Source organism: Calypte anna, chromosome 3 (genome assembly GCF_003957555.1).
Source record: "Calypte anna isolate BGI_N300 chromosome 3, bCalAnn1_v1.p, whole genome shotgun sequence".
In the NCBI taxonomy this organism is placed as follows: domain Eukaryota; kingdom Metazoa; phylum Chordata; class Aves; order Apodiformes; family Trochilidae; genus Calypte; species Calypte anna.
Window position 1 is genome coordinate 50,342,355 of NC_044246.1, and position 144,179 is coordinate 50,486,533.

The 144,179-nt window shown below is 40.4% G+C and overlaps 1 protein-coding gene across 2 annotated transcripts; it reads right to left on the reverse strand.

The window, feature by feature from the left end:
- Positions 1-20,196: 20,196 nt before the first annotated feature.
- Positions 20,197-120,005, reverse strand: LCLAT1 (lysocardiolipin acyltransferase 1). 2 transcript variants are annotated; one of them, XM_030447134.1, is made up of 8 exons: positions 119,838-119,981; positions 119,523-119,634; positions 98,005-98,271; positions 91,404-91,572; positions 87,963-88,161; positions 80,260-80,406; positions 73,433-73,549; positions 20,197-24,304 (listed from the first exon to the last, which is right to left on the reverse strand). In XM_030447134.1, exons 3-8 carry the CDS (start codon positions 98,205-98,207, stop codon positions 23,796-23,798), a joined length of 1,344 nt encoding a protein of 447 aa, XP_030302994.1. In that variant the 5' UTR covers positions 98,208-98,271; positions 119,523-119,634; positions 119,838-119,981; the 3' UTR covers positions 20,197-23,795. The 2 variants fall into 2 exon arrangements, with proteins under 2 accessions (XP_030302994.1, XP_030302996.1); XM_030447136.1 differs by lacking the exon at positions 98,005-98,271 and having other exon boundaries at positions 119,838-120,005.
- Between the last annotated feature and the right edge of the window lie 24,174 nt (positions 120,006-144,179).

Genomic DNA, 144,179 nt, shown 5'->3' on the forward strand with positions numbered 1-144,179 from the left:
TGTGAAGAAAGGAGTGAGTGCCCTACATCAACAAGAGTGGGGGCCTTACAGAAAGCTCCCCCTGAGGTTTATGGTGGTTTTGAGAGAGAGATAAAAGCTGCAGACAGAGCAAATGGAATTAGATGATGGGCTATTTGTTCTGGGGAACTGCTGATGGCCTTGTCAGTCAGATCACCAACAGCTCAGTTAGTGACTTGTCCCCCTCTCTCCATTCCCACCTGAAGTGGTAAGTTTTCAATAGATCAACTAGAGAACTTGCCTTTTATGTCTTCTGAGGGCAGTTACCTCTGCATATCTTACACAGATGTCACCATTGTAAAGCCAAGCAGAAGGTGCTTCATTTGCTGTTTGCTCTCTCCATGTCAGGCCTGGAAAGGGAATTTTGTTTTTCCTCTGAATTTTATCTGGACTATCCAATTTTGCTGCTTGGTTCTAATGAAGAACTCTGTCTTTCCCTACAAAGTTTGTCCTTTTTATGCATCCATAATCCATGTCAGTCATCCTGCTTCTGGTAGCCCAATGGCATGCTGCTGTTCCCAGTTGCAATGGGGAAGTGTTAATGCTCGGCCAAGACAGGTGCCACGGAGGAGAAAACAGGAAGGAAACCAAATCCTTAGGGAAAAGCAACACTGGAGAACCAGCAGCCTCCTGCCATTGTGTCGTCTTTGATCCCAGGAACTTCCAGAGCACATTTGTGCAATGTCATATGTTCAAAAACTGAGTGGAAAAAACCACAGGACCTTCACTGAAATACAAGGAGTGCATCCAGATGGACTTTCCTGTAGACAGGAATTGCAATAATAAATTATGCATGAACCACATCTCTGGTGTCACAGATCATGTTTCTGAATGCCAGTTTTGGTGACACATTGAAAGAGAAATGTGCAATTAGAGTGTAAATTATACTCCTCCAGGGAGCAAGCCTGGTAGCTTCAGACCCAACGCAGGGGCAGCTCTGTGTCCTTCTTCCTTGGCTCCAGGACCAATGTTTGTGTCTGACTGCTCATCTGTCTTAGCTGCTAATTACATCCCAGGTGTCCATCTGCAACAGGAGCCTGGCTACCCCACTGAAAACTTGATGAGTTCACCCCTCGAAGATCAAGATACATATGGTTATTTGTTTGAAAGCCTGTCCTTTGCATATGGAGGGTTTTGGACAGTGTACCTTCCTCTGTGACAGCAAAGCTGTATTTTGAAGTGTTGCTCTGTAGAAGTGTTATTGAAAAGCACAGCACCCACCCTTTACACCACGGAGTATCATTAGGTAAATGTGAGACAAGAAAGACCTCAGTTTGGCAGAAGAATTTTCTTAAATTATTGCTTGCAAAAGATATTGTCTATTTAGTTTTCTCTTTCGCTTTCATGAATCATGCATTAACTGATCATAATTTTTGGAAATGTATAATTAATCATAATTTTCACTTGCTTGTTTTGAATGAAATTCTGCTTGTAGGGTGCTCATAAGCAGTTCACTTGAGAAATTCAACAGCAACTTGAAGCCCAGAGATTGGGCAGTCATAGCATGGGCCCCTCAGGTGACTGAAGCCCTTTAAACTAGAAACTAACGAAAAATGAACAATGTGGAAAAACACAATTGGCATTTGTTCAAAATATTCTGTTGGAAAAAATACGCTCATGAGTGATTTCTAAAGACTGTCACCATTTTGAATGAGTTTCTATCTCTGTTTTAAGTGTCTTTTCAGCTCCTCAGTATTACACAGCCCAAGAGCCTTCCATAGGGCTCTTGAAAAAACAAACACTGTGAAGGAGTGATGTAGAGTTCCTTATGAACATCTGCTTACACTTAATCGTCCTCAGATGTCTGCATGGGGAGTCCCTTTCAGGTAAACTGGAGTTGCTTTGAAGAGACAAGAGGCATGAAAGAGACCCATGGGTCTGGGAAGCTGGAAGTGCCAGCTAAGATGTCTCATCTCAGTTCATCTGGTTCTCCTAGGTAATGAACAGCTCTGTGAACTTCATTGCAAGTATAAACAGAATCAGGCTTTTTGTGTGCAAGGTCTGTCAACTGCTTGGGTATCACAGCCAATTAAGATGCAGGTTTTTTAGAGTTATTTCTCAATGTGCTTGTGTGCAATTTTCAAAGGTCAGAAAAAGGGAGAAAAAAATAATCATAATTCATAAACTACATCAGGAGCTTTGTGGGCTTTTTCCTAACTTTTTAATGATTAAAAAAAATATTAAAAATTAAAGTCTTGTGCATATTTGAGATTATCAATAGTAAGGATTAATTTTTATTAGTTGTGGAAATGAAGTGGCATGTTGGAAATACAGAATAGATTATTCAGTGGTTTATTCTGATTTCCAGCATTTATGTCTGGACTGTCAGAGAGGACAGAGCTTCATTCACTTTCTATTTCCTGATACAGAAGGAATATATTAAAAAAAAAAAAAAGGGGGGGGGGGGAGGGAGGAAGCTTTTTCAGAATTCCTGCTCAAAAATTTAACTTAAATCTGCTAAATGAACACAAACTTTCTGTAAACCATACACAAACTCCACTTTCATACTTTTATTATGGTGATAGAATCAAATCTAGTGATTTATTCTGCTCAACTGTTGAGAGAAAATTCTGAAGACTCTATTTGTGAAAATGCCAAAAAGAAGGCTGGAAATGTTGATGGATGAAAATGATTCAGGGTAGCCATGGCAATAAAATCCACACTGTGCATCAGCCAGACTTCCCACACACATTTTCACTGAGGTGCCAGGTACTAACAAAAGACTTCACTTATTTGGCAGAGATGTTACACACTGGGGCACCAACTATGTCACAAAGTAAAGGGACCACTGTCTTTATTATCTTGAGGTCACTCTGTGATGGCATCTTGTTCTGCAGCTTGGAGAGCATATTTCTTCAATAAAAGTTAGGGGAAAGGGAAATCAGTTAAATTACACTGTTCCAATATTTTTCAGTCACATTTAAACAAGCTTATTCCTTGTCCAAAGTGTGACTTGCACATCCCACTTGAAATCATTAATAGTTAATCATTAATTAAACTCTCTGAAAGTGCTGGCAAAGAGATAAATAAAAAAGGTGGCAAAGGAATAATAAATATGTTTTGCTAAAAGGGTATTTTAGTAGATACATTTTTGAGAAATATGCTTGCTTAGTTTAGTCTGAGAATTCCAAAAGGATAAGCAGAAACCTCGGGACTAATTCTGTATGATGTCCACAAGGTTAAAATGGCTCAGACCTGCTGGGAACAAGGTATTTGTAGCTACACAAAAGTGACCTATGGTAAAATTTTGGAATTCAGTTCAACCTAAGAGGTTTAAATGCATTCTTATTATGTGAAAGTCCCATATAAGGTATGTGCACTATGATCACAAAGTCAACATGGCTTTACTAAGGGGAAGTCATGGCTGAACAACCTGATGTAACCAGGTGGAGGGATGATGGCAGAGCAGTGGACAAAGTTTATCTTGATGCCAGTAAGGCATTGACACCATCTCCCACAGCATCCTTGGAGCTAAACTGAAGTGTGGCCTGGATGATCGGGTAGTGAGGTGGATCAGGAGCTGGTTGAAGGATAGAAGCCAGAGAGTTGTAGGCAATGGGATAGAGTCCACTTGGAAGGCTGTTTCTAGTGGAGCCCCTCAAGGGTCAGTACTGGGACCAGTACTATTCAATACATTTACTGATGATCTGGATGAGGGAACAGCGTGTCCTATCAGCAAGTTTGCTGATGACACAAAACTGGGAGGAGTGTCTGACACCCCAGAAGGCTGTGCTGCCATTCAGAGGGACCTGGACAGACTGGAGAGTTGGGCAGGGAGAAATTTAATGTATTACAACAAGGGCAAGTGTAAAGTCTTGCATCTGGGAAAGAACAACCCCAGGTACCAGTATGGGCTGGGGACTGAGCTGTTGGAGAGCAGCACAGAGGGAAGGGACCTGGGGGTGCTGGTGGATGGAAGGATGGCCATGAGCCAACAATGTGCCCTTGTGGCCAAGAAGGCCAATGGCATCCTGGGGTGCATTAGAAGGGGGGTGGCTAGTAGGTCAAGAGAGGTTCTCCTCCCCCTCTACTCTGCCCTGGTGAGGCCACATCTGGAATATTGTGTCCAGTTCTGGGCCCTTCAGTTCCAGAAGGAGCAGGAACTGCTTGAGAGAGGCCAGCGCAGAACAACCAAGATGATGAAGGGAGTGGAACATCTCCCTTGTGAGGAAAGGCTGAGGGAGCTTGGTCTCAACAGCATGGAGGAGAATGAGGGGTGACCTCATTAATGTTTATAAATATGTAAGGGGTGAGTGCCAGGAGGGCAGAGTCAAGCTTTTTCTGGGGGTGACTAACAATAGGACAAGGAGCAATGGTTATAAACTGGAGCATAGGTGGTTCTGTATAAATATTAGGAAGAATTTTTTCACTGTGAGAGTGACAGAGCACTGGCACAGGCTGCCCGGGGAGGTTGTGGAGTCTCCTTCCACGGAGACATTCAAAACCCAGGATATGTTCCTGTGTGACCTGCTATAGGTGACCCTGCTCTGGCAGGGGGGCTTGAACTGGATGTTCTTTTGAGGTCCCTTCCAACCCCTAACTTTCTATGATTCTATGATATATAAAAACACCAAGCTATTATCAATACATTAAGATCAGACTTTAAAATCTTAATTTGTAGACAAAGTATTTCTTCTCCTTTTCTTACAAGACATAGTAGCCTTTCTGTGGAAGGCAGTTCTGCTTGTGGTGAGACAAAGATCCTTGTCTCTAATAACTTAATCTGGCAACAGACTAAAATGTGTCTTTAGTAGGAAGCTACCAGCAGGCACAAAACATGCCAGATGAGTTACATCACGTGTGGTACGACAGGGGGATATGTTTTAAACTAATAAGGGTAGATTCAGACTGATATAAGGAAAACATTTTTTACAATGAAGTTGGGGAAACACTGGAAGAGGTTGCACAGAAGCCTCATCCCTGGAAACGTTCAGGGTCAAGTTGAGTAACCTGATCTAGCTGAAAATGCCCCAGCTCACCTGCAGTGGAGTTGGACTATATGACTTTTAAAGGCCTCTTCCAACCCAAACCATTCTATGATTCTGGAAGATTGTCTTCTCACAGACACATAGTGGGGGTGCTCTCTTATGCAAGAGGTACATGGATGTCCATGTGCAGAGCACTTGCACCTGACAGCAGCTGCAGTCACTGATGGACAAAGCCCACCTTTTCTCCAGAACACCAACCCTTCACTAAGCTCTGTGCTGCCAATGCACACCAGCAGTCTCAGGGACAAATCTACATCCCCTTGGGGTTTGAGGACTGGTGCCTGTGTGCTGTTCCTGCACTGGGTCAGAAAGTAATAACTCAAGTAATAACTGCCAAGCAAGGCTGGAGCTGGAACATGTTGCTTTTGCCTATCAATTCCTTACCTGGATTAACTTATCCTGTGGTTCCTGGCAACTCTTCTTGCACCCACTCCCACCCTGTGATATCTGCATCTTTTCAGCCCCGGGGAGTGCGATTGCCACTCAGATGGAGAGGTTACCAACCTTTTCAGAGCAGGAGCCCTCCTCCAAGCTGGCAGTGATGCCTCGGATGCCTGGCCCTGGCTGTGTGTCCGCTGTGCCTGGTGGGCTCACTCTGTCACTGGGATTTTTGGTGCACTGCACTGACATCTAGAGGCTCCCTGAGCTGAGGAACTCGTCTCTCACAGCTCACACACCACTAACATAATTTTCCTGGCAAAAACCTACTCCTCACGAAGCCTTCTGGGAAGACAACTCACACCCTAAAGGTGAGTTACTGCAAGACTTAAGTCCAAGCTCTTTTCCCAAACCACCATAGGAAGGATCTTTCTTGTTGAACCTCAAAAAAATTTTATTTTATTTCTGGGATCCCAAAACATTCCTTTCCCAAGAGACACACTGGTCCATGTGAAGCTGGTGCTGATTACATATTAAATACAGTTTTCCATTTAATGAAATATTATTTCCTTGCTTTAGATGCTGTACCTCAGAGCCAAAAAATCCATCAAATGCAAAATGTATAAGAGCACAGGACAGAGGAATTCCATGTATATTTAAAAATATCAGTAAAATTGCACTTTGGGGTCTTTTTACTCACCTGCTCCCTGAGACTGCCAGAGAGCACTGATGTTGGGCACTACTCATGTCTTAGCAGCAACAGCTGAGCAAACAACTTTGTCTGTCTGGAAGTTCCAAATTATGGGAGACAACAGGCAGATGCTTTTTGCAAAGCTGCTGAATGGTTCATTAAACTATGAGGTATCTACACTGAGCCATTGCAGCTGTGCCCTTCATGCTGCCAATCTGGCAGTGGATTGGCACATATTCCCACTGACCTACAGGAGATGGATTAATGAGTAACACATTAGAAAAATCATTTCTCTGATGAACAGCCTGCTGCTACTGAAATGTCGATTTTATGTGAGATGTTAAGCAAGACCCTTTAGATTTTTCCATAATAATGTACTTCTAATATAGCAGTAATGTGAAATAATCGGCATTAGGCTTTTAGATTAATATTCTTGGCTTTCAAGTCACTTTGTCTATGAAATTATTCTGTTGCTCAGGTGGGAAAACTGAGGTATGGAAGAGTTATTTCCTTCTCTAGCCCACACCTCCCCCCACCCCAGTAAGTAAATAGCAGAACAAACAAGATTAAAAAAAAGGGGGGGGGATTTTCAAAACTCTCTTTTTCTTTTGTTTGAAACAATGGGAGAGCCTTTAAAAAGGCCTGAGTCTCAAGGGTACCCGGTGGCATAAAGTCAGCAGTAAAGAATTTCTGAGTCAGGAACTGTTTGCTTCTCTTTGTTGACAAGATATATCAATCCAGGGATGTGCCATGTGATGTTAATACAGGAGTTCAGACAGATGAAACACAATGTTCCCCTCTGGCATTTGGATCTGCAGCGGCAATGTCTGGATAAGTGATGGTTATGGTAGAATCCATGCTGGGGTGAGATCCATCCTGCTGGACACATTGGAAGATGAATTTGTTTTGTGGTATAGAGGGTTGTAGAATTCATCAGCCTCCTCTTACCAAGCTGTTCTAGCACTGTTTGATGGCTGGGTTTTATGACTGTTTACCAGTTAAACAAATGTTTACCAACTACTTTTTGTAATATACTTAGATTTCATTCTTTGGAAAACAGGTAAGTTCCAAATTGCCTTCCAGGAAAAAACCAAACCAAACCGAAAAAACCCCAACCAAAACAAAGCTTTGGCAAATTTGAGATTCCTGGCCCAAAGTATCTGAACAAATTTGTCAAGTATACATATTGGATAAGCACTTCTGAGAAACAGCACTCCTGTGAGCTCTCTGGACCACTGATATTGAGGTAGTCCCTGAGATTTATCTCATCTTAATTTGTCATTTAATGTGTGTGTTCTAGTAATTTAATTATCAGGGAACAGACTTTTATTGTGTTTACAGTATATTAATAACCTTTAACGTTTTTTTTCCTCCTGTTCTCAGCTCCGAAAAGTTTAAAACTTGGAAACTTCACCCGAGAAGTTGATTTAAACAGAGGTGGTTTGCCGTCCCGCAGTTTCGGCCGTGACCTGCAGATGTCAGGACCGAACCGCAGATTTTTTTCCAGTCCAGCACAATTGCTCTACCAACCTGCAAACTAAGCACGACATTTCCATCAAGAGAGCAAGGGACGTGCAGCAGCTCGGAGATCATAGAATCATAGAATTGGCTGGGTTGGAAGGGACCTCACAGATCATCAAGTCCAACCCTTGATCCACTACTGCTGCAGTTACCAGACCATGGCACTGAGTGCCACATCCAGTCTCTTTTTAAATATCTCCAGGGATGGAGAATCCACTACTTCCCTGGGCAGCCCATTCCAATGCCTGATCACCCTCTCCATAAAGAAATTCTTTCTAATGTCCAACCTAAACCTACCCTGGCACAACTTAAGACCGTGCCCTCTTGTCTTGCTGAGAGTTGCCTGGGAAAAGAGACCAACCCCCCCCTGGCTCCATCCTCCTTTCAGGGAGTTGTAGAGAGTGATGAGGTCTCCCCTGAGCCGCCTCTTCTCCAGGCTGAACACCCCCAGCTCCCTCAGCCTCTCCTCATAGGATGTGTGCTTAAGTCCCTTCACCAGCCTGGTTGCCCTCCTTTGGACCTGCTCCAGGACCTCGATATCCTTCCTGAACTGAGGGGCCCAGAACTGGACACAGGACTCGAGGTGTGGCCTCAACCTTGCTTTAAAGCAAGGGATACAGTGCCAGCACAGAGGTATCTGGGTTTGGAGATGTTGAATTGCTTTTTCAAAATACAGCAGAAGGAGGAGACAAAAGCAGGATCAGAGCAGCCTGGTGAGCTCCACCATCCCACACGTCTCTGCAGTTATGATATCCCAGTTTAACACCTTCTCAAAACCTCTTTTCCGTTTGGGAAAGAAACAGTTTGTTTTCCAGTTTAATTAGGCTTAACTAGCAATGTGGGAACAGCTCTAATCCACAGCCTGGCAGCACAAGCTTTCCTGCTGCTTAAATACCAGTCAGTGCTCTGCTGTCGGCCAATGGAGGAGGAATAGCAGGATCTCAGCACGATGCTCTGGGGAGGAGTGCTGATGCTCTGGTGTTTATAAGCAGATAATATGAAATGATCAGCAATTGCTCAGGTCCACTGGCTTCTTGGAATCAGCCAAAAAACCTTCTGTGTTCTTTCTTTGGACTTTATACTTGAGATTTTTTTTTGCTGACTGATCTGGTTTGACAAGGGAGCTCCGTTTTTCTGCCTGAAGACAAATTCCCAGTGCTATAAGGTTACCATAGAATCATAGAATCATAGAATTAGCCGGGTTGGAAGGGACCTCAGAGATCATCTAGTCCAACCCTTGACCCACCGGAGCAGTTGCTAGACCATGGCACTGAGTGCCACATCCAGTCTTTTTTTAAATGTCTCCAGGGACGGAGAATCTACCACCTCTCCGGGCAGTCCATTCCATAGCCTAATCACCCTCTCCGTGAAGAAATTCTTTCTAATATCTAACCTAAACCTCCCCTGGCACAACTTAAGACTGTGTCCTCTTGTCTTGTTGAAGGTCGTATGTGAAAAGAGTCCAGTTCCCACCTCGCTACAGCCTCCTTTCAGGTAGTTGTAGACAGCAATGAGGTCTCCCCTGAGCCTCCTCTTCTTCAGGCTGAACAGCCCCAGCTCTCTCAGCCTCTCCTCATAGGGCCTGTGCTCGAGTCCCTTCACCAGCCTGGTTGCCCTCCTTTGGACCTGTTCCAGGACCTCTACATCCTTCTTAAACTGAGGGGCCCAGAACTGGACACAGTACTCGAGGTGTGGCCTAACCAGCGCTGAGTACAGGGGAAGAATCACCTCCCTGGTGATCACCAGATATGATGTCCCTTCTAGGGGGAAAGAATGCAGAGGTGACACCTGATCACCATGTGTCTACCAAACCATCCTAGTGGCAGGGCATGGATCAGCACCTGAAACTCCTGGAGGAGTATCTTGCTCTTTGTGATTCTGTGATGAAGACCCAGCTGGCCAGAGGCAAAGTGGTTATCTGCTAAATAAACACAAAGAAATGTCTCAGCTTGAGCAAAGGGTGAAGATCTGAGAGATGAGAAAGTGATCCCAGCCTCTGAATCCTTTGTTGGTTTATCCATGCCACTGTGGGAGGTAAATGAGATGCAATAAAAATGCTCCTATGCCCAGTGGCAAGAGGCCCATTACAAGGGAAATGGAGCATGTGCTAATGTGAGATCATTTGCAAGATCTTCTGGAGCCGTTTTTTTGTTTGTTTGTTTGTTTCTGTGGCTTTTTGAGGGGGTGTTTGTTATTTGGGGGGGAGTTGTTGTTGTTGCTTTGGGTTTTTTGTCTTGTTTTATTTTTTTTTTCATGGCCAATGAAACAGACAATTAAGTTGGAAACAGCTATGGTTTGCTAGTTTATTTTCCACACTGGAAAAGGGTCAGCCCAGCTCAGTGCAGCATCCATCCCAACACTGAGCCATGCAGGCAAGGATGCCAGGATTGTTCCTTTAGCAGCATAAACTGGGCTGTCTCCAGATCTTCAGTATTATAGAATCATAGAATCATAGAACTGGCTGGGTTGGAAGGGACCTCACAGATCATCAAGTCCAACCCTTGATCTTGCTGCAGTTACCAGACCATGGCACTGAGTGCCACATCCACTCTCTTTTGAAATATCTCCAGGGATGGAGAATCCACTACTTCCCTGGGCAGCCCATTCCAATGCCTGATCACCCTCTCCATAAAGAAATTATTTCTAATGTCCAACCTAAACCTCCCCTGGCACAACTTAAGACCAAGCCCTCTTGTCTTGCTGAGAGTTGCCTGGGAAAAGAGACCAACCCCCCCCCTGGCTACACCCTCCTTTCAGGTAGTTGTAGACAGCGATGAGGTCTCCCCTGAGCCGCCTCTTCTCCAGGCTGAACACCCCCAGCTCCCTCAGCCTCTCCACCGAGTTTTCTCAAATCCTGGGTGTAAGTCTTTGTTGAGGTGTCAGAACCTAATTTCACTTATTGAACTACTTTTCCATACTTGCATTTGCCTGAGACTAGAGCTGTTATCAGCCTCTTCCCAAACTACGCAAAATCCTGCAGGAATCCTTTGATGGCCTCATAGGCAGGGCAGAGCTCTACCTGCTCCTGCCAAAGGCTCTGATCCCAAGCAATAATGTGGAGATGCCATGTGCCTGGGTTGTCTTTTCTGCTTGAAAACAAGCAAACTTCCTGCTCCACTACCTACCTCCCAGGGTGAAGTTAACCAGGAGGAAAGAGGCAGAACAAGGCCAAGGGATAGTGGAGGCCAGTCCTGTCCTCATAGAACAACCACCATGGCATTGGCAGAGCCCAGGTGCTTGTTTCACCTCTAGGCAAGGCTGCAGGCATTTTTCTTCATCACATTCAGCAGGAAGGTATTGGATGTGTGAGACCTGAGAGTGCCTCGGGAATCCCTGCCCCTGGATATGCCACTTCAGCCTGTTCCCCACACCTGGAGCCCAGGGATGCTCTGCTGCTGTAGGAAAAGGCTCCTCCACCACTTCAAGTGCTCCCAGCTCAGCAGCACTGCAGGAAGAGAAGACAGATCAGGACTGATCCCCAGGGTTTGTTTTTCCTGGGAAGACATTTGTCTACTCCTTCAACTACCCCAAAGAAATTTTGCACAACAGTAAATGGGCCTTGACCATGTAGTTTTCCTTGGATTAAGATGATGTTTAGCAAAAATAACTGCAGGGCTCTGTCAATCTCCCACTCTGTGCCTCCCACAGTGACTTTTTTTCTACCCTGGAGACATCTGGGCTTGCTCTTCCTCTCTATCTGCAGCCCCATCACTCCAAAGCCAAACACACCAGAAAGCTTGGTAAGAACTTTCTTGATAGGAAAATATCCTCCAGGGAAAGGGCTTTGGCTCGGTGGTGGTTTATACGTTTGGCTTCACAGTTCTTTTTTTGCTTTTTTCTTGCTTGTTTCTGTTTTGGTTTTTTATACTTACAAAACAAACACCCAAAAAACCCAACACAGGGGCTAGACAACAGATGACAAGGACATTTCAGTCAAAATTTTGATAAGAAGCCTGCCAACACCTAAGAATGGTGTCAAAAACTTCGGTTTTTGAGGAAAAAAAAAAGTCTCAGAAAAAGACAATCCATCATTTTCAGAAAAAAACCAGTTCTTTGGATTTTTATGTATTTCCTAAAATTGCATTTTTAACTGCCTTGGAAAACAAAGTCAAAAATCATAGGCCCATAGAATAGTTTTGGTTGGAAAAGACCTCTGAAATCATCAAGCCCACGTTACTGCCAAGTCCTCCACTACACCATATCCCTAAGCAAAGAGAAATAAACTGGGTGGTGCTGTAGACCATTTCAGTCAGGGTTTCTCTACAAGGGGAATCTGGGTATATTCAAACTTTAATTCAGGAATAGACTGACTGTGGATTGCTTTAATTCTCTGGGAGGTCACACTCTCATATGTTGCTCAACTCTTCTGGAAGGATGAGAGACCCGGAGTACAGAGCAAGCAGCTGCTGGAACCAGTTGATTGTGAAGTCCCCTGCTTTAAAGGAGCAGGGGGATGTCAGGGATTCTCCTACCTCACAGGTAATCAAAATGTGATATTATCATCAGTATTGAAAAGAGATAACAAGCCTCAGTAACAGCAATATGTCACTATTAAGCAGGCATTCCTTATTGCAATGCTGGGCAGCACTGGGGATAACTCCAAGAGTGCTCCAAGATAACTCCACCAAGAGAAGAGCAGTGCGGTTTTTTATTTTAAAAAAAAACAAATAAAAACCCCATGTTGCCTGCATTTCCCTCATTGCTTGAATGAGCATGATGCCAATAGCATGGAAGTGGTATCTCCTCAACAAAGCCAGTACTGCCCAATTTCCAAGAAATCAACAAACTCGGATGAAACTAAAGCAAACAGACTGACCTGTAAACATAAAGGCTGTCCTCAGTCTTTCATAAGCAGAAAAATAAAAGCAACAATTACCTTCCCTGAAAAATAAGTGATTGTCATGTGCCAGCACTGCTATTTCCACTCCCAGTGGGAAGGAAGACTGCTGCTGTTCTCATATTTTCTGTAAATGGGCTGGGATGTAAAGCAGAAAAGATGGGATGTAGGCTGAAAAGAATAAACCATTCATCCAAACACCAGAAGCCAGCAGAAGAGCAGTTGTACACAAGTGAAGCTTTATTTCCCCCTCACCATTTCAAATGCTCAGAAGATTTGTGAGATGTGATGAAGGTGAGCTGTGGGGTATGTAACCAGTTCCCTACCTTGCTGGGAAAGAACCCCCCAGCATCAGGTTTGGTGCCCATTAAGAAGTGTGAGAATAAGGACTCATTTGTGCTTTTAATATACTAAAAATTAAAATTACTAAAATTCTCCATGCTTCATAATGAGCTTTTGTACTTCTAGCCTGCAAGAAGCATCTGTCTGAAATTGGTGGCTGGTTTCAAACCAGTTTGTAGATTGCCTGAGGTTTTGAGTCCTTGCTGGTACAACGCCTGCACTATCTGAGCACCACTGAGATTGAGGCCAAGCTCCTCCTTGCAGTGACACTGGGATTAGTAAAATCCACCTTCACCCCAGACTGTCACCCTAAATATTGTTCAAATATTTCAAATATTTCATGGTTGCAGTGAGACCAGCAAAGAACAGGCCAAGGACGACCCTGACCAGGACCTTCATGGGAGCCTGGGGACCTACCAGTGGCCAGGGCTGGGATCCTTCTTTGCTCCTGCTGTGATGCAGGAGGAAGGAGAGATCTGCTGCATGCATTGCACTTCCAAAGTGTCCATAAGCATGGATACACCTTCCTAAGGGATAACAAACCTTCTCTCTACCATGTTGTTCCCAGCCATTTGAGGTTTTTGGTAGAAAACTTCTATTTTCCACAGAAATCCCAGACCTTTGGCAAAAAAAAACCCAAAACCAAACATTCTTGTTGAGAAGTCAGTTCTCAGTTAAAAATACTGCCTCAGGGACAAATGCTAAGCAGCCCAGTTGCCCCTACTTGAACCATACAGATTTAGGCCTGGGGTACCTGTGTGAGCAGAGCAGAAATACCACTGCACAAATACACTCTCAAAAAATGGCTCTGCCAAATGGCACAGGACAGGATGGCAATTTGTTAATATCCAGAAAGAGAAAAAAATTAAAGTAAAAGAAAGGCTCTCCACTCAAGAGCTATTGGGAGGAGAGGTTACAGGCATGTGAAGAGAGGCAGAAGTGAGCTGTGCTCTTCAGGCAATCACGAAGAGGCTTCTTCTAAACACAGTTTCTCCTAGGCTATAGGAGATAAATTATTTTGTTTAGTTTTGCAACTTCACAGTACTTGACCATAAAGCATCTAGAAAGGCTCTTGCTGCATAAAATGTGAACATAGTGTTTAAAAAAAAAAAAAAAAAGCCAGAAAGGTTTTCTTCAGGGCAAGCCTTTTAACCATCAGCATTGAGGGCATTTCAGGCATCTTGGGAACTTGCATCTGAGTGGGTTGGGAAAAACACCAGTGGTTTCATGTTCTGATTTTCTAGGTGCTGTACAATTTCTTGATGAATAAATTTAAAAAATTGTTAATATTTTTTTCTTTGAGCAAATACAGTATAAAACATGGCTTTGTGTGAAAAGCTTGGGACCAAAGAGTGAAGCTTATCTTTTTTTGCTGCCACCAACCATGTGGAAGAGCTGTTGCCTTTAAATAACACCTTGCTTGTTTGAGAAGCAATATACACAGCCACTCAGAAATCCTAAAAGATTTCTGCATCTGCATCTCCTGAATCTGATGATAGGAAACCTGGGGTATAAATCTTGTCTTGTTCTTTTAAAATACTTCACTGCAGAGTTATTAGTGCCATATTGATGAAACATAACATTCTTTATTTTTTACTTTTTGTTATTATTTAGTCAGTTATTACGATCAGCACTTCTCAAGTGCTGATTTTCAAGTTATTCCGAGATGCATGGATTTCCTGATTGAGCCAAGCATCTTTTTCCCCTTTATACTGCACAAACATACTGGCCTGCCACTTCTCTCGAACTACTAAGGGCAATGTCTGCTCTTACTCTGGTGTCTGATGGCAAAATTGACCATGACTGTGGAAAGTGTGTTGGAGAAGAGGAGCTCCTCCACTTAGTGATGGAGCTCAGGGAGGAGGTGATCAGGTTGAGGGCCATCAGGGAAACAACTGGTGCTCAGAATCACACCCTGCCTCTCATGAAAAAAGCCCTGAAGGTAGACAGATCCAACTCCCTCTCCTCTCTCTACTGGACTGAATATGGTGACTGGAAGGAAAGGGCAATGATCAGAAATTACTACCAGGTGCATCTGTCCAGCTATTACCCCACCTTCCCAGGTGCTGATGCATAACTGGTGATACTGAGAGCTCTTCCATCCCAGTGGGGTCTTCGACGAATAGTAGGACCACCCCCTTCATCAAAATCAACTCAATAAAGAACAGAAGATGGGTCATTGTCACAGAAAACCAGATTCTGAAGGGAGTGGAAGGCCCAGTATGCAGACCAGAGCTGCTGCATACAGACATCAGATGCCTCTCTGAGGTTAATGATACAAAGGCGAAGCTTCCTTCCCTCGTATGGTCCTCAGATTACTCCCTTTTGATCTTTCAGGTAGCAGTGACAAAGTAGTGAGAAGTCCAAGGGCAGTGAAGAAAGATTTCAGGGCTTGGGATGAGTGGTTGAGGGATCAGGAGCACAAGTCCTGTTCTCCTCTGCACCTCCAGTTGCAGGGAATGATGAGGGAGTAAACAGGAAGAGCTCTCAGATCAATGCCTAGATCTGAGCCTGGTGCTACTGGCAGAACCTTGGGCTCTGTGACCATGGCTTGATTTACAAGAAACTAGGTCAGCTGGCAACAGATCAGAAAAGTTTATGTCACAGGGGGAAAAATGTTCTTAGGACAAGAGTAATCAGGGTTCATTGAGAGATCTTTAAACTACTTCCAAAGGTGGACAGGGATATGACTGGTGTTGTTGGGTGTAGTAGTTTGGCACTGGTGCACACCAGGAGGCATCCCACCCCTCAAGATTATACCCCCCCTCTACTTTGCCGTGGTGAGGCCACATCTGAAGTACCAGTGTGGAGTTCTGGTCTCCCCAGTTGAAGAAGGAAAGGGAACTGCTGGAGAGAGCACAGCAAAGGGCTACAAGGATGGTTAGGGGACTAGAACACCTCTCTTATGTCTTACGAAGGCTGAGAGACTTGGGTCTTTTTAGTCTGGAGAATAAAAGATTGAGGAGGGAATCTTATCAATGCTTATAAACATTTAATGACTGGGTGTCAGGAGTTGGGACAGTCTTTTTTCAGTGGTTTCCAGTGACAGAACAATAGGTAATGGTCACAAACTTCTATGTAGGAAGTTACATATAAAACTGAGGAGGAACTTCTTTACGGTAAGAAGTAACAGAGCACTGGAACAGCATACCTAGAGAAGTGATGGAGACTCCATCTCAGGAGACATTGAAAACCAGCCTGGATGCCATCCTGTACAGCCTGCCCTAGGTGAACCTGCTCTGGCAGGAGGGTGGACTTGGTGGTTTACAGAGGTCCCTTCCAACCCTAAAATTCTCTGCTTCTCTGATTTTCTGAATGATGGCTTGGATGTATAATTGTCTGATTGCTCAGTTTTCTCATCCTACATAGCACACAAAGATACATACACAAATCTATATGCAGAAGGTCCTTATCTCCAGGTCTGTCCTTCTCTAAGCAGGGACAACTGACTGGAGTGGTATCCTCCATGGTTGACCAATCCCTCTGTGCTACCCTGGAAATGCATATTGTGATCCATGAAGTTCTTGCTATTCCTTCCCTTTCCCACACTATCTTGTAGCATGTTCCTTCTTGCTTTGGGCCATTGCCATCAGAAGTGTTTTACAATCTACACAGGCCAAACAAAGGGCCAGGAAGGTGGGAAGGGATTGTGCAGTAGATTTGGAAGGACTTGTTGAATAATTTAACTTCCCAGCTATAATTCAGCATCCCCTTTTTGATTCATTGAAACCATGATGTCATTTAAAACACAGGCATTTAGATGACTGAAGGCTCATGATGAACGCAGAAGAGAGGCCAGAGACAAAGCTCTGCTTGTCACTTTGGGATCTTCTTTGTTACCTTGATAGAACATGCTCATGAAGAAGCCTGAAGAGCTTTGTTTTTTCTACGAGGGCCCTGTTCTGCTTAATTTGCACACGTGGGATGGAGCAGTGTCTCAGGCCACCCTCCTCCTAGCACGTCTCTTACAGGAGCTGTCTCCACACATCCTGAAGCAGAGTGGGCTGAACAGAGCTGTCCCAAAGGCCAAGCATTTTGTGACATTTGAATTAATGTCTTTCATTAAGGTCACTAGCTATTAAAGTGTTAATTTTCTTCCTGAGCCTGAGGGTCAGATTTTTCCAAAGCAAGATGCTGAGGAGAAGACTGATACAGTATGTGCTTCCTATGACCAATCTTACTTTGGTCCTCACTGCCAGTGAACTGAGATACATTTAGAAGAAATGTGCTCTGAGATCTGTAGATCCTTATGAATACTTGTCCATCATCAGAAACTGAAGCCAAAATTATCACTGTAAAGGCTTTCTTCTGCTTCAGTAGAGAAAAATACAACCTCAAGCAAGAAGGACATTGCAGATTTTACCATTTCATGTTGATTGGACTTACTGATCATAAATGTCTTTTCCAACCTAAAAGATTCTATGATTCAATTCAGTCTTGATGTACTGCAGATGACTCATGAGACAGCCAATGGGTCAGGCAGCTCTGCAGACCAAATATCAGGCTATAGCTTTCCCTGTAACAATGTGCTTGAGATCTGTGAATTTCACAGCTGTTGCCCATGCACAAGAATATAGTGCCTTTGACAAGACTAATGCAAAAATCAAGAGGGCTGCTATGACATAAAATCACTTCAAGGCATCTTCTCGTGTACTTGAGTCTGAATTATACAAAGTAATTACAATAAATGCAAGATTAAGTACTATCAAGACTCTAAAATTGAGCTGTGTGTATTAGTTCCCCTGAGCAAGAGATTGCCTGGGATGAGTGCTCTCAGAGGAGATAATCTCTGTCTCTTCTCCTCCATTCACATACAAACTAATATTCTCATAATTCTCACTCACAGTGCATCCACAGTTGAAAAAATACCCAACCAGACCAACTCTGTCTCACAGACACATCAAAGGAGCAGAGCCAGTGGAGGAAAGGAGCACACATTTTACATCAGCCTGCATCGAGTTGCTATGGAATTAGGAAATCCACCTGTGTTGCCATGGCAATATCACTTTATCATCATTCATTGCACAGCTGAGATGTGATGAGAAAACAGATGAGAAACCCCCTTCATGGGAAGTGGCAGCTTCCTCCTCCACTCACTGCTGATGGGAACAGGGAAGTTTGTAAGGGAGACTAAATGTATCGTATGGGAGGCCAGGGAGTTACCTGTGTGTCAGTGGTAACACAGGCTGCTTCACAGCTCTCACAGTAGCTGATTGCTACTGCATTCTGATGCTCATGGTGAGCAGCAGCAGTATAATAAGGTGAGAGTATTAAAGACCAGTAACTGAGCTACCTGGAGTGCCACAAAATGCCACATTAACCCAGAAAGGATGACCAAGCTGGAGCTTCTGTAGGTAACCTTAGCTTCTCATCAGTGCCCAGAACCTGCAGTGCTAAGGTCTTAAAAGACAAGAAGAGAAGAAAAGGCTTTGACTGGAAAGGGGACATGTTTCTTAGCCAGGCCTTGATGTCAAATGCAGTCGTCAGCAAAACTGACAACCACATTGTAGCCCTTGGACAGGGATGCCAGGGAACACAAACTCTGAACCATACTGAAAACAACTCCTGTGGTCAATAACCACCTTTCCTATCTCCCTTCACACTCACCATTTGCCAGGTGAATGGTTGCTTTTCTCCAAAAACTAGAATCAGATGCCAGTGCCTCAAGAAGAACAAGCATGGGAAATTGCATAAGTTTTAGAGAAGAAAATCCTGTCAGGGAAATATGATAGCTGCTGGTTCTGGCCCTAAAGAAAAGGGAGGGATGACAAACTGGTTTGTCATCATGACACAGCTGAAACAGCAGCTGATCTCAAGTCATCAGATGGGTTATTCTCAGCTGATATTGGAAAGACCCCACCAGACAAAAAAAAAATGGGGGAGATGTCCTAGATGAAGACACTGAACGAGGGGAGGACCTGAAACAATTCACTCTGAGGAGCTTGTCAGAAATAAGGTTGCAGCCCCATGTGGCAGAAGAAGGGAGAGCTGGTGCTGAACACCACAGGAAGGATACCTGCATGCTAGCATGCAAGTGAGAATGTCATCCTTGCATCTGCAGTGGTTGGGCTGGAACAATCCAATAGTCCCTCTCTGTAGTGTCCACCACTCAATGAGGGTTGCTGGGTGGGTTGGTTGGTTGGTTGCTTGATGTCAAGGATGACTTCTGAGCAACAGCAAACTCTTTTCTTCCCTGTTCTCAGATGAAAATGACAGCTGCTCAGTGAGATGGGACTGAATCCCATCTAAGGTCTGCAAGAATATTAACCAAACATGGACCAGCTTGCTGTGAAATCTGCCTGGGTTTCTTCAGAAACCCTGACAGCCACCTGTCAAAGGCAACAGGAATTGTTACACTAAGACTGGACAACAAGAAGGCACATTTCCTTCTTGTGAAATACTCAGTATCTGCTCCATGGCTGTATTCAGGGTTAAAGAGCTGAAGTGCTGAGAGTTTAACCAGTGTATGGGGTATGTCAATTCCTGGCTCATAGTTGCCCTTATCCTGGAGCAGGTGCTTCAGGCTCAGCTGGACACAGGTGAGGTTTGGTCAAAGTCTTTATCTGTCTCGGATGATGAGTGTGCCTCTTGTATTTGTTGTTGTGAATTTCTGAACGCAGATCTCCCCAACAGGCCATAAAGAGCACCCATACTACATATTACTGGGGTTTGGCTTTATATCTCTGGTGGAGATCCTCCTCCTTTCTTCCATTCTACAGTGAGTTCCAGAGGATGGTATCCCCAGCTCCTCTGAAATCTGCAGTCTGCTTTGGAGTGCAGTGGTCATGGCAAGGTTATTGCCCTTGCACTGCCATGCTAGATTAACATTTGCACAATGGAGAAGTTATCAAGGAGGTTTTTATCTGAACTTTATTTTTATCTTTAATAAGACAGGTCCTTTATGAAAGTGAACTGTGACCTAGATCACTTTTATTTTAAGTAATTACACAGGTGGTAAGAGGATATATAAAACAGAGGACTTACTTATGTATTGTTACCTAACATACTCTCTCAAACCATAACTTTTCCTTTTGCAACACTGGTGGAGCAGCAGAGTAAGGCTAAAACCAAGCTGTACCTCTTGCAACACTGGTGGAGCAGCAGAGTAAGGCTAAAACCAAGCTGTACCTCTTGCAACACTGGTGGAGCAGCAGAGCAAGGCTAAAACCAAGCTGTACCTCTTGCATGCTCAAAGGTTTGTAGATCCCTTTCCATAAAGAGGCTAGATGGGAGGGGACAGCAAGCCACCCCCTTCCTGCCTTCCATGGGAAGAAAGGAAACACACCACCCCAGCAGCAAGAAACCATGGGTCAAGCACTCAGACAGACACCAGTCTGCCCAGGACAGACCATGGTGTGACTGCAGACAAGGTTTGTTCTGTATGAGTGCATACACAGAATATTCCACACAGTAAACGCAGAAAAATGTAACAGGTGCTTCAGGTCTTTATTGTTGCTCTGGAGTAAGTGGTACATGGTTAAAACATTCTAATATAATCGGTGAACTCTGAAAACTAAGGCTTTCTTTAGGTTTCTAGTACCCTGGTGTTTTCTTTCCCAGAGTGTACATATAAAATCAAGTTAGAAAAACATGTATTGTTTCTAAACAACACAAACTGGAGCAAAGCACAAAACTAAGACATACATTTTTATGACAGACCAGCTTCAGGCCTTGCAGCTTTGACACCAAGAGCAGAATCTCTTGGTCTGACATCATGCAACCCAAATGAGCTTGCTGATACACATGGATGGCTGGATGTCAACCTTCTGTTTTGAGCAAAGAATAAAAAAACCCCTGATGCTGATGAGGAAACATTTGATTGAGCAAATGAGAGCTATCCTTAAAGCACACCACTGATCTCAACATAAAGCTGAGCCATGAGAAATGTGCTAATGAGTAAGTCTCAGAGTCAATGTGTCCCATGAAAAAGGGGTGTGTGTGATTCCTGGTGTACTAGCACCTTTAACCTAGCAGCACTGAAAACACTTATTTATCCAGCATAGAATCACAGAATCATTGAGGCTGAAAGATCAAGTCCAACCATAAGCCTAAAACTGCCAAGTCTACCACTAAACCATGTCCCTAAGTGCCATCTCAGTGTGGTTCAAACAGGGGAACAAGGTAAGAACAGTCTCCAAGAAATCCAAATATTAGAACCTTCTGAGTTTCCTAACCACTTTTTAAACAAAGAAGCTTCTATATCCACAAAGCTTTTTATTTTTATTGAAATTTTTACCCATCTCACATTTTCATATGGGATGGAAAATGATGCACGTCTGATGCACATCAGTCACAATGCCAACACCCTTCCTTGTGAGAGGGGAATTCTTTGCTTTCCATGTGCTCCCCCCAGCACAATGGAGTCAGGCATTTAAAGCTGACATTTCCAGCTGACAAGAGGATTATTCTTCCTCTTCGAAGGAAGACAAAAGACATTGGAGAGGAGAAAGATGTCAAAGACATTTTCAAAAGACATGGAGATGTCAAAAGACACTGGAGAGGAGAATGACTTACAGATTTGAAGGATGTTTACCAAACTGCACTGGGCTACGTATTTGGCTCCAGCTGGGAGAAAACTCTTGGAAAGTGTCAACAGTGGACTGCATGTGATTTCATTTTCATAGCCCAAATCACACACAGACATAAAGGATATTATGAATCTTCCATTGCTCCATGACCCAGACTCAGACTGTTGTTTCAAATACATTTGATGACACCACAACGTCCTTTGAATGACCAAGGAAGGCACAGTTTGTATTAATGTCACCAACATGTATAACTTGTCCTCCAAAGTCATTCTTGAAGTCTTGTGTTAAGGCTACTGTATAACCTTACAAAACCTTACCTTATAACCTTGCTATAAGGAGTAGCTTAGCCATAGTTACTCCTGGTGTGAAAGCACAGCTGTGGCTTAGGAGACAGTACAAGAACTCTTTAGTTCTCTGCTTTCACCATAAATGAGGTTTTTAGGTTTTCCCTTGTGACTGGTTACCTGGATGTGCAGGGAACTGCACAAAAGCAGAAAATTAGGAAGAATAAAACCAGGCTATGTATTTTTAAGCTGCAACCATACTTCTGGCATCACAGATTTCTATTAAAAAAAAGTCATCATCGTGCAGAAAGAACTTCCTTCCACTTATGATAATGAAACAGCAATTAGCGTTCTTCAGCTACTCAAACATAAAAATGAAAAAAATAATTAAGTAACATAACCTTAAATATAAACCTAGTTTCATTTATTTAGAAGAAAAAGGGGATTTAAGAAATTAGACTAAAACAGATGGCTTCAAGTACTTTCTGCATAATAAACAGTTATTTTAAAGATAGTTTTAAAAAATACTTGTTCACCTTGCAAGGGACAGTTGAACAGAGGCTGGTGAGTCTTTCAAAAAACAGCCTTTGATATAAAAACATTAAACAACACATCTAGTGTTGCAGTTTGGAAGGAAACAGATGAATTCACCATTATGATCCAAAGTTTGTGATCTGCAGCACAGTATAAGACAGATTTTGCATTCTGCACTTTCACATTTCATGGCAATGCCGTCCCACATCCAGAGCCAGGCCATCTTGACTTATCTCAAATAAGCCTTCATGCAATAAACAACAAATACTTAGTAAGTCAGGAAGGCTTTGCAGCAACACAAAGATCAAGTGATTTAACATTTCTGAGGTTGAAAAATACATCTAATCTGAAGTGTCTTCTAAGTGCTAGCAATGTCTATGTCTTTTCCTATTGTGCGCATGACCATTACTTGTATTTCATACAAGGAATACACCTGTGCCTTGACAGAGTTTAATCCTTCAGATTTCCTGTATGTCATGAAAATACAGGAAAGTGTTAAAGAGGGAGCTCCCAAAGAACCCCCAAAAATCACAGAGGTGGTTGGAAAAGGAATGATGTTATTAATCAATCAAATGAATACAGCAAAGGGAAGATGTAACTCAATTTCCCTGTGCTATGGTGTCTGAACCCCATTTCTTGCCAACAAGGAGACAACCACTGCATCAGATGGATCTCATCAGGTCTGGCTGACACTGACAGAACAAGCAGTCTTCTGCTTAGCTCCATGGACACTTGAAATACCCCAGGTAGCGATGTGAAAGCCAAAATCAATGCTTAAAAAAAAAAAGCTTTTAAAAAAGCTTTTAAAAAATGTGATCAATTAAACAAAGCCTACAAGCATATCTTTTGAAAAACATTTGCCAAATAGTCACAGACATTTTTGTCTCTACCAGAATAAAACACCAATGAAACAACAAAAATGCAGACACCCTATCCTGCAGCAATCCATACTACAGTAGGAATGAGTTTCCCACAGCTAGCATGGAAACCAAAAGAGTACAAAACAGTGAGAGATCTAAATGTAGCTGCAAAACTCTATTAAGCAATGGAGGAAGAGCTAGGACTGTTCTCTGTACTACAAGACTTCAATGCTTAGAAATCCTTCTGAGTGACTAACCCAGAACGGTTGAGTAGATGCAGTAGTGTTTGGAAAAGTTTATGTGAAAATATAATTTTAAAATAAGTTTGAATATTTGAAATAGAAAAAAGAAACAGAACAACTTCTCCCCCAACTCCCACCTACTATCAAAACATTGTTAAACTTAGCAGCTTTCCAGATCTGGTGCTTACTCTATGATAATGGGATTATACATAAATCATACGTCTGGCTCTCCTAGCTGGACAGTTTGGGTTTCTACATGGAAGTTCAGAGTATGCCACATTTATTAACATCCTTATGTTTGTTCAGTAATCCAGCAATTTGTTCCTTAATTACAGAACAAAGCAGTTGCTAGCTTTTTGCATGAGCAATGTTGAAATTACATTCAGAGATAAAAACTACCATTTTCACATGTAGTAATAACTAACATTTTTCTTTCTCTTCACAGAATCAAGTGCAAATGTCTAACAATAGTGATAGTAAAAGACAATTCTCACGTGAAAATTTTCCCCTGTGCATGAGGTTTGCAGGACATCTCAACCCCCCCCATTTTTACATCTTTTTCTACTCCAGAACTATTTGTTTTTTATTTTAGTGATGGGAACTTTCTGTTGCTTTTTAAAATATCGATGACAAGCGAGTTCAATCAGTTCCAGCCCACCAAAGATCTTTTGCTGTACAACAAAGATGATGATCATGGCTGCAAAATACCATCGTACGAAGCTGTACAGGTACAGCAGTGCAAGCATACCCAGTGGGAACACTGTCCAATACAGGAGTGAGATGCACTTAACCACGAGAACCCTGAGCTCAGATTTACACGGTGGGATAGTGCCTTGCTCTGTCACACTGAAGCGTTTTTCACCTTCATAGAAGTGTCGGAGTCTCTCCTCTTTCTCCTCCCAACGTTTCTGGCACCAAAGCTGCAGCTCCTCCTTAGAGGTGGGAACTGTCTCTATGGAATATCTCTGGACATGGAAGTGAATCTCCTTTGGGAAGTTTCCATTCAGAAGGTGCTTCTCTGTCTGAGGAATGTTTTGGGGATATGCCACAGTTATGTCATGAATAGCATCAAGATTGTCACCTAGAAGAAAAGTTTGGAGAAAAAAAGATTAATACAGATCATGCAGTGGTCAGAGCATGATTACTTCATGGCATGATTGAAAAATGTCAAATTGTGGCAGACATCTCAAAGACTCATATGCAGAGTATGTTTTATCTGCTAGCATCTCTGAAGGCTGAAAGACCAAACTTCTCCCAGTCATTATTTGTTCTGAATCTGAGCAAAAATCTTTGGGAACAAAATTATATACAGTACAAACTAATGTAGAATTGTGACAGTGAGGATAAGGTCAGATTTAAAGGAGTGAAAATGAACATCTGATCTTGGATAAATAACACATTATGTGAGACTCATCTTCAATTATTCAAACCTGTGCTACAAGCTGAAATTGCTTTTAACTGATGAAATACAATTGTTATTACTGTGAACACCAAAACAGATGCAGCTGATCCGAAGCAAGCAGCATACACAAACCTGATCTCTGCAGACTGAGAAAACATAAGTGACACATCAGCTATCAGCTGGTATCAGCTAAATATCAGCAGGTCATTACATCCAGGGGATCTCACAAAGGATGAGGACTGTCTCTATAGTTCAGCCAACTTTGCAGAACACAGAAATTGTGTGCCCCTTCCCTGGAAACATTCAATGCCAAGTTGGACGAGGCTTTGAGAACCTTGTCTTGTGGAAGGTGTCCCTGCTCTTGGCAGTGTGCTTGGAACTAGATGATCTTTAAGATCCCCTTCAGCTCAAACTGTTCTGTGATTCTATGATATGCAGAACTGTAAGGAGGTGAGCTGCTGCTTGCTGCATCCCACCTCTGGCAAAGAAAGTACAGCATAAATAGAGAAGCCCAACTTTATTAAAAAGCATTCAGCTAGCTAACTGGGCAAAGTGAATCTAGTTAACCATGTAAAAAGCAATTGTAGATTAGAAATTCAAAGGGATAATAATAAAAATCCCCCTTTATTCTTGGGTATCAGAATTGCCAAATTTGGGTTTGCTAGTGCATCTCCATATGAAATATTTTTACATTCTGCAGTTTCTAAATACCCTCCTTATCCCCTGGCCCCCTGACCAGACATTCTTTTTAGATTTCATAAACTAAATTCTGCTAGCATAAAACTAATCTAAAAATAGGCACATGGTGTACTGGATGTTGCATAACTGTTAAGTTCTGCCAGCAGTGATTTATCCCACTGTTTTTATTTGGCTGGCTGTCTCCAGGCAAAATAGATTTGGAGACTAAAAGCTGTCTCCAATTGCAGCAATTGAAGACTTTTGTTATCACATATGATGTAACTTCTCAAAAAGATGATCAAAACCTACTCTTTAGCCACACTTCCCCTTTTCATTTGCTTCCCTTCCTTGTCATTTTGGCATTCCTATACAGCTCAAAAAATGACAGTGGCAGAACAGAAAGCTACTTTAAAAGGCCATGTACAGAATAATGTCTCTCAAGTTCTACTCCAAGTATCACAAGAGAGGGAGAAGCCCTACTCATCCTTTGAGAGTATTTTATAACCGTGCTGTCTTATGATGATCTCTATCCTGAACAATTTTGTGGCAGTTTACTTTTTTTTTTTTTTACAGAGCTATATATGTCTCCTAGGAGGTCTATCAGAGCAAAATTCAATATTCTAGTTTTGTGTAGCTATGGGATACCTATCTCTCTATCTAAGCAGAGAACCACTGTATTCTGCACAGGTAAAACCAGTCTTAACTCCTTTCAAGAGATGACAAAATTGAGTGTGTTTTAGAAACCCAGCCCTTACAAAGGGAAACTATTGCAAGCATGCTGGACCTTAGAATAAACCACTTTCATTTTGAGAACAACTTGCATTTTTCTCCTCCTTCTCCAAATATTTCTACCATCAGAAGGAATTGTCATCCTACAGGGCAGACATCCCCTAGTTCCTTGCACATCTCTCATAACCTGTCTTCCTCCCAGTCCTCCATAGCTCCCCAGGTATTAGCGGTACATAAAACCTCAAGAGGGAGGCCAAAAAAGCTCGTCCTTCCTGAGATCTTTGTATGAAAAAAAAGTGTTCTATGAAAAGAGTTTTTGACTACATGAGTTCCTCACCCATCTTGCAGTCACTTGTGCCTTTGCAGTTAAACAGTCTGCCATTACATGCAAATATTCTTGAAAAATTAAGGCTTTACACCTAAGGATCACTGGCACATTGACCACAGGCAACAAATCATAACTTTTGCTTAAGGTACAGATTTATTTCTGCCTGTGAATTCCTGAGCGAAATAGGGAAGCCTCTACGCCTTACCCATGGATTTGTCTCTCTACAGAAAAATATCTATTTGGATATCTGTCTATCCCTAGACAGATACCTTCTAGCAGGGCTTCATGCCCAACTGTAGAAGGTCTACATGACATTATGGCTTCTAAAATAGTTATCCTCTTACCTAGAACAAAGCTCAAATGTGTGAATACAGGAGGGTGGACTTTTTTTGCCTTACAAATGGGCAAACTGAGGCAAAAGGTGATTGCATCAACTGCTCATTGTGTTCAACATCAACCAGTATCTCATAATTCCCAGCTTCAAGGTACGCCTGTTAAAGTATATTTTACACAAGAAGAAATGAAATTTCAAAGATAGATTTAGCATATATGAAAGCACAAGAACATCAGAAAAAGAGACAAGAAGAATACCAGAGGATTAGAGCCTTTCTCAACAGGACCCTTGTGTGTGATATTCATACTTTAAAACTCCACACAAATGGCAGCCTGAAGGTTTAATTTCCTAGCAAGGCAAGCATGTGGAAAGGACCATCTTCAATCAGTTTTCTACAGATGTTGAAAGATGCATGTCCAGGTAAGTGTTACATGCAGTAAGGCTGCAGGACCCACACTGCACACTTGAACTGAAAAGGTTCTGCATATTCCCTGCTGCTTGATCAGTGGATCTTCTAATATGGACAGGGTCAATGCATTACTACCAGCCATGGTACAAGTGCATCTCATAAAAAGACAAAAAGTTACAGCAGCAGAGGAAGGTAGGCCATCTGTGAGCAGGTAGACCATTTTGAGACAAAATTCCCTTAGGCCACGTTTAATCAGGCAGTTTGGAACCTGCATCCTTGGCTAAAGCATCTTTACTGTCTCTGTTTCCCTCTAAACTTAAGCTTGTTCTCTCTGCAATTTGGAAATAATCTAACAGCACACATTTCAGATTAAAAGCAAGACACTAGTTAACCAGTAAGAGACAGTGATCCTCAGTGAAGAGGATCTGCAGGGCAGCTACTGATTTTAAGATACTTTTTCTACCTGAATGCTAAAAATCTGATTAAAAAACTACTTGGTTTTTCTTCTGTAAGAAGAAATTGCCCTAAGGGAAGGCACATCATTCTCTCTCTCTAGTGGGTCAAAAATGAAGTAGGTGTATTTGTTTATGGTTCAGAAAAGCTGTAGGCGGACAAAACATTTTTTTGCAATGCTTCTAGTGACACCTGAGGGATCTTCCTTATCCTGCATGTATCCCCATTCTACTGGAGAAGGAATGAAGGACAGAGGAAATCTAATAACGCTGACAGTTTTGCAACTTAAATCTAATTAAGCTAAGAAACTGCCATTAAGGTTAAAATATCAGGCAGGTACCCCAGCTCTTCAGGACAAAGAAACACCAATTTCAGCAGCTTTACTTTCATTAATTTCTTTTTCAGTAGTAGAACCATATATCCTTCATGCCCAATATTGTGCCCTCTGCTTTATTAAAACACCTCGGAAAAGGAAAGCTTACTACAGTGCTCAGGAGTGAATATGAAGTTTATTTGTAATTGTTAGGTGGCTATAAACTGCATAACATGCAGATGATGATTAATCCATGTGGTAGCCTCCATTTTGTTACAACAGGATGCCTCAAAAGCACTACTTTTTCTTCTTTTTAAACTTTCTGTGCTCCAATCAAAGTTATTTATGTTTCAGGTTCTGTTGATACAAGACATTACTTCAAGTGATCCCAAAACACAGCTGGCTGCTTTGGGCATTACACTCAGATGTGGCAGAGGAAGAACTTACCAGGCCCATGACCAAAGTAGCAGCAGCAGAGAAAGACACATTCTTCTCAAAATCATCTCCAAGAACATTTGGGACATTTTCTTTCCCTAGCTACAAAAGTTGCTCCATCACAGTTTTTATTCTATGTTAGAAGTTGCAGCACCTTGTAGCCCAGTAGAGGTGAGGTTGCTGCAACCCCTGCCCCAGCTAGGAGGAAATCTGTAAACACATTCCCAATGTGCACACAGATACACACGTACAATAGAATAGAATAGAATAGAATAGAATAGAATAGAATAGAATAGAATAGAATAGAATAGAATAGAATAGAATTGTCTGGGTTGGGAGGGACCTCAGAGATCATCGAGTCCAACCCTTGAACCACCGTTGTGGTTGCCAGACCATGGCACTGAGTGCCACATCCAGTCTCTTTTTAAATATCTCCAGGGATGGAGAATCCACTACTTCCCTGGGCAGCCCATTCCAATGCCTGATCACCCTCTCCGTAAAGAAATTCTTTCTAACATCTAACCTAAACTTCCCCTGGCACAACTTGAGACCGTGCCCTCTTGTCTTGTTGAAAGTCATCTGGGAAAAGAGACCAACCCCCACCTGGCTACACCCTCCTTTCAGGGAGTTGTAGAGAGCGACGAGGTCTCCTCGGAGCCTCCTCTTTTCCAGCTCCCTCAGCCTCTCCTCATAGGAGAGTCCCTTCACCAGCTTAGTTGCCCTCCTTTGGACCTGCTCCAGGACCTCAATATCCTTCCTGAACTGAGGGGCCCAGAACTGGACACAGTACTCGAGGTGTGGCCTCACCAGTGCTGAGTACAGGGGCAGATGTACAGATGTCATGGATGAATATGCACAGCACTCAAGTGACCAAAATGGCCTCACAGTGTTCCCCTCTCTGGCTGATTGGGATAAAGGTCTGTCAGTGGGAACTGGCCATAGACAGTCTGTGCTGGGCCTGGGTCCTTGGTTTTCCCAGGTGGTGGCACCTGGACACACCAGGTCCTAGGCCTGCAGTCCCTCTCCAGTGGCTGGTACAGACCTCTTGTATGGACCCACATGCACTGTGAATCCATCCAGTAAATTTGCCTTAGACACAGTAGCTGCTCTCTGATTCCTCTCCAGCTACCTCATGCAGAGTCAGACAAACATACAAACTGGTTTCAGGTGGCATCAGATCCTACAGTCTTCTCAGCCACTGCTTTGGACCTTGCAGTCCCTCCAGTAGCCAAACTGTGACCATCTGACTTATCCAGTATCTGACCAAGACTAGTGGCCAATTTGATACCTGACTCCCAAGTCTCTTAACCTTCTTACCTGCTAATTCTGCTCAATAGTTGTGACCTATCCCACACTGACATACTGCACCCATGTGACAGACATGGATCATGGTATCTCCAGTTGCTGACACTTGTACCTCCATTCATGCACCCACCGAGTCCCCTCACCCAGGAAAATAGTTAAAAATGGGATTCAGTGAGAAGATAGGAAATACTGGACTGACTGAGTGAAAAGCATAGCCAGGTAAATGTACTGACCAGACTCATTTACATAGAAACAGTCCCTTTTACTCCTTATTCCTCTCTTTTTTCAAACTTGTTCCTCCTATGCCATCTTGAACCATCCCTTTCCCCACTTTTGATTCCTCCCTTAAATTTTCCATAATAAATTTTGTATCATCCACAAATGCTCTTCTTGGGCATCCCCTAACAAGTCCCAAAGCCCTGCAAGGATTGGCCCCAGCCCTCCCCAGTCTGTAAGGTGATGTATGGGAGCCACTCCCATTGATTCACTCTAATGAGTGTCACCCCTGGCCCATGGGCCAATGGCTCCCCTGTGACAGAACTCAACTGATATAGGGGCTCTGTTTCTCCATATGGTTCTGGGGTTTTCCTGACTGTCTTTCTATTTCTGTGCTCCTTTGTATGTGCACAGGCAAACCTCTAATCTCACTCCCTATTATAAAATCTTACAACCAAGAGCCTCTTAATAGGTTCTAAATGAAGATGTCACAGGTAAATTGAAAATTTCCTTTATTTGTCTGTGCGTGCTCAGTAATACCATGTCTGCAGAGTATTTTAATTTTAGGGAGCAAAAAAATCAACCTGAATGTAAAAGGCAGGATTAAACTATTTTCAGCTTCTATCAAACACATTTGCAAAAAAATATTGCAAGACAGATGCAACCGGTGAAAACCCCCAGAAAGTGATGTTTAGCCCCACAACACAGTCCCAGTGCTGCCTGGCTGGCTGGCAGGACCCATCCTCTCTGATATCAGCATTGCTTGGAAGCTTGAGTACTGCTTGTTCCTCAGTTATGATTCATGTCAGTGACAAGGATGCCTTCATGCTCATATTCAGGACTGAATATATAAGCAGCGAATTGAGGGCCAAAATGATGATTCAGAACAGAAGCTCTTAAAGCCAAAATGACCATCAGTGAGCCAAAAATGAGGATGGGCCCCATGGAAACCCATACAATGAATTACATAGACTCTCAGCAGCCTGGAAGGTGAACAGGCAGTCAAGTTTCCTCAGCATTGACAGTAGTGGCTATTACCCATTTCCATCCCTATCAAGGATCTCAGCAGCCATAACTTGTCTTACTTTAGTTATCATTGACATTACTTTAAATCATGTGAGGATCATACAGAACCTTCCCCTGCACTGATCCAGCAGAGATTTTATTCTTAACCACAGTACATTACAGAATAGCACACTAATGATTTGTTGAGCCAGAAAATCTATGCTGAGATGCTCTCACAACAAAATATTCGCAATCACCTCAAAATGTGCTGTTCTGTGAAAAGTGGGACCAGTATGTGAGACCCTTGGCCACCCCACTTTCCACCACAAGATAACTATAACTGCTTACCCCTGCAAAGCATCATACCTTCATCACACAGCTCCAGGGGCTTCAAATTACTCTGGGCTTCCATAAAACACTGGTTTTAGCTCCCCCATACATCCTTTATTATCCTCAACTTTAAATAGATTTCCTTAGGAAACCTGGTAGAAGAAAGCTTGGCATTTCTGTAAATAAACTCATCAGCAACATAATCAAAATAGAAACAAGTAGAACAAGTAGAACAAAAATACTTCTGCTAATATATGTGAGTATCATACATTAGCTTTGAGACAAAGATCCATTTTTGCATATTAAAACAAAAGCCACCTAAAACTGCATACTGAGAAATATTACTTTCTTGGCTCCTGAGATTTGAATAATTTGCCTTTGACAACACAGTATCAGGATGGAGCAGCTTCAAGGATTTAGAGCCCTTCCTCAGAAGTTCCTTGTGGAGATTTAAAATTTCAGTCAGCCCTCTTTAAAGCAGTCGCATCAGCCAGGGTCAATCTAAATAATTTTTAACTCAGTAGTTATTGGAAATCTTTTTTGGGTAAGTGTAGGAATCAAATAACCAAACAAGCAAACAAACAAAAAGGCAGAATAATAATGCTGGCGTCGATTAACAGAGAAGAATGATCCTGCATACCTATTATTTTACTGTCCAATTTTCCACAGGTGGTGTGATACAAGGAGAGAGAAGGACCTTCCATCTGATGACATGAAGGTGCTAAGGAAACTGCACCTCTTGTCCTTGAGGGTGGGAGCCTGGTGAAGATACAGCCCTGGCTGCTTTCTGCTCCTCTGCAGGAAAGAGCTGGGCTCTGGGTGCTGCATACGGGAGAAAGAAGACTACTGGAATCCCTTACAAAGTACCTCCAACCTGCCAAAAGTTATATTCATACCTATCATCAATCATTACATGTACTTAATTCTTCTGTAAAATACATTTAAATCACATAGTTTTGCATCCTGATGACACATATTGATGTGTTAAACAAAACCACTAACTGAAGTTGTTGGGGTGAGAGAGGAAAATCAGCTGTGTCTTTGAAATCTCTGTAAATACTTCACTTATGTAATTTAAGATCAGACTGGGACGTTATCATCATTTAATCTGGTCTCCTCAGTAACACAGGACACAAGAGCTTATGCAGAATAGTTTTGGTTTTGCCATGGGATGTTGCAAGACAGATATCCTGTGTTGTGCTAAATCTTCAGCATCACTACAATGAACTTGTAATGCCAATAAAATCTAATCAACTTAAATATTTCTTACAGATTGAGTGATTCCTTGCAAGACTATAAAACCATGTTCCTACAATGGCAGGAGTAGACATCTCTCTTTTCTATCTGGATGGGAGGGAGGCTCTTTCCTTCAGCATACACACCTGCCAGCTCCCTCCTCTCCCAAAGAAATCAAAGCTAATGAATGTAAGAAGGAAAACATGGTGTAGTTCAGTTATGCTATGAGAATCAGTACTGTGGGAAAGCTAAGAAAGGATCAAGAAGTGTATTATCCTGATCTGCAAGCAAAGGATGTATTAAGTGATTAACTAATGCTTAGCTTGTAGATTAAACTGTACAAAAATCCTTAGTCATGTCAAGCTGAAGTGAAATACAGATTTAGCTCATCACTACTGCTACCACTATTTGCACAGCCACACTTTGGGGACAAACTACAAGTATGGGTTGTGATGCTGGATTTTACACATTTCACAATTCTTTACAACCTTCATTAAGGCCTCACAGATACAACCCTATCTTACCATCTCCCCAGATGTGAGCCCTCTGGCCCAGCTGCTACCAAAGCCACAGACAGCTCATCTGGAACATGACACTGTGTGGGTACAGCTGTCACCACAAACTGATTGGAAACTTCTAGAACTGAGTTTGCTTGTTTGAAAGAGGAATCTCTCGGAAGGTGAGGGAAGGGTGTGCAGGGGAGAAGGGGGACCCAGCCATGGCTATGGGGAACATGAGGAGATAGCTCCATCTGCAAGACTGCCTGGGGGCTGCTGCCCTTCAGTCTTCCCCTCCCAGCTCTGCAGGGAAATTGCAAATCAAAAGCTGGTTGACATATAAATAAAATACTAAATATCTTGGGAGAAGGGATAAAAGCATTGGCTACCCTTCCTTTTCATGTGATTAATGTTACTTCCCCCACTTTTTCCAAAATTTCTGTTTACACCATTTTCAAAAAATAATTCTAGAGTTTTCCAAGATGTAGGATAGGAATTTGTCACAATTTCCACTATGTTTTAAATAATTTTCAAATTGTTTTAGAGCAAATCTCAGATCTCAGCTGCTCTGCTGATAGCCTATGCAACTTCCTTTGAGTCTTCTCTTTTGTGGTATCATTACAAAGCTCGTGTGAGACACTTTGAGGAACAGAGAAAAGTAATTCACCCCTGACATTCAGAAGGAAGTAGTTGTGGCAATATTTGTCCAGTAATCAACTGACAGAAGTGCATCCTGTCTCCTCAGAAATGCCACAGACTTTCCACTTTCCATCAGCCAGTTCATGCTGGTGGAAGGAAGGTACTAGGAATAGTGTAACACCATCCAACACGTTTTTGACACAGTACCAGTAACTTAATAAATGATAACTTCTTGTCCTGGTTTGAGGACCAGGATAGAAAAACCTTGCCCAGAACAGCACCAGCAGCTGCCAGCCTGTTGATGTTGCAGCTGTAATGAGGAGAGGATGGGTCAAGTGGCCTAAATGAACCAATCACAATATTCCTCCCCATGGTGCTCACTATAAAACAGCTCCCAAGAGGTTTTCTCTGGCTGGTGTGCTAACTGGAGTAGAATGTCACTGCCACTCTTCCTCATTTCCTCACCAGAGAAGGACAGCATTTGCAAAGATGATGGGTCACCTTCTACCTGCTCAAGGTTTTTCAGCTTTAGTCTCTCTCTCCCTTATTCCCTTCCCTTTGGGAGGGACGAGGGAATAAGTGAGAGCATCAGTCGCTGCCCAGCCACTGTCCACCTGTGACAGTACTAAAGAGATTTTATTGTTTTCTAGTGCATTACATCTATTTGCTATTATTCATATATAAAATCCAGCTTCTGTTCCTTACTTTGTTCTATTTTTCTTCTTTTTTTCGATGGCTACTAATAAGTAACACTATAGTAATTCAAGTGTACTTTGACAGTCTGTGTTTATCACTACCCAAAGTCCACTGCTACAGAATACTCTTTAGCTGTTCAGTGACCTGATACTTGCTTTATAACCCTGCTCTCTTCAAGCTGTCCCAGGAATCAGTTATGGTTAGTCCAGCTTTCAGCAGCCCCAGGAAAAGCAATCTGGACTTAGGTGTCAATTTGGATTCCTCTCAACACAACAGATATACCCAGTACTGTTATATTTGGGATACATGAGAAGAAACTGAAAATGCATTCAAACTTTTGAGAGATTTGGTGCTATAAATATGTCCTGTATTAAATCAAAACACTGGATGAAAATGTACACCAAAAATAGCATATGAACTAGATGATGAAAAAATACCTGCTAGCAGCCACCTCAAATATTTGGATGGAGTGCTTCTGCAGTCATTCTGAGCCAATCTCCTGCATTTCAGGCCTCACTGATTTGTGCTATTGCCATTCTTGGTAACAGCGGCTTGTTTTCATTTCTGTGCACAAAGTAAGCAGCCTGACAAAAAGGCATAATTTCAGCACACAGATAATTGTGAGGCTTTTAACTTCTCTCTGATGGACATCTATATTAAACCTACTTTTGCTCCACCTTGTTTTAAACTCAGGACAAGGATTTTCCTCTAAAAATATTTCAAACTCTGCCACTGGAAGAACTTATGTCAGAAAGGTCTGTTTTATTACCTGAATTTGCAGCTGAAGCCACCTTAGGTCCTGGAGCTGGTCCAAAGGAGGGCAACCAGGTTGGTGAAGGGACTCGAGCACAGACCCTATGAGGAGAGGCTGAGGGAGCTGGGGCTGTTCAGCCTGGAGAAGAGGAGGCTCAGGGGAGACCTCATCACTCTCTACAACTCCCTGAAAGGAGGGTGTAGCCAGGTGGGGGTTGGTCTCTTTTCCCAGATGACTTTCAACAAGACAAGAGGGCATGGTCTTAAGTTGTGCCAGGGGAGGTTTAGGTGAGATATTAGAATTTCTTTACCGAGAGTGTGATCAGGCATTGGAATGGGCTGCCCAGGGAAGTAGTGGATTCTCCGTCCGTGGAGATATTTAAAAAGAGACTGGATGTGGCACTCAGTGCCATGGTCTGGTAACTGCAGCAGTAGTGGACCAAGGGTTGGACTTGATGATCTCTGAGGTCCCTCCCAACCCAGCCAATTCTATGATTCTATGAAATGAGCTCACCTATACACCTCACTGAGTGAAGTCAGTTTGGAGCAGAAAAGCTATTTGGCTTCAGTTAAGCTGAAAAGCCCTGGTTGTGAATTAGTCAACAACACAGAGCCTTAATGTACTTAACCAACTGTACCAGTGTACAGACCAACTCCAACACTACTAATTCAATTTTCATATTTTTTCCTCTGTCCTGATGGACCATGCAAACTGTGGAGCCCTCTGACACAAGAGCATGCAGCACTGCACATTACAGCCCTCTAGACCCATGTCTGCTGGCTCTGAGATACAAACTTAATGTTCCCAGTCCCCTGGTGCTAAAGCAGTTTCCACCAGACCACAATACACACAACTGGACAAATCTCACTAAATTTAATCAGCCCACTTGGGGGAGCCATCTTAATTGGAAAGGGATTTAACAAAAAGCCAGGATTGTTCCCAGATTAGTCTGACTAGGAAGAAGCAAAAGACTTCAATTCAATAATGGAATGCCTAATTTAAGTATAATGAAAACGTAGTTGATATACTGCTTTGTAGCCCATATGATTTATTTAGAACAATTGCTTTTCACTGGGCTCATTAGGGAAATTTGAAAATAACACAACATTAAAAAATAAGAGGGAAAAATAGACACACTGAAACTTCCAAGATTATTATAATCAGCTGATTAGAGACAGTGACATATTTGTCAGACAAAACACTGCCATCCCTTCACAGACTGTGATAAAATTTCTGAAAAAGATAACGACTACAGAGTTCCTTTCTTCCCTAACAACATAGGATCAGACCCAAAACCTACTACAGCTACTTGGGGGAGCTCCTCTGGTGAACAGAAGCCATAAAGCTGCAGGTTCTGACTGTCTCTGAATCCTCCTCATGCAGAAATACCACATATGTAGCACATGTACCCTTGAGAGGAATTTGGGCAGAACAACCAGTGCAAACTCTCTCCATCCCTTCCTCCCTGCAGCTTGCAGGTACAGCTGGCTGCCCTCAATCAGGATGCATTTCTTTAAGAAGCCATGGTCCTACAGATACCCATGGTATATAACTAATGACTCCTATTTTTCTTTCCGTAGGGAAAACACAGAAAGCTGTTCAAGTAATTTTTCTCAAAAAAACCAAACTTCCTCTTTGCATGATGGCATTGGGGTGGTGTCCCCCTCACCCCATAAAACAGTTTAGCTGCTACCTCCCTTCCTTCACCCAAACCAAGGTAAAGGACATGCACTGTTTATCCTGCATCACACTTTCACAGGGCCAAAGCACGTAGCTTTGTGCTGACCCTCTGTTTTCTTCCCTTTGCTGATAAAGTGCTAGGGAAAATGAGCTGCTCCTTCACCCTGTGGTGCCTTGCAGGACACAGACATGGGGAAGTCCAAAAGCAGATGAGCCTCCTATGCCAGAAGCTTCTAGAATCACTGATCAACACCCCTACCTGCAGCTCAGTTACGTTTAAATGGCGGTGTGAGAATGGCTGTAACAGCAGAAGCTATCGTTCCAGTGCCATGGAAAAGTAAAAGGTATGCTACAGAACATGAGTGAAAACACTGCATCATGGCCTTACAGATGAATGGGAGGTTGCAGTCATTTCAAATGCACAGTACTTAAAGATCTGTCATTAGAAAAAAAATTACTTGCTAATGATTTTGTTCCAATGACTTCGGTTCATAGGGATACTTAGAAAAATTATACTAAAATCAATCCTGTGAGTGAAAATGAGGGAAGATTATTGCAAGTCCCCGAATAGCCATTCCTGTGCCCAGATGGAAGCTGAATCCTGGGTATCCATCTTTCTGTACTTCCACATGCATGATGCTGTTAGTGTGCCAGTCTGAGAAGTAAAAACTGAATTCCTACCTCAAGGACAGCAGAAGAATCAGAAACAGGCCAGTGGTTCACCTTCAGATCTGGTCCAAGTATTGCAAGAATAAGCCTGAGAAAGACCAGATATCCCAGTACACAGTGGCTCAACACTGAGCCAAAGGTGTAGCTTTCCTCAAGGCAAGTAAGGGCAGATTTAGGCTTATAATCTATGCATTGTACCTTCATGTTAAAGACATGGGTTGCAGTGGTCTGGGGTTTTTTTGTACAGATCAGAAGGCAATCCCATGCTGGCAGCTGAAGTCACACATGAGAAAATGTAAATCCTTGTTGTACAGGCCTATTTGAGCAGAAATCTAAAATTGTTTTCTTGAAAGTATGGGCTTCTATAAATTTTCATCTCTGAACTCCAGTAGAACATTTAACTCTGTTGGCACTGCATGATAGAAAGCTCTGAGAGCAGTCATTACTGATGTTTTTAAGACTGCTTTTTGACACAAATATGAATATGTGCATAGCTAAGCCACAATGAATATATTCAACTTAGTTCAATTTATTTCAGAGGAATTATAGAAACAAAAGGGCTTGCAAGTTAAAAAGTTCATTGCTGTCAGCATACAATTGACTTCCTTAAATATTTTAACTTGGGAAAAATGAAGCCTCCTAAATTTCATGCAGTGCACTGACAGAACAACAATTAAGGGGAGAAACTATGACCAGAAACTATAACAGAAAATCCTTTTGAGCTATGTTTTCCATAAATACACTTTCCTATATCTAACAGGAGTTCAGAAATACTTTCTCTCAAGACTGCCTGACAATGTCTCTGCATGTTACTGCTCCTCAAGGCTTACCATTGGAAGCAGAAAATGCATCATGGAAGTCCTTGCTCCACAATCCCATCCACCGGGAGATTCCAAGGTGTGAAGGAACAGCAGACACTGGAAACACACATGTCAGTGGCACCTCCCAGAAACATCTATGTTCCTCAGTAGAACCTTGACAAATTCCCTCAAGTGCTTTTGTTTGTAACACAGTTCACTACAACCCACAGTTCAAACATCCAGCCTTGCTAGTCTCAACATTTTGACTCAATTTTTACTTAATTTGAGGTGAAGATTGCTACTCTCACTCATGGTGATGCCAACAACTGTGGAGAGCTTCAGACAGGAAGGAAAGGACAAGAGCCCTTATGGCCACCTGCAAAGGTACCAACATCTCTGCTCTGAAGGAATGACAGAGAAAGAACCTGGCCCAGCACTGAGGCTCTGAATGTTTAAGTAGACTGCACACAAAATGACAAACTCTTACTATTTTATAAGATATATTTGTTAAGTCAAAAGACAGTTTTAGAAGAGTGAATATGCTGCTGCAGTAACACCTGAGAGAGTATTTTTCTAGATCAACCTGTGGTCTATGAAGTTGTTGTAATATACTCCACTCTCACCAGCTGCAGACATAAATGAACAATTCTATCCGTAGAGTAAAAACCCTGGCACACTTTGGTATTTTAAATTGACTGGTGCATTGAATTATGGGACTGCCTGTGATGAAATAACATTGTAGGAAATTCATTGACTACGTTTCATCTGTCTTCAGTGACTTTCAAAAACTTTTCCCTTGACACTACGAGTGACAAAATAGGTACCAATGTGCTTTTAGACTAATTAGTAAATTATCTAACAGAAGTAGGAAACTGATGGAGATCTGGAAAGCTGTCTAACTTTACGGTATTCACATCTTTGAAAGCTATTTTGGTTACTCTTCAGTTACAACTACACGGTGTATTTCTATTTCCCTCTTTGAGCTACACACCTTTAAGTGAATTAGCAGAGATGTACTCAACAGTAGGCTGATACAGCTCCATCTACACTGCTGTTCCTGCAGTCCCAGGGCAGTCATGAGGCTAAATTAACTGTTTGTTCCTAGTTACTTACCAGAAGCATCCTCCTGGGTATAGCCATTGGAAAATCTAACTGGAATTGCCAGAGGGAAAACTTCAGATGTGTCCAGTGTTTAGGAAAAAAACAGATTTATCTGCTAGATTGGGACTTGGTGGTCTTTGTCACCTTCAGCCAAGTGAGCATCAAGCAAGATTTAACATTATCCAGGGTCCTTCACAGAAAGGCCTTAGTAGTGGGGTTTCAGTGGGACTCACACAGAGCCCAAAGTGCCAGTATCTGCCAGGGATAGCTGGAGTGGGAAGATCTAGTGCTGAGTCTTGTCACCAGCCCAGACCAAAGTGTGTCACTAGTGCCACCCAGCTGAGAAGAGTACTGAAGATTAGGGCAGCAGAAGCAGCAGTCTAAAGAAGTCCAGACTCTGTATCAGAATTATAAATTACATCTAGAGATAGCATAGGCATACTAAAACATAACTAATACATAGTAGAATATGGACACTTCAAAAATAATTGTATACAGTAAGAGTAAAAGACTAGACTAACAATTACCTTATCTTGTTTTCCTGTACTGAACATTCATCCCCACTACCAATGGTTGAACTCAATCCATAGCACAAAATTTTGAATTATGCTATAAAGCCAGAAATATATCCTCTAAAGCAAGATGAAGATGACTAAATGATAAGGAAATACATATTATCAAGGAAAGATTCTAAAGCTGATGAAGTCCACAATTTTGTTCTGACATCAACAGGACCTCAGCTAACAATGTTGATGCTACAGCTTATCTATGTAGCTGCTTCTTACACCATATGATGCTTTCCCTTTATGATCCACTGTCTGAAATTGCTAGCCAGTAACAATACCTGCCTCATTTTTAATACTGAAAAAGGAAATAGCAGAGGAAAATATCACTAAATGCATAATTCCCTGAATTCCTGATTCTTAAGTATACATTCTCAAAGGGCTGATTTAAACAAATATTTACTTTTTGGTTGTTATGGTGATCATCTTTTCACAGCAGTTTATAAAAATAGGGATGTCTAAAAATAAAAAGCCAAAGGAACCTAAGGCACTAAAAAAGGAATATGTCATGCAGAGTTGTCTGCTTCAGAATAAATCTGCATATAGTGTCCTGCAACAGCACATTTTACAAAAGAAATTAAACCCATGAAATTAACATTTTAATGAAGTAGAGAGATCACTGACATCAGGACTACTCACTGACTGCTGCTTCCAGGTGGCATAATGAGATGAAATTACATTTATATCTTCAGCTAGTCTAAGCCAGGCTTGTTTTGTAACTGTGATTGAATTTAAATGAGAAGATACTGCTGTGTGCAAACATGTCTAGGCTGCTAAGTAGCCTTATCAAATCTAGGCATAATGAATGCTTGATTTGAAATATTTTCTGTTAAGAAAAAGGATTGCAGTCCTTTTGCAATTCAACATAAATGCATAGCTGAAGTTTTATCATTAATTGTATAGTATGCCACAACTTTTGTATTGGTTGCTTCAGGGATTGCCATACAAAATTTTTACTTCAATATGTGCTCATTTATCTACAAATGCACAGAAAAATTGTGGTTTACAAAGTTAAAGTAGGAAGCTGTAAATCCAGTGTATCCTGTTGATAGCTCACAGTGATGTTCTGGCACCAGAGGAATGCCATGCATTAAGGTATAGTGGTGGAAACGTGAGACCACCATATATTGAGAAAACAATACACAATAAATGAAGAACTGCAGCACATCATAAATCCCATGCTCCTGAATGCCATTGAGAGAGCTGCATTTCATTTTCTGTCTTCACTATACACATGGAACAGACACATATAATTACTCTTCATTATTTCTCACTAGAAGAATGAATCAGTATTGATTTTGCTTTAGATACCACATTTCTACCTATACTGTAAACTTCTTTCTTCATCCACCAAAGGGGATAAGCACTCTCTGTTACCCCACTAAGTCAAGATATGGGCTCAGGCTTGCCTTCTTATAGCAGGAGACCAAACATGCACCTCTTATCTGTTGTGTTGGTAATATGCAAAAAACCAGCATTCTCTTGTAGTTCATATGAATCCTGGGCCAAGGGTTGAAACATTTTTTCTACATTATTTTACCATTTCCTAGGGTAGCATTTTTCTCTATTAGTTGCTATTGCCTAGAACAGCATCTGGAAGAAGTTAGGTAGCCAGAGGAGAGTAACAGACATGAACTCAGTGTGTTCCCAAGACTTGATTTTCAGATACAATACACCTACAGCTTTCAGTAAATTCATTACAGAATTAAAGGGCTCAAATCTATCAGAAAAAATCAAGCCCATGAAGATTAAACCCACTCAGGAAGCTTTCCACTGCTTTCTATGCACCAGCTAAATGCTCTAGAGGCCTATGAACATTTGCTGCAAGTATGGATTGTAATATTTCTTCCTGGGAGATGACAAAGGCATGAATGATGTCAGCAAGATCCACATCTGAGAAGGATGTTCACAATTTCCTGGCTACCAACAGATGGAAAATAAAATGTATGGAACCACAGCTGTTCCTTTTCTGTTATGGTGAAGGACCCAAGAGGACCTCCAACCTACAAACTCCAACAAAAATGACCAGCAACACCCTTGCCCCTCACTCCAGGTGTGCAGGCATTTTACTCCATTCCTGCACATAAATGCCTGTGGGGGAAGAGGACAAAGAGAATGTGGTGTGTGCATGTTTTCAGCAAAATATCCTCGAGCTGGTAGGCATCATGCCATGGGAAAGACAAACAAAAATAAGAAAAACAAAAAAGAAGGAATTGAAACAACCATGAGAAAGCATGCAAAAGAAACTGATTACCAAGGAGAGTAAATGAAAACCCATGATGCAAGAGCTGACAGCAAGCAGCTCTTCCATTCAGACCCAAACTTCCTCATTACCAATAAAACACCAAATCATTAGGTTATGGAATAGGTACATGCCTATCACAAACAACTCCAAGCTAGGTGAAAAAAACCAATGTACTCAAGTTGTGCTAAAACTGGTTTTCAGCACTTTATAATTCCTCCCCCCAGTCTCTTTATGGATTCATTTATCTAGAGCAGCAACAACTACAGATTATGAGATTAAAATCTTCCAGAGAGAAAGAAAACCCTCTGTAATCAGTCAGTGTTCAGCTCTGACACCTCCACAGACACACCGCTTCCTGTTGTCAACACGAGATACTCAAGAAAGAGTGCAGTGCCTCAAAGGATAAGCAGGATGAAAATGGAGCTGCATGGCTGTGTCTAGATGTGTAGAACCTGGAACTCCTGCATATCTGAATTTTGCAGTAAAAAATCCAAACCCCACCTGGAATAGTTCCTTAGATTTTTCATTACTTTCAACCACCAAAAAAAAAAAAACCAAACACCTCAATTAACATCAACAATTGATTAACATCAATTTATAATTTGAATTGGGGGGGTGTGTCTTTGTTTTTCCAAACTGAAGTTCTGTGTTTCAATATAGCAATTCCTACAAGTTGTTTCCTGTCTCACATCCATCACCAATCCATCATTCATCATCCCTCACCATGACCTTAACTGATGGAGATCTGACAAAACATGTATCTTCCTTATTAAAGTGTAAGGTGCTTAAAAAAAAAGAAGTTACTTCTGTGACACATCAAGCTGACATTGTCTTTAGTAAGCAGCACATTTCAGGCTTCCAGTGCTTTTCTGTTTCAAAATAAGAATTCCTACTGAATGTTTAATACAGACATTTGTAAACTGACAGATCAGTGTTAACGCTTGATGTAACGTAATTACTTCTGTTACAGAAACCACTGTTGAAAATGAGTAAACACATTTATGGAACATATTACAAATAAATCCCTGCTTTGCCTTGTCCTTCAGTCATGCTTCTATGATTTTATGTTGCTTTACAAATGGCAAAATGCTTTACCAAGGAATAAATTGCAGAGAAAAAGAGTAAATTCAAATGCCACTTACATAAAAGGAAACCACATGAAACATGCACCTTATCAGTAATAAAACTCTGAATAAAAGTCTCTGGAAAGAACCTGTTCTTCAAAAAACAAAACAAAACCCAACAAAAAACCAAAAAACCCCAAGCCCCATAAATAGCCCTCAACTAGATGCAGATGCACTTTTCTATGACTCATGCTATAGCAGTGATGCAGTATTTCTAAATGGTGGGTAATGCATGGACTCAAAACAAGGCAATTTACGGGTTTTTTAGAAGATAGGAGAATTATTTTCCCCTTACACAATGTGTACAAAACCCATGCATGTTTAAACCTGTTTAATTATCCTTTCTGCCTTTGAGAAAGGCATCTAGAATTTCCATCTTATATTACACATAGGATTCTTTATTATAAATGATGTGACTCACCCATGTAAATATAATTTGCCAAGAACTACTTATGGTAGTCAGCTGCATGGCAGGCACATTATTGGCAACACTGCACGTGAATTACCTCAATCCCTCCTCTCCCACCCACTGCCCTAATTTCCAAAGCTTTAAAGCTCAAAGACACGCTGAATTTTGGAAATACTCACACCACATGTAAAATGAGCAGAGTTCTGTATGAGAACATTTTTCTTTTAGGAAGGATGCATATCTTTTTGTGCATGTCATGTACACACTGTGTTCAGTGGCTACAAATCAAACACTTTGGTCCTAATTGCAACCACCAGAAGGTTATTACTGCACAATTCATAATGACTTTCAGTTTTATGGATGAACATCAAAATAATCCAGTAGGTTCCAGAGAAGCTCTTACTAGGACAGAGGACAGCATTTATCTTTAAATATACTCAGGCTGGTTGATGAAAAGTGTGGTTCAGGTTTTTAAATAGTTTCTTTGGTGTTTCACTGCTTGTTTCTGAGAAGTAGCTTCGAAGCGTAGCCCTGTTGTTTAACTCAACTAATTGACAGTTTAAGGATGCCTTATCAAACAGAACTTTAGTTTGTACTTCTATTTAGAATAGAAACCAGTCAAGTTTCATAAAAGTTACTTTTACTCCAAAAAACAGAATGGAAAGGGGCTATTTGGAAAAACAAACAAACAAATAAATAAATATTGCAGCCATTCTGAAATAAACATCATGAGTCATATTTGGTTATGTCAAATTTGGCACTCCTTAACCACATCATATCACTGAATGTCCTCTGTCTAAAAAAGCCCTAACACAGCTTCTGCAGAAAAAGATGTCTGATTCTGGTTTAGAAAGAACAGCAATGACAACTATAGCCTACACTGGCATTCTGGAAGTATTTTTTCCATATACCAAACTCCATCAGTGTTTTAGAATTTTCTCTTTAAAATATCAGCTCCTGATCTGGAAAACTACATATTTTTGCACACACACACACACACACACACACACACACACACACGTATATATTTATATATATATATGTAGTTGCATCTGTTTACCTAGATGTCTTGAAAAAGCAAATTGAAGTTTTTTGATCCCTGTAGTTTTGAAGTAAAGAAATTCAAATTGGGTGGAAAAGGACTAATGACAGTGTTCTATTAAATGTGCAAAATACAGTTGCAGGAAAAATACAATAAAACAAATATTAGGTTTTTTTTTCAGTTGACAGGGTAACTAATAAAAATACATTGTGTATCAACATGTCTGAATGAAAGAAGATTCTTGCAGAAGATGAATTACATAAAGAATGCTGTTTGGGTTTCACATAAATTGCTGTATTTTAATTTTCAGAAACTTAATCTACTAGCAGCCTTGAAATGAGATGTGCATAGTTTGTCCTGTGTGTTTGTGCAGTCTTCTGAGCACAAATGAAATCAGGATCTAAAATTTAAAGAACCTCCTTTAACCTCTAGTCACTGCTTACTCATATTAGCAGCCACCAGTGCTTTGAACAGTTTAAAATCCCTCTGTGTATGCTTATTAATTTTTCCTGTGTCAGATATATCTTTAATTTCTCCTGATTTCCTGCAATCCACAAAGCGTATTCTGTGCAAGCAGAGGGAGCCATGAACTGGTCAAATGTGATTGCTGGGACAGAATGAGAAGTATCATGTTATACAGTGGAGCACTATATAACACGTTAGTCTCTCCTAACATACATTATTTGATTTTCTTAGACATAGGATTATTGAATGAGGCATGCAGATGCAAAGTCAATTTTTGTTTGCAAACGTAGTCACCTGAGTAGAACATAGGTTAGGTGAGTACATATTTTGGAAACTATACCTGCAAATGTTGCATATGCATATGCTGACCTCCACCTATCTTTAGTGGTATACTTTTAAAAGCAGCAGTAAAGTTTATTTTGATAAATTTGGCATATTACCTCTAGCATTTACCAGAAAAGACTCTTAAATCTTTGTTGCCAGCAATGCTAAGAAAACCTTAGGGTTTTTTTACAGTTCTGAAATAAAATAAAAAAAATTAATACATTGTAAATTGCATCACACAGCCCCTTAGTCCTCACTAGAAAATGTTTATATAACATTTCTAACCTATTCTATGCTGATACGTACATCCTGAATTTTATTAACAGAATTTTGTCTGCTCAGAATCCCGGTAAGGTATGCTGATACTGCTTTCCCTCCAGCTGATCTTCTCCATCTGAAATGTTCTCTAGTCCATAAACAGGAAAAACTACTAAAAAGCTGACTGCATCATATGCATCCCTGCAAATGTGCAGTTTACAATATAAGCAGCTGTATAGAAAAAAAAAACAACAAACCAAAAACAAAACAATGAGGAGCATTTCAAACCAAGTCGGTTTGTTTGTTTTTTTTTTTTAAAGAAAAATATCCTTAACAATTTAACTGGCTTTGGATGAGGAGCTGAAGCTTGTTACAAATATCTGAAAGTATCAGATTGTCCAGATGCAGAAACTAAGCTAACACAGAAAGACAGATGTCACTCTGAAGATGGTGCTGCATGCAAAAATGTGCATTTTTACTCCTACTAAAATACAACAGAGGGTGTGCAGGAGTTCCTCTGGCAAATGGAGAGAGGAGAAAAGAACTTCAGTATGGTATGTGACCAGGGATAGGGGTTGGAGAGGAGAGAAAAAAGAGAAGAGAAGAGAAGAGAAGAGAAGAGAAGAGAAGAGAAGAGAAGAGAAGAGAAGAGAAGAGAAGAGAAGAGAAGAGAAGAGAAGAGAAGAGAAGAGAAGAGAAGAGAAGAGAAGAGAAGAGAAGAGAAGAGAAGAAGAGAAGAGAAGAGAAGAGAAGAGAAGAGAGAGAGAGAAGGAGAGGAGAGGAGAGGAGAGAAGAGGAGAGGAGAGAGAGGAGAGGAGAGGAGAGGAGAGGAGAGGAGAGGAGAGGAGAGGAGAGGAGAGGAGAGGAGAGGAGAGGAGAGGAGAGGAGAGGAGAGGAGAGGAGAGGAGAGGAGAGGAGAGGAGAGGAGAGGAGAGGAGAGGAGAGGAGAGGAGAGGAGAGGAGAGGAGAGGAGAGGAGGGGAGGGGAGGGGAGGAAGAGAAGAGAAGAGAGAAGAGAAGAGAAGAGAAGAGAAGAGAAGAGAAGAGAAGAGAAGAGAAGAGAAGAGAAGAGAAGAGAAGAGAAGAGAAGAGAAGAGAAGAGGTCACATTCAAAGTTTTAATAGTCAGTAACAATTTCTGGAGAATATGATTCCAAAACTATTTGGCAAAACTTCAGAACATCCATTAGCACAAACAAAGCAAGGGGTCAATTCGCTATTCTGTGAAATATTGAACATTTTATGAATCATAAATATTTTTTGATGCATCAGTAAAGGGAACTTGCCAATAAAACTAAACTCAAAGAAATTAAATTTTAATATAAACAGACAATTCATAAATACTGAAGTCCCACTTTAAGGTGACAAAAGAATAGAGTAAAAACTGGTAGCAAACAAAAAAGCAGATACTTAATTTTGCTACAGAGTTGTGATTAGTGATGGGACAACCAATATGTCATGAAGGTCCCATACTTCTAGATCTTATAAATATTTTTGCTAGCTTCTGACAGACATTTCACAGCTACTCTGCTGAAAAGCTCAATTATTAAACTGAATAGATAGATCTGTAACATGTACAAATCTAGTTGTTTCTTAGTAGCAAGCCAGAAATTATATAGGTAGCACACAGCAGCACGGTCAAAGCATTTATTTCTTTAGGGGATGCATTGTTGGGCTGGTTATTCCACAATCTCTTTGCTTCTTGCATCTGTCCTTGAAGCACTTGCTGGAAGAGTTTGGATACTAGGTGCACCGACCATCAGACTCTGTCTAAGGAGCTACTTTCCTTTAAAAGACCCTCACCACTGCTCTGCAATGCCTTCTCAAATCCCATCTTTGCTCAGACTCCTTTATTAACTCCCAACCACCATTTCACCATACAGTGCTCTGTCTACCTACATCTCCAGAGGCAGCACAGGCCACTTGCTCTTACCCCATCCTTTCACACTATTCTGCCTCATGCCCCTTGTATTTTAATTTTTACGGTAAGCTCTTTGGTTCAGCATTTAAAATGGAGGAAGAACTACTACAATATGAAAAAAACCAACCCCCAAACACCAGAGTAATCCTCCCAGAACGATACAGGCTTCAACAGTCTGGAAGGGATGATGAGGAAGATGATGAGATGTGGAGTGGGAAGACACAGACACAATTTGCACAGGGCCTCACAAATACCCCCTAACAGAGTTTTAAATTCCCCTTGGAAGAAAGTCAGTAGTGGTGAAGGGAGAATCTGTAGATCCCAATATTTTGACTATCTACAAATTCATGTGAGATAAGAAGAAAAAGCTGAGTGGAGTGGGGAGAGCTGGGGAGAGGAAGAGCTAAATTCAAGAAACCACCAAGAAAAAGATTTAACTTAACCACAGCCTTATGTGTTCCCTTTCAGGAAAACAAGGGAGAGATAAGAGGACAAAAGACAAAGCAGAACTGAAATTGGCAAAAAAAAGTTTTCCAAACAAATCTTGATTTAAGAAAATGTACCAAAACATCTGCTGGATAACAGACCTGCAAAGACATTGTTTTAAGGAAACCCTTCCCTGGCTGAGGCCTTGAACTTCAAGACCTAGTCAAGAAAGAAAACCCGAGAGAGGTTTTTTTTGGGAATTTCAGAAGAAAAGAAAGGTTATAAGTGTTTTACAAGAATGAGTTATCCTGTCTTTTGTTGTCTTTCAACAAGACAACTGTTTTTATACTGTTATTACATCTGGCTACATATTTTCCCAGGAGTTTTAATTTATCAGATGTTCTACAGGCCTACATGAAAGCTGGGGAGGGACATTTTGCAAGCACATGTAGTGACAGGATAAGGGGCAATGGCTTTAAACTAAAAGCAGGGAAATTTAGGGTAGATAATAGGAAGAAATTCTCTGTGGTAAGGGTGATGGGACACTGGAACAGGCTGCCCAAGGAATTTGTGGATACCCCCTCCCTTAAAGTGACCAACCTGGCCTAGTGGGAGGTGTCCCTGCTCATGCATGGGTGTTGGAACTGGATGATCTTTAAGGTCTCTTCCAACCCAAACCATTCTATGCATCTATGATCCACAGAGAGGCTACAGAGGTCAGCACAAAATGAATTGATTTCTTAAATATGCAGAACAACAAGAAAAATGCTTTGTATTACAGTTGCAAATAACCACCCTTTAATCTTAAAAACACCCTTCTGAAAATACTTCTGCTTAGTTAAACTCTTGGGATGGTTGGGAAGAAAGGCACTTGCTCCTAAGACCCTGCCTGCAAATAGGTGGGATTCCACTGTTTCTCTGAAGTTGACTACACCCAGCAGTTCAGCTTTTACCTCCTTTTACATCCTTTTAAAGTGTTCATGTGTTAAATTCCCTTGCATAAACATCACTAAAACTGCAACTGCTGATAAGGCTACCAATCAATCTCATTAAAGAACCAAAAGTTATTTCTCCATCCCTGGAGATATTTAAAAAGAGACTGGATGTGGCACTCAGTGCCATGGTCTAGCAACCACAACAGCGGTAAAAGGGTTGGACTCGATGATCTCTGAGGTTCCTTCCAACCCAGCCAATTCTATGATTCTATGATTCTATGATTTTGTTTCTGTCTAAGGGATTTTGTTTGCCTGGGGTGAGGAAGATATCATTTCAGAACGATGCTGCCTTGCATGAAGTACAGCAGGCTGTAAACCATGTCATGATTTTATCAAAGCCATTTCTTTGTTCTGGTCATTACAACATACAAGCCACTGCTGGGTTATTAATTTCAAATTAAGCAGTTTTAAGTATAGGATAGCATCCATATTTAGTGGAACATTAAGGTTCTTTTGTTTGACTCTTTTTGTTTGAAAAGCAAAACAGGAATAAAATCAATTGTATCTGTAGTATTTGTATATCAAAGAGCGTACATAAAAGAAAAACAAGAGATGAAGCCAGTAAATATCTTTTCTCTTTTAGTATTACTAACACCTTCATTTTCAAAGAGAGACTAATCTGGAAAAGGAGACTACCAGTATTTTTCTGAATTTATTTTTTGCCAATCATACTGCTTTTGTTAGGCTTTGAAAAAAAAAAAAAGCAACAGCCCTCCTACCAAAGAACCTGAAAGATACTTTACAAAAGAAAAAATCTTTAACTATTCCTTTTTAAATATTTATAATATATTGTATCAAGAAGAGGCAAGTAATTTAAAAGCAGCTATGGCCTGCACCTAATATACAAGCTGATTTCTAACAGATTTATGTTTTTTCCTCTGTCAGTACAAACAGACCATTCAATTCTTAGCAACTTCTGCCCTTACACAGGAGGAGGCAGTGAATACCAAATTTCAGGAGATGCTGGTCAACTGAAGAAACAAGAACAGTCTCCCAGAACATGCCAGATTTACCGATTTATTTTGTTGCTCAATGAATGCATTTATGCAAGGATGTTTTGCAGAGACCTGAACTTATCAGGTGCTTACCTCTCCCAAAAATCAGAAATTTCAATATCTCGTAGACTTTTCAGATGTATCAAACTGAGTCAGGTGCCTATATATATCAGTAAGAAGGCATTATTTTCTCCTGCCAGCTCATCTGATTGCCACAGTGCTTAAGCTGAGCTGCAGCACTTGAGCTGCCATTTTCTGCCCTCATCAGAGCAAAACAGCTCCATCTACTTCCCTCACTTTCTGCCTTTGCCATCGAATTCTTGTTCCTTCCCTCCATGACCATTGCTTTGGCACAAGGATTTGCAGGCCAGATGGTGAATCATGCGAGAGAAATTGTCCCATTGAAAAACAATCCTTTTCCTGTATTTTTCTCCACAGGCAATTGCTGGTTTATAGGCACATAAAACTACATGATTGGTTACAAAGCTTTTGGGTAGACTAATGACCTCCTGTATCCCTTCTGCCCCAGTTTTGCAGCTTGTTGAGAAGCAAATCAACTTAGGGATCTCTTCTTGGGTTATTTTTACTAAAGTTCAGCCAGGAAATAAAAATCTGAACTTCCAAGTACAAACACAAACATTCTGGTTAAAAGAAATGCAAACACTTGAATGGATGTAAATCAGCAAAGCTGCACATATTTCAACATAGCTAAACTCATTCACCTCAGATAGGATCTATCTGGTCTTGCAAGTTGTCAGGCAGAAAAGCAGCAGATGCTCACTGAAGTTGGTAAGATCTGCATTCTTCTTGGAAAGGAGTAAAATAACTTTACCCGTAAAGAGTAAGGCATAATTAGTAAAAAAACATCTTCACATTCTTTTAACAAAAGGACATCTCACATTGAAAGATTATATCCCAAAAACTAGCCTTAGATGGTTGGATTCAGTCTGCAAGGTGCAATGCCAACGTATCATATGTTCTCCTGAACAAGGAAAAATCAAAGTAGGACAAATTGTCCAGTCCAGATTCAATTATTTGGTCTATAAATAAAGCTAACAACATTTTTTTTGCTAGTATGAAACAACTCATATTAAACCAGCCTATTTCTTTTACCATAGAACACGGTTAGTACCTCCACATTACCATTTCCCAGCTCTTTCATTACAAGACACTACTGTAATTACTGTAATTACTGATGTACAACATCAAGTTTAAACCACTTCAACTCAGGCAGTTTGTATTTCCAGACTCTTTCAGCCTCAGATTAATTTTTTTAAAGGGAAGAAGGGGCACCACCATCTCAGATAAAGCAATTCAGCTCCATAAAAGACCTAGGCTATGGAAAAATGTTTTTGTTAAATAAAAAGACAACAAAAAAAATTTCAGGTGGATGATTTTCTGGAAAGTAGTATCATTCTTAAGACATGGAAATGGGAGTTGAAGTTGGACAGGATTTGTGTCAGTAATATGTCTTTTGCCAACTTTCACAAAAAAATCCCAAATTTGGCCAAAAATTATGAACTTTGGAAGCATCTTAATTTTTTATATGCTCATCATTTTATGAAGTTTACAGCTGAAATTTACAAATTATCTGTCCTTATTGAGTATTCCCACCTTCCACTCTTCAGTTCATGCACCATCCCCTATCTCCCCTCACTACCCCTGCGTGTGACCACCCATGCAGCACGGGAAAGGAAGCGGTTTGATACAAATGCAAAGAAGACAACTATTTAATAGCTCTGGAAAGGAATTTGGCAACTGAAGCAGAAACCCAGCCTGGGAAGGGATGGCAGCAGTATTTGCTGCGTGACTGCCTGTTGATTTTATGTTTCAAAACACTGTAGAATAACATAAATTTTATCAGTAGTAAAGAACATTAGGTTGTAAAGTTCAGTACTCAGATGTAGGAAAACGCCAGACTCAAGTTGCTTTTGCCAATGTAATGGATATTATCTTCAGTTCCATGATGATATACTACTTTGCCCCAGGACCTGAACTTGCAGTGCATCAGGGTTGTGTAACAACCAAGTGCAGAAAGGTCTGCACTGAAGCAAACAGTGAAAGGGGAGGAAATAGAACAAGCTCAACTTTACACAGCTGAGTCTCAAGCTAATCTGCATGCTAAACAAAATCAAAGGGAACTGTATGCTATTTTGGCTTATTTCATAAACAGATTTTAATTTCTCATCTTTTGGTTTGGCTGACTGGAAGTTTTTAGGGTCAGTTTTATAGTGCTGATGAGCATCCCTAGCTGCACAGAAAGCGACTGGAAAACAAGAACAGAGGTGTCTAAAACCAGGCAGCAGACCTGACCCTCAAGTTTTGCTGCGCTTTAGTGTCCCACAAGAATGAAGTAGATACAGACATAGTGCAAGTAAATTCTTTCAAGATTAGGAAGCACTCTAGTATTAGAGCAGCAAGAGGCAGAGATGCTTATATGGAAATTCTCTTTTCAGAGAAGAGTTTGAATAGTGCAGCATATAAACCCTGGGACCACACACTTAAGGTAAGAAAACGAAGTATTTAGAAGTTGCTCCTCCAGTGAGAGCTAAATGAGGCAGAGAATGTGTGTGTGGGGAGAAAGGCAGACAATTACTTAGGTAAAGACCAGATCATTGAATATATGCATGCAAGCAAGTGAAATGAAGATCCCACAAACAGTGAGGAAATGAGAACCATTAGGGCAGTTAACAGCTAGAAACTACCATTTTACTCAGTTGGTTATCAGTCAGCGAGGCGAACAACAGCCACAACAACAACAGGAAGAAACCTGGATGCGGTATCTGCTTGGGCAACATCAATAACCTCTCCTAAAAATGATGCAGCAACACAGATAATGCTGCCACAAAGCATGCATCTGTGCAGGTCTCTGGCTGTAGGGAATGCCACCACCTATCTCCCATACTCCAATATCTCCAATACTACTGTTAACAACAGAAGTGCAAAGTGTGACCAAGTAGATGCCCTGCTCTGCATGGTGGATGAGCTATGAGATGAAGTTGGGAGGTTAAGAAGTATCAGAGACTCGGAGGAGGAAATAGATGGTTGGAGTTGCCCTTTACCATCCCTGAACCTGGTACACCAGGAAACATAAGAAAAGAGTCCTCTGCCCTCCTGCCACCAGGCTAGGAAAAAGCAAACAAGAAGATCAGAGAAGGTAAAAGCAGGTTCCTGTTCAGGGTTGTAGGCATTCCCCTCCCCTTCTGCATCACCCCCCCATATAAATTTACACAACAGGTATAAGGCTCTGGAGGTAGAGAGGCAAGCTAATGGCAATGCAGATTATAGTCCATCCAGATGCAGGAGAGAATATGGTGACAAAAGATGAGGAAAAGACTGAGGTGCTTAATGACTTCTTTGCCTCAGCCTTTAGTGGCAGGACCAGTTATAATGAGGGAATCCATCCCCTTGGGCTAGGGGACAGGGACCAGGAGCTGAGTCATCCCCCCCATAATCCAGGAGGACATGGTCAGTGACCTGCTGCACCATATAGTTGTCCACAAATCTATGGAACTGGATGGGATGCACCCAAGAGTGATGAAAGGAGCTGGCAGGCCTGCTCATCAAGCCACTTTCCATCATTTATCAGCAGTCCTGGCTCACTGGAGAGATAACAGAAGACTGGAAAACTGCCAACATAACCCCCATATATAAGAAGGGATGGAAGGATGATCTGTGAAACTACAGGCCTGTCAGTATGACCTCGGTCAAAGGAAACAAATGGAGCAGATCATCCTGAATGCTACTATGCAGGACATGCACAACAGTCAGGTGATCAGGTCCAATCAGCATGGATTCATGAAGGGCAGGTCCTGTTTGACTAACCTGATTTCCTTCTATGACAGGATGAGGGAAGAGCTGTGGATGCTGTGTACCTTGACTTTAGCAAAGCCTTTGACAGGGTTTCCCACAGCATTCTCCTGCAGAAGCTGGCTGCTCATGGCCTGGATGCACACTCTGCTGGATTAAAAACTGGTTGGATGTCAGGGTCCAAGGATTTGTGATGAATGGAGTTAAATCCAGCTGACTGCTGGTCACAAGTGGTGTTCCCCAGAACTCAGTGCTGGGGCCACTCCTATTTAACATATTTATTGACTTGGCTGAGGGGATAGAGTGCACCCTCAGTAAATTTGCAGATGACATTAAGTTGGGTGGGAGTATCAATCAGCCCGAGGGTAGGGAGGCTCTGCAGAGGGATCTGGACAGGCTGGGTCAGTGGGCTGAGGCCAATTGCATGAGTTTCAACAAGGCCAAATGTCAGGTCCTGCTCTTTGGCCACAACAACCCCCAGCAGTGCTACAGGCTTGGGGAGGAGTGGATGGAGAGCTGCCCAGCAGAGAGGGACCTGGGGGTGCTGACTGACACCTGCCTGAACATGAGCCAGCAGTGTGCCCAGGTGGCCAAGAAGGCCAACTCCATCCTGGCCTGCATCAGGAATAGTGTGTGGAATAGTGTATCCAGCAGGACCAGGGAGGTGATCCTGCCCCTATACTCGGCCTTAGTGAGGCCACACCTTGAGCACTGTGTGCAGCTTTGGGCACTGCAGTGTAAGAAGGACATCGAGGTGCTGGAGAGGGTGCAGGGAAGGGCAACCAAGCTGATTAGGGGTCTGGAGAACAGATCTTATGAGGAGAGACTGAGGGAACTGGGGCTGTTCAGCTTGGAGAAGAGGATGCTGAGGGGAGACCTCATTGCTCTTTACAGCTACCTGAAAGGAGTCTGTAGTGAGACAGATGTTGGCCTCTTCTCCCTGGTGACCAGCAATAGGACAAGAGGAAATGGGGTCAAGCTCTGCCAGGAGAGGTTCAGGTTGGATATTAGGAAAAATTTTGTCACAAAAAGAGTGGTTCAACATTGAAACAGGCTGCCCAGGGAGGTGGTGGAGGCACCATCCCTGGAGGTGTTCAAAAGATGGGCAGATGAGGTGCTACAGTGATGGCTTAGTGGCTAGGGGTTGTAGGGCAGATGGTTGGACTTGATGCAACCTCAATGATTCTGTGATTCTATGTTTGGTGAATGTCAAATTTTCCAGGCATTACAATTTTTTTTTCACTCTCTCTTTTTAAATTTGCTTTAATCCAAATAAAATTACCAGGTCCCCAAAAAATGGAATAAACCCAGTTCTATCAGTTTTAATGAGGCTGGGTGCTGGAAGGTGATAAAGCAACCTGTCCTCACCCTTAAAGAATACATTAGGACTTCAAACATTCAGTTTTGCATCAGTTTTTAAATTCAAAACCCAAATGTGATCTGTAAAGGAAGACTCAAATTTTGTAATGTCAATGACCAAGTCTTATAGCCTTCTATTTATAAAAAATTCTGATTCTGATTCTGTTTCTCAGACATTTATAAAAGACATATTAATTCATTTTAGACTTGAACTCCATGTGAAAGTTGTAGATTTGGAGAGAAACTGTAGAAAAATAGTAAGATTTTGTCATTTTGACTTGCAAATTAGGTGTTAAATCCTGATCTACAAACTTTACACATTAACTGCTTGCAGAAAGAGTATATTCATATTTTGGGCATTATAATATGAACTCAGTTGATGCTTCTAATTTTTTTTTTTTATTATGCCTACCATAAATACTTGTCCTCAGCCATACCAATGATATTCAAACCTTTGTAACACACAGCAGCGTGCAACGCAGCTAAAAGGTTGTGGCCTGCCTGCCTCTGGTAGTACTTTTATTGCAAATTAAGGACTCCTGTTTTACAGGAAGATGAGTGGTGGCTCAACTGATCAAATTCAACAGCAAAATAGAAGGAAGGAACAGGACTGAGTTTGCAGCTCCAAGCTGAACCCTCTGCCATGAGAAACAATTTGAGAGGCACCGATCCAAATGCTTTCAGATTTGTATTTCAAAACTGAATAGCCACATGCTTACCAATGAAATGTGCCAAAAGCATTTGTTCTTTAACACTTTTTGAAGTTTGTTTGCCATTCCATATTAATATACATTTAATAAATGTTTTGATTTAATAATTGGGTATTAAAAAAATTAATAAATCCTCCCTCACCTCCTAAGACTAACAGGTCTAAGAGAGTTTGAAAAGCTCTATATGTAATACACATCTGTACTTTTTATACATCTTTGGACAATTCTGAAATGAAGTAATATGAGCAACATAAGTCATGCATGAAGAGTCAGGGTAAGCATTGCCATCTATCAAGGAATCTGCAGCAGAAGGCTGAAGATAACACACCTTTTTTTTCAACTTCTTCCTTTTCCCCAGTCCTCCTAATTTTTTCTTCTACACTTGGTCATCAGAAGTGCATTTCCTATCTTCCTGACAATAGGCAACCACCTCTCTGCTGAATGAATTCACTCTGAAGCCGTTTCCCCAAGGAAGCTGCATAGTGCAGCTACGCCTGCATTTAGACTCCCCTGCCAGGCCAGTCCACTCCTGACATTCTTTCTTACTGGTAGGAACACCTCTTTCCATTACTTCTTTCAATATTTGGAAATAAGTTAGTCCTCACACAATCTTGGCATCAACTATGCCTGCTTGTCACACTGATCAAACACCAGTCCCTTCAACTGGTAAAGACAACACCATAGACATGACATCTCCCAAAGATTTAAATTATCTTTTAAAAGGTAAACTTGTCTGGTTGTTTCTAGAGAACACAGTATCTTTTAAGACCATGGTTTTAATGTGAATAAAGCATAGATTAAAACATCCACCCAGGAAACTACTATTTAAGAAGAAAGACTATTTCAAGCATGAATTTGCTTTCTGTCCTATGCAAATGCAAAACAGTGTTGTTGCTTACTATATTGACACTTTAAATGTTGGTTAATTTACATAAAAATTAACTAGGCTCTTGCATGCATCAAGTATTGATGGTTAGCTATCTATGTATATTTAATATATTTCTATGTCATCATCCATTCCTAGATAATTAGCTGCTGGAACTCTGTGTTTCAAACAGTGAAACATAACAAGATTTTAATTAACATCACTTCAATCCATCAAACAATAGCAATTTCCCACTCATTTTCATTTCTTATCTGTTTTGATGCTTTTTTCTGTTGTTTTAGCACTTAAAAAGGCATGTACCTTTCTGTTTCTTCAGTGACACATCATAAGCATCCAGGCTAACCAAGTTAAATGACCATTCAACACAGACAGTTAAATGCTAACTTTCTCTCACCTCATTTATATTATTATATTATATTATATTATATTATATTATATTATTTATTATTATTATTTTCTCAGAATTATACTACCTGTCCCAACATACTAATATATAAGACACTCACACAGAGGAAGCATCACTGAGATTTACAATGAACACATTAATAGCTATTTGAAACACCAGAATTTAAAACATTCTTGTAAGCAAACATTTTATGTTTTTTTGTCTTGTACAACAACACATCAAACCATCATATCTAGTACAGTCCGTGTAAAATTGTCCATCAACTTCAACAAGTGAGGGATTCTGCCTGAGATCTCAATGCCAAAACAGACTTCTGCTTTGTGATTAAATATGACAGAACTGCTATATTAAAACAGAAAACAACCAACAAAATAAAAACACAAAAAAAACCCCAACCACAAAACTGTATGATGCTTCTGTTTTAACAGTACACTAAGACTGAGCAACATTGAGAGGTTGCAATAGCTGGGGCACAGGTTTGATAGCCATTTCCCTCCTTCTTGAGTTACTTAGATTGGTTAGCAGTTCTGGGATTAAGTTCCACTCATATCTGCCACTCCTTGGCTAGACACTTTGGATTAAATTTCATCTTTGGTTAGTGAGATGACTACCTGCTGTTTGTTTGCTAGTGGAGTTGTATTTGTTCTTCCTTTCCAGACTTGGTGTTAGAGTGATTAATTTTCAAGTCCAGACAGAAATTAATGGAAAAGCTACAGCTGAACACTTTACCACAGGTCTCTGCACTCTGCCCAGGACACAATTCAGGGTTCTGTTACAGACCTCCCTGCCCCTCACCTAGTTGTACTCACACATCCCTCTATCAGATAAGTCACTCAAAGCAAATTCCTTTAGGAGTCACCACCTGGCTGGCTGTCATTCCATTTTGGCAGAGGGGACCACATTCTTTGAAGGGGAGTAAAACAACCCAAAGCTGGTGCTACTGTCAAAACTCAACCCGCCTATGTTGGTAAGCAAAGGGAAAAAGCTGAACACAACCAACCTTACTCATATTCCTACTAATTCAATTCACTCAAAATGTCATATATGGGGTGCATTATTTCTACTGGAAGACAATGAGACTGTCAAAAAAGGAACCAAATATATCTGGTATGATAGTAAGCAACTGTGGAGAGCAGCTGGGTAAGGAAGCTCACAGTAATGTTGAGATGGAAATGCTACTACCACAAGCATCTGCTGTGTGACAAAAAATACAAATCATCATGCACTGCATTCAAACATCATAATGGAGAACTGCCAAGCATCAGCAAAACTAGGCTGGTGGAAGCACATGGAGCAGAAACCTTACAGAGGCTTCAGAAGGTACCTGGTGTGGAGGGACATAGCTCATGGAAGTTAGCAAAGCATCATCTCTTTCCTGGTTGAGAGACAGACCTACACAAATTTTTGCTTCTTTCAAGAGGAGAGCAAGCTAAGCGTAATACATTGGAATGACAGTAATTAGCTGCACCATACTCAGTGCTGGAGCAGGACTGTGGTGGAGGGTGCATAGAGAGTAGGAAGACAAAATAAGGAAGGCTCAAATTTTCGTAATTCTCTTGAACTTCAGAGCTGACAGTTTCCTCTCTGTTCCCAGATGAACACCGAAAAAGGATAGAATGGCATAAGATAGAAGGAAACTTAAAGAATTAATTGTCTTCTACAGAACTGGTGAGGCCTCTTTCAGGCCTATCTGAGGCACAGGCATCAGGATATGCAGAGGACAGAACCACAATAGTTTAGTGAAGAAGGATTTCATGCAAGTTTATTTGCAGTGTCTGCTGCAGGGAGATGTAGGAGGAGGTCCTTCTAAAATATCCTGGACAGTGTTCTAACCAAATATATGGAAAATACTAAGAATATGGATGATCTTGAGCCACTATGTTTTAGAATGCACAGTAATAAATCTAAAAGATATTACTGTCTGATAAAGGTGTAGATGGGCTTTTGGCTAAAATCTAAGTATATATAACACAGCATGGGGTACAGCAGCAAGGGCAGCAAATTCCAGAATTGCTGTAGGCTGCCAGATGGTCATTTCCATTTCAGCAGAACTGCATCTTCTTTTGAAGAATGCTGAACTACTTTGAACATTCTAACAAACCTAAGTGCTCCATGGGCACTTAGGTTTATATAAACCTAACAACAGTTTATATAAACAGACATGCTGCTTCCTTGTCCATCCATTCGTTGTCATCAACCTGCAACTCATTGTTTCCAAATAATCTGTCTCAGCTCCAAGGTTCTGCTATTAAGCATCAACTCCTCCAGACTGGATTGTGTCAATCTCATTTTACCTCGGTTGATAAATCAGAACATTTGTGATCTTCATTTAATTTGTCCACAAATATTTTAGTTACTGTTTTTTGGTTTTGATCAAAGCAGAGTATTATGGAAAAACCCCAAAAAGAATAATTTATCTCATATATGTCAGCATTTTGTTTCTCTCGTAACTTTAAGTAACTCGTCTGGTTTATCCCTATTTAACCAGGCTCCCCAGTGTATTCATCTGGTTCTGAACATTCTTTCTGTATAAGAAACACTGCTGAAAATAACATGGTATGACTTAGAATAACAGCCTGAGAAAGATAGTTTATCCCTGCACTATGCTAAAACCAGTTTTTGATAACAGTCATATTTAGATTCTCTCCAAAATCTACCAAATATTTTCAAACACAAATTTTGCTTCCCCAAACCTTTTTCCCAGTAAGAATACCTAGTTCTCAGAACTCATTATAATGCTAACGTAAACCTTTTTTTTTCATACTGACTTAGTTGAAGGATATCTTGTCCTTCTGTTGCACTATAATATTGCCAAATCATTGGAAAACTAAGTGCAAATGCCAGTTCATTTAGTGCTATCATTCAGCTCTACAGAATTTTCCATTTTAGCTACCAGTGTGTGATAAGTAGCACAGAAAATATATTTTACATGTAGCTCTTGATAGCCTTTGTTTATCTTGTGAAAAAAAAGCCTGACCAGCATATTGCTCATGTTCTTATTTGTTTATACTTGTTTTCTTAGTGTGTTTATTTTGTTTCAGAGAAAGATTTTTGTGAAATGTCGTACTTCTGGGATTAAAACAATGCTGGTGTTTCTTTTCAAGATTATGGCTCATGATTTTTGTCCATGAAAGATATACATAGCAAATTCCATGGAGAAAAAAGCATTGTGACATTTCTGCTCCATAAAGCAGAAGTACAGTTTAGTAATGAAAGTCAGCAAAGACACCTATCCATTGAAAATCAGAAAATATTTTGCATTTTGCTTTTATTTTCTTCTTTTAAGAATGTAAACTCTGAGAGCTAGAAGATACTTATTATGTAACCATGTTAAAACACCATATTTGATATAGTACCTTTTCCTAACGTGTATGCTAGATTACTCAAAAAGAACATTATTGTACTTAAAAACTTTGGATTTGAAGCCTGCTGTCAGAGTATCTTCAAACACATCTTACTTCTTTCAACTACCTCCATTACTGACATCCTTTCACATTCTCCCTAATTCTTCTTCTAAAATTAAAAAAAATATATATTTTTAGAAATGTGTTTCTGGAAAGCAAAATATTTTGAGAAAACAATATTGAGATAACAGCTGCAAAAGCATTACTACAGAATTTCTGAAAATGAAATCAACATTCCTGAATTATAACCAGGTACTCCCTAATTCTGACATTCTCATAGGCAAAAACTCTCTTAATTTCCTCAGATTTACTGCTCTCAGGTTCTTTCAGGGAACGCTGCAGATCATGAACTTGCTTTATTCCTTCACAGCTTCTTGCATAACAGAACCTCAAAGTCTTGTGAGTAAAATCCCTCCATTCTGAGATTCTTTTTCTTTCTTTCATTTGGGCATGAAGAGTATTGTTAATAGTTTGTTATTCTAAGTGAAGAAAATAGCAGATTGGGAAACCACATTTTTCTTTTGCTCAAAAACATACACCCCAAGAGGGTTACATTCAATCTCACTTTTTGAAATTCCTATTTCACACTATTTAGTTATGCAATCTGAATGTTCAACACTTTTGGTCTCTTTTACTTTGAAAAGATGCATCATCTTAAGAGGAAATATGTTGTAGGTCAACACATAGCATCCTGATAGCAGGTCTGGGAATGCCTTCCAAGTGACAGGTACCTACCCTGTTGACTTCCTCTACTCCACCAGCTAGGGGGAGGCCATGAACCTTGAGCAAAATAGTTCTGAACAACAACACTACTACACTGGCTTGGGGATATCCCAGAATATTTTGCAGACTGATTGAGCTCACTTTGTTCACTTTCTGGACTAGCTGAAACCTATGATGACTTTGTTACCACAATCTCTTCAGTCTGGGTGTAAAGTAGCCCTAGGCTGGGCATGGTGCTTCTTCAGTCACCTCAGATGGAATGGAAGAGTAAAATAATTTTGCTTGTAAAAAATCTTGGGGGGAATAGATAGTTCCTTGCTGCACAAATTCACAAAGACAAAGCAAGATTTGTTTTCTCCAACTGTATTAACCAGGGTTTAGAATATGATGCTCAACCTAGACAGTTTACCAAGTAGGACGGAAATCAGCCACCAAAACTCCTCTACATATATGCCATTTAGTATATATACAATATATCATACCTTACAGGAAAAATATGACCATATGAGTCATAGACTCATTACATTCCATCAGCATTTGGCTGTTTGATTTTAATTAATTCAGTGCTGTCTGCTGCTATCCAGACAAGATGTGTAAAAGAATATGCTGCTAGTTGATGACGTGCCAGAATACAGAAAGGCACAAGACTGAATGTCAAGAGAATTTATCCCTTCAAAGAGATTAATCCTTTGAAAATGTACTCTCCTAATGTACAACACTGCTGTTATAAATCAAAAATTATGTATATATTTTTAAACTGAGTGCATACTTACATGTGTGTTTCAGTGTGTAATAACAACTGAATTTGTTAGCACCACAGGCAGCATAAATTCTGATGAACTTGCACAGCCTCTCACAGTATGGTCTAGAATGTGTTATTAACAGGTTTACTAAACATCCACATTAAGCATCTGGTGTGCACTCTTTGAGACAGCTGTAGCTTAACTGCTACTTTCTCCACTAATGCCAATATACCAGCAAGACAGTTGTTTCAGATGTACAAAAGCATATACTGGTTTTGCCTGCTTCAAAAAGACTATCCTAGCAGACAGTATGTGAAGAATGGCAAGGAAAGAAGGAGCCATATAGCTGCAGAGCATAATGTTTCATTTAATTCTCTGATCCATGCTATAAGAGCAACAAACCTAAGGGCTGAGAGAGGAAGCGAGGGAGCTTTCAGGTCTTTTGGAAGGAATGTTTTTTTATAAAAGTGAAGGCAGAAGTAGGACTGGTTAAATCACAGTGGTGCTGCTGACAAGATGAACCTGGAGAGCACTTCAGCAAAGAACGCTTTTGAGGGGTGATGTTTAAAAGCATCCAAGCAGATTTAAAGAACACTAATTCTTACAGGATTTTAAATGGGACTTATGTCCCTAAGGTCTGCCTTCTGAGTGTTTGGCTTTTCAACATCAGTAGCCATAGCAACTTACAGGCAATGTAAACGTGCCAGTGCTCACAAATTCCAAAGTCTCTGATGTATTTTGAAAATGTCTCTCTCTTTTTATTTATTGAGCATCTTATGCTTTTCCCCTAATAGATGTCCCTACTGCCTGTGCAATGCCGGAACCCACCAGGACAGGCTGGCTCCCTTCAGAGCAGTGCAGTGAAGAACGGGTGATGGGAACAATCCAGCCAAAAGGTTTCTCAGGCCCCTGCTTCTTGGTTTTATAATCACCAAGAGCACTCACTTTTATTGCTATACTGCAAGGTCAACAATGACTACCAATGCAAACAAAATCATAATTTTGAGTATATCTAAATATAGATGACAGGCAATTCAGATACTCATTTTAAAATACAAGCTGTGAGGTTCCATTCAGCAGAATTGTCTTTTCCTCCAATGACAAACTTGCCAGGTGACTGTTGGGCAATTGACTCCTGATAAGCACCAGGACTGAAAAGATAACATGAGATAAAGCCAGCAGTGAGCTGTCTGCCCTGTAGAAACTGACTGACTAATGACTGTTGGGCTAGATAAGGGCCACTCCAGACAGTAGCATACAATGGAAGGGGAGAAAAGTTGAAGAAGCAACATTACTGAATTTTGGAATCTACAAGAAGCACAGCAGAAAAATCTGGGCCACAGAAACTCCAGAAGCAAATAAGGAACTCTGATGTGTACATTCTTTGCTGCCTAGGACCAGACTGCTGACCTGCTTAGGATCAGACTACCACCCCAGAAAGAGAAATCATTGGGACATTGCAGGATCCTCGGGTGGTGCTACTTACATCTCTCTCCCTCTTTTTCCTCTCTCTTTTTCTCTCTTTCTCCCTCTGTCTTCAGGCTTGCCAAATCTTTGCCAAGTTAATTCATATTGTTTGTGCTATTTGTTGTCTATCGAATAAAACTTTTTGGTTTTGTTTCCCTTCGTGGTTCGACGTTGCTTTTGAGAGATACGAACAATATGTTATACCCAGCTGATTACCCCAACAAAAATGTCATGTCCCATGAACCAGCCCAGATGACAGCCAAAGCAGATTCCATCTCCCAGGCCAGGGTTTCCCTCTGATGGAAGTGTTAGCCTTTAAGGGTAACCAAATGATGATGGCCCCCTTGGACCGTCTGAATACCCCTTGATCAGATTAAGGTGAAATGATGCTCAAGGTCTGCTTCTCAACAAACAAAACAGTAATTCAATTGCTCTAACAGTTAAAAGTTATTCTGGAGTAATTCTCAGGGAAAACAAATCAGCCACAAGTATGTATATGTATATATATATTGATGCGAAGAGTTAAAACTTGCTAACATGGAAACATGGGAAGTGCTGTTGATAAGCTTAGAGAAAAGCCATATTCCAGTTCTGGTTCACTCCATCAGTACAGGGTGAAGACTTCAAGCCTTCCTCCCAACAATCCTCACCCACAACCACCAAGAGACAGAGCACATGCAGAGATGGGTGGAATATTAATAACTTCAGGGAGGTGATGTGAATAACCCTGCTTCTTGTATGGAAATGTAACACATATGTATGATTTTTAAGGATAAAAGTGTAACCAAATAACCAAGTGGTGTGCATGTTTGGAGGAGTGATCCCCCAAGTACCCATCACTGTAATAAGGAATACCTTGCTTCATAGTCTCAGTCTCTGTGGTTATTGCATTATGCCAACTTCCTCAGCTTCAATATATATAGAAAGGAATATATACAAAAGCACAAAAGCAGATACTTTGATGTTCAGGCTGCACAATCACAAAGGCTGATTATTTACATGACAAAAAGCTGCAATACATGGATATTAATGCTGCATAACCTGGGAAAAAATTGTGGTTACTTAATATTAGGAAAGAGAAAGTGATAGCGATATAGTAGGAGAAGTTAAGAGAGACAGAAAATCACTCGTCCTTGATTCAGCATTGACCAGCCAGCAGGGCAGGGCTGGTGTCAGCAAAACTCTCAAAGCAGCCCCTCATTTTATAGTTCTGTCTCCTTTGTTTCCTAATGAGTAAGCGTGGCTGACTCATCATGACTGGGTAGCTAGAATGGCCTTCAGCCCCTTCTGCTCCTCATTCGCTTTTCTTCTCAGTGTTATCATTATCATGATATGCAAGACTTAGGCCACATGCAGGTGCTTATCACTACCATTTAAGTTAAACACACTCCAATCCTTAAGTGGTAGCCAATCCACAAGAAAATGAGGTTATGGGGAAATACATTCAAACCTTACATCAGTAACTGAAATATAATTCATTATAATATTTAATTCATACTGTACAACACTTCAAATAACTGGCATGACATATAAGCAGAAAAGGGAAGCCTCTCCTATATCTGTCAATATTTGGTGAGAACATTGGCAAATATTTTATTTCCTGCCTTCCGGAATCCTGCAGCTCAGGAGTAGGTTGACAAAAGAAGTCCCAAAACCAGCAATATTTCAGGTTACATATAAAGTGATGTGTGTGTGTGAAGTGATTGGTGTGAAGAGTTGAATTTATGCTAAAGTTTATGTTAAAAAAAAAAATAAATAATTTAAAGCATTCCTCTCTACTACATTTTTTCCCAACCACCTCTGCCCTCTTATGTTTTTCTTATTTCAGTATCAGTACCATAGCAATATCCAGGACTCATGAATGTAGCAAGCACTGCTCTCAACATCTCTGGAGATGTTTAGCCTTGCAAATAATTGTCAAACTCAGCAATATGAGACAGCGTGAAAAAGCATGATACTGGGCTAATATTTGTATACCCTGAAAATAATGGCAGAGGACAGGGAGGAGGACAAGTGGAAGAATTATCGAAGCTGTAACAGCTGAAAGAATTAAAAAAAAAAAACCTACTTAAATTTTAATGATAAATAAACAGCAAGTCTTGCAAGCAGAGGAGATCGGAAGCTTTATTACTATCTTTATTACTCATTACTATCCTTATTACTATTTTACAAATTTGGGGACCATATCTGAAGTGTTTGAGGATTCCAACACTTCCAATAACTGAAATGACACTCCACGGACCTTCTCTCTTGCAAGCACCTACTCATACAGACAAGTTATATCAGGAATACACAATATACATTTGCAGCAACTTTTATGCAGCTGGAAAGGAAAAAAGGGAAAGAGTGAGTCCATCAAATACGAGTAAGACTCTCCTCTACAATGAGTCTGATTTTAATTTGTTCAGCCTGTAGATGCTGCTGTTTTTCTAGTAAAACACTTTAGGAAACATCATCTGTTAACTGAAACTAAAGCAGTATTTTGCCCTAGAACAAGTATGATTAGGCCTCTCTCTACTCAAGACTTCTTGAAGCAATTATCTGCCTTAGTAATAACCAGACCCAAGAAATGGAAATGGTGTTTAGAGCATCAAGTAATGCTATGTGAAATGAACACATACCAATACTATTCTTCTGTTTATAGGAGGTTCAACATCAGTAGTAATTAACTATGCTACAAATCCAACCAACATCACCTGCAAAATCAAGGATTATTGGCTGACAAGAACAAGCATCAATTAAGTCTTGGACTTTAGTCCTACCTGTTGTCTAACCTGCAGACAACTTTAAAAACAACCACAAAGCTCAGTACCCTGACATAAAAACCCCAATCCTCTTGATGATTCTTACAACATTTTGTTTAGTTACTAGCATCAAGTCTATCACAAGGATGTTGTGAACAAGCCCACATAGTAGACAGTTTGGTGTTTGGGTCAGGCTCAAGGAGCTACAAGGGCATTGCAAAATTGTGCTAAGCTTACTGTGCTGCTATGGGTGACATTACTGGAAACGAAACCAAACCAAACCTAAATATTCCACTCAGAAAAAAGGCCTTTCAAAATGCACACACTGATGAAGTCTAGAACAGTAGACACACCTTGTTTCACACACTTTTGGTCCACTGCTTAGCCAAAGTACATGAACAACCAAAACTTTTAAAAAATATCTTGAAGAGGAGATAAACATTAGGCTAAAAAAAAAAAATCATCTTGGTTCTGAGAAAATAATTCTAATTTTTCACAACAATCATTTTTCCTGGGCTCATTTGTGGCCAAGTTTCATTTCTATCTGTGCAATGTGATAGGGTAACATCATTTCAGGCCTCCAGTTCGAGCAATTAAGAAGTCCACGTTCACCAATCATTATCACATCGTTACCACAGATACTGTGTATTCTGAATTAAGGAAAAACTGTTGAAACCTCTAATACCACTGTGGGGTAACTGATGGAAAAGTTTAAATATGGTCACCACAGTGGCCTGTGAGGATATAACAAAATTATCTATCGCATAGTATATCTGCTTGTCACAAGTCATGACTTATACTTAAGAGTGTAAGGAGATTGTTTCACTAGACAGATCTTGACAGGCTCAAGATCATAAACCCTGAAATATTTCCAATGAGTACCACAGTTGTGTGGGTGGCTCATACAACATGTAAACCTGCAAACACTAGTGGTGGTAGCAATTCTTATATATGTTCTCCAGAAACTTTCCAGTGAAAGGCTTTCCTCCCTTATCAGCAGTGGAGAAATGGAAAAAGGAAAGGATTGGGACTGAGAGAAAAGAGTGGTTTGGAAAAACCAAGTCCTTTCCCAGGAGGACTGAAACAACGGGCTGTTTACTACTGAGGTGGGGCAAGAAGCGCAGAACACTGCTTCGTTAAGAGGTGGAAGTTGAAAGACTAACAGAGACTTCAGCATGTATAAAAAAACAGAAAATATCTAACAGAAATCTGGGGCTTTTTCTGAGAACATCAAAGCCAACACATGCAGATGTTTGCAAGATATGGTAATCATCAGTGGTTAACATGGAAAAAGTCAAGCTGCCCTTTCCCATGTTCCAGTTTACAGAGACAACTGTAAGCATTCACAGTAAAACACAGCAGCCTGCACCCAATTTTCTGCATTGCTGAATTTCACAGACATGCCTAGTGATAAAAATGTGGTTTTGAACAAGCACTTTTTTATAATTGACTAATTTGTTATGAATTTTCTACCAACACATAAAAGGCATGCAAACTTCAATTTACATACTGATATTTCTGCATCAAAGGCTATCCTATTTAACACACAGGATCCAATTCTCATAAAAGCACAAGTTCAATAACAGCAACCACTGAAGTTCCAATATTACATTTTCGGCTAAAATATTGCTCAATGCACAGCTGAGTGACAGTCTCCTTAGTAACATGACTGTGGGAGACACATACACAGAGAAAAAAAAACAGGGTTGTTGCTTAATCTCTGCAAATCTGATAGACATATGGGTGAAATTAGTTGACTAAGGACCTCAAGTTCATGCCCATGTGGCCACTTATATTTTCCTGTTTCTAAACCAGACTGGTTTTAGTTTACATATGCACAGAGCAACCAGCACAAACAGGCAAGAGCTGCTCTGAGAGATGGCAGTGGCCATCAGTATGCAAGTTCTGGCCTCTCAAAAACCCATAGAAATTTGACAGTGGCCCAGAATATCATTCTAGGAGGCAGAAATCTGTTCAGACCCAAAGGGAGAAGCTGGATTTTGACAAAACAATATATCCAACCCATACTGTCATTTGATGTGAGGCCTGTTTATGTACATTCTGTTACAAAGAAGACAAATTATGCATGAACTGAAAACTGCTGAAATCCTGCTTATCCATTCAGTTTGAGCACACAAAACCTCTGAAGATAACTCAGCAGACACTTCTGTGATCAAGACTGACACATCTCACCCAATATTTACATGATGAGGAAAAAAACTCTATCAAAACTGTATCAATATTTGATATGTATATCCATTCATTTATACATCCCACCCTCCACAGTCTGACCACTTCACAGAACAGACCTATTACAGACCTGAATTTTACACCTGCATCAATTTTCCCTTAAAAAAACCCCATATATAACACACTTTAAAAAGTTGGTACTACTTTGATTTACATCTGAAAGAATGAATTCCATCAGTTTCATAAATCCTAGGTGCTTTGGATACAACTGGGAAGAGAGTGGAAGCATTATCTACATCAGAAGACAAGCTCTGGAAGTATTATGGTAGTGTTCCTCATTGACATTTCATCCACTCATAAAAGCAGCCTCCTGTCTTTCCCTTTTACAAAGAAAGAATAAGAAAAAGTTCTGGAAGCTAATAAACTCTTGTTACTTCAAGTTCGAGGGTCCCATTAATGAATTATGACATTGAGAGTCTCAACTTTATTCACCATTTACACATATACTTAAAATTTGAGCTCCCTGGCTCACGTGATGATTGCAGGGCTTAAGAAAAACACAGCTCCTAAAGAAGGTCCATAAGCTATTAGGGCTTTATACAGGAGCTTACTATATTCTCCATGCCTTGTGAGGACATCCAGATGATGGTCTACAAGGACCAGCAATGTAACCCTTTGGCTACTTCATACCCCAGTAAAGGTGAACCAAACCTTCTGTGACAGCTTTTATGGACTGATCATCATCTCCTATTAACTGTTTCACAACAAAAACACAAATTGTCTCTCCTGATTGTTAACTCAGAAGTACCATATTATTAGCACACTGTCCCATAACATGATCACATTAAGAGTTAAGTGTGTAAATATGCAAACATAGATACCGTAGCTCCCAAAAAAGCATAAAGGATCTCTATAATAGTCAATATTCAATAAGTGCCACAGGATTAAAATATTTACACAGATATATGTAGACATCCTGGACTGAAAAACAAAATACAATTTTCCAGCCTTAGTGATGAAACAGACTGGGACACTTCTATGCAGTTACTGAAATGCTGTATAACTGTAAAACTCAGGTATAAACAGTGGAAGATACAGACTGGTTTCTGATTGTGTCTATATAAAGTTGGGGCAAAACCATCTGTTTTGAACCAATCATGGAAACAGGGTGAGAACCACGGTTTCTTTCCATTAATAAGGATATGCAATGAAGACAAGAATGTTAATTTTATATCTTCTGTTATTTTAGGTTGTTGCAGTTGTAATCTCCAATATTTTTTTCAGCTGGCTAATTATGAACCAGAAATAAATTTGAAGCTGAAATACTATAATAAGGCAAATAATTCTCACTTTTCATCATACATTAAAACCAGTAAAACACAAACCCCACAACAGTAACATCCAGTCCGATGTATTCAGATATTAGACTGTCAATGGATGTAGAGGAAGATTCAAAAAGTGGTCAGTTTGAGTTTCATGTTGGCAGAAATGATTGTCTGGAAAAGTTTGAATAATCCTCTAATGATTCTTTAACACCTTAACTCTGTATTAACACTTATGGTTTATTTAGTTCTGAGAAAACACTTAAAAGCCATGAGGCGATTTTAAGAAAACATTCAAATTTAAGAAAACAGCTATTTTCTCTTGACAGATTATTTGGCTACAATTAGATACACCAAATTAATGCATGCAGTTCAATGAATCTAGACAATATTGAATCAAAACAACTACTATTATTTTCCATCTCTTTGAAACTGAACATTCAAGCCATCTGAACTTTCAATCTAATTTGGCACTTCAAAAAAAACTTTACAAAATGTAACCAGGCCTGAAAACCTATACTTAATTTCTGAGTAAACTCCTGACATTTCATAGAAGTATGTCATAAACAAGATCTTCCAGACAATTATACAAACCATAAATGTTTTCAATTACATTGTTAAAGGCATTCTTGTATAAAAGTCTTGTTTAAATTCCTGCACATTTCTGTTGCTTTCAATATCCCACATTTTGAAAAAGGAGATGCCTTATATTAACCCAGGTTCTACCAAAAATTGCTCCACACACGACACATATTCAAAGTTTCAGGCTTTAAAAAAGTATTCAGTTTGATTTTAGGCGATGGTAAGAGAGAGATATATGATGATGAGTTAAAACCAAGAAACTAAGGATCTTATCTGTGTCTTATCTGTGTCTAGAGTTCATTTGTTGCTCATTGACAACTGAATCTGTCTTTCCAAGAGTGCTCACCTTTGTTCCCAAAAGAAATACAGCATAATGCTCTAGTAATTTTTCAACAGGTACTGACTGAAACTAGGATTCATAACAGCTGAGGGAAGGGAAAATAGATACTTGCCCAAGTGAACAGATTTTGAATTAATTAAATTAAGTATTCTGTTTCATTTTGCTTTTCATTAATAGCCAACAAACCAGATGTGACTGTACGTGAGACCGCAGTGGTCACTCTGATCAACAAAGGTTTGGTCTTGCACAGGTCAGTTCCTCTGGCTCTCACAGTAAGTGATCAAAGCAATCAGCACTGAGAAAAAGTGTAATTAACTGAGCTCATACACTTCCGTTAAGTATTTTGATTAAACTTAAGCTCAAAGTGTTTGCAGAAGCAAACATAAAAGCATTCTAGGAAAAAAGGCTAGTGCTGGTTTAAGTAAAGTACATCAGTTGAGATTAATTAAGAATCTCACAACCCTGCTTTATTTGTTGCAGAGACTGTCATAATTCACTAGAAATTCAAGAACTGCTCCCAGGAAGGATGATATTTCTTGCAGGGGTTAGAAATGCATGTATTTTGCTAAAACAATAATAATTTATATTATATTAGATTATGTTATGTCATATCACATCACATATGTCATATCATATCACATCACATATCATGTCATATCATATCATGTATCATATCATATCATATTGTATTATATAAATTATACTATACTAATAATGATGATGATGATGATGATGATGATGATAATAATAATAATAATAATAATAATTACCTATGAATATTTAATACTTTCCCATCTTCCACAACTTCAGGAAACACTCTATACTGCATATCAGTTTATCCCCAGTTTGTACTGATCCGTTAATTGGTCTCAAATATTTTCCTTTTTGTACCCCAACAGCCTAATCTGTACTCACCTCTCATACTGAATAGAAAAACATTTTTATAAGATTTAAAAGTTACTGTATCACCAAAAGCTTGTTTCTGCATCAACTACAGAATATTTTTATTCTATTTTTTCTAAAAGTTGGTAATATTTAGTGTGGAAAACATTCCTTTAACTGAAAATTCATTTCAGGCTGGAAATATTATTATGCACCAGGCTAACCCTGAGCTCAAAAGATTTGAATAAAAGAAGCGTTTGAAACTGAGTATATGGCCGATTTTTTTCTGCAGTAAACTGAGTAATAAACATTCAAGATAGATGAAAATCTAAGATGTCCACCTAATGTCTGACTTAGCCAGGCTTGAACAGATACATGGTCCGGCTAGGATTGTGCAGCTGAAGAAAATATCAGAGTGTTTACGGTGATTTTAGGATAGCTGCTTAGTACAAATTAAGCAAAAAACGCAAGCCAGGTCTGCTCCTAAAAATCCAAGGATTGCAAAAAAAAAAAAAAAAAGGGGGGGGGGTGGACCCTAGTAGAAGGCCCTTCTTCTTTTTAATAATCTCAAACTCCTTTTGGCAGTAAAAATAACCATCCTCTGTTAAAAATCTAGAATCAGTTTCCCCTGAAGAAGTAGCCTATAAATAAGTCACTTCATATCTACTGTACATGTTTATTTTCTTCAACTGTACATTAATCTCTCTGACAGTTTCACTCATCTGTATTTGAATCACAGCCACATCAGTATCATTTAATGGTTACACCATTATGGCCTCAAATTTCCTTGAAATGCCCATTTCCAAAAAAGCCCAAAGACATCTCCATGTAACAAGCAATCACATTTTTACACTGTTTTTCTCTGGTAATAGGGACTCTATCTCTAATCACAGATCAACACAGGGATGGAAGAGCATTTCTAGGTAAAAAGCAAGCATCACGCATCCTCTTACACACCAATCTGCCATGCAGTAAAAGTCCTATTTTATGCAACTTCTTCAAGTCACCATCACCTGGAAAAGCTGGCAGCACTGGGCAGCTGGCTTGCTGCAGTTCCACACTTATGTGCATTCCCCTTACCTGTTTAACACAGCAACTTGCTGTCTAAGCTCTCAGACATAAAATTAGAAGCTTTCTGGAGAGAGCAGTGTTACACAAGTGTATAAAGTATGTTTGGTGTCAACACACTTATCAGGATACATAAAGCTTTTCTGAAATAATTTCAAACAGTTTTTTAACACCAGCTTCTACAGCTTGTGAAAAAGAGAAAGATCCTGACAGGATTAACTCCTGTAAGGAGAGGAGATCAGGCCAAGCTGTTTGTGTGAATTTACTTAAAACTTGTAATATATGTTAATGAATTTGTATTCATAACCAGTAAAATTCAGGGTTAAACTGAGAAAGAAGTGAACAAAGCAGCTGAGACATGGCATTTTCCACTAGAACAATGTAAAACAAGTCTTGTTCTTAAAACAAGACACTGCTGAGGGCATTTAGGCGCCAGCTGGGCACCAAAGGATGTGAACATCTGCACAAGAAGAACATAAAGATGCCACCACCAACAGATAAGAAGTTATGGCTAGGGTCTGATATCACCTTGTAACAATATAATGAAGTCTGCAAGAATTGAGAAGGTAACGATGTTGCAACCTCCCCTTTTACTGTATAAATACCCCAGCCCTTTCCCTTACCCCTGGGAACTCTTTGTCCAGCGTGAGCTGGGAGTTCCCTGGATCAAAAAATAAATACCTTTGCTGTTTAAAGGCTCAAAACTTTGTCTCTAAACAGTTTTGCTGGCCTTTTTGGGCTTCACTTGAATGAGATTATCTTAAAGGAAAAAAAGTTTATAAATATGGAGCTGGATTACCTTCCCTTAGACGCTCAACCACGAAAGTGAATCCAGTAGTTCGTGGGTGCAGGACATACTCGTATTTTTGGAGTCCATTCTTTTCAGCAAATTCGTTGCTGCGGGCTTTGGTATTGGCTGAAGGAGAGAGGAAAAAGCACCATTTTCTCTTAGTGTGCATACAGACTAGGAATCACACAATTATTTTATGTCAGGAACAGCACAGCAGCACACAGTACAGATGTGCAACAGCTTTTCAGGTGGAAGCAGACCGCAAGTGCATTTTCAGTGGTCTATAGTGTGGTTTGGGGAAGAGCAATGTGGATTGCAAGAAAAGCCTTTTTACCCTCTCAATTAATTTTGGAAAATGATCACCAAATCTTTCATATTTATCAAATGGAATCTGAAATCTATGATCTACAGTATGTTACTAGCTCTCTGTATACCTCAAAACCCATTTTAACAGTAAAAGGTGTTAACTGGCTCAATTTTTTTTTTTTTCCTAATTCAAAAGGCACAAAATACAGTAATTTAGGTTTGACATGTACAGAAATACCTTGATGTCAATGTTCAACCAAAGAAAACATTAGATGGAGGAAAAGTTACTATAATACATTAAAATGGTATTTTACATTTTCACCCTTAACTTGACATGTTTTATTTGTCAACCTACACCGCACATACATACCTGGTTTTAATTTTTTTACCAACTCATAGTCACAGCACATAACTTGATATCGTACATAGACTACACAGAAGGCACCTGGAAAGTAGAGTGGCTGAGCCTCATAACAACTGAGTTTTGAACATCTAGGAAAAAGAAGTCCATCACAAGAAAATTGAGCAAAGGCCTTTCAAAGCCAGTTGCTAACAGCCTGCTAAGCAAGGAAGATGCAAACACTTAAAAAGTGAAAACCTGAAGACAGGTGGAGAGGAAATTTGTTCTCCAGAGACATTTATGAGGCTCTTCAGGGAGCCTCAGCAACCAAGTGCACTTTGCTGGCTACATGGACTTTTCAGGTTACACTTCCTCCACTTCAGTTCTGCTGTGCCTCCCCCGGGGCAAAAAGGCAATGAAAACATGCAGTGCTCCCTTGTAACATAGAAAAAATATATTTTATCAAATACCTTAATAAGTAACTTGTATATACATAGTTTTACACGTGTTCTAAAAGACAAAATCCCAGAAACAGAATTGCAGAACATTGCCTAAGCAATGTATCATCTCTTTCAAGCAGAAACAGTTCCTTTTTTCAGTGTTCACAGCTGATTTTAAACAAAGATGGGAGATAAAGTAATGAAAACCATATTGCTCCTTAATAATTTAACAGAACTGATATTCATGGGTATGTGCTTTCCCTTATAGTTATCATTGTTTTTCCTCTATTTTTCCTCTAAGAGAACAATACCACAAGTGGACAAATCAAGAGTAGTATGATATATCCTTCTTGAAGTAATGCAACTTCTCAGCATTTTTTCCCCATAAATTACATGAGCTCTTTGTTTATCAAAATGTGGGTGTCCCTTTTAGACTATTATCTACCTATTAACAAACACCATAGCATATGACTACCCCTGTCACCTACTGTTTCCATGCATAAGCATATTGCTTTTCATACATGCAATCCTTATGATTCTGTGCACTCATTTCAAGACCACATGATTTGGAGGAAAGAAAATGCTGCACCGCAGTCAAGCAAGGGATTAAACAAAGAGCATCCAAAGACTTAATTCTTGCCAAAATGTATAAATATTCAAAAATACGACATCTTCAAAAAGCATTTCTAAAATCACAGAATGTGTGAAATAATAAATTACACTCGGATATGTAGCTTATATTTATCTTTCCTTGGACATAGGCATTATGTCACTGCATGATCAGAATTTTATTTTTGTCTGCTTGCCTGTACTCCATTCAAAGTTGAAAAAAGACTATTATGAGTCAGTGAAGGAAACTTGCCTTTAGGACCCCTACCTCTGTAATGGCAAAACTTGCAAAGCCTGCCATGAGCAAGATTTGGAATTTAAGAAAAGGCAAGGGTAATTTTGTAATTACTAAATGTTCCTCTGAAAAGCTGGGTTCTACCTTACAGATTCTACTATGTTGCACTGTTAGCTCAACAGCTTACACTGTCTTATTTTCTAAGAAAAGGCACTGATCATCAGGAGTCTTCCTATAAAAAGTACATATGCATTCTTTCCAGATTCCGTGGTGATTCAATTAAAATGCTTTACATTAATTCATCAGAAAGTTTTAAGCTACTGTATTGTTCCTTCCAAAGAACAGTGGAAGCGTTGTCTTAATTTTCTGCATATCAAAATTTGGGTTCCACATTGGAACGTTTTCAATCTGTAAATCAAGTCAATCAAACCTTTTGACATGTAAGTACCATATGTAGAAAGCTAAGCAGTCTACAAAAATAATAGTTCTAAGTCTTAAGCATCAGTTAATGAGCAGTCAGAAAAACCCTCTTCATATATTTGCTTACTAGCACTTTGTTCCAGAGGGAGCAGGAAAACCAGATCCTTGGGATTTGTAAAACACTCCTATTTGCATCTCAAGAAAACCAAAAAGAAAATGGTGGGCATCTTTGTTTTATGAGCAACACCTTACTGATGCAGCAATAATGGTTTTGGACCTTCACTGACTGTTGCCTTAAAGTAATCGTCTTCAAACATCCTCCTAGAGCACCTCTCTGCGCTGTGGAAGAACTCAATGCAAACATCTTACTACAATGCCTTTCTAAAAATGTGTGAACACCTGGACAACAGCACACCACCCAACACTGTTTCCTGATACTTGTGTCCCTGTGTTGACTCTGGAGCAAAGTGCCAGAGTCAATGAAGGGCAGCAAATGTGATGGTCCCTGCTGTATGAAATCAAGAGGTTAGAAAACTGATTCATAAAATCAGAAACCCATTTTTATATCCTCTCCATCATAAGGAAATTAACAAAACAAACATCTCTTTAAGATCCTTTAAGATCAGTAGACCAGATGCCTCATCATTCTGCAGTCCACATTCTGCATTTCACATTATTATGTTAAAGAATACAAAAAGTACAAGATGTCTTTGTAAGCCAGGTATTGATCATACTACCTGAAAAAGAGGAAACATGTTCTCTTCTTTTCTTCCAACCAACTAAGAGAAATTGGAAAAAGCAGCTCTTGAAGCAGTGACTCAAAATGAACTCAGTTTGGGTGGCTCATATCATCTAGCTAATGGTAAAGCCCCCTCTTACTTACTCTCTCTGAAAAAAGTTAAGTGTTGCTTTCTAGAAGAAAGTATTTTCTTTCTTACATTATGAACAACATACTCTTGCATTAACAAGAAAAGAGAAAAATCCAGCTGCAATTCACTCTTACCTTCTAGATAGAATATTGTATGTGTTCTACATCACAATATTCCTGTCAAGCTTTAGGCTCTAGCAAGCTTTCCTACTTGGTTTTTAGTTGTTTCTCAAGGAAAAAAGGTCTGTGCAATCACACTCTGTCCCCTTGCTCCCCTTAACTTTTGAAGCTATTGCCATCTGCAAACAAAGTTTGGCAGAGACAAGAGATTCAAAGATAATGAAGGCTCAGAGGAGTTTTAATTTAAAACAAACAAACAAACAAACAAATAATGGCTGAGTAAAGGAGAGCCTCCAAGAATAGAGATTTTTAACTTGAAAAGCCAGGGCAGCCATCACAGGTATTTTGTCTGTCAGAGCTTTCAGCACAGCATGCAGCAGTCTGTGGGTTTACACACAGGTTGGTGAGGAGGAGCCACAGCACACGATGCCTCTTGCCAAGACAGCAGCAAGAGATTTGTTGACGAAATGTCACACAGAAGGAAACACGAAGAAAAAGGAGAAGTTGGAGTGAAGGAAAGACCACGTATAGGGATGTAGACACAAATCCATAGGAGATGAGGCTTTAACAGGCTCAGAGTAATACAGCAACTTTTTTTGTTGTTATTGTTTTCTGAAGTATTACTAGAAAGAGGCTTGTAAGGAACACCAAGAAAAACAAAGAACAAGAAAATGGTAGGTCATATTCCAGATTTCCAGGAGCACTAGACTTATTGTTGCTCTGTTTTCTTCAGGGCTTCAGAAAGTCAGGGTTCATGGTTATCTGTTGAGGGCTCCTTTTTAAGCAATTATAATAAAATACCTTGACGCACTTAGCTTTAACCTTGAAGTACTCCAGAGTGAAAAGATGACCAACCTATCAGAAATAAGTATATAATTATTACCTCAGACCCGATATATCCAGTCTGCAAATACATTGTCCAGGGTTCATGACAGTACTATTTTAAAAATTTATTTATGTAGCATCTTCGACAGCAAAGTACTTCACCGATTTGAAGTCAGGCAGTGGCAGATACATAAATACAGTAATACTTTCCATTTCTTAGAAATGCTTCATTCTCAAATATCTGAAAACATTATACAATCTACTACAAAGAGGACTAAATCTATCATTGTCATGCAGTCACAGAGAGGATAAAAAAGTGACAGTAGCACAGAGCTGCACAGCAATTCTGCTTTTCAGTGAAGTACATGTAGAATGTAATTTTTCATTCTCAGTACCAGCAGATCTTTGTTTTCAGAAGTAATTAGCAGTTTTGGAATTGGTCAGAAAAAAATAGCCATTGCCTCTATTTTTGCAAAATACTCCTTAGGATACTGAGCAACCCTTCACAAAACTTGTGGATTATTCCTTATTCTAAAGGATGAGGTTGCAGTCAGTCCTAATATGTCAATAACATAATAGTTTTCTGAAAATATTTTTTAAAAACATTATACAGATTACATCATTATGTTCTATCATTCTCACACAGCATAATCTTCTTGCTTGGTAGTGATTAGCTCATTGAGGGGTTTTGCCTGTCTCCTATAATATTTTATAATATATGAGCTAATGTTTCCTGTGAAGACAGTTAGCTAGGAGAACCTGTTAAGTATCACAGAAGCCTCAGGGCTTTGCCTGTCTCTATCCATCTTATCATGCACAAATACACCAATGTGGCATTCACTACTGATAGAAGTTGGTGTGCTAATCACCAGACAGTTTAACATGACAGAAGCCAGCAGGGCAGCCCAATGAAGCGGTCTGTCCTATCATCATCCCTGCCCATCAGCCCATCCTTTCCACAGCTGTTTTCTCCCTGGGCTGGCTCAACAAACCAGGGGGAAATGACCACCCCTCTGCAGTGGCTTAAACTGACTTCAGAACAACAGTGGTTAGTGCAGATATCCATTTGACACTGCAAGGTTAAAGAGGACAGGTTACACATATGGATGAGGGAAGATGATGAGAACAATAGAAATACCTTCAAAAAAACCTGTCAAAATGCATGTTCAGAATTTCTTTTTAAAATTAAGTGAAGAATCATGCCTGAATTAATTTCCCGGTGGATAGTAACAAATATAAACTTAAATTTAGTCTAAGCCATTTATAAAAGTTACAACAGCTGAGAGAAATCCCTGTGTTTCCTTAGGCAACTACACATTCAGCTGGGAGCATGCCCAGTGTGGCCCCTGGAACTCCGCAGCACATCTGTTAATACACCACAGCTCTCTTGGTCCTCAGCCTCTTTCAAATCTGTTGTCTCTGAGGAATATTGGGAGGTATTAGAAATCATACATAATTTATGGAATAAATTACAAACAATCCAATTTTTTGGTCATCTTGAAATGGAAACACCTGTTCAGAGAATGTGAGCAACCCAAGGAAGGGGCCCCTGATTCTATGAATAACATTAAGATTTCACCTCATAATTTGGAGGTAGGAGGGAACATTTGTTCATGAATTCAAAGGCAAAAAATTAAAGTGAGGTAATTTTCATTCTTCTCCCTAATTTAACAAAGTAACTAATTCAAAAACAAGATAAAATCTGATGCAGTCCAAAAATGTACAATGAACTTCTCCTCTATTAGGGAAACTGATGGCATCTCAATACTAAACATATCCATTTTTAAGGATATCAGGAATACAGAATGAAAAAAAGCAATATATGTTACTTATTTTAATACTGTGCCTAGTACTTACTGATTTGACATTGCAATAAAGTATAATTTCAGAATATCTGCAATTGAAAGCATAGCAATCTTTAAAATAAACTAAAAGGTAGCAGTTTAATTGTAATCGGTTTTCTGTCTAAAGATGATGCTTATCAAATCATACTGCAGGCATGCAGAACCACAAAACATTCATATAATTTTTCTTTTCTTGGCAACTCAGTCATTTTCTGTAGTGGTTAGCAGCTTGCTAATGATGCCCTATCTTTATTATGGTAGATATTTTCTTGTGAATTATTGCTACAGAATCTAATTCATTAAAGTTACTCTTATGCTAATGTCAACATTTGTTTTAGGAAGTATTTTACTTATACAGGCAGATACAGACTGCTTACATGGCCTAAGGAAAAAGTATCTCCATTTTCTCCTCTTAAAACACAATAGAACCATTAGTTATCTTCTTCAATCACTCTTTTCAGGACTGAAATAATTTTCCACTGTTTGTCCCAGTAATATGCAATATAAGAACATGCAAGTCACTTATTCCAGGGTTTAAAACCTACTTTTGCTAATGCAATGTACATATACCACTGGCCAATATAAAGCCATTTTAATAATTAGATGCTTTAAAATGCAACAGCTATTTCAGGAGGACTCGCAAAGCCTCCCAGTGGAACTACATTTATGCCTCTCAAACGAATCAGCAGAGATATCATTAACTATAATTTCTACTTTCCATGAGAATCCATCCTTGCTCCTGCCTTGAACTTTTTTGTAACTATTTCCATAAAAACCCAAAGATTTTCCACATTGAATATTCCATGCGAAGATGACAAATGAAGTCTACCTGTGAGATCAGTTCCTTCCGGAAAGATGAGGAGTTGCAGTGGTTCATGAATGTCACAGAAATAATCCAGCATTTTTTCAAAATGACTCTTGTCCTCTTCCCACTTTCTTCGAATGAAAACAAAGGCAGCAACCTGCATCGCCCAGCCTAAATTTTAAAAAATACACCTTTAGTAACATTTCACTCTGCTACATAGACTGTCTGCTATCCCAAAATATTTTACAAACTGTGTTAAGATGCCCAGCCTCACCTGTGATCAGGAACACTTTGTTCCCTTGTAAAAGGGGGTAAAAGTTTTGGGTAGGAAGCAAAAAAATCGCATAACCTAAATAAATAAAAATAAATTTGGAATGGCTACAGTTTTTCAAAACTCAAATTACCGGGGTTAGAATAAGCTTTCTGGAGAGCAAGAGTAAGGTCAGTGCTGTCACAAAATGAAATATTTAAAACCATGGCCCTCATTATAATATCCCTAATCACTGCCGCAATGATTTGCTGAAGGTAAGGCACTCCCTCTATGGACAAACATCTCTGTAGTGCACTGAAGGATAAAAGAAAGCTGCATTAGTTGCCCTAAGTAGTGCATGTTAATCCTGTGTGTTGTGAAGAGAGTATTGAGTGGGGCCAGGACTTTATTACACATAACTTTGTATAATTTTCATTATTAATAAAGGAAATACAAAGTTGTTCTTTGTATTTGATGGTAGAAAAATATTTAACGTATATTCACTTGTTTGCATTAACACACAAGAACCGTGAAGCCTTACAGCCTGACTTCCAACTGTAATGCAATTAAATGAAATAGCTGCCTAAACTACAGCTCACAGGTCACATGCCATTATCCTCAAAAAACACTCCTAATTTTTGGGGGGGCAATGTATCATAAGATATTAGAAGTTCTGCCCACTAGTTCAGACAGCAGGACAAAAAACAGGGTTCCAATTGCACCATGATGCTCTCTTGTTACATGGGTCACAGAGGAGCGTGACAATGCCTTACCACTGTACTTGGCTGGTTTGTACCTCTTCAGACAACCTGCAGATATATAATCCGCATGAAAGAGAAAACAGCAGAGCTTTCCATTCCCCTCTTTTGCTTAACCATAGTTCTCAAACCCTGTTTTTCCTTTGCTTCTGACTTAAAGCATGTTAATCTTGCACTTTAGTTTATCTCCTCTTTATGGAGATTCCTTTCAATTCTGTTTGTAGCAATAACTTACAAGGGGCATATGCTAGAAAACCACTTATGAAAGTCACCAATTTTTAAATCAACATTGTAAGTCATTCAGCCTGGATAATTTATTAACCAAGCTACATAATCAGTTCTGTACTAGATGGGAATGTTAATTGTATCGTTAAAGATTTGTGATCTGGGACAGGTATTTTCTATTTTTAAATCAACTAAACAGACATAGTATGCATAACTAATATGCCTTCTGCAAACTGGACTTAACGAGTCTCAGATACTCAAATACTGAATGATATCCAGATAACTGAATACCATATGTGGTTACATGAACCAAGAGGAGAAATGTCCAGAATGCAGTGTCAGAAAATATTTTTAAATATGCATGCTGTACTTGTTGGAAACCCTCTGTAAACGAAATTAAACTCAAGACAACAATTTTTTATGTGTGTCTCTGCACATATCACACTCCCACATCTGCAGCATCAAGAAGCATCAGTACAGATCTATTAACAGTGGCTATCTATCCATTAAAACATCATTTGCAGGAAGAACATAAAGGTAATTTTTAAAATAACGGAAATATAACTTACATAATTTAACTATGCTTTCTTCTGGCATTTAATCATATCCTACTGCTACAATACATTTCACTACAATGGTGGAAACCCATTACTTTAAACTGAACTCATCAGGGCTTCTATTGTGTTAGATGAAGAGAACATCTTTTCATACCAAATGTTGCCAAATAAGAAATGGTGCCAAAGCATTCACTTCCTCTAGAAGATACGTGGAAATTGGATGAAGCTACACCAGCATAACATCAGCCCCGGGCAATGGAAAAGGTTCTTCACTGGGAGGGTTTTCAGTCACTGGAACAGGGAAGTGCTCACAGCACCACGCCTGCCAGAGTTCAAGGAGTGCCTGGACCATGCTCTTAGGCCTAGTTTCAGGTAGTCCTGCAACAACCAGGGATTTGGACTTGATAATGCCTATGGGTTCCTTCCAACTTGACATTTTCTATGATTCTATACCTTCTCTGAAATCAAATTTGTAAAAATGGGCACAGCAAAGGAAAAACTCACTTGAAGAACCATACCATACCATTTACAACTCTGCACATGTAGACGCTCTGTGGGACAAAGCAGAAACACAAAAAACTTAAGAAGTTGTGATGTAGATTTGGTGTTTTCCTATTGTTCTATCCTCTCAGCCCATACCTTCTGTATGTATTAGGTCCCCTAGACACTATGTCTGAATTAGTTTATGCAAACCCTGTGCTGTGCTAAACCATTTTGTTTGTGTGGTATCACACACATCAGGCCTAAATTATTCAGCCCTTGTGTTCTCATTGCAGCAGTCTGTAGGCAGAAAGAAGGGAAATGAGAAGCAAAATAAATGCTCATTTAGGAACCCTGCTGAGACCTTCCCAGGTCAGTAGCTCCTTAGGAAGAGTGATTTTGGTTCATTAATAGGGAGAGAGCATCACATCTCACTGCCAGATCCCACCCTTTCCCCTACCTTTCTCCATGTAGCATAAGGCTTTAAATCATACAGAAACTTGTACATGAGCTTCTTCTAGAGATCTTTCTTTAACAGTATTATGAACACCTATTTACAAACACCTAAGAATGCCAAAGATACCGTGCAGAAGTTTCCCATTCCTGTTTTAAGTGGTGGTGTTATATACAGGCTATGAAAAATTAATGGAGTCAGTAATGTAATGACAGCATAGTCAGGGAGGAGGAACAAAGAAATAGAGGGAAGGAAGCTGTGAGACATCCAGTTTGTAAAGGTTAGAAAACTACCCTTTATAATAGATAACATATATTGTACTGGAAGATAATTTTTATCTTTCAGTGTTCATCTAATTAGACAAAACAGTCCTGACTGCTCAAATAAGAAAAACCTTATCCAACAGCCAAATGACTAACAACAACCAGGTTTTCCTCCCCACTTACCCCAGCACGCTGTGTCACATTATTTTACCACCTAGGAAAGGGGAAGAACCTTCCACATTCACTCAGCTTTAAGGCCTCCAGTAAAAGACAACAAAAATACAAATTACTGCTTGAAACAAAACCCTGGTCTGTGCCCAATGGAGAGGAATGTCTGCTCCTTATATGTCTCACCATCCCACCAGACTGAAGTGGGAGTGGAAGCTCAGCAAAGCCTTGCTGACACACATGCCTTTGACAACATGAAAGCAGCTCTTGCTTTTATTTCCCTTCCACACTGCATCTGCATTGTGCTGCTGGAAAAACAACATCTAACAAATTCAAGGCATGATGTGGGATCCAAATGGAAATGCACAATGAAACAAGAGGAATTCAGAAAAGCAATTTGCAAAATGAAAGGTTTTGCTAATAAACAAGATTAATGAAGAAGCAGCAGAAGGAAATATCTTCTTCCCATGTGCAGTCTAGTGAGACGTGCTGTTAATTATTGTTAAGTTTGGGCCAACATATTGTCCAAGAAAAGTATTTATATTTTGCTCTCCTGCACAACATTTTTGGTCTTCTAGAAACTTCCAGGCGAAAGGAATTTTCTCAGCAAAATCAGCATTTAGCTGACTGGGGAAAAAAAACTGTCTTTTAATTTGCAGATTTTTGGGAAACCATCAGTTATAAAAACATGACAGACAAAGAGCGAAGCTAAAGAAATCAAACAGTGAAACACCACCTCTTTGCTATAATTGTTTTGTTGGAATAGGTGACATTTCTGATAACTAAAATTGCCTGGAAAACTATACAAAAAGCATCACACTGCATAGCTCTTGTTCAAGATTGCAAACCAGCAGCACAAAAACCTACTTGGTAGAGTGGCTAGCCACACTCATCTTTAAGTCAACTTTTTGGAGCTGAAAAAATAAAAAAAGGCAGCTTCAAAACTCAAGTAATACATACATGCTAAAAATATGCATTCTACAATTCAAGAAAGCTTTATAAGGAAATAATTCTACACAGAAAAAAACCACAAACAACCAACCAAATAACCCCCCCAACACAAAACCACATCAAAATAAAAATCCCCAAACAAAACCACAATACACTTATACAAAAAGGATAAGTGTATATAAGTGTTTTGTTATACAAAAAGGATTTTGTTCTCTTACTTAACTTGAGAAATGTGCTATACAGAAAAATTCCCTTACTGCCAGAGGGATAAAGGAAATTATAGCTTATGCAGGTTTAAATTTCCAGCATTGTGTTAAAAATGCTAGCTGCAAGTATGAAGATTTTAAATTCTAAGACCCTGAATTCTATTTCCCCAGCCCAAAACCTTAAAAGAAGAAAAAATCCTTGAAGCTGAAACTTCTTAATTTAGGACTAAATAGATAATAGGAAGAGAGGTGAAAATCAACAGCGAGAAAGAGAGAAAGAGGTGAGTTGTGCAAAAAAGGTTCTTGTTTAGTTTTGTATCACAATTTTCATATGCCTCCATAAGCATCTCAGAAATTAGATATCCCAAAACATGTCATTTTGCTGTGGGAAGAACATTATGGCTGATATTGAAAGCAAACATAGACAAATGGAGATGGTATCCATGTTTCCCCTATATCAGTGCAACAAAATAGCAAATAATACTGAGTCCTCCACCACCCCTGCACACAAATTTAATAAATGATTCAAAACTATAGTAACAAGTAGAAAAGTAAAAGGCCTAACTATGGGATTTCCATATTATATTACCTTCCCTCTTTTCTTCCACTGCATTAGCCACTGGTTTTTATATAAAAAAAATTCTCTTGGTCAAAAATAAAACTATTATTTTGTGTGCCTTTATTCAGCAAGGGCATGATCCTGATCAGGGCTTTTGAGGCAACAGTGAACCAGAGGAAGTGCATGATCCCACTCTATTCAAAGAATCAGATCCTTTTACAGTTTGTTTTTACAGCTGTTCTGCTGTATAAAATATCCACAAGGCAATAATCATGCATCCTGCATGTTCCTTATCTTCAAGATGGGTAGGTAGGAAGATGTGACCACACAAAAAATCACATAGGAAGCCAGGGTTTAGTTACTATGCATATACTTGCTAAGTTTTCTTCAGTATAGGCTGTCAGAGATTTCTTCAAATGCAATTAGAATCAGCCGTTTTAGCCATTAATTAATTTAGCCATTAATCAATTTAACCATTAATAAATTAGAATCAGCCACTGTTTTCTAAACAGTTTTAGATCTAGCAACCCAAAGCAAGTGAAAAATCTGAAAATTTTAAAATTTTTTTTTGTAATGGTTTGAATGCACAGATTGGGAAAATGCTTCTTGAAATAATCATGCACAATAATGTATGAAATATATATTTAACATATAATATATTGTGAAATAATAATGCAAATACATGATTCTGGCAATTTTTTAACCATGCTACTTTTCAATAATGCAGTTAATAGAAGTATAAAGAATGGAACTACTACTACCTATTTTTTTAATTATTTGAGCAAATTACAAAACTAGCAAATTGATAAAATTAACAAATACAGATTTACAGTGATACTCCTAATGAAACATCTGATTCAGTCTGTTTCAATCTATTTGTAAGGTGTCTAATAGTTGAATGCTTTTGATACTGCCTTGCCACATTACGCTCTGAACATTAATATACATTTGCTTTTAATTTTTTTTTATGATTATGTTCAGTTTATATTCAGAATATCTATTTCATACATGTATATACCACATAGTCTATTTTTTATTTGTACAGAAGATGATCCCTTTGGATGTATGGGAGACCTAAACCTAAAACAACTTCAGTTGTAATGGTAACGTTAGAAACACAGAATTTTAAGGTAAACAAAGAAAAAAGAAATATATTCTGATCATGTTTCGATCAGTTTTACCTCTGATTTCCCCATATTTCTCAGGCATTTGTTTCAGTACCAGAATATTCTAAATTTCCTAAATGATGCCTTTTCTACAGAATACGGATAATCAGATGATTAACTCTCGAGTTGTATTTGTACTATTTATACATAATCTTTTTGCTAAAATGACCCATATATAATATACATATATACATATATATATATAAAAGTGCCACAAAGGAATATCAAGATCACGCAGTTCCAATATCAATCTTAAAATATTACTTCAAATTTAATGTACTGTGTAAAATCAGAAAAATATAGGATTACTCAAAACTAGAGAAAAACAAAGCAAAGACTGAAACCTCCAGGATGACTGGGAAGTTGCTTTTAAAATGCATTTTGAAAATGTATCATTACAGTGAAACAGTGCACAAAAACCTAAGTACTAACAAAGATGAGCCTTGGCCAGCAGACATCTGAGAAGAGCCCCATGTCATTCCAGAATGTCCAAAGACAGTAAAGAAACAACCTCTGGCTTCTTTACCTCTGTAAAGAAACAACCTCTGACCTAAGGAAAGTGCAAAGACCTAATGAAACACATCTGAAAATGACAGGGTAGAATGCAAGAATCTCCTAAGGGTCATCTTTACTGCAAGTCAGAAATGGTGAGAAATTGTACAGTTCAATAATATACTGGTAAACCTGCATCCACTTCATATGCTACATGTGCTTATGGGAAGACCTATGGAAGACCATAGGAAGACAATAAACTCTGAAGAGTGAAATTGACCTTAGTGTTTGACAGATAAAGATATATGAACTTTCCAAATTTAGAGGACTAAAGGCTCTGCAAATGAATGCAGTAAGAGTACAAGAGTACAACCTTACAAGAGTTCCTCTGTATGGAATCCAGCCAAAATGATCTATACAGATAAATAAGGTTACCCTTTCAGCATCATAAATTTGATGCATATTCTGCCCAAGCTGGTTTTGTATAAAACAGCAAATAAATCTAATAGCCTGAAAAAAAAGCATCCCTCTGCATTTTATTTAAGTCTGCCTATTTATTTAGAAACCATTTGTGCAACAACTTTAGGTCTATCTGAAATTATTTCTCTGATGATGTGCAACCAAGATCCATTTCCAGCCTACATCAGTATAACTACTTATTATTTCGTATCTTGTACAGCACATTTTGCCTAACCAAGTTCAGTTTAAAACTGTAGTTATTAAATTGAACCACCAACTTTGCAATTGCCTACAGAGCTTTTTCTTTTTTTTTTATCTTCTCAATAGTATACATTGGATAACAAAGAAAGACACCCAAAGTTGCATTGGCAATGAGAAGTGAAACGCCACCAAACCCACAGTATTTATAGATACTTTGATAAGACTCATAAAATCTTTTTTCATAAATTTGAAAAATGCTTTTAGTATATAAGGCAGAAATATTTTTACCTATAAGCAACAGCAGCACATGTAGCATCTAAAAGGAAATGATTAAGCATGTAGTCCAGGCATTAAGCATGTATTCCAGGCATCCTCTGGAAGATGTATGGCTTAAGTAGTCAAGATGTCACATATTTTACACAAGTTTTTTCAAAAAATACTGAAATAGAATTTAAACCCAGGTCTTTCAACAGGGAATGGACAGCGTTGGGCAAAATTTAAACATTTCATTTTCAGATGAACAGGTTTTGTAACCTACCAAATCCTGGAATGCTTTTGAGACTGGACTTGAGACAGATTTTTTCAAGTCTGAGGTAGCTGTATCGCATCAGGCAGTTCCACAGGAACATCCAGTCCATTCGTGTGCGATGGTTCATGATAATGACACTCCTTTCTCCAGGAACAAATCCGTCTCCAGTGACAACCACCTTGGCACCAAACACCATCTCCAGCAAGGCCTAGAAATAGTATCTCAGTATCATGGCTTTGCTCCCGGAAGAACAGGATAAGCTAATTAGCAATAAAAAATAATTTCAATTATAACATTTCCCTTATTTCCTCACATTATCACTGGTAAAAAAAACAAAACCACAACAACAACTTCTGACTGCTTTCTAATAAAGCAACCAGCTTTTTCACAGTAACAGTCTGTTACACAGAGAGAGGGTTCAGGATCAGGTCACATCGTTCCTGCCACTCCTCACAGCCTTTCCACACTCCAACAAGGGGTCCTGCTTATGGGAGAGAGTACTTCATGAAACCCCCCCAACATGAGTCCCTCCCACAAGGTGCAGTGCATCAGGAACAGAATGCTTGGGAACAGCCACCTCCCCTGGCAAAGGGTTCTCCACAGCTGCAGATCCACATCTGTGGATCTCTGTGATCTCTGTGACCCTGCTCCACATCTGCCCAGCTGTGACACTTCCAGGGACAGCTCTGCCATGCTCTTCATATGTTGCAGAGGGACAGCCTGCCCATCCAGGGGTGGGGCTCTGCTAGACCTGCTCACAGAGGGGCTGGTGGGAGATGTAGTGGTCAGAGGCTGTCTGGGGCACAATGACCATGAAATAATAGTTTTCAATACTCAGGGGTGCAAGGAGGGCCAACAATAAAACCTCTACGCTAGACTTCCAGAGGGCAGATTTTGGCCTTTTCAGAAGACTGATTCAGACTGTACCCTGGGAAACAGCTCTTGGAAACAAAGGGGTCCAGGAGGGATGGGCATACTTCAAGAAGCAAATCTTGAATGCCCAGGAGCAGAATGTCCCTGTGTGCCAAAAGGAAAGCTGGAGTGGAAGATGACCGGTCTGGCTGAACAGGGAGATACTAAAGGAAACTGGGGTAAAAAAGAGAGCTTACAAACTATGGAAAAAAGGGTTGGCTACTCAGGAAGAGTTTAGGAATACAATTAGGCCATGTAGAAAGAAAATTAGAGAAACAAAGGCATAAATTGAGCTTAAATTGAAATTCATATTGACACGTCTGTTAAGAACAACAAAAGGTCCTTCTACAGATTCATCAATAGCAAAAGGAGGGGCAAGAAAAACATCTATTCTTCGTTGTACATGGAGGGAAACACAGTTCCCAAAGATGAGGAAAAAGCTTAGGAATTTAACACCTTCTTTACCTCAGTTTTCAGCAGTAAGGCTGTTGTCCTGAGGACAGATGGCTTCTGGGACTTGTAGAGAGAAATAAGAAGCAGAGCAGTATCCCTGTAATCCTGGAGGGAAAAGTTTGTGACCTGCTGAGCCACTTGGATCCTCACAAGTCTATGGGACCAGATAGGATCCACCCAAGGGTGATGAGGGAGCTGATGGAAGAGCTCACCAAGCCACTCTCCATCATTTACCAACAGTCCTGGCTCACTGGGGAGGTCCCAGATGATTGATCCCAATCCACAAAAAGGGATGAAAGGAGGACCCAAAAAACTCCAGGCCTGTCAGCCTGACCTCAGTGCCAGGCAGGGTTATGGAGCAGATCATCCTGGGGGCAATCACACAGCACCTACAGGATGGACAAGGGATCAGACCCAGCAAGCACGGGGTTAGGAAGGGCAGGTCCTGTCTGACCAACCTGATCTCCTTTTGTGATAGGGTGGCCCACCTGGTGGATGAGGGGAAGGCTGTGGATGGAGTCTACCTGGACTTCAGCAAAGCTTTTGACACCGTCTCCCACAGCATTCTCCTGACAAAGCTGTCAGCCCAGGGCTCAGACAGGAGCACTCTGTGCTGGGTTAGGAACTGCTGGAGGCCCCCAGAGAGTGGTGCTGAACGGCGCTGATCCAATTGGCAGCCGCTCACCAGTGGTGTCCCCCAGGGATCAGTGTTGGGCCCAGTTCTGTTTAGTATCTTCATTGATGATGATTTAGATGAGGGGATTGAGTCCACCATCAGCAAATTTGCAGATGACACCAAGTTGGGATCAGCTGGAAGGCAGGAGGGCTCTGCAGAGGGACCTGGACAGACTGGAAAGTTGGGCTGATTCCAGTGGGGTGAGGTTCAACACGGCCAAGTGCTGGGTCCTGCACTTTGGCCACAACAACCCCATGGGGAGCTCCAGGCTGGGCACAAGGTGGATGAGAGCAGCCAGGCAGAAAGGGACTTGGGAGTCTGGATTGACAGGAAGCTGAACATGAGCCAGCAGTGTGCCCAGGTGGCCAAGAAGGCCAAGGGCATCCTGGCCTGTATCAGGAACAGCGTGACCAACAGGTCCAGGGAAGGGATTCTGCCCCTGTACTCAGCACTGGTGAGGCCACACCTTGAGTCCTGTGTCCAGTTCTGGGCCCCTCAGTTCAGGAAGGAGATTGAGGCGCTGGAGCAGGCCCAGAGAAGAACAAGGAGGCTGTGAAGGGATCCAGCACAAGTCCTGTGAGGAAGGGCTGAGGGAGCTGGGGGTGTTCAGTCTGAAGAAGAGCAGGCTCAGGGGAGACCTCATCACTCTCTACAACTCCCTGAAAGGAGGGAGTAGCCAGGGGGGGTTGGTCTCTTCTCCCAGGCAGCCATCAGTAGGACAAGAGGGTTTGGACTTAAGCTCTGCCAGGGGAGGTTTAGGTGAGATATTAGGAAGAAATTCTTTACAGAGAGGATGATCAGGCACTGGAATGGGCTGCCCAGGGAGGTGGTGGATTCTCTGTCCCTGGAGGTTTTTAAGAAGAGACTGATGTGGCACTCAGTGCCATGGTCTGGTAACCACAGTGGTAGTGGATAAAGGGTTGGACCTGATGATCTCAGATCCTTTCCAACACGGCTGATTCTGCGATTCTGTGATCTCACCATGGGCTCTGAGGAAATCTCTGCTCGGATACCTTCTCCTTCTCCTTTCTCACTGACCTCAGTGTCTTTTCTCTGGCATTGCTTTCAACTCCTCCTCTGCTCTCCATATCTTTTTTTTTATATATATATATATTTTTGCAGTTTCATTTTCCCCTTCTTGAATATGTTACTCACAGAGATGCATCCAGCTTTCACTATCTGCCTTGGGAAGAGACTGGGCCTAAATTGGAATCAGGGGAGCTTCCAGCAGCTTCTCTCAGGAGCCACCCCTGTGCCCCCCCTCTCCCTAGCTCCCAAAATACCACTGCACTGACCCAAGACATCATAAGAGCTTTGAAAGACTAAAAGAAAATTGAAAGTGTTAGTGAGCCAACTAAATCATGGGATTAGGAACATTTGTCCAGAACTTGACTCAAACGGCAACTTACCACTGGGAGTGTGAGCCAAGTGGCCACCACATGATCGGTGATCCAACGATACCAGGCCGGAGAGATAAACATCAAAGGCAGAAAAGGACCAAGCATGAATATACTTCCAAAAAAACTTCCCAAGAATAGTGCAAGTACAAAGTATATCCCTTTCCATGACACCATGGCTCTGAAAGAGAAAATTGGCATTACATTAGAGAGATAAACTCAAAGTTATTACACAGTTCTTTAAATCCACAGGTCCAGAGGTACTAATACTAATTTTCCTTTTTTTTCATGGCTAACAACACATGATGACAGCAAAGACAACCAGAACATTCTACTGCACAACTAGCACTAAGAGATCAACTTTATAAACACAATGATTTGTAAGGTGCACTGGGATAGTAAAGTGACCATAAAAATACCAGCTACATAATCATTTGCTACATATTACAACATGTAGTTCAACTCCAATGTCCTAAGAAAGCTGTTTTTACTATACAGTGGCACAAAGAACTACATAACAGAACACCTGTCATATTAAACTTTTCAGCCATTATCTCTGTCATTGTCAAACTACTAATGTTAGCATTTTCTGAAAATAGGGAACTTCACTTTGTTTTTTCAGGACTTTATGTCTTTTTGCAGAATCCAGTCTTGCAGAAACTCTTCTTCCTCATCTCATGAGGGTCCAAATTGATACCCTTCAGAAAACACTCAAAATCTATGAGATCAGCCACTTCAAACACCATTTCCCTTTTCATCACAACAGAGCAAGAAAGCAGCATATGAATCCTTCCAGCTCACCCTGGTTTAGAGAACTTGTGACTTTTTGAAGTCCACTGTATTAAGCTGTCCTTACTTGTTATTTTCCAACTTGTTCCACCAGCCAATAGCCATTGGGTTTTAAGATAGCAGTTGAGGCTTGAAATATTTCAGTGTCTGTGCTCTCAGCTATATTTCCTTACTGGAAATATATAGTGCATGATACTTCTTAAGGCATTACAGAAGAACACTCAGCAGTTCTCCAAACATTTGAAATAGCTACAAGCCTTCACAATTTAACAACTACTACCAGCTATGACAAAACAAGTGTAGAGATATCAATTATCCAAATTAGGCCCTAAAAATAGATGGGTTTAATCTATTTAGGACTCAACCAGTTGTTCAAGAAGTCACTACTCAGGCACTTTACTGAATTCCTTTTCTGACAGGCTATTTTGGAAATTATAGGAGCTCAGATAGACAGGACTTCTGGACAAGACAAACAAACAAACAAAAAAACCCACCAAACATAAAAACAACAGAAAGCTGGTCATTTTAATTTTAAAGTGAGTAATGGAAAAGTAGTCCATTAGGTCTTGTGTGATGTAACATACAGGATTTATCTCAAGAATGTTTTGTGCAATGTCCAATGGTTGCAGAGCAAAGTAGTCACAGCTGAGAGATGGCAATGCTAGTGTTGCTAGCTCATTAATTTGCTTCATCTATTTCATGTTGGCAAGCAGTGAGAAAGTAGCTCTACTTTGGGATACTTTCAGGCTTAAACAGTATCCTAACCTGTACATAGCTGGAGGAAGGCCATTAGAAGAGGCCATGCAAATTTGTTAATGCAAGAAAGATACAGCAAACTGTATTTAGCCTGACTTCTGCAGTACAGAAAAAAAAAAAAAAGTAACACTACAATACAAACAGTTTTACTGTTTGTAAACCAATACACCAATATAACACCAATTTGTATAACAAATTATATATTGTATAACAAATTATATTTGTATAACACCAATAGAAACAGTTGCTAACAGCTGTATCAGAAAGACTTAAACTTTAAATAAAATAAAATTAAATTCAAACAAATGCATGTTATTTGCATTCTGGAGTACAGTGCCCTCTCTTTCCTGACAAAAGCAGGAACTGAAAAAACAGCAGTCTCCATATGCACACCATAAGTAGGATCAGTCTTGACATTTCAAGGGAATCTGGAAAAGCACTGCACTGAGGAAACAATTCTCCAACTGCCTTCTTGTATTCGGTACTGCAAACTTGTGTGGACAAAGTCAGAAATAAAGGAAGAATGCAAAATAACAAAAAAAAGGGGAAGGAAAGAAGCAATTGAAAGGGCAAGAGAAGCATTAACTGAAGCAGGACTAGAAGAAAAGGCCTTCTTGTGGCATACCAAGATTTGAGATCTTCCACAAAAGGAAGCGGAAAGGATTAAAATTCAAAGTGTTTGATCACAGGTTTTCTTGAGAAACATAAACACCAGAACAACTGGAAACCCCTGCAGACAGATTTCAGATCCACTTGCAGACACAGCACACAAGTTTGTTTAGTTTCAGCCAGCTGCCCAAGTCCTCTGCAAGACTGCTAAGAGCTACCAGCCAGGTCAGGCTTGATGACGACCACCAGACAGGCACCTGGGCCTCATGTGGTTGCTGGACAACACCAAGGAGCACATTCCTGGACCAAAGACCTGACCTCTTCATTCAGGTCACCACAGAGTAATGAGAGAAGACATTGCTTTGTCATCCTCCTAGATTGTTAGGAAAGTGGTGCAGACCACTTATTTGTAGGCTGAATTGTATACAGTTTATATTGGTCTTTCCTTCAAATTAGAGAAAAGAGTCAAATATTTAGGAAAAAAAAAGTATATTTTATATGAAAGTCTTGTCTTTTAAACTTTTTTTTTTTTTTTAATTAGGGCATCTGAGCCATCAAAAAGACCTAAGAAAGTTATGGTTTTTCTTCCTCAACATGCACACAACTTTGTATTTTAACATTACAGTATATAACTATAACTTATGCTGCATTCCACTGGGTTAGACATGGCAGTGTTTAGTTCTAGACACAAAAGATACCATGTGCGTTTTTAATTGATGCAATTCATCGTTTTTTTGAAGTGTGATACACAGCATATTTTGCTTATTGCTTATATATAATACATTCCATATCTTTAGACAGGTACATATGCATTTATCCAGAATAATGGATAGACTTTGCCTCTGAATTACCTTCACCACAACAGACCACATACCATGCAGACAGGTATGAGAACAGAAAAACAACACTGTATTAATGAATTAGAGCAGAACCACAAAATGAGAAGCCTGGTGATATGAAGAACATCTTCTGATCTCAGCAAGCTCATTTAGTAACAAGGTGAAATTGTTAACACCACACCCATTTGTTTTTGTTTGTTGTTTAGGTAGTGAACTTACAGCCTGGACAATAGGTTACATGACTTAAAAATGCATCTGCCAATGCATGTCAGTTGAGAAACATTTACATATACTCTCATTTCAGCCAGCAGTCAAGGGATTTATCTCATTAGGTCCCACAGACTTATGTATGTTCAGGTTACCCAGCTGGCCACAAACCTAATCTCCAGATACAGTAGGAGGGACTCTGCTGCCCTGGTCCCCACCTCGTGTTTTTTTAACTTGGTAGGTGCTGAGAGAGAGGTTGCCAGTGAAGACTGTGGAAAACAAGTTGTTGAGAACATCAGCCTTCCCCTAATCTGTTGTTATAGCTCAGCAGACTTGCTCTTCAAAGGGAGTATGTTTTCTGTAACCTCCCATTTTTCATTGATGTACCTGTAGAATCCCTTCTTCACATCCCTTGCCAAGTTCTACTCAAACTGTGCCCTGGCCTTTCTGACCTCATCCCTACACAACTGGGTATCATCTCAATACTCTTCCCAAGATACCTGTCCCTGTTTGAATTGGCTATGCAGCTCCCTCTTGCCTTTTAGTTTGACAAGGGCAAAGGTGTGACAAGGTGGTCATAGCTCAGCCATGATGGTCTCTTGCCTTCCTTGCCTGACTTTTTTACACTTGGGTATTGAGATCTCTTGGATTCTGTGGACAGCTTCCTTAAAGATCTGCCAGCTCTGTTCTGCTCCCCTGTCCCCGAGGACCATTACCCAGAGTGTCCTGTTGACTAATTCCTTGAAGAGCTGGAAGTTTGCTTTTCTGAAACTCAGTGTCATGACTGTGCTCCTTGACTGATTCATGACCTTTAGTACTGTGACATCCACCAGCGCAGCCCATGATGCTTCCAGTGCTGAGACCCCTGATGAGCTCACATGCACTGGTGACCAACAGATCCAGTACTGCATCCCCTTGGACAGGGTTGTCTATTTCTTGTTTAAGAAAATTACTATCAAAGGTCTAGAAGTTTCACAGTAGCCAAGACTCACCACATGCTTCACGTTTCCTTAACAGTTTCTGGGTAATTCAAAGTTCTTGTACAAACAAACAGGTTAATTTCTCTTCCAGGTGCAATGTATAACAAGATTTAACCTTCAGTATGGAAATAAGTAGCATTAACTGACAGAGCCAGCTGCCTGATAACTAGAGAGATTTTTAAGCACTTAGTATTATGCAGTCAGCAAATCAGGTTTCATTACACTACTGAAAAAAATAATGCTCTTTAGTGCCAATAAAACAAGATTCTATTATTACCAGTCACTAGGTTTCCATTCAATCAGCATGGGCAATAAAACAGCACATTCATTAGTCTCCAAGAACTGAATGGGGAATACTAGGCATTGGGCTTAATTCTTCATTCAGTCAATTACCAGCAGAAACGGAAAATGTTATCTTCAATTAAAATCAAGCAGAAACTCACACAGACAACCAACAGTGCCTTTTTTCTAACAGTTCTGCAAAGCAAGCCAGCAGTTAACTGCAAATTGACTTAATATAATTCTGCATTTCCCCTAAGGATGACAAATGAAGGAGGTGAGCTGGAAATTCCAGCTCCTGTATTCAATTTTGCATTCTGAAACATAATTTCCAAGGACTGGAGGAAAGACAATGTCACTCCAGTCTTCAAAAAGGGGTAAGAAGGAAGACCCTGGGCAACCATAGGCCAGTCAGCCTCACATCTGTTCCTGGAAAGCTGAGGGAAACAGCTTGTTCTAGGCATCATCTCAAAGCACGTGGAAGAAAATAAGGTTATCATAAACAGTCAACATGGATTTATCAAGGGGAAAAAACGTCTGACTAATCTGATAGCCTTCTACAATGGCATAACTGGATGGAGAGATGATGACAGGGATAGATGAGAGGGCAGTGGATGTGGCCTACCTTGACTTCAGCAAAGTTTTTGACACCATCTCATACAGCATCCTCATCGGCAAACTTCAGAAGCATGGGTTAGACTATGTGGTGAATTGAAAACTCGGTCAAAAATAAAGCTCTGTTTTCCTGGTGGACAGCAGGATGACCATGAGCCAGCAACGTGCCCTTGTGGCCAAGTAGGCCAAAGGCATCCTGGGGTTCATTGAGGGTGGCACATGGGTTAAGGGAGGTTATTCTTCTGCTCTATTGGTCCTGGTGAGGCCAGCTCTAGAGTACTGTGTCCAGTTCTGGGCTCCCCGGTTCAAGAAAGGGAACTGCTCAAGAGTGTACAGCAAAGGGCCACAAAGATGATTAGGGGACTAGGACTTCTCTCTTATGAGGACAGGCTGGGGCTCTTGGGTCATTTAGTCTGGAGAAGACTGAGGGTGGATTTTATCAATGCTTATAAATACTTAAAGGCTGGATGTCAGGAGGATGGGGTCAGTCTTTTTTAGTGATACCCAGTGCCCAAATGAGAGGTAACTGGCAGAAACCTGTTCAATATAAACATGAGGAGCAATTTTTTTTACTCTAAGTGTAACAGGGTACAGAAGCAGGCTGCTCAAAGAGGTGGTGGAGTCTCCATCTCAGGAGACATTCAAAACTAGCCTGGATGCCATCCTATGCAACCTGCTCTAGGTGAACCTGCATGGGGGGGGTTGGACTAGATCATCTCCAGAGGTTCCTTACAACCCCTTATTATGTTAGAAGACACAATTTACACAATAATTTTTAAAACTTTTAATCTGGATGAAGTGAATTTGACTCCCCAGAGGCAGGCAAGAGGTGAACAAAGACTGCTAACTTTCCAGGTGTCCATTAAAGACATCAAACGAAACTTTCAGACTTCTACTTAATCACTGCTTTTTAAGTGATTGAAGGCTAGATGGTTTTTTTTACTAAGAAAAATAATCTAGACATAGAGCAGGTAGTTGGAAAATCCTTCCCAGCCTGAGGGAAATAACACAGGAAATAACACACCTGCCACTGAGCAGGTGTCCAACTGCTGAAATATCAGCCAGACAAATGATGTTTCACTGTAAATGACACATCCTAGCAGAATATTACAAGTCCACCAAATTGCCAGGCCTTTCTGTTTGAGCATTTTATTTTTTTCCATAACAACATATCAAAGGAAATTTTCACCAATTCTTGCATTCAGTGACAAAAATTAGTTTAATCTATATTAGTTCTGGTGCCGTTTTTTGGTAGCAGGGGAGGGGCCTCAGGGGTGGCTCCTGTGAGAAGCAATCTCCTCCAGCTCCAAAAATACCAGCCCCACCTCTGACTAATGTTGAGGCCATCGGTGACAATGGATGAACCTCGGCGATTATCATATTCAAGAAGGAGAAACCAGAGGCTTTAAGAGCTCACGGCAGAGAAGAGATGAGGAGGACGACACTGGAGTATCAGAGGTGAGAGCAATGCTGGAGCAGAGATACCAAGGCCGGTGAGGAAGTGGAGAGAAAAGGTGCTTGAATAGAGGTTTTTCTTACATCGTACGGTCGGGTGTCCCCCTTGCAGCCCTTGGAGGAACACAGTGGAGCAGCCCGTGAAGGATCCCGGTGGAGCCGACAGGGATCTGCAGCCGCGCAGGAACCTGCAGCAGGGGGGTGACTGCTGCCAGTGCAGGCTGTGACTCCGGGCAGCTCAAGCTGGAGCAGCTTGTTCCTGAGGGACTCGTATTGGAAGGGCTCATGAAGGACTCTCCCAGGGTGGGACCCCACACTGGCGGAGGGACAGACACTGAGGAATCCTTCTCCCTGAGGAGGAAGGAGCGGCGGAAAGCAACCTGGACCGTAAACCCCACTCCCTGTCCTCTGTGCTGCTGGGGGGAGGAGGCAGAGATACTGAGATCACAGGGATTTGGGCTCGGGAAGAAGGGAGGGGTGGGGTAAGGTATTTAAGCTCTCGCTTTTTGTTTTCTCTTTGTCCTGTTTTGATGTGATTAATGATAAATTAAATTGGTTTTTCCCCTAACTTGAATCTGTTTTGCCTATGACTGTAAATTGTGAATTTATCCGTCCTAGTCCTTCACTTGACCCACGAGGTTTTAGGTGGCTTTCCCCCTCGCCATCCCAAAATTGGGCAACAGGGACTGAGAGGCTGCATGGTCCCTTTGTTATCAGCTAGGCTTAAACTATGTCGAGATTTTTAAAAGAAAATTGCTAAGTGCAAGCTTTTGTAGACTGACTCAATTGCATTTCCACACCTACAACTATACCTCACCTCTCTGATCACATAACTTCTCACTTGTATTTCAGCTAAAAGAAGTGCAGAAATAGCAGGGGTTATTTATAGGGGAAGCAATGACAGAAAGAAGCTGAATTATTAACTACAGACATCCACACTCATCAGTAGTCTACATAACACAGGCAAAGATCTTCATCAGTTTCCATAGACCTTTTTTCTGAACTACATTTTATTTCTCACCCTTCTCTGAGGCACTTCAATATTTTAAAGAACATACAAAATGGCACACATCACTATCACAGAAAAAACATGCAAAGAACTAGGCACTTGACCATTAAAACTTCTTCCCTTTTATTCAGTTCTTGCATTTAAAAACCATTAAGAGATTTAACACGTGTATTATCAAACAACATATAACAGGGCAACAAAAGATAATTATCATTACAAACCACAGCCCTGATGACCATGTCTAACAGTATAGTGGGTGTTTGCTTACACATGCACAAAATACAAATACAATACTTAATGAGAAGTTTCTGCAAATATTACCAATAAAATATGATTATTGTTACATCTTGCAATTTTTTATATCTTTTATTTGCTAAGACTTAATCTATTACAAGTCAATAGATATTTTAATATAATATTTAATTTGCTCTTCCAAGTATTTGTGTCATTCCAAATGCAAAAAACATGGCCGAGATTCTTTGCAGTACAGTATTTAGAAACTGTAAGCATGTAATTCAATCAGGGTACAAATATCAAGTCAATTTTTCACTCTTATTTACCTGTACTCTTTCCACTGTTTCCACCTAACAACCATTAGACCAATAAAGCTTGAATAAGAATATGAGCTCAAGTATTTAAACTAATTTGTAAGAGGGTATCAAGCTACAGCTGCTTCCTGTTAAAAAAAAAAAAATTATGGAAAAGTAGCTTGAACTGACAAAATTGAGCTACTGTAGGAAGAACTGCACAAGACGTTTTTCTGTGTAAAGCTACCTCATTTTTTATGCATATTGAAGAGAAACATTTTTAATTGCTTCCTCATGGCTTTCCATGCATATAGCTAGCTGTTCTCCGTCTTGTTACTGTGGCCCCACAAACTTGTATCAAAAGAGTGTCCTGGCTGTCAAGTCATCAAGAATAGGTTTTGCAGATAAAAGAAGAGCTGTGATATTTCCCCCATCCTCTTAATCCCCTGTCCTTAAGTAATAAATAAAGCACAAAAACCAAACAAAACCCAAAACCAAAAATCCCGGTAACCCTCCACTTACATGGAACAGTGGTCAGTTCTGGAGCTTTATTAGATAAAACCTGCAGGTCAGTTCTAGGCCCAGTCTGCTTTACAAAAAAAGCTGTTTCTTGTTGACAGCTGCATCCTCCAGTTTTAAAAGTCTAGGACAGACCAAAAGGCTAACCAAGCCTGATCAGTAACAAACCCAAGTGCAAATCATGGAAAACAAATGGAGAAGTTACAAACCAATAAGTCAGATTCCTTCCCCACTGCATAAGAGCACCCCAACACCAGTTCACAGCTATTCTTGGCAGGGAGTGGTAGCACTCATAATTTCAGAAGTACCTATTTCACAATAAAATCCTCAGCTAGGGAACAGAAATCAAGGAAGGACTCCATGCTGAAGAACATTCACTCAAAGATAAAACTGGTAGAGTGTTCAGTGGACTATCTTAAAAAGTCTCTGCCGCTGGCACTGAATCAAAATTCACTCCCTGATAATAGTGAAAGCTTTTCAAGTTATTTATATGCACTGCAACAGATCACGAATGTACAATTATTAAAAATGTTGAATTTCCAAGGTTCTAAAAATTTTGCTGTTCACTATGACCAAGATAAACTCTTTTTCAGTTTACTTAAGTAACACTAACTCAACTCCCTCCTGTGTAAGGATATATCCATGAAACTTCTACCGGCTTTTCTACCTTCATCAAGACAGGAATGTCTCAGTAGGTTAACAACTCAGAAGAAATATAAGAGACATACATGAACAAAATTCCAACAGCCTGTTCAACAAGCTATAAAAAACATTGACCATTACCAGCATAGTAAGAGTGTGACAGAAAGCTTACGCTAACTCGTATTATTCTGAAGATAGCAATTATGAAAATAAAAGGGGTGATGAAGTCTCTGAAGCAGACTTTCAGAGGCATAAGTAAGGTACCCAACTTGGAGAAAGCTTCAGTGAGAAGCTTTGTATTTGTGACCATTCTTTACAAAATTCTCTGTGTTTTGGAACAGAATATATTAACCTAGATAATTTCTTCTTTTCCAGTTATAACGTATGCTACAATTTAATTTTATTCTGGATGGGTAATATTACAGAATGTTTGTTTTTGTTTTTTTTTAAAATCAAGGCAGCTTTAATTATCTTATGTACTATGACAGCCATCACCTGTAAAACAACAGCATCTGCTAACCTACTTTACTTCTTTTCTTAGTAGCATGCTACATGCTATAAAACTTCAGCTGGTCCCATGCTAAAACTCCCAACAGCAGACCTACTGAAGCCTGTAAGTTTCCATTTAGAATCAACTGCAAGATCAGATCAAGTTATGGATTTTACCTACTTTCAGAATTGTTAAAGGGGTGAAAAGAAAAAATGGAGACTTACTGTAATTTCTCTACCATGTAAGTCATTGAAGCTAAACAGTACTTACACAAGAGATGGAGAATAGTGTCTATAGATAAATTTAGGTCACTTCTTAAAAAATATAGATACATAAAGATAAAATATAATATTTTATATAGATAAATATTATTATCTATATTAAATATAGATACATATTATCAGTTGCATAGAAATCTGCCTACCCTTGCAGTCTGTGCAATTGCCTCAGGCTTTTTAAACTGTATTTTCAAGACAAATGTCAAAGAAAAAAACCCAAAACTTTTGCAAACAACATTAAAAATGTTCTAGCCACTTAATTGGAAAACTGCATACTTTAAAGAACTTGAAATTCTGCAGGGCTGCCTTTGTACCAGGAATATAAAGCACTCTGAAGCACACTTACACATTACCAGCTTTAAAGGCCACACAGATTTTAGTTTTGTAGAGTTATGCTTACAAATGGATGCTTTCCAAGGTAAACACAGTAGAAACAGTGGGTTACCTGGCAGGCATTGAAGACAAAAAATAGAGTAGTTCTGCAGAAAATTTACACATTTCATTCTCTCTAGAAGCAGGAGAAACAGTTTATTTGCACTTGTTCCATTTCTAGACATGAAATCCTGTTCTTAAATCTTTATGTTTTGGTGAAGATGGAATACTCAAAGCTACACAGCCCAAACCCACACATGGCCAAACTACTATCCCAATACCTACTAATAATACTTCTGCTTCAAGATCTTACAGTAAGAAGTGCGGTTCTGTGGTGCTCTATAGAGCCTCTAGAGAACAGTCTTCAGATTTCATTTGCATAGTTCACCAAACAGATCAGTCAACTGCATATCTGGATATTTCTACAATTACGTTAAAAAAAAGTGTTAAGAACTGGAGCTTTAACCTCATCTTCAGCTTTGTGAATTGTATCTATCCAGCAGCTACAAAGAGAAGCTTCTATTCTGACAGAACTCCAAAGGAATGTGGTCAGGGTTTCAAGTTTTCCCAGGTCCTGAAAGCCATTTCTCACTGAGCAAGGCATTTCACAGCATAAACACTTCCTTCAGGCATTTGGCTGGTGCTGTGCCTAGATGCAAGCTTTGCCTGGGAAGACAGAGCTGAATCAGATGATTTGTACCAGAGCTAATAAAAGCTCCATGTTTCAGCAGGGATCCTCAGCCAATGCACAGTGGCAGTCTGATGCAGATACCATGCTTATGGTCCCAGGGCTACTGAATTTGGTTCTGTAAAACACGCAACATTTTTCTTGTAACTTTAAGTGTTCTCAAAGCCAATTTTTTTTTTTTTTACCAATATAGTATAATAAAGCAACTCAAGTTTCTTGCTAAAGCTGAATGGCCTTTGTCCCTCAAACACACAGGAAGATCTGAGTGACCATTTGATTTTTACTTGTGTTTTGCATTTAGATAAATTAATTGAAAAAAGAATTACAATATTTTGCATCAACATTTAGCAAGGTCATTTTATCCTACTGCAAATTATAATTATAAGAAGCTGAATAAAATAATTAATTGCTCAAGCAGCTGGGGCAGTTATTACCTGCCAGTGCTTACGCAATACTTTACTAAGTTGTCAAAAGACAAATAGAAGAAAGGAACACCTAGGATTATGGGGTTTTGCTTTGTAAAATGTAAAACAGTAGCTCATTTGAAGCAGAAGCTCAGTTTCTAATAAAGATTGTCAGAACTGAAAGAAGCCTATAAAAAAAACAATTAAAAGTTGTTTACTAGGTGTTGTATTTCCCATCACAAAGACCAAGTCACTGCTGCAGTAAAAATGAGTTTAAAGACAGATGCAAATAGAGCTGGCAGTTGCAGATCCATGAGACAGGCGTGCTGTGGCAGACACACAGATACTAGGTAATCCAAGAATAAAATATCCACAAAATAATTAAAGAACAGCAAGTGACCCTGTCAGAAAAAACACCCATTACAGCTCTTCAGGGACTAGTAGATTCTACACATGTAAGAAATGCTCTAGCTCATAATCTTTGCAGCTTCTAAACAGCACTCAGGTTCAGTCTTGATTCTAAACCCAGCTCAAGACAAAGCTTCCTCGAGAAAAGTTTATCAGAAATAAGAGTCTGAAGGGTAACTTGCTAGAATTAATTCAGAACATGGAAAATTGAGTTCTCACGCAAAACATTTGTTTTCAGGAGGCTCACAAAGGGATTCTGCTGACACTGTGTTTGTCCCTAGAACAAGTGTGGTGTTCCAAGAGTGTTCCCATGAGACACTGCCTGGACTCAAGTCAAATTTTTTACCTTTTGCACTCTCCAAAATAAAAAAAAAACAAAACAAAACTAACACCAAAACAAAACCCAACAAACCAACCAACCAAAACAAATCAGAAACTGTATTAGCAATCAAAATAGAAGCAGAAGCACAGGAACTGAGAAGCTCTCCTCTAAGACAGATATGATCCACATATTCCAGATGATGTACTTGTTCCCTCTGGTTTGGCACCTCCAGTCTGACAGTCATTGACCTGGACATACTTCATAGATAGTTGCCCTCTGGAGAATGGTCACAATTTGGATCCTCAAAAAACATCTTAAAGAAGTCATAAGTCCCACCATAATTTACATGGGTAGAAACCGTTTCTGTGAATCAATGATTAGCTCTTTGAATGTGCCATGGCATACTTCATACATAATTGCATTGTAACAGACAAATAATGTTGATCTAACAGATCAAAAGGTAGCAATCTCACAGAGTTTGAATGCATACATCCAGACAGCAGAACTTCCTCAGGTAAATCAACTGAGGAAGAAACTGCTCTTTCCTATCACACATATGAACATGATTAAGTTCAATGACTTGTTGATATAAAACACCTTTGGGGGAAAAATATCTAAACTCTCACAACTGTGAATTCATTATAACCCCAAGAATTTCAACTAAAATAAGAATGATCTGTCAAAAAAGAAGTCCATGTGACTCAATGCTGACAAACCACAAATAGCCACCAGGAGTCAAATAACTCACCTACAAACTTTGTCAGTGGTTGCCATACACATCTGGTATAGAAAAATCCAAAGCAGACATTATGTAGCTGCAGATAACATCCTGATTATTGCACTAGAGACCTACTTTCTATCCATCTTGATGTTATTTGGTCTTAATTTCTAATCCTGCTTCTCAGCAGTGGTCTCTGGCCCTTCAGTCACGTTTGTGCATGCATTCTGCCAGTACAGTCTTAGTTTCTAATCCCACCTCTAGTCTGCTAAACACCAGTTCCCTGGATTTCACTGCCTACCATTCCTGCTCACCCTACTTATTACTTCTGATCATGTCACTTAAGTGGAATAAAGAACAAAGTGCCATGGATCAGAAAGTCTATAGCCTAGGATCACTATCCCTGGAGCTTGTATCTCCTTTTTTTTCAATTCTTCACAACACTCTTTTATTCCAGTCTGTCCTAAACTACAGAACCTAACCACTTATGCCTCAGCTAAGATTCCTCATTATCAAGCAAAAGAAGAGCAACTACCATCAATCCATTCGGTACCTTATAACCAAGAATACCACCTGAGCAGCATCAAGGACCTAGCAGTTCCCCTACAATTTCTTGCAACCTTCATAGATGAGAAATAAAACCTTAATAGTAAGATTAAAAAGCATTCCCTTTATAGTACTTGCTCTCTACCATTTTTGTAATGGCATCTACTCTGAAATATCTCAGCTGCTGAAAAATAATCTAGTTTATTTTGTGGATTCTTTGTGAAGTTTTGTTACTAATCTGGAACAGTGAAGGAAAGGAACATTTGCAAAAAACCTGGCAAGAAGTGGCAACACCCACTTTTAATTTGTTATTTTGGCCATTATTACTGATAATTTTGGATTTTCATTCTGGAAAAAGGAGCAAAAATCTGAGGAATTGTCTGAAGGAGTGTTTGCTGGGCTGCTTGCCCTCAGAAAATTGGAAAATTGCCTAGGTCGAAGAAGGGAAGGATTCCATAAATACAGATCTGACTTGTGTTTAACAGAACATTTACAGAGAGCAAATATTTACTGTGTCTTGACCTAAGAGACCTCATTATCTTTTAAGGCATTGAAGAAAGAAATGATCAGTGGAAAAAACAAAAATTTACAAACTGAGTCAGCAGGAGTCCACCCAGTCATTTTCTGACTGTCTTGAAACAATATACTTCATAAAAATGTGCAAGAAGAAAGCCTGCAGTAGGCAGTGATGGCAAGATTATCCTGAGTCTGGGGTAACATCTTAACCCACACAATACATGGGTTTATCTCCTTCTAAACATCACTCAGCCATTAGCTATCTTTAAAGCCTTCTTCACTATTGCTGAACATCCAAATCTATAAAGGAAAGAGATTGACAGCTGCCAGACAGCTTGCCCATTTGAGTCACAAAGGAACAAATCCCACCCTCAGTTTTGCTTAACTATGAGAAGCAGATAGTGAGTTGGAAGTGAGATGTTTGAAAATGTGTAACCTTCTCAACAGCAACCAACCCGTGATTGTCATTGCCACCCTCCACCCTCTTCTGGAATCTTTAAAATAAAACTTAAAAAGCCTAAACTCTGTATTTTATTCTACAGAAAAAGTTCCCATTTTTTGGAATGTCTTGTTTGAAAGCAGTGTTAGCTGTGAACAGCAGCTCAAGTTGTGGAAAACAACTGAAAGGCTTCAGGGAACATAGTATTAAAGAGAAAGACAATAGTAAGGAGAAAATAAGATCTTATGTCTGGGATTTGTTGAGATAATTGTTATAGAATAAGGGATGCTCTTGAGAAGCTGTTTCTCCAAGCCAGGAAGATCTTGAGCTAGCCAGCTGCCAAAGGTATCAAGAGTCAGTCAGCCTTTAAGTGTCAGAGGAAGTTCCCACTCTGCTGCAGCAACAGCAGGACAGGAGCTGGGGAAATGAAGGACACAGCCATAGTAATGGGCACCACTGGTGTGACTTTAAAAGAACCACTGGGAACAACCACCTTACACAGCAGAACCAGTATGAACACTCATGTGAAAACATCAAATGTGCCATGACTCCTTGTAAAAAAATTATTTGTAATCTTACACAGACTACATTGCTAAGACTACAGGGGTGTAAAGAAAAAGAAAGAAATATGCCAACTGGAGAAGTCTAGTAACAAAAAATATAGTCCTGGTACCTGCATTACTCATACTATAATTTAGTCATCACCACCTCAGACTATAAAATGTCTGAGCAACTCCCAGAGCACTGAGAAGTTGTTTTTCCCTTCCAAAATATGAAGAATATAAGGAATATAACTGACAATCACTATTTTATACAATAAAATGCAATACTAAGATACACTTGCATTGCAAGTCTAACTAAGTTGTTACCTTTAAACGGAAAATGCAGCTAACAATTAAAAACTAAAAATAGAAATATATGTGATGTGACTCCTATGTGATTTACTCCTAATTTGAACATATTAAGCTGTCTTTCAAATGTTTCTATAGGTGCTTATCAGCTTTTCTATTTTTTCTCATGTTTGCTTTATTTTAATTTTGCTTAGCAAGATAAAATCTGCTTACAGAAATGCATTTCTGTAGTCCTTTTATAAAAAAGGACTGTATCACCACACTACTATAGTAATCAAGCTGATATGAAATGTATATGCCATTAGAACTAAGGAAAATCAAATGGCAGAAAAGATGACAATGAAATATGTGGAAGCAAATACACAAATAAACCCTTTATAATGAAGGGCAATAGTACTAGAAGTTTTCTGAATATGTCAGCTAGGGGAACTCAATAAAGTTCAAGACACTTTGAAAAGGAGACGTTAATCAAAGGTTTTCTGTATTTACAGTCTTTTGTCCCATAATTCCATACAAGGTACTCTAGGTTACTTTCAAACTAAAAAGTGATTATCTTGCCAATGTTCACTGCTCATTATACCAGAAGTCCCAAGTTTTGCTTGAAGAAGGCAACCAAACCTGGCGATGTAGATAAATATACACCTTGCAGAATACAGTCAACTTCAACTTTTCATTGTTCTTGCATAAACCATAATAAACAACAGGTGGGGAATGACCCCAGAACTCACTTCATATCCTTTAAACACACTTTAATGTTACCATTCCCACCACTAGTGAATTAAAATAGGTGGGGCAAATACATTTGTGCCATTAAAAATGTTTCATTTAACAACAAAGTGTGTGTCAAGATGGCTAATTAAAATGTACAGGCACGTTTTGATGTCACTTAAAGTCACTCCAAGCTTGTGAAAATAAACAAGCATTTCAAAATTGGAGTATTTTCATTACCAAGATGACAAGTAAATTTCCATCTACTTGGAAAGCCACTTTTTATAATTTCTTTTTTTTTTTTGTAGCTTAACAACCACATTCGTTTGTGTTTAATTTGCTTCTCTCCCTTCTTAGACCACAAGACCATTATGCAAGAGGAGAAACTGCCTATAACAAACAAGTACACAACAAGTGCTTTGGTCTTTCCTCCCTCAGAAAAGAAAATTATTTTCTCATGGCAGTTTAGTTACAATGGACATTTAAATTGCTCTAACAGCAACTAAAAGTACCACTTCAATTCTCAAGTCACACACCTCCTAAGACTTGAAAGAAGAACAGAACCTTCTTTCCCAAATAACACCCCTTACTCTGCAATTTGCTTTAAGCCAAGTAGTTATCTCCTCTAAATATGATGAGAGCTTTAAAGAAATAACAGATTTTTATTTTAAGGAGAATAATTTTTCCCCTGAGAATCACCTATGAAATATCTCACACCAATGAAGGCTGCATGCCATTTGCACAACAGAGTGGCTGAAGTTGGAAGGGAAGACTGGAGGTCATCTGGTCTAGCTTCCCTGCAGGACCACCCAGTCCTACACCCAGTCCTCCAAGTCTGTGTCTCGCTAGTCCAAACATCTCTGATGGAGACTCCAGAATCTCTTCAGGCAACCCATGCCAGTGCTCACTGACTCTCTCAATAAAAAAGTGTTTTCTGATAATCAGGAAAAACCTCCTGTGTTCCATTTTATGCCCACTGCCTCTGGTCCTTGGCCCCACTGAAAAGAGCTTGGGTCTCTGCACCTTCCCTCCAGGTACTTACAAACATTGATATGATCCCCCTTCCTGAGCCTTTTCTTCTCCAGACTGAACAGTCCCAGCTCCCTCACCTTTCCTCATCTCAGATTTCCCAGTCTCACATGACATCCTTGTGGTCCTTTACTGAACTGAGTACTGATACTGGATACTTTATTGGATACTGAACTGTATTCAGTAAGACTAGTAGGTGTTTTCACTGGGTTTTTACCAAAAAAAGTAAAAATAAAAAAAAATCTGGAAGCATCCAGGATGTCCTTATTAGCTGGGAAGTTAAGCACCTGCGTACTCCCTTAGCTGCTACAGAGATGGTTACTACAACTAGAACAGAGATCATGGCCCTTCAAATTTAAGATAGCTTTTCCATATTTAACCACTAGAATAATTCCTTTGGTCCTGGACCTAACTCAAACCAGAATAATTATGGTCAGCTTTTAGGAAACTCTGAATTATGCCAGTGCTTCTGGAAGTATGCCTCTGAAACAGCTTACCCAACTCAACTTCTCAACCAACCAAAAAACGTGGCTTTTAGTAATGGTTGTGTTTAGGAGAGGTTTATATAGGTTTATACTTCTCTAACCTTCTTCCAGAGCAAAAATAGTTAAAATGTTTTAATTAATACACTTTTCCTATACCGATATTTCCTTTAAAATATTTTAAATATAACTCAACATTGGCTGCACCTTTCTTGAGAGCTGGTATCTCTGTAACAGAGAGAGATTTCTGTAACAATCTATGACACTTATCATATAGGACAATCAATCCTATGACAATGCATAACATTCTCTCTAAAATTAATTCCCTTTCTGTGCAAGATGTTAATACATCAGAAAAAAAAAAAAAAGAGCCAGATGTTTCATGCCAACTGGGATGTTAACTGTTCTAGGTTTTTGCTCTAAATTACCCCAATATTGGGTTTGTAGAAATATTATTAACACAGCTATAGCTTAAAATTTTAACACTTGTCCACAACTTTGCTTCTCTCCAGATCTCATTCCAACATGGACTTCACTTTTATCTTCTAGCTTTTTAGTACAAGCCTGGTAGAAATCTGACAGGTCTTAGTAAGGTTCAGCTAAGGGAATAAATGTTAAGAGCTCATCTAGTTAAGAAACAAAAACAAGGTTTAACAAGGTTTTATATTGAATATCTCCCCAGTAAGAAATTCTTGATAACTTCACTCAAGAAATTAAAATCATTCAAGCAACTGAAACGTGCAGAAAATCACACCATTTTCAAGAGAAGAACTGACATCCGGGTCTCACAGAAAAAGACAAAACTTCTAAGGGTGGGCCACTCCTCCATACTAACACTAAATCCCAGGTTCTGAAGAGCTAGGAGACTTGTAGCAGTTGCATGTAGAAGAATTAAGGTCCCACTTGCAAAAATCCTGGGAGTTGGTTATCTTTACAGGATATTAAGGGCAAACAAAGGCATTTGCTCTTATATGTAATCTCTGTACAGCTAGCAAACTTAGCTAAATAATTGGGAGAGCTACAGCAGTAATAGCAGTTTTCAAGTGATGAAGAAATCCCTGCTGATAGTTTATCTTTCCTCTTGTCATGCTATAAGTATTCATTAAATTACTCTTCTGACAGATCAGATCAGTTTCAGTACTGCTGAATATTCTGTAGCCTTTGAAACTCAATCTACAACAGTATTTTGTTGTAGGGAGGTTCTCCTCCCCCTCTACTCTGCCCTGGTGAGACCACACCAGGAATACTGTACCTAGTTTTTTGCTCCCCAAGAGACATAGGGATCTACAGGACAGAGTCCAACAGAGAGCTATGAGGATGACTGAGGGACTTGATCATCTCTCCTATGAAGAAAGACAGAGAACTGAGGCTGCTTAGCCTTGAGAAAAGAACACTGAGAGGGACCTTAATAATGACTATAAATATGTGACGGGTGGGTGTCAAGAGGATAAGGCCTATCTCTTTTCAGTGATGCCCAGTAGAAGGATAAGGAGTAATGCTAGCTTAACTAATACTAGTTAAGCTAGAACATAGGAAGTTCCACTTAAAATGAGGAGAAATTTCTTTACTGTGAGGGTGATGGGGCACTGGAACAGGCTGCCCAGAGAGGCTGTGGACTCTTTCTCTGAAGACTTTCAAACCCACCTGGATGCATTCCTGTATGGCCTGCCCTAGGTGATCCTGCTTTGGCAGGGGAATTGGATTAGATCATCTCTAGAGGTCCCTTCCAACTCCCAACATTCTATGATTTGCAACTATTTTTTCCATTTCACAGAATCCTAGAATGGTTAAGGGTGGAAGGGACCTTAAAAATTGCCCAGTTCCAACTCCTCTGCCATGGGCAGGGACATCTCTCACTAGACCAGGCTGCATTTTGTGAAGTGGCACTTGTGAGACTGCAAAAGGAGCAAAAGGCCATAACCTTGCTCAAGTTTTGTCTTCTTGCTCACAGTGACTTGCCATTCTATACATATAAACACAAGACTGAACACACATGGGAATAACTTAAAGCTTCCCCTAAAAAAAGTGAACTAACTACTTGCTATAGCTGATTCAGGGCCAAAGGGCAATGGTCTGCCAAGCTGCAGGTCACATAATCAAAGGCTAATAAATATTCTAAGCTTTTCATAAGGTTCTGCCATCCCTGGAGGTATTAAAAAACGGGTAGATGTGCTGCTTTGAGAGATGATTTAGTGGTTAAGGTGGTGCAGGACTAATGGTTGGACTCTGTGATTTTTAAGGTCCTTTCCAACCATGATGATTCCATGATTCATTAATCCAAAATAACTGCTATTTGAGTATTTTCAAATATATTCTACTGCACAAGTATGAGGCGTATCTCATCATATTATTCTTCAACAGACCAGCATACTGCAATTACTTTAACGAAAGAAACATCATTTTAGCTATTTTTCCCTGGAGACAAAAGATAATACATATTCCTGTGTTATCAACAACTTTGCAATAGCCTTATTGTGAAAACTCAAGCCGCATCTGCTTCTGCCTGTAATTAATTTCCATGTCTCAGTTTTACAGATCAGTCATTGCTCAACCTCCTTCAACAACCTATCTGTAATAAAAACACACAAAAGGATTTAACTGTTTAAACCTTGACACAGTTGCAGGTATTTGTCATTCAAAAAATATTAAGGTGGCACACAAGATAAAAAAACAGCTCAAAATCTAAATGAGATGTGCTATTCAGTTAAAGTGTTGTCTTAAAGTGTTGGGGTTTTTTATTGCTCAGTGGAGCTGACACTGTTGAACATCTGGCCTAGTACCCAACACAGGCACAAAACTAAATACTTCACAATATTTTAAAAAGAGACCAAGATTCATTCTTCAGAGCAGGCCCGAGATATACCAAGTATAATGCCTATCTCTATTACAAACTAAGTAAAAAAACATTCTGCAAATAAAGTTTTTGCAAAATTACTATTCTAGGCAAATTTTGGAAATCAGGATCTAAAGAAACAAACATTTTTGATAAAATAATAAAGCATTAATTAATTAATAGTAGACCCATGTAAGCACTGAAAACAGTGAGTAACTGTCAGGATTTTATTTAAAACTTGGTATTCAAGTGAAAAATCTAAATTTCAGGTTGTTAATATGAGAACATACTTCTCTGAGTAAAGCCAAAATTTTGGGAGATACACACCCTTTACCACTTTAAGTCCTCAGAAACAGATGAGTTTGCCAGCACTTGGAAATCAGATCAGTGCATAAGTATTTTTCTAAGAAAACTGTACAACAAAATCTATCCATCTCATGGAGACAGCACAAAATATAGAAAGACTGATCCTTTTCTAAGACAGTCTATCCCCAAAGTTTAGAAAGATCAAACATCCCCAGAATATTACACTCCATCATCCTAGACAGTCTGCAATTATTTCAGAGAGATTAAAACAAACCAAACATAGCCTTTACAAATATGAAAAGCATGTCAATTCCCAGAACATTAATTGTTTCCACCATCTTATGATGAATTACATATAGTTAGTTCACTGGCAGGCCATTGTTTTTACTTGTCTTAAGGACAAATCTAATGACCTGAGAAAAAGAGACCTTGAAAGAAATTAGTAAAAGTATTCTCCTTTAAGGGAATTCACTAGTCCAGTAGAGAGGGTTAGTGGTGTTTTTCACAGAGATGAGGGAAGACCAGAAGAAATCTACTCTCTATATAGGAGGCTGAGAATAAAAAAAAAAAAAATTAGCTTTATCTTACCCATCTCTACAGACTGGCTCAATACCCTTGGCATGAGAGTACCACTTTACTTTTTTACTTTACTATTAAGTCAAGAGAAAGAGGTTTTCTATGAGTGAAGAGTTAAAAAAGAAATTTTTTTAAAAATGGACTGACTCCCAACACAGACATAACAGGTAAGTATTTCTCCTACTTGTCTTACTCTTTGACAAATCTTTTGCACTTTTCCTTGGCTTTGTTAAAGGACCTAGTGATAACTTCCCTGGAGCACATGGCCCTTGACTCTGGCTGATACACAATCTAAAAAATTTACACAACAGAACTACGAACAAGCTCCAAATTCTGATCATACCCTGAAGGCTGGAAGCCAGTTTGGACTTCGGTTCACTTTGAAAAACTAACTTAAATAGCCTGTCTCTTGGCTTTATCTTCCCAGATGAGCAAAAAACATGTAACTGCTATTCAGTGAATTGAATGCTTGAGAAAATCCTATCAAGAATTCTGAGTAAAAGTTAGTCCTAGGAAAAATCCTTGAGTGAAATAAAAAAATGTTTGTTTCACTTACGTTTCTTAAAAGCAATAACACAAGATGCAGCAATAATTAAAATCATATTAACAAACATGATCTTGATAGCAAAAGGAACTTATTAGCTGAACAGGTGCATGATTACTGTAGAAGAATCAAAAACTAGGCAAATTTAGACATCTTGGTATCTGAATAATAAAACAAATTTGTTATTTGAAACCAGAGTTCTCACACTTACATGACTAAACTAGGACAGTATTTCTTCTCTACATCATTTTCACAAAAGAAATAATGTGTCGAAGCTAACCAGCACATCTCACATAAAAACACTCTGCATTCCATCTAAGGGAAATCCACACAATTCATCTCCCTTTTATGACATCTGTCTTCACGTTTCTCTGTGAAAACATCTCACTCAACCTGTGATCAGTAGAAAAGGTCTACCATCTGGAGAGAAGTCTGCTGACTCCCTTGATCTCTGAATACTTGGTCAACTGGAAAATTTTCTAGGTATAAGAAAGACCTTTTTCCCTGCACCTGGGTAAAAACACCAGGGTTTTTGTTTCGTTGGGGTTTTTATTTGTTTTTTTAAATAGTTTTCTAGAAACTGAAACTAGCAAATATTTAGCAGTAATTCAGGGAGATCTAATAGCCACCTGACAGATTCAATTCCAACTCATTCCCACTTCTATTTCAGAATATATACAATATCTTCTACACAAAGATTAACACTTGCTATACATATATTTACCAATTAAATTTACCAACTGAAAATGGTAATTATACCCTGCATAAAGAAGCACAAAATGATCACTGAAAACTTCAGTAATCTCCAAAATAACACTTGCATGAAAATCTGGAAGAAAAGTAAGCACTTTACTTTGTTTTGATATTGTAACTTAGCAGCTTGATGAGTGGAATTAACTGTTAGCTACCTTCCAAATTTCATAGCATAGAGTGCTTTCAGTGGTATTTGTTACAAAGAGACTACTAGTACCAAGTCATATTTGAACCAGTCTATAAGCTTTTTTTCCAAAGAAATTGAAAAAATACTTCAAAAGCGTTAATCAGATTTAAAATATTCATTTCTGAATACATTTTTGACATAAGTTAGATCATATTAGAAGAGTGTAGTTTTTAAATTTAACAGTAACAGTGATCATTTTAGAAAAACAAGCATATCACTGCCAAAGTGCTGTCCCAAGTTTAAGATTGCAGTCTGACTAGAACATCATAATTGTGAGAAACTACAAAGGATTTTTAAATGTTTCAAGATGAAACAGACAGTGGGTAACCTGCAAGATCTGCATTTATATTATGATTTCAAACACCTGATGCTATTACTTGATCTGAACAAATGCAGGCTGCAGATTGTTGGTTGTATGGAGATTAGGGAAATCAGTATTAAAAAAATCATTACTAACACTAGATAAGAATAATCACAATGAAACCTGTGAGCAAACTTACAAAGTGATGGGAAATTAACTCCTTAGACATAAAGAATTTTCTTTGACTCTTATCTACTGCTTCTGCCTCTCCAAGAGCTGATGAAGCTGAACAGAGCTTTCTTGGCACTTTTATCACTGTTAAAACTGCATCGGGGCCATACAAAGCATTTCATGCAAGCTCTTACCTGTAGCAGTATGGTAATGCTTTTACCTTCAAACACCACAGAGGTTATTCCTATGAGATTTGAAGGGTCATATAGCATATATCCTAAAACTTCACAGTTCAATATTTGGGTGGAAGCAGTACCATACTGACTATAAAAAAGTTCAAAGGTAAAAAATACATATAATCACATAGTAACCCCAGATCCGTACTTTAATTGAATATATAATGTTATGTATAATAAATTCCAGTTACTTTGAAAAGTAAGTTAAATCTTTATCTGCAACAACCGTTACCAGTTTGATGCAAGTAATAGGACTTCAGGAAATTAAAGTAACTCCATTCTTGCTTAAAAATCACAGCAGTGTGCTGCACTGCCTGCTATTATTTGCCTTTTACTTAGCAAGAGAAATAAATGCCTTTGGTTGTGTTTTATTTCTTGCTCTTCTGTAAAAGCCCGAGTGGTTAACTTTTGACTCCTGTGATTATAAGCAGCTCCAACATTTCACTGATTGGATGGGGGAGTGCAAAACAATCTATCATTCTTCTATTAAAGCACCTGGGAACTATAAGAATGTCTGGGAACATAGTACTTTACAGAACACTTCTATGATTCAAACAATTTTATATAAGACTAAAGCATTTTCAAGAAAAATTAATTCATCTTCTACAAGCAATGTGTGGTGCTCCACATAATTTCTTCATGTAAATACATCAGGCAGTCTATTTATTCATTTAGTCTTCATGGCAACTCTGAAGCTACCATCAAAAGAGAAGGGCAAACAGATACTTTTTTCAAGACATGCTAGATGGCCTAAAAATGATTAAACCACCATAAATTCCATGAGAAAGTACTTGAGACTAAGCAGCACCTTTCAGAACCACTTGACTGAAAGCCATACCTGCTCCCAAGGTACCATTAACAAAACAAGCAGCAGGTATTATATCAAAGGACACAAAAAAAAACCCCAAAAACCCCTTGAGTCATAGGAGTTTTAATATCACATGTGCAAAGTCTTGGAAGGGTATGTTTAAAAGCAGAAAGATGAGATAAACAATTTTGTTTTGAGGAGTCCTAGGAACAGAAGGGAGGAATAACAAAACAAAAAACTAAGCCTGCTGTCAGATTAATGGCAAATTCATTTATTCACTTTTTCAAACTCCTTAATGTGTGTGAACCTCGTGGAACAATTACTTTTGTACTTGACAAGTAAAGATTCCCCCAATTTTAAGCCCCTAAGCATGCAAGAAACTCTAATACAAACAAATTGAATTCAATAAACTGAGTTTATTATAGCAAAACAAGTTCACAAGCAAACTAGTTTAGCTAAGAGGAAAAGACTAGGATAAAGAGACATTTTGGCTACAATTCAAGAAGTCTACTAACATTGCTCTCTCACATCTTGCTATGCCCTACAGCAGCAAAAATGGACTTTACAATGCTGAACTGTCTTTCAGAAACAATTTACTTTTTGGCAGTGTTAAGAAACAGTTACATAAAACCAAACTGCAAGCCTTTACAAACACTCAGTGGGGACCTGTTTCAAAAAGTCATTCTGTAAATGTGCCATTTTCCCCTTTCTTAGCTCCAAGCACTGACTAAACATCACATACACAACACAAACAAGCCTGTTCTCCTCAGTCCATGGCTAATAAAACAATAAATCTAAACATAAGGAATCTTGTCTGTGTGTTCTCAGCACCACAACCTGAAGAAATAAGGGAACAAGGGACAAGACTGTAAAAGGGGAACAAGAGAATGAAATAAGGTAGAAATTAAGAGAATGGAAAACAAAGATCAATTGTACCTGATTAACAGGTGATAGGAAAGAATAAACTGAGACAAATTCTGCATGTCCCAAGAAGCAGACAATAAAAGGGACAGATGTGTTATGGCAAAGCAGAGGTGAAGGAGCAAGTGGCAGCAGCACCCTGATGGACAGGACAAGTGAAGGGAACAAAAGAATACAAACAAGATAAATAAAAATTAAGTGACATTAACTCTACAGTGAGAAGTCTGGTACAGAATCAAATAGCTAAGACAAGAGGATTTGAGCCTGAGAGAGTTCGGGTGGTTACAGACCTACCCTGGAATGATTAAAAACAGTGGCTGAAGCAGAGACTGAGCAGGGAAGAAAAAATACATGAGAGCCTGCCCCTGAGCAAGTGCATAAAGGATTTGCTGGATCAAGTAACCCTAATACTAGTAAAAACCCAAGTGGATGTGAAAATGATGCCTCCAATTTTTTTTTTCAGATTGCTTTTGTGAGGAGGGTAGTGAATACCACAAAAAGCAAAACTCAAAAGACTGAGGAGACGAAACATCCCAGAACCCAGGTTTCCCAGTTAGGCTTTCAGAGTAGGATACAATATTATTTTTCATTCAAGATTCCTGTCTCACTGGGTACACATGGTGAGCTAGCCCTTGAGGTCTAAATAAGGTTTTTTAAGAGGCTTAATTTTCAAGCACAGAAGCTCTTTGGCAAGAAATTAATGGAGCAAAGACTCTGGAAAGATGGGGAAGTTCCTTCCTTCACTCTTACCACATATATTGTACACATGGATAACTTCCCTTTTTTCGATCCAAAGCCATCAGAAGTTTTCAGGGCTGTCCTTATTTTCTGAATGTCCAATTTGATATTTGGTTTCTTGAGGTAGTTTTACATTCTACTCAACCTACAGCTGGTTTATGTTAGTGCAGGAAGAGAAACAGACTTCATTCATATCAGATCAAACACTCTTTAAAACAGCTTCCATCTGTCAGAAAGCCATCCCCATAATACTGTTAGATCAACCGTCCCTGCAACCATCCACTCACTAAATCCACTATAAAGAGAGCAGCAGTAACCCATGGCAGGTGATGGCAGCGTGAGACCCATTTGTCAGCTGCAGCCCACACACTGACCAAACTACACCTTTGCACTGTTGAACTGTACCTTGCTTTGCTGAGGACCCACACAGTAGTGCTGCCAGTGAAGGTTTACATTCAGGGTGTTAGATAATATTGTAAAATTTTATTGCAAAGTCAACCAACTCATTTCAGGTTTCGGTGTTCAATTTCAGACATGCTTTGTCTTTCCTCTTTTTTTTTTAATCCTAGTTTTCCCATATAGAAAGTAAGAAGGAAAAAACAACAAAAAAGAACATCTATTAATCTCTCTGTTTTACAGCAAAGTAAGTTAGTGCTTAAGAAATATTAAAATACTGCCGTGGTAACCTGTAATGTAGATACATTGAAAGTAAAAAAATTGCCTCTTGATTTAGCAAAATTACATCCAAGTTAGCATGAGGTGGCACAGGCATAGTTTCCTCTGTTTAAAAAGTATCAAACTTATTTCCATTAGCAAAATCCCTTCAACATTGGAAACTCCTTTTCCCTGTTTACAGTCTTGATACATTTATCAAGACTAATCTCATCAAAATGCTAATGAGAATGATTCCTGATAAGACAGCTACTGCAAATTGGTAACAAATACTAGAATTAAAGGACTCCAGAAAACCTGAATACAATGGGAAGACCTGCATTTACCAACCTGCAACATCTGCCAGTAACTGATGAGAAAAAGGAACTTTTTACAATGAAAACTCAGAGGAAAAAGGCGAAAATCAGAAGCGAAAAAAAGCGAAGAGAAGTAAATCAGCAGCTCGCCAGAAGCCTGAAGAGCAGCGAAAAGCAGAGATCAACAGGAAAAAGCACCAAGGAGCAGCAGAGACCACCCCTACCAGTGACTTCAAAGAGACAGAAATCCCTATGCTGAGGAGGTGCTACTTCGGAGGGTTAAAAGAATGCTAATTGTCTCTCTTTTCTCAATAGCCCTTTCACTGGGGCGATTAGTTTGTTTAAAACCAAAAACTTCTAAGTACTGTATCATAGTGAATACGCATAAGCACCAAGGTGAAGCTGCACATGTAGTTTAGGTATTTATTTTCCGTATGCACCTTTCTCTGGCCGTAATTACATTTTCAACAGCCTAGCTGTATTTACATGTGTTAAATGCCCCATTCCAATACTCACCTTGCACTTCTTACACAATAAACCATTCAGGTCAAAGTTTAGCTTTACTGGATGGCAAACCTAGCCAAGATAGCAGCCTGCATGCCAATATCAGCAGAACTGACAACAGACATGGTGAACAAGGAAAACCACACAGCTATGGCTGGCAAAAAAATTACTGACTTTTGCATGTGTGCAATTTGTAAAAGGAGGCTCTGCTTTTCACAGAATCAGAGAATGGTTTGGGTTGGAAGGGATCTTAAAGATCATCTAGTTCCAACCCCTCACATGGGCAGGGACACCTCCCACTGGACCAGGTTGCTCAAGGCCCCATCCAGCCTGGCCTTGAACACTCCAAGGGAAGTGGCAGCCACAAGTTCTTTGGGCAACCTGTTCCAGTGTCTCACCACCCTCAAATTACAGAATTTCTTCTAAACGTCTAACCTAAATCTCCCCTCTTCCAAGTTTTAAAACATTTTCCCATGTCCTCTCACTGCACGCCCGTGTAAGAAGGCCTTCCTTGTATTTCTTGTAAGCTCCCTTCAGATATTGAAAGGTTGCTATAAGGTCACCTCAAAGCCTCCTCTTATCTGGGCTGAACAACCCCAACTTCTTCAGCCTGTCTTCAATGGGGACGTTACTCCAGCCCTCTGATCATTTTAGTGGCTCTCCTCTGGACACGTTTCAGGAGTTCTATGTACTTATGTTCCCCGAAAGAAAGATGCTAAGAATAACATTATTATTACAACAAGCCTCCATTTGCTCCTCTAGGTGTAACAAAACCAGCAGCATTGAAACGAAGGTTTGGGGTACGTACAGGTTTCTCACACACAGAACGCCTCCCCAGACAAGCTCAAGCGCTCTCCTCCAGAGGCTCCTCCTCTGGCATCGCCGCGGCTCCCTGCCCTCCTACAGCGCGACAGCCATCTCTGCGGGGAAAAAAAACAAAAAAAAAAAAAAAAAAAAGAGAGGCAGGTGGGACAACCCGACCGGACGCATCCCAGCGAGAAAAAAGGCGGCGAGGCTGGGCGGGCAGCGGGGGTTGATCCACACCGCCACGGCCTGGCCTGGCCTGGCCCGGCCCACTGCCCGTCGGGACAGCACCCTAGCCCGGCCGGTCTGTCGCTCTCACCTGAACGGGAGCAGCGCCACGATGGGAGGAGGCTCAGGTCCCCGTCCCGCTCAGGGAGCCGCCGCCTCAGAGCGCACGGCCTCCCCGCCGCCAGCGCCGTGCCTGGCCGGGACAGCCTCCATCTTCCCGCTGCCACCGGCGACCTCTGCCCCCCCCACCACCCCAAGCACTTCCGGTCTCCGCTGTCAAACCGTTGCTATGGTACCGCTCCCGGCCCCGGCCTGCTTTAAAGGGGCCGCAGCAACCTCACCACACTCCGCCTCAAAAGCCCCGCTCACCCCTAGTCCCACGCAACACTCCTCACACCTGTGCGTGTCGAGTGACAGGTGTGGGGAGCGAGCAGGTAGCTGAAAGAGCCGCTGTCACCGCAGCAGGCCCTGTGCCGCCCAGTCCCAGTCGGGCGCCCTGGTTTCACCCCCCTCAGCCGTCAGCCTCCTCTTCCGCCAAAGCCGGTACCACCCCGTGGGGCTGCCCCTTACCTGAAAGGGAGAAATTTGGCTATGCCCTTTGGAGTACGTGCTGCCGTGGGGTAGCAACTGGGAAAGTATGGCTTTGGGCTACAGACACTTGGGAAGAAAAAGCAGTTGTCTTAATTTAGTTAGTAGCTACAAAGGGACAGTGAATCCCTTCAGCCCAAGAGTTCTGTTTGAAAGGGGAAACACTACTACTGCTAGCCATGAGTTTTGCTATAAAATAAGCTTGTCGAGTGTGAGAGAAGCAGAAAACGACCCTGGCATGATTTCCACTGCCGTGAGGGAATGAATTCTCTTAACTTTCTCTGAAACTTTCAGCTTTTATTGCACAGTGCTTTTACTGGCACTCACTGTTGATGTGGTTGACCTTTTTACAAAAGCAGGTGTTTATAAGGTAAATAAATCAATACTTTAAATTGAGGAAGGAAATTAACCTTACCGAGTCTCATTCTAAAAGTCACTCAAGTATTGGAAATTCCATTGTCATCACTTTCTGGGAATCTCATTTGTTCATTAAGCCTGGACAAGTAAAGGCTAAGGTGGGACTTAGCCGATGTCTTCCACTGTTCAAACATAATGGAGAAAGTGGAGCCAGATGCTTACCACAGTGGAGCAAACAGATGAGAGGCAAAATAAATCTCATTTAGATACGAAGAAGGAATTCTTCAAATTTAGGATGGTCAAGCATCCCCAAATCTTCAAAATTACTTAGCTGGAGACAACTCTCTATCAGACTGCACTCTCTTTTGCATCAGAAGGCTGTTGTTGGGTGATTCAGGTCACCTGAGTGTGCTAACTGTAAAACATGCATTTAGTCATCAAAGTTCTCCCTCAGTAGGCAGCTCCAAACAGTGACCTGTTCCATTATAAAGTGTGTGTCTGAGACAAATGGCTGGCTTTGGTAGCACTCTTACTCATCAGATAGTTAAAACTAGGTGAAATGAATCCTCACTGGTGCCTCCTGAAAACAAGGACAAGAGGAAGGCATACTCCAGAATTTTAAGTGCAAGATCCTAGGATGAAATAACACAGACAGAACAGCTCTGAGGAGAATGTGTGCCTTGAGCTGTCAGCCACTGACTCTTAGCCAGGATCCTGGGCAGCCAGGAAAGTCTGAATAGAAATGGGGCATCTGCAGCCTCCCTCCTGGTACAACTCTGGAAAGCTAACTGGAAAGCTGTCACCAAATTATTATGTTGATATTGTACAGGAAGGGGATAGAGGTGAAACTACTGCAATCATATCTACATGTGGCTTCCTGTTTTAAATGCAAGGAAATCAAATCTCTTTTCATCAGTTTGATAAACTGACAACAGGTGAAAATGCATGTGGCTAACTATCTCTTAGGTTGAAGCTCTCAGTATGGATTAAATGTGTTCTCAAATGGGTTAATAAAATTTTGAAGATTTTGTAGTTAAGGAGCTGTGGCACTGCAGTGTGCATCTCCGAGCACCAAAACACATGCATCTTACTGCACGTCTTACATCTTACTGCAGCCCACCCTCTGCCACTTCCAGGGTGATCCTGGACAAATGAACTGACTCTTCCTATCAGTGTAGTAGGAAGAAAGACACTTTCTCTCTTCTTGCTGAGAGTGCTGTCAGGAGAAAGTAATCAAAGTTTGTAATTTGATTAGAAACCATGAGACTCTATACAGCTCTCCATCTTACAGTGCCAACACCTGGTTATACAAACTTCGAGTTGAGATATTTTACTTATAACTGTCAAGAAAACAATTTGGTAAGACAGATAATAAGGAACCATTGTGTTTCTGTGTTTCTTAAGGACCCAAAGCAATTATGTTCTGTTTGCAGAGAAATTGTGTCTATTACATTAACATGCAGCTGACTGAAGAAGATGACATCTTTTCAACAATTCACCATGGCACCTTATTAGAAAATACAAAGAAGAACTTAATTTTCAGTTGCAGCTACACAGACAAAGTAGATAAGCACCTTGTGCTTTACAGTCATATATGCTGAACTTGCATGGGGTGAGTTGGTATGGCTGTTTTGTTAGAAAGCAAAAAGTCTGCTCAAGAAAAATACAGGCATTCATAATGCCCCTCCAGTTTTTGTGAAAGTGGAAAGTACAATTTCTACAGCCAAAGACAACAGTGAGGGGAAGAAAAGAATGTTCAGTATTCAGCAAAAAGGAAGAATCTGGCTGACTGGAAATGCACTTGCATTTCGGAATTTTTTCTTAAAATAATATTAAGGTACTAGATTTACCTCCACAAAATTGCCATTTGAAGCTGAACCTTTTGACATGTTGGAAATAAAACAATATAGATTTAATTTAGCCACAAAACAATTTCCATGGAGAGAGCTGGAAGCAGAAAGGCCTGATTTCCAACAAACTTGCTCCCTCTGTCACTCAGCCCACTTGTGTCCCCACTGTATTAATTTTGTCTCCTCCCCACACCATGAACCACAGCCCCACACAGCAAGGAGTAGGTGTGGTTGGCCAATGACTACCAGCAGACAAGTGAAACAATAATGTCTGTTCAGTGAGAGCATGAATTTAATTCTCCCTCCTCTAGCGTGCTGTCTGTATAAACAGATATTTTAGGAACATGATTGTTTCTGAGACTACTCTCCTTCCATCAAATTTGAGTGAAATTAATCAAAAAGGTTCAAAACCTGTTGCAGTGGTACTTGCAGACAGACTGAAAGCCAGCATGGCCACATAAGCAACAGCCATGTGGAAAAACAGGCTGAAAAATTAAGGGTTGACTACAGTAGTGTGGGGGTGGGGAGAAACAAAACCTTTTTTGGACAAGGGTAAAATTAAAAATTATTCATGCTTTCTAGTTGTGCTAGCACTTGAGAAATAGCCACTGAAAACTGGGGTTGTTTAGTCTGGAAAAGAGAAGACTGAGGGGAGACCTTACGGCTCTCTCCAGCTACCTGAAACAAAGTTGTAGTGAGGTGTATATCAATCTCTTCTCCCTAGTAACAACAGGACAAGAGGAAATGGTCTCGAGTTGCTCCACAGGAGGTTTAGATTAGATATGAGAAGAAACTTCTTCACCTAAAGGGTTGTTAAAGACTGGAATAGGCTAACCAGGGAGGTGGCTGAATCACCATTCCCAGAGGTGTTTTAAAGATATTTACATGTGCTGATAAGAGACATGCTTTAGCACCAGACCCTGTACAGTTAGGGTAATGGCTGGACTTGGATGATCTTAAAGGTCTTTTCCAACCATTCTGTGATTTTGTGAAATAAGGTGTGCTACCATCCATCCACAACTGACAGGACTTGAAAATGTATGGAATGATGAGGGTTGCTCTTTGCTAAAGCTGATGTAGGCTTTACAAAATATTTTTAGTGATACAACTTGCAGTGGTACCCTTCCCTGTGTTGGCATAGCACTTGGATGACAAGTGTCATCAAGGAGCTCATAACAAGCCATTAATAGAGGGGAGGCAGAGAGGGAAAAGCGTTTGAAACACATCAGAGGCAAGAGCAGTATGCCTAAAACATTTTGGGTTTTAATCTCTATTGCTTAGTTCTAGGTTTTACTTATTAACTGAGTCCACTTGGAGCCAATATCTAAGCTGAGGGAAATGCTAGACCATGTGGCATTCAAAAGGAAAGAAAAGATAAGTAATATGGAAAATATCTTTAAGTAGCCAGTCAAACCTCCTCAGAACTGCCAAAAAACAGCAGAAAGAAAACTCATGTTCTCCTGTTCCTTGCAAAAGCTTCAGCCACTTCAGTGAGGAGAATCTCTAGGAGTTCTTGTTGCTAAATGGCCCAGGCTCTACTTGCATACACAGGTTTTCAAGTTGTGTGGCACAAGTTAATTATGCTGAGATCCTGCTGTTTGAGTGATCATTTAGCTAGTCACCGTGACTCAGAATTTTCAGAGACGGAAATGATCGTGTAAGCCCTATGATCCATCTCCTGAGCAGTGCAGAGTTGCTCCCCATAGTGTATTTGCTTTTTAATTTTTTGTTCGTCGGGTTTATAAGGTCATGTTACTGAAGTGTTTTAAACCACATTTCACGTTTGTGTAAGGTAATATGTGGTTACTGAATTTAGATGTACATATTCTTATAGATGTACCTGATCAGGAAAGGAGGCAAGCAGCAGCTATGACAAATGGCATGTTCCAGTATCAGGGGAAGTTGTTTTGTTGTTAAATGTGATCAGTGCTTTGCAGAGTGGGCTTTCAACTGTTCCTCTTTGCAGAACGGTCATTCTAATGTCAGCCATTTGCTGTTGGTCACTTGGAAACAGCATGTTTTTTACAAATTGCTTCTATTAGTCACCAGTTCTTGTCTAAATAATTGAGTACCAGAGAGAGAGAACCTGTGTGAGACAGGAGTTAACAGGATGGCAGAATATATGGGTACATTGTTACACAACACATACTTTACATTTTTAGAATGCTAAAAAACAGTGGAATATGCTCAGATCTATTCTGTGCTGGGGTCAGGCTGAAGATGCACCACCAAAGTCCAACAGGGAAGTTAGAAAAGCCAAGCCTGATGTACCTCAGTATCTGGCAGCAATAGAGCAGCATGTTTGCTTGACTATGAAGTGAAGTCACCTTTGGCATGAAATCTGGCAGCTGTTTCACATAAAATGCTAAGGATGTGGGCCCATATCCCTCAGGAAATGTAAGAGAAAGAAGAGCATGGAGTAGTCTGACTAGTTAGCACCTTCCAGATTCCTGTTGTCAGCCCACTTAGCAAAAACTCCTACACAGTGCTTTTAGTTCCAGCACCTGCTGTTTTGACAGCCTTTTATCTCACCAAAAATAGGCATTGCCATGACAGAAAAAAACCCAAATAATTTAACTTACCTACTAAAAACCCTAAATAATTTAACTTACCTACTAAAAAGCAAAATGCTGTGGTAGAGATAGCAGGTCACAGTCAGTAGCACATCAGCATTCAGCTGTGCTATTCTTATCAGGAGCATCAGTCATCCCACCATACCATCTGAATATGTTGTACTTACATGACTGCTCTTACAGTCCTACTATACTTTGCTTGTGAAAACTGAGAGAGTGGGGGGGTAAAAGGTTACAAATGTTCTCCCACTAAAATTCATGTCATAGTCATAAGGAAATATGTGCATTTGCTTTTGGTGAGGTAATTTAGAGAAAAGGAAAAGGAGCTTTGAGTTCATACAAGTCATTCTGGAGCATCTGAAATCATGTTGGGATACTAAAGCGGGCATGGTTAACAGGGGTGTGGAGAAACAGGCAGCAGGACCCTTGAATGCAAAACTGCTGGTCTCATGGCCATTGTAAAGGGGACTGGATGGTTATTCCCCAAGTAGGAGCCTCAGGGGAATACTGGGAAACTGGAGCTTAATTATTGCTGTCATGGGAGGGGGCAGCAGCACCAGGACAACGGATCGGGATTGGAGGGGACAGAAGAGCTGGCCTTACATGTGCCATTTCTCAAACTTACACAACAAAGAACAGTAATGCACTAAATGCACTTTTATAATACATTCCTATGGAGATTTTAAAATGCTTTGAAAAGCTAAGTAAATATTATATTATATTATATTATAAGGTGGCAGATGGAGAACCCAGAGCAATGACAAAATAAGTTACTTCCTTGTAGCTATAGGGAAAGTCAGAAACGTGGTGCGGAGCAGAAATGGGGTCTGTGGAGCCTGCTGAGCTGGTCACAGCCTCTCAGATTCCTGGGTGTGCTGGACAGGAGGAAATCTGGCAGGTTAGGAAGGATTTTTTACCTAAATCAGGAAAGAAGTTAGAGCATAGAAACACATTTGTCAAGATGGGAAAAGATCTTTGGTGAAAACATTTTGGGTTTTCAGTGAGAGCCAAGGGACCCTATCCAAGTTTCCAGAGATTATTATTGACAGGAAAAGACAAGCTTTCATAAAGGACATAAAAATTGAAAAGTAAAAACAACAACAATTATAAAAATAGATTGATTTTTTTTTTTTTTTTAGCAACCCAGACAGGTCTGGTGTGATGCAAATAAAACGCAGGATAACGAGCTTCAAGACACAGATCAGATACCTAGGGGTTTGTCAGGCCAAAGCAGCCAAGTGAGACAGAGAGGTGAGAAAGGCAGCCCTACCAGTAGCAAGCACTTACTTATAGTCTTCATGGTCATCAGTGCCAGTGACTGATGCCCATCATGGATCACAAGCTTCAGCTCATATGCAGGAGCTCTGGGCAACTCCTGTGCCCTGCATCTTCTGGCTTGCCTGCAGTACTGCTCTGAGGTTGTCCAGGAGAAGTTTTAGCTGGAGAGATCAGATCCTGCAGTTCTGGACGTTTTCTGTAAGACAGATATTAGGCCTTTGTCAAAAACTCAGCTCTCTCTCCTCTTGGGGTAAAATGAGGATTCTGCCATGCAGCCAGAGGTAATGCCTAAAGATCCGTAGGGCTAGTCTAGTGTTACCTGTGTTAGCTGAGATTTCAGGGACATGGAAAAATATATGTCCTGTCATATCAAATACAGTAATTAATAAATAATGATCTGCATGTCTCTAACATTTAGCAACTGTTTGTAACTGCAGTGTTGTAACAGGTCAGTGAGCAGCCAGGCGTTGCCCCCACTTCTGGATGGAGAGGTCTAGAGCACAGTGTAAATCATTGCTTATGTTGAAAGAGAGATAAGCAGTGTTGTAATGAGCACCTGAATCCATCCCCCTTCTTGCATGTTTCTTCATTACCTATCACTCAGCACTCACATTCAGGCCTCTGAATCACACAGGTCAATTTACTACTGAATGTGCATTACCAGATTGGCCATTCCTCTTTTCCATTCTTGATACTAATGGGCAGCTCTGATTGCTCTGGTCTTTTCAGTGTAATAAAAAGCCTAATGAAATCAGTGGGAGTGGTTTTTATAGGTCACTGTGACCTTGATGGAGACTTGGTACCCCCGTGTTTAAATATTTTGCCAATCTGTTGCATAGTTTCAAAGCCAAAAAAGTCAAAGTGTATTTTTCCCCTTTACTTGGAGGATATTAAAGCCATCCTTTGCAAACGGGGTGAAATGTTTACAATCATTCCAGCAATGAATAGCATTGACGTGCATATTTTAGCCAAGAAGAAAAGCTTAAAATCAGAGAAGGTGATAGTTATTCATTGTAATAATATTCATTTCATAGTGTCATTGCTGTAGGGGTCTGTTGCAATAAGTAACCTTGAGAGTTATCTAAGTGTGTGTGATAGGGGACCTACATGCATATAACATCTGATTACACAATAACTTTTTCCCAATGTGCCCTGTGAAGCACAGAACCTTAATCTCACTCTCCAGCCACTCATCCTGGGGATGTTTTGAGAACAACATTCAATCCCACTATTCAGTGCTGGAGGAAAAAAAAAGTCTCAGAGATCTGCTATGGCTAGGGTTACTCTCAAGCATTTCTGGCATGTTTCCTTTGTAAATTCATTTTATATGTGGCCAGGAAGTATAATATTTTGTTGCATGATGTAAGAAGAAACTGTATTTCTTCTTTTTGGCTAATTTCCAGCCTACAGAGGCATCTGGTGGGAGCACATCAGAAGAACCAGCGTGGCCAGCAGGTCCAAGGAAGTGATTCTGCCCCTGTACTCAGCCCTGGTGAGGCCACACCTCGAGTACTGTGTCCAGTTCTGGGCCCCTCAGTTCAGGAAGGATATCGAGGTCCTGGAGCAGGTCCAAAGGAGGGCAACCAGGCTGGTGAAGGGACTCGAGCACAGACCCTATGAGGAGAGGCTGAGAGAGCTGGGGCTGTTCAGCCTGGAGAAGAGGCGGCTCAGGGGAGACCTCATCCCTCTCTACAACTCCCTGAAAGGAGGGTGTAGCCAGGTGGGGGTTGGTCTCTTTTCCCAGATGACTTTCAACAAGACAAGAGGGCATGGTCTTAAGTTGTGCCAGGGTAGGTTTAGGTTGGATATTAGAAAGAATTTCTTTATGAAGAGGGTGATCAGGCATTGGAATGGGCTGCCCAGGGAAGTAGTGGATTCTCCATCCCTGGAGATATTTAAAAAGAGACTGGATGTGGCACTCAGTGCCATGGTCTGGTAACTGCAGCAGTAGTGGATCAAGGGTTGGACTTGATGATCTCTGAGGTCCCTTCCAACTCAGACAATTCTATGATTTTTCAAACCTGGTAGGCTATCTGCACAGCTACTAAGCCAAGGTCCAAGCCACATGGTCTTGTGCACTGTCTACTGGCACTGCACCTCTCACCTTACTGCCCCATACATACAGACCTGGAGCTCTGCACTAATAGGATAAGATACTTTCTGCCACTCTTGTCTCTATAACTTGCCTGTTTCTGTCACCACACCATGCCTCACACAAGGATCTCTCTGGCAGCTGGTTAATCTGAGAACTGAGACATAGATAAGACAGGCTGCATTTCCCAGTGGTCAGACTTGTTCCACTGACATAAGCCTAATACTCGTAATAGAAGCAGGAAAAAAAAAAAAAAAGCAGAAAATTTGAGAAACTGTATCTGATGTCATTAGCATAGACTTTCTGCCAGGTGGCTAAAATCAGAGAAAATGTATGGATTTAATGTACCCACAGCTTCTCTTGATAAAGGACTAAATTCCAGTCTCCACTTAGAAACCTAAGAAAACTAAACATACTCTCCCTGAGAGCTCTTAAAAATAAGGATTTCCCCACTCGCTTGCATTCACAGATCTTTATTAGGGAAGAGGGAGCAGTCATGAAGCCAGGCAAATGGCATTATGTATCTAGATAATGAGCAAAAGACTCCTCTTTTTCAGATCTGTTGACAGGGATTCACCACTGTCCCTTCTCTCTCTCTGGTGGAAAGGTCCCCCAGGGAAAACCCTGCAGCTCCAGCACCTCACCCAGGTTCAGGATCAGTAAGCAGTCCTGCCCAAAGTGCCAACAGAGGAGCCCAGCTTTGCTGCCAGTGCTACAGATAAAAGAAATCTCACCTTTCTGCACAGCGTCCCAGAGACCTTGTGACAACACACACCCATGTCAGCCTTGGGACAGATCAGACCATGTGGCATGGAGCTTCAGGGCAGGACTTAAGGCAGCAGAGAGCCATCAACCCAGATCCAGTTATCAACAAACTGGTGTTGGGAGTGTGGTCTGTCCTCCTGCACTGCACTTACTCTTACATTCTCGTAGAGCCTACAGGCAGAGGTGGAAGAGGAAGAATGATTCCAGCCCACTTTATGGCATGTTGTTAAAGCAATGCAGGCACACAAAGGACAGACCACTTTCCTGTGCAACTGTGATACAGTTTGCTCCAAACTCTGTCATAAAAGTCTCATGTCCACATTGGTACATCCTGAGCATGAGGGTCCTTGAGATTTCAAGGTCTCAGGTGGGTGGAAAGGGATAACTGTGGTTTTCAAAACTTATTTATCATCTCATCTGTGCTCAACTGGGAGGTTGTGTCATCCCTGTTTGGAGGTGGGAACCTCACCTGTAGCCTGTTCTGCCCAGCACTCTAATTCAAGGATGTGGTACTCAGTGCCATGGTCTGGCAACTGCAACGGTGGTTCAAGGGTTGGACTCAATGATCTCTGAGGTCCCTTCCAACCCAGCCAATTCTATGATTCTATGATTATGATTTGTACACTGCTGCTTCATGCTGAATAGGTTGTGCCCCGTCAGTATTTACCATGAGAGGTATTTCTACATGTATGCCATTATTTGAAACTGCTTATAAATTATCTGGAGCTGAAGATATAAATGTTGATCTTCAGTCTGAAAGGCCTAGATGATTTAACTCATTTAATCAACTTTAAGACACTGGCAGCTTTGTAGGAGTTTACTGAAATCACAGAATTATCAGAGGTGGAAGAGGCCTCTAGAGATCATCTATTCCAACTCTCTCACTAAAGCACTTGGTATTAAAACTTTGGTCTTTCAGTTAGCTCTAGGATGGATACTTCTCTATGTTTACTTAAGTTCAAAACTGAGCATTACTCTGAGAGATGAAGCTGTGGAGTCAGAAATGATTGGGTGTACATGGAAAATGCTGTGTGAAGGATTTGGATATTCTCCAGGTTTTGCATATTACAGTGTTTTGCCTAATTTATACATCCTACATTTATACACTTTATATATTTATACATCCTACCCCTAAAAATATAATGAGAAAACTTAACTGAATTATTTTGAGATCCTTTAAATGTACCTTCCCTGTAAGAAAATGGAGACACTTTGTCCTTTCCTGACTCATCCCCCCCCCCAAGCCCCCTGAAACAAGACCTGGCCATGACTCCAGAGCAAGAAGCAGTAGGACAGGAGTCAGGACTGAAGGAGACTGCACAGAAAAGACAGAGATATTCCAAATGGCAACAAAGACGTGACATAAATTGTCCATGGGCACCTATCCAGGCATATTCACTCACCTTCCCTTCTATCACACACAACTGATGTCCAAGGGAAGCTGTGTGGACTGATCAGTGTCACAGCTGAGTGTTGAAGAGCAGTCCTCAGTGTTTGGGTAACACATCCAGCCATTCTCCTGGCTATCCAAACACAGTGCATGTCGTGTATAGAGGTAGGAGTCTGTCTGGACAGTTTCGGTGAGGAAGAGGAATCACCTCTCTCAGTCATACTGAAGCTATTCTTTCTATCTCTGTTCTTTTCTCTCTCATTTTTTTCTTTTCCTTTTTTCCCCAAGACACCCACAAGCCACCTGTGCTATGTAGGCAGGTGTTCCCTGTGAGTGGCCATCAGCTGGCAGGAGGTGGTGGGGAATTCACTGTCTTTGGTGACTTCTCTGCTGCAGATTTTTCACAATGCCTGGAGAATTCTTGGAATGGATGTGAATGGAGATATTCCTGGGGTCCTTACATTCTGTGAGAAGAGCCTGTATGGCAGCTATCCTATAAATTTCTTTCATTCATCTCCACTGAAGTCAACAGTTGAAAGCAATTTTAAGCACTTGGGTCATGCACAATATATAAATACCTGTATTCTGGCTAGCTGTAACTGTTTAGCAATGACTCCCTGGTGAATGAACAGGATATCACAGGCTTATTTTGTCTTCCAGATGGGTCAGGTTTGAATCTTTTTCTGGATTTCAACATTCATTTTCTCATAGCAGGTTAGGTTTTTACCGGGACAAGACATTTTAAAAAAATTCAACAGCCATTTCCAAATGCTGGAGGTTTCATCTGACAGCTGGATGAAAAATGTGGAAAATACTGAAGTGATTATTTTGGCTAGTGTGAGTATTTCTCTATGCCCTAATAATAAGGCAGTGGGATAAACCAAATTCTGATCTTAGCATTAGACATGTAGGTAGTGTGCTGTGTTTTCCAGTGTGTTTTGCCTTTGTACTCAATATATGAGGAATAGATATATATTCTCACATGCAGTGTCCAATTTTCTTAACTTACATGTTCAGTTGAGCTGTTCACACTTCAAAGGACATGCATGCAAGTAGTCATGCATGTGTATGCATGGAGACTTTGAACATACACATAGTGTAGAGCATAATTTGTGTTTATATTGCACCTGAGGTCCTGCTGAAGGTCTTCAACCAATGATCTCAAAGTATTTTAAAGTCATTTAAGAAACAAATATCCCCTGGATGTTATCATGACCTGATGGTCTACCTTGTCCCTGGTCATGTATTTCACTAGCAATGTTTTCAGTCCTTTGCCTTGCTGTATCCACACTAGATAAAAATTAATCCTTTCATTACTATGGCAAACTGGACATAAATTCCTCAGTAAAGTGAGCTTTTTCCCCCCAAGTCCTCGCTCATTAGCAAACCTAGGAGCAACACCCCAAGTCATGTACCCTTCATAAGAGCATGTGATCTCTCCAGCATCTTATTTTGCCACACTTTAGATTTTCATATCCTCCTCATCATTCTAACACAGACAGAAAGACATCTGAAGCATCCTCAGCTCCACAACAGGTTATTCAGAACCCCTCAGGATTTGGCACAATTTTGTCAGAGAAACAAGTGCAGTGATCCTCATCTGGATGAATCCCAAGGGAGGATGGGAGGATTTCTGTTACACACTTTGATGAGGAAGAGACACAGCTACCAGCATCCCAGGTCTGCTCTGAATATCACAGAAAAAAAAACCAAATTTCTAGTTAAAAAGAAAACAAAACAAACACATCAAGGTTTATCTTTCAAAAGCCACAGACCACCTGTATGTCTTCTTCCTTAGTATTAATTATGAAGACTTGCCCTGTAACCCACAAGCAAAATGTGAGATGTAACTTCACTGTAGTTGTGTTTAATATTTGCTTGCTAACAGGGCATCTAATCCACATAAACAGGAATTCATCAAGCCTCAGGGGCTACCTAAGGCACACAATCCCTCTATATAAGCATTGATCTCCTCCATTAAATCTTCAGTCTTATGAACTGATAATTGATGCTAAAGACTCATTTGCTTTGGGAGCTCTCAGTGGTGGAAGTGATGCTGTTGTACCCAGCTCCCAGCACATGAGCACAACCCTGAGATAAGTGCAAGCCAAGGGGCAGATTCCTTGCATTTTTATTTCTGCAGCAAAGAGCACATCTTCTTTGATGCACGAGCCCTCTGCTGAAATTCATGAGCCACATGAACACCAGAATAAAAAGACCTCACTATTGGTCTTGAGCAGTGAGATTCATTTATTTTCCACAAACTCCACTTTTTCACATAATGCCTCCCTCTTTTCTCCCCATGGGATTAGCAGTGAGAGGCAAGGCTGACATCTTGCAGATGCTGGGAGCACAAGAGGAGCAGCAGGAGGCAGTGCAGGAGACAGGCACAGGCAAGTGAAATTCATTACTTGGAGAGATTGCAGGGGTCAGTGACAGTGTCACTGAATGGATTTTTCCAGCCATTTTGAGCTGAGATTTCAAGTTTGTAATCTGAATGCTTTTATCTATTTCTGAAAATAGACAGGAATTTTTTCCACAGGCTGCTCCAATCTGGCCATGAAGATGCGGGGAAGGATTACAGGGATAAATTCAGGTTTTGTAAAGCAAGCATAGCTTTTCCAAACCAAACATAGACAGCTTTCTCACAGCATAAACACACATACAAGACTTCTCTGGTCAGAAGGACACATCCCCTTTTGCAAAAGATGAAAGCACTAGGTGCTGGGCATAGCCCTGGAGCATTTAACTCCTGTTTTGTACATTGTTTGCCTCTCTGAGCCACCTAGCACAATTTGCTAGATCCACCAAAGTCTCTCCAAAGCTGCCAGAATGATCTAGATTTGTTTCCCCTGTTGAAATGACAAGTACTACTTTACTCAGTGATTATTTTCTATTTCACTCACATTTTTCTGCAATTGGGCTTCCTCTCTTGCTTAGTCATGCTCTCTTCTGGCAGAGGTTTCACTGAAAAGTTGATTCAAGAAATCAGCTAGGAAAGAAACCATCAGTTGGGTGTATTAAAGCACTTTCAGAGATGAGGAACTGATATGAAGCCAGCTTTATTTAGTAACTTTTTGCTATCCAGAGCAGAAAATATGATGCTGGAGCCCGGTTTTGGACTAAAGTGCTTTGAGCTAGAAATGAAAGGAGTGCTTGGATGTGTATATGCCAATGTCTTGGGGTAAAATATTGTGGGACAACAGGACCTGCAATTTCACAACATCTACTGTGCTTGCACAGAGTTTTAACACTATGTTGGTGTCCATCAGTCCCACCAGCCCTGTCTCCAAGCAGCTTACCTGGCTCCCCTTGAGCTGAATGGCCACTCTCCTGCCTTGTTCCTTCAAAGCACCAGCCACAATTTTTTCCTAACTGCACTTTAGCACCCTCACTTTATATACAAAACAGTTATATGGAGCACAGATACACCCCTCTTGGGTGGAAAGAGTCAGGTACTCAGATGTAACTCTGCTCTCTCAGTCTGCAAGCTGAGGACATGTCATTGATAGTGAGAAAGTGTGCAGAGGCAAGTACCAGGCCAGCGTATTGAGAGCTTTGTTTGCCATCTTGCCAGGAGGTGGCTCTGCCTAGCCATGCCAAGGTCACAACAGGGTGGCAAAGTAAGCTCTCAATAGCAATAATCCTCAGGAAAGAAAAAGGCAATTTGCTTAAGCATTGTGCTTATTTATTGCACTTTTTTTTTGTGCAATGACATTATAGCCCTTGTGGTGGGAAGATATGAATCTGTGTGGAAAACCGTATGCAAGACTGGGACCACATCAGGGCAAGCAAGAGTTGGAAAAGTATGCCGAAGGTTGACCTGCTGAAGCATCCTGACAGCTCTGAGAGATGATGGGGAGCAACTGTCCTCTGGGAGCCTCCTCAGCTCATGATTCAGAGATGGAAAGGGTCTCTTAGAAGGCAGTCAGAGCCACTGAGATTCAGTTGTCTGACAGAGGTTTAGATCAGGCCTTCTCAGTGCAATGCAGCACATCCATCACAACAAAAAACCAAAAAAATACAAACAAGTGAGTGCAAAACTCATTGGCATTCACCCATGTCCTCAAAAATTTACCAGCAGTCTCTCATTACCCTCCTGTCTGTGCATCCTGCCATTTGCCTGAGCTCAGAGCACAGTTTCATTTCAAGCCAACAGCAAACACTGCCTGGGGGAGCCCAAGCACCTTCAGACACAGCTGTTCCTTGGCACAGAAGAGGCATGGACCAACAGTGAAATTAGTTGTATTCCTGATCTGGAAAATAAGTTTTACCAAACCTGTCAGACTGGATATTTAAATATCACCTTCTCCGAGACAAGGGAAGAGACTACAAACAAACCCCAGGGAAGCATACAAAGGAATTTGCTTGTGGGGCAGGATGTTTGTGCAGATGACAGCACAATGCTGAGGATTTAAAATGGTACTTGGGCTCAGTGGACTTGCCACACTTGCTCCTAATGGTCTTACCAAGCAGAGTTCACTGTGTACCCAGCCTTCCCACAGCAACAGGAGATGGGCTCTGTGCTAACAGACTTCCAACTGGTTCTTCTGCCCCTCTCCCTGCCTTGCCCAGTAAACAAATGACAGCAGACTCATCTTCAGCCTTGTCTATTTTGGGATCTCTAGCAGTCATACCAATAATCACTGTTATAAATGTTTACAGTGATAGGAGACTGCCCCTGTTGTTCAGAGATAATAACTACAATTTTATATTCAGGAGGTGCTGATGATTTCTAAATATAGAAGCCGTAATTATTGCTGGCATTACAGGATAAATTTCAAAAAGCAGATAAATGGAGAAATGGATTTGCATCTTCAACAGTAACAACAGGAAAGCTGTCTCCTTTGATTAGGCAAGGACCAGACTACAGAAGACAGAGCTCATGGCAGAGGGGTGAAGGGCTGTGATACTCCACCCTCAGAAAATAAAAGCACAGTTGTAGGACAAAAAATCTGAAAACACACCTAATGGCAAGCTCACCCCAGTTCATGTCACTGTGTAAGATGGCAATGAAGCAGGTTTACTGTACCAGGAAACCTATTGTGACTGGAATTTCAGGATTTTCTACCAAAACCCCTTAAGAAAAGACAAAGCCCTTGGCCACCACAATCAAGGCATGTCTGCAGCTGGCGCAGGCTGCCAAGTTGTGATGAGAGAATGCTGAACCAAGTTCCTAACCATTTGCATTTGCAAGCTTCACTTCCCTCAGATCCCACAGGCTGTAGAGTCCCTCTCAAGGCTTGTAAACCACAGTGTGTGTGGAGTCCCTGCATGCTCCCTGCTGAACCGGGGTGTTTCATGGCTTCCCTACTCTGACTTCCTTTGACTCATTTTAGGGACATTTAACTCTTACTGGAGACAACAAAAATAATGGGTACTCAGGGCTTCTGATAAACAGGCTGCTGGCTGACTACAGGCTGCCTCAATACAGGTGCAGGCACTTTTCTTAAGGTGTGCAAGTTGGCATCACTGAGGAATCACCTGGAAGAATCTTTCCTCTGCCAAATGTTGTGTATGTTAGAATACATGTGGCTGGGCCTGTGTCCTTCTCCTAGTCTCTAAAGGGTGCTGGCAAGGTTAGTTACCTAATGTCTGGAAAAATACCCATCTGTCTGGAAGCGTGGCCTTTGGAGCTTCCAAGCGGCCCTGGTACCCACGGGGATGAGCACTGCACTGGAGTGTTCAGGGGAGAGAAGGAGAAGAGAGGGAAGGGGCAGAAAAAAAAAGTAAAGACAAGCAAATGAGAAAAAAAATGTATGTAACACTCCACAGCATTTATATGGTGTTTGATATGTTCCTGTAGTTATACAAATATTGTCTAACCCTTGAAATACAGGATAGGTAGTCAAAGTGGGTTATTCTGCATTGCTGGAGCAGAGGGAGTCAAGACAAGAAAGATCTTGGTTAAACTGGATAGCTATGATGTTTCAAACTAGTTGTCTCCATCAACATGAGCTGCATGTCTTTGGGGAAACTTTTCTGTGCTGTGCTTATCTCTGTGTCATGTGGTGGAGAGAAATGAGTGGCTGTGACCAAACTAGGGTCACTGCCTGGAGGCCACCGTGACTTGACAAATGGACTCTGATTCTCATAGAATCATAGAATCCTAGAATTGGCTGGGTTGGAAGGGACCCCAGAGATCATCAAGTCCAACCCTTGATCCACTCCCGCTGCAGTTCCCAGCCCATGGCACTGAGTGCCACATCCAGTCTCTTTTTAAATATCTCCAGGGACGGAGAATCCACTACTTCCCTGGGCAGCCCATTCCCAGACAAGCTTCAGGCTCATCTGCATCAAGTCACCTCCCACACCAACAGATTTTGCTAGGTATTTTGCTTCAGTAATTGACAGGGGATGTTCTCATTGTTGAACATGTGTTTCATTTGGATAGAAACCACTCAGCCTGTGGGGATCTGTGCTGTGGCAAAGACTGATCAGAATGGTATTTTTTAATTAAAAAAACAAAAAAAAAAAATCAAAAAAAACCCCCGAAAACACCATTTCAAACACAGTTTGTACTTTCCCTCTGGAGAGTTTTCAGGATGCTGAACCATGACAGCAGCTGTTGCTTCCCTTCATGCTCTCCTAAGCAAATGATGATGCAGGCAGAATACACCACTTTCTCCAATATAATCCAAAGCTCCATGCAGTCTATTCAAGTCCCAAAAAAGCCTCAAACCTGGGATGCTGCTTCAGAGCTGGAGGGCTTAAGTGTTTATCCTGTGGCTTGCAAGTCTCCAAAGGTCTTGAAGGAGCTCCAGGGGGAGCACAAGACACTATGAGAAGCAGGTGTGCTGTATCAGGCTTGGATTTACTATGAGAGCAGTGCAGCTGGGAAAACTGTAGGCTCTACAAATAATGTTGAAAAATGCATCTCTGAGATCTGCTGCTGTAAGCTCTGTAAAGCAAAGAAAAATCAATAGTCTCTAGGGTCAATACTGAATTTTATATAAGGGGAAAATGAGCCATTAATTTAACTTCCAGGTTTTTCCAATTCCTATTTGGTCACAGTTCAAGACTGTGCTTCCCAATTGCAACTCTTTACTGTTGGGGTTGGGTGTTTTGTTTCCCACAAAATATGAATTTTGTCCTGATGAGGTCAGTGATGGCAATTTTCTATTCAAGAAGCTTTTCTCCTCAGTCACAGTTGGCCATAGGCCTAGGAACTACACATGTCTGAAGGTCACCATTGTCCTGTGATGACACTCAGGGTTTCTCCCCAAAACCTCTGTGCTCAAGACTTGGTTCACCCCTGCATCAGTCCAGTTGCATGAAGCCAAGGGATAGGATGGAAGTGGAATACGAATGACTCCGGTGTTACAGGTCCAAGAAGATACTCTGGCAGTATTTTATTTGGTGCATGTTCTCTTCCACTGTTTGTCTTGTTTGTTTTATTTGTGTCTAAGAGGTGGTGACTTCTGGGGCTTAGAATAAATCATAATTTTTAAACTCTCTCTCTCTTTTGAGATACAGAGTAGAGGAGTCAAGGCATGTATTGGAAAGGAGAAGGGAGCTAAGAAAATAGGAGAGAGCTAGGGTGGAAAAAAGCTGAGAACCCCAAATCTTCCCTTCCTGCCCAACTTGTCTTATGTGAACTATGAAGCAGTATCTCAAAAGTATGTCTTCATGTGCAGCCACAGGTCAGTTTCCTGTTTGGGGCAATGAGGATGGGAAGTGGAAATAATAATTTTTTTTTAGCTCAGATTAACATGTCCATACCAAACCTTCACAGTTATCTTTCCCCATAACTTTTTCCAGTTCCACTACCTGCAACTCTTCCTTTGGAATGATATGTGGAAACAGTCCCTGTGGGTCATGAGAAAGGATCAGACCTCTAAACATGTTGCTATTCCTGTTTTCCAGCTCTCAGCACTCACAAAGACAGATGATTAAATAGAGTAGGTAGTAGTCAACTTATCCAACTTTCCTGGTAAAACTGCTGGAGTAGACATTTTCTTTATTGCAAAGTCACTTGTTCTTTACAACCAAAGTAATGCAGGGGCTACATATTTTCAGCCTTTCAAAATATGCATTCTTATTAAGACTCCTGCATTCTTATTAAGACTTATTGCTAGATACTATGTCTGCATTGCCCTGTAACAAACTTATCAGAAAATTAGCTTCTCTCATACTTCAGAAAGACAGTTCTGGGTTTTGTTTTACCCATGTAATTATGCAGGAGATAAGAGAAAGGGTTTTGACTTTGGTTTCTTGTCATGAACAATAAAATATATAGTAAATATCAATAACCACATTCACACACACATGCACACACATCCCTTATTGAGTACAGAGAATTTGGTATTTATGGTAGTCTAAACCCTTACAGAAAAATAATGTAAAATTACTGTGAAGTTTGTCTTTCCTTCCCAGAGCTCTGAGGTCTGTTACGTACAGACACCAAAGTTCATTTACTGCTAATACACAATCTCCCCTCTCAGTGAGCTGACTGATATTTTACTTCTCAAGCCTTTAGAGCCATCATGACAGTATTATTTTCAAAGCACAAAGGTATGTTCTGTAAAAGCATATGAAACACATGGCACACTCACTGGAAACTATGGAAAATTTTAACTCACTGCTACCTTTCCATTCCCTGTGCATGCTCCAGAAAGAACCCTGTGTGGCAGGGAGGTGATGAAACGTGTGCCTAGTGAGGATGGCAGAAAGGAGTCTAGAGCCCCTGTCCTGGATCTCTCTGAGGTGATTTCGGGAGCCAGGACATTAGGAGAAGTGAGGAGAGAAGGGAAAATATAGCAGGGACTTATTACAGAAAGGGCATTTTGCTGTCCCTGAATGTACAGGGCTTTTGGTTTCCAGGAAAAATTGGCCCTCTTCGTTGACTTTCCACATTACTCCTCAAGACTTCATCTGTTAAGCAAAAGCCTTGGTTTCTGCTGAAGGAGGAGATGAAGCCAGTCAAAAAGGCCAGGATGGGGAGACGATTCAAAGGCCTCTATTAGAACAACTTTCCATGGCAGATTCCAACAAATTTAGAGATAAGATAATTTTGAAATAAATCAATATTGAACTTAGGTAATGCATCAGACCTCCTGAAATTAGACTTCACAACAGCCTCAGCCACTGGATATGGAGTAGGAAAGGGCTCAGCAGAGGGTATGCTGGTGCCAAACAGAAGCAGAATCCTAGGACAAGTTTACAGAATACCTGTCTGTCACTGCCAAAAGCCCACAAATGACAACAACATGGGGAAACAAGTTACACCTGCCCCCAGAGACAGAGTCTGAAAGAGGGACTGTAGGTTTCCAGGCAGTCACATCTCCACACCACAGAACTGAGGACACTTCTGCCCCCCATCTCACCCATTCCACTGTGACACAAAACACCTCCTGGCAGTTTTGAGTATTGCCCAGCAGGGCTGGTGGTGAAAACCAGTCTGTATGAATTGCACAGCAATCCTGCAAGTTGTGCCATATTCAGCAGTGCTGTCACTCTTCTCAGAGAGACCAAAGCCATCACAGCCTTTGCTGCATGTGTGGGGTCATGGGCTCACAGTGGTACCCACTGCAGCAGTGTCAGGACTACCAGACCGACTGGTCAGGTGAGATAACCCTGTCTCAGACCCCCTTGTACAGACACTTCAGTGCAGTCATTACTCTGCACTACCTGAATGGAAAATCAAGGTCTGGCAGCTCTGGGAGATGAGCAGTCAGGGTCACTCAGTAGTCCTTAGACAACAGTATAGATACAATGGATGGATTAGGCATCTCTGGCAGCCCTGGGGATACCTAGGAGGACAAAGCTGCTTACAAAACTAGCAGCAGTGCTGCTTATCTACAAGTGCCATTGGGAATTATCCCGCTATAAAGGAAAAGTTTAAAAGCAGTCAGACACTTTTCCTTCGTTCTTTATTTTTCTGCCATGACACGATGCAAACAGCTGTGTTATACAGATGGGCAACAACAAAGCTGTGTAACGAAAGCAATTGGTCTGAGACATCTGGCAGGGATCCATCACAATTAGTCTAGTCAGGGGCCAAAAATAAATGCGACCCCAACAGTACTAGTAGGAAGAGGTGGGAGCTGAGTCCTCAACTTTATCTTATACACTGCACCAAAAGGCTACCTGAAAATCCCACACTGGAGTCAGAAAAATTATACAGGAACCCCCGCCAACTCAAGTATCTTCTGCTTTATGAGCCTTAAGGACCCTAAGGCACAGGCACAGTGCTGCTATTCACTGCAATGGATTCAGACTGACTCTCTATATTTATTACGATCTCCCCAGGAAGTGCTTTGGCAGGATTTTGTAATGAGAACCCTTGCATGTAGCAAGTAGCCTTAAAATAAGGCAGTGACATACTGCAATAGTTACTCATATTAAGTCTTCATTGTGCTGTGTTATGCTTTGTCCCTGGCACCTGCCTTTTCCCTCTGCCCAGCATGTGGGAGGATAGTAGGGAAGACCTGGCCTTTCCTAAAAGGCACAGTTTGGGGCCAAGCTCAGACCCGAGCCCCTGAAAACCACACAGAACTAATTGCAGTAATTGCAGTCTCATTCATTACACCAATGGAGAACAGGTACCAACCTCCCGATTTGCTTCCAAATCCAAAGTCTGCAGATGTTCAGGCAAAATATTTTGGCTCCCCTCTAGTCCATTGGTGTTATTTGAGGAGAATGTTAGCAGCTGTAAACATAAAAGCCCAACCAGAGGATAGCTTTGAACCCACAATATAGGAACAGGCTTCCCAGCATGTAACTGATGATTAGCAATTGATAATACACAATGCTTCATTTGCTGGTACATGATGCAATTGCTTTGGAAAGACCCCATCCATGTGCCATTTGTGCCTGCTAGCCCTTTGCATTTCCATGGTGCTGTCTAAGGAGCTCCAAGCCCTTCCTGAAGCTTAGCCATGTCTGTGTGGAAAGTCATAATCATGCTAACATCTCTCTTCTGCCCCCCTATTAAGGCTCAATTAATTCAAAGACATGGAGAGCTATCAGAGCATTCACAAACAGCAGACTATGACTGAAGTCACAACAGAAGACTATGACTGAAGGAACAACAGCAAATGGAATTGGTGTGTAAGGCTATTTTTTCCATTAACAAAACTTGTTCAGGCCATGTGAGTTACTGAATGTGCTCATAATCACTTCTGTAACTATGATGACATGGAAAATGCTATTCCAAGAAAGCATCTGGCTAAATACAACAAAGTCTCACTAAGCAATCCTACACTTTGGTCAAATGCAAAACATCTTTCAGAATATATCAAAGAACACTTTCCAAAGCTGCCTTTCTCTAGCATGTCATCAAGTCTACCCTGAAAGATCAGCTCAGCAATGAACTCAGTACCTGAATTTGTAACGGGATAGGAATATGCCAAATGTACTGTCACCAGCAAACAATGCACTAGTCATAGGGATTTTTTTTCCATGCACCAGCCTCATTAAAACTTTCTCAGTGAATTCTGTGGGCTCAAGGACCTTTTACCAAGGGCACCACCCTTGCCTGAAAGGACTGCTTACTGAATAATGAACACTAACTTCTCTGGAGACTTTCTTGTAAGCCATAACCAAACACAATCTTCTGTTAATTGCTTATTCATATTTGGTGTATTAACAAGAGGAGCTTTAAATATATATATATACGCGTATATATACATCCAAACACAACTTGAGGAAGGAAAAGCTTAGATATTACCACCATAGTAAGATTTTGTTTATGACTTTTCTGTCAAAGCCAGATCTGACATGACATAGGGAAATGTTTTATTTGGAATAAAGTCTTTGTTTTGAAGACTGAGGCTGAAATGCAGTGCTGAACGGCTACTCCTGTTCTAGTATAAGTTCTGGATTGACTAAAGACCCAGACTAAAGTCACTTTGATGTGCAACTCTCTAAGGCACAGCCTGCCCTAATACACTCAAAAGATTATGAAGTCTAAGGAAGCAATGTCAGGAACAAGCAGGACCTCATCTAACCAAAGCATCCTGCTCACCCGTAACATTGGGTTACTTGAATGTGTGGAAATGCTGCTACTTAGAACTGATAGATTGGCAATTATCAGGGATGGATCTCAGCCCTATCTCAACATGGCCTCTGCTCAATAGAAGCTGATGGCTCACCTGACCAGCCTGTCACTGGATTAAGCCACAAGTGAGCTCCCCTCTCCAAAAACTTCCTCTGCCTGGCTTGTGATCCAGAGAAACCGATACCCTCTGTTAAAACACTGCATATCATAGAATCATAGATTAACCAAGGTTGGAAAAGACCTCTGAGATCATCAAGCCCAACCATCTCCCTTACAACCCCTAACCACTAAGCCATCACTGTAGCACCTCATCTGCCCATCTTTTGAACACCTTCAGGGATGGTGCCTCCACCACCTCCCTGGGCAGCCTCTTCCAATATTTAACCATTTTTTCTGTGAATAAATTTTTCATAATATCCAACCTGAACCTCCCCTGGCAGAGCTTGACCCCATTTCCTCTTGTCCTATTGCTGATCACCATAGAGAAGAGGCCAACATCTCTCTCACTGCAGTCTCCTTTCAGGTAGTTACAGAGAGTAATGAGGTCTCCCTTCAGCCTCCTCTTCTCCAAGCTGAACAGCCCCAGTTCCCTCAGTCTCTCCTCATAAGATCTGTTCTCCAGCCCCCTAATCAGCTTGGTTGCCCTTCCCTGCACCCTCTCCAGCACCTCGATGTTCTTCTTACACTGCATTGCCCAAAGCTGCACACAGTGCTCAAGGTGTGGCCTCACTAAGGCCGAGTATAGGGGCAGGATCACTTCCCTGGTCCTGCTGGACACACTATTCCTGATGCAGGCCAGGATGAAGTTGGCCTTCTTGGCCACCTGGACACACTGCTGGCTCATGTTCAGGCAGGTGTCAGTCAGCACCCCCAGGTCCCTCTCTGCTGGGCAGCTCTCCAGCCACTCCTCCCCAAGCAGTGATGGAGAACTAGAAAAGCCTATGAAAGACTTGCATGTTTTCCTCTTTTTCACTTTTTTCCCTTTGAGACACTGGTGCATGAGTTCTTTGGACTCCTGGGCTGCTCAGAGAGTAATTTCAATGGGTACTACAGCTCCAAAAGAGGACTGGGACAAGGTCCCAGAAAGGAATAAAAAGATTGCTAGGTCTCCTAGCTAATTCATTATGAGAGTTAACAGGTTTTTCTAGCTATGCCACAATCCATATTACATTATTTTTCCATTGCTAGTTTCAAATTATACTGTTACCCCCTCTAAGCTCATAAAGTTCTTTTTAAATGCACATAAAATTTCACCTGTGGTTCTCAGGATACAAACTAAACTAAATCGATACAGCTACATTTACCACTGCTGAACTTCACACTGTATTTCACTGCACTACCCCTTCAGGAGGAATAAGACACTTCCTCCTCCTTTCCTCTTGCTGAATTCTTCCAGTGCAGCCACTGGAAGATTTATTCAACTTTTTTCTCTTTTTGTTGGAAACCTACCAATACAATTCTCACTTAATATGTAAATAAATGTCTACAGTGACAGAGATCTTAGCTTCCTACCTATCTCCAAGCATTACATCTTTGATT

Coding starts and splice junctions, on each gene's coding strand:
- LCLAT1 (XM_030447134.1), bottom strand. CDS start 98,207: ATGAGCCCTTCCAATACGAGTCCCTCAGGAACAAGCTGCTCCAGCTTG. Junction 80,407..87,962: donor CAAAAGCATTCCAGGATTTG/GTAGGTTACAAA, acceptor TTTAAAATTTAG/GCTGGGCGATGCAGGTTGCT. Junction 73,550..80,259: donor GGAAGGAACTGATCTCACAG/GTAGACTTCATT, acceptor TCTCTCCTTCAG/CCAATACCAAAGCCCGCAGC.